Here is a 113,137-nt window from a genome sequence, read left to right as displayed (position 1 = left end):
AAAAAGCACGAGGATACAACCCCGAACCATAAGCTTTGAGCTAGCTTGGGGGAGGACCCCACAAGGTGATGTGTATCCTGCACTCTCACTATTTCCCATTACCTTGCATAAAAGAAGAAGAAGAAATAATAATAAATAAATAAACCTATGATTGTCTTGTTCACCGTTCAATGTCTTCACCTCCATTGGATGAATCTTGTTTTTCACGCTTCCTTTATCTACGCTGGTATGTTTTGGTTTGGTGGTTGGTCATACATCTTTTAAACTAAGCATGGTGCTTAGTTTAGATGAAATGATCATACTTCCATAGGCTTTTTAAAATTAAGCATGGTGCTTAGGTTAATAAGCCTACCTTGATCAAACCAGACATGGTGTCTAGTTTGATTGTTGAATCAAAACTGCTAGTGTAGATATCGGTTGATTGTACGGACTAACCCTTGTAGGAATTTATCAACTTCATGAGCGTAAGTCTTTGAGATGACAATAGAGATGAAAATTTGTTGGGAGAACCTTGATAAAAAACAAAATAATAATAATAATAAATAGATAAATAATAATAATAATCATTCCACTCCACATATGTGTAGTAAAAATGTTTAGTTCATCCTTGTTGAAATGATGAATTGCTCTGTCTTATATTTTGACTGTGCTAGTTTATAACTTAGCTTTGCCCAAGATTTGAGTTTATTGGCTAAAATGTTTCATCCTAAAAACTTGAAACTTATGGGCTGCAAATACTTAATATAATCTAAGTTGTTGTGGGATAAGATATGGTGCAACGGAAATTTGCTATGACTTTGCTCTAAGAAAGACTTGATATCCGGAGTTTTATTTTCAAAATGATAAAAATTAAAAGTTCCTCGGTGATTTATATTTCCCACCAAAGCCATATGACATGTTCCACAAATACAAAACCTTAGTCATATGCTGCTTGTTATCATGTTGAGCTTTGTCAAATTGTTTGTGACCCTTGTTGAGATTCTCGTCATGCACCCATGATCAAGAGATTCACGTACACCCATAAATAAAATGCTGACTCTTACACTGAGAGTTACACACAAGCATGTTTTTTCGTCCACCAAATAAATACTCCATTCATATTTTCATGAGTCTCTCTATAAAAAAAGTTTTCATATGGCAAAAGTAAGTATGGGCTATGCTGAAAAAAAGAAAGACAATATCCATGCTAAAAAAGCATGAGAGAAAAAAATGCATGCCAAAGAGCATGAAGAAAAAAATGAAAAAAGAGAGAAAGAAAAGAAAAAGAAAGGAATAAGATAGCCCATACTTTCAAATAAAAGGCATTCCTCCAAAAGAGAGAGAGTCATGATTCAAAGGAGTACAAAAAATATTTAGAATTAGGAAGATTTTAAAATTCCATACACTTGCACAATCTTGATCAAAGTGTATGACTTGCATCTCCTTGGGTCTAGTTTTTGACTTAAAAACATTATGTGATGCAAGTATGCCTCTCTTTCGTACCTACCCAAAACTCCACAAAAAGCCTTTAGAGGTAGGATGAAAAGAAAGGCAAACATCAAAAGCCTTTGGAGAGGAGCATCCACATTGAGTGATCGAGTGAATCATTCGAGGAACTTATTTTTATTTTGCAAAACTTTCAAAACCTCCAAAAAGAAAGTCGATCAAAGGACAAATCATAAGAATTTCTGTGAACCGTTCTATCTTGCAACCGCCTAAGACATGGAGAAGGCTAAAAAGCCCTGCAAGTAATGAGATAATAAAGGGTGGATAAAATGCCAATTTATTCAAATCAAGGAAGAAAACTTTGTTATAGGCATAGCACTTTTGAAATATAATCGGCATAGTAGCAACTCCTAATCAACAACCAATGTCTGCTCTTGCTCGGGACCAGCAAGGGGTAAGCTTGGGGGATCTTGTTGGCGGTCCTTATCGACCAAATTCGACCACCAATTAAGACACAAACAAAGGATAAACTAGCATGATTACTCACATATATTATTTATATTGACCTATTTCCAAACGTATTGGAGAATCATTGTTTTATAGGGCATATACATGAAACACATGAAAATGGAGTCAAAATGTGCAACCTGGAAAGCGTAAAAGCAGAATCCACACAAAAGAATGAAGAGAAGGCCCATGTACCTTGCAAATCCGGGCCAACCACCGACATAGCAGTGGCCCAAACCAACTAAGGAACCGACTAAACGAAGATGGTGGTGAGAGGAGCCACCTTTGGTGCATCCCCTTCCATGTGCGCTTCCTGGTGGTCTCCCCTACGATGGTTGCAAGGGCACATGCAGAGAAACCAACATAGCTTTGCTATAAATAGAGGGGAGGAGCTCTCACATAAACACACACCACACAAGAGCCATTCTCCCTCTCCACTTGTATTCTTTTCTACTATTTTTAGTATTAGGAGCTTGGCAAAGCTTGTATTGGAGATCAAGAACATCTTGAAGATATTTAGTATGATCAATACAATGTTTTTCATTTTGATTCATGTCATGTTCTTCATCTTGTTCTTATTCTATCAATGTTGCTATGATCATGATTTAGGGCTAGGTTCTTATGTTACTATTTTAGAATATGATCTTCTATGCTCTATCATTCATACAACACACGAGGAGAAGAGCTACATTATCCTTCAGTATAAGGGCATCACTCCTAGGGCAGTTAGCTAGTTAGAGTTGAGTAGAGAGAGAGATGAGGGAGAGTTGCAGAAGAACCAGACTAGCTGGTAGCCTTCCCTCGCTTGCACCTCAGCGAACACTTATTTTGTGGATTCATTCGCTAAGTAAGTGTCTATGGTTCTTTTGGTGTAAAGTCCTTCGGTTAGTTCATCTTTACTCTTATTTGCTTGTGGGTTCGTCGTCTATTCTTGTAGCGGATACTCTAGTAGAGGGCCCTGATAAAAATGGATAACCCTACCAGAGCGCTAGAGTAGTAGTCGATAGCGTAGACATGGTGTCTAGGCTAGAGGCTACCTTCATTTGCCTCGTATCCTCTAGTTGAAAGGTAGGTGGCAGATGGTGATAGCCCTGTCCATCCTTCATAATCCCCCATGTTCGGATACGGTGTAGAGCCGTAGGTCGGCAATGCTTGGCAGACCATGTGTTATCTGGTGTCACACTATCCCATATTTATCTTGGCTCATCCCTGTTATGAACTTTGGTCTACTATACATCATGTCATCATGACCATGTCCCTACTAGGGACTTTTATACCATGCCTTCCTTTGGGAAAATATAAATGAACAATACCCGAATACTTCCGGGTGAAATGCTACAACAATATATCTGTGCGCTTGCGGAATATTTCTACATGTGTTCAGAAATATCGGCATAGCATTGCTGGTGCCATGGCTAGGAAACACCAATCCAAGTGGTGATACTAAGAAATGACAACAAGGATTTCTTAGACAGCGTCCTTATTGCCATGTAGGACATTAGGAAGAATTCAAGGGTGGCATGTTAAGTGATGCCATAGAAGGAGAGCTAAGCCATTTATAAGCCATTCCTATCGTCTCCCCTTTTATGCCCACATTAGATGTCTTATTCAAACCCATCTCTAAACCCATCCTTGGCCCCGATGATCCCTCTAATGCTCTCTCTCCTGAGACTCATGATGATCCTAAAAATCCATCAAGACACCCAAAGCATAGGAGTCATGAAGGCCACAAGGAAGACCAAGAAGAGTAGCAACAATGGCTAGAGGATATAAAGAATTCATATGTCGTTGAATGGATAGACAAGGTTGAAGCTCTAAGGATGGAACCCAAACCTGATTTAAACAGTGAGCTTAAGTCAATCTCCTTAACAAACATGACTCATCCAAGCTTGGAGGAGGCCTTAGACATGATCAACCTGAGAGTCACCAATCCAAGAGAAATCTTGGACAATGAATGTCATAGGCATGGAATGATGGAGACAATGTTTTTGTCTATGGACATCTATGAAGAATCACCCATGGAGCTTGAAAAGGAAGATGACATAGACGAGCATAGAAGTTATTTCATGAACACCTCATCAAATCCATGCTCATGTGAGAAAACTCCTAAATCAATTGGTCTCTCCAACATTGCCACACACGAGATCTTCAACCCCCTTATACTTCCTATTCATAAAGACTTTGAAAGGGAGGTTGTAGATGTATATGTTTATCATAAATATTGCAAATCTCATTAGCATGAATCTTGAGATAGGTACACAAAGGTTGGTGTTGGAGGGGAAACCACCTCACCAACTTAACGCAATTTGAAGGTTTCCCAAGGACGAGCTTCTGTCCTAAAACAAGCACTTTCGAGAGACAACACGAGCTTTCACCTTTTGCTATAATGCCCTTGTGAAATGAGAATAGAAATATAATTGTAAAAATATTCCTTTAGGTATTTTCATCACTAGCCATTCTAGGTTTAAAGCAAAAAGAATGAAGGATGACGATGCAAGGTATGTTCAACCAATTATCATTGAACATTTAATTGATTTTTCTATAAAATTCAAGCTAGGGGTAGACATCTAAAAAAACATCTCTTGCCATGTTGCTAAATTATTTTGGTTGTCTCTACCTTCAAGCCATGCTCAATTTGCTAAATAACAACCATGCTCTTTCATCTCTATTTGAATAAATCTCTATAATGCTTTCATGCTACCTTTGTTTGCTATAGTATGCTTAAGGTTTGGAGTATGTTCATACATCTTTTAAATTAAGCATGGAGCTTAGTTTAAAAGTGCTGATCGTACTTCCAAAGGCTTTTAAATTAAGCATGGTGCTTAGGTTAGAATGCCTTCCTAAATTGAATTAGACGTGGTGTCTACGTTGATTTTTGAGCCGATAGTATGCTTTAGTAGACACTGGATATTTTGTTGGACTAGCCCCTGCAGAAAACTCTCAATTCAATTTGGGTAAGTCACGAGATGAATTCAAATTAAAGATGAAGCAAGGCACATGACGAACTCCAATAACGTTGTGAAAAGAAGACACAGCTCATTCATCATGAATGGAGGAACTCAAGTTTGTAGCTCCAATAAACATCATCTCATCAACCAAGAATCAACGAAAATCAAAGAGAGGTTGATGAGAGAAGAACATGCAACTTGTCGCATCCTCATCTCCTAGATCAGATGATGCAAAAAAGCTAAATGTAAGGAGAGGTCTTGATCAATGGACCTAATAAGCCCTCACCAACAGGAGATCATTTGTGAAAACAAGTCATTGAGACATAAAACAAAGGGTGAGGCGAAAGGTCCAACAAAATGGCAAGATCGAAGAGTAGAAAGATGGCATGACAAAAGGATGAGAAAGGAAGGGTGCAGTCTAGGCAACAAGAAGCTCATAACTGTGAGGCTAGCCGAACAAGGAAAACTTCAAGCAAAAAGGGAAGGACCATATCACGAGTCATCTACCATTCATCATATGGTGTCATCATGCTTCAATGACGAAGGTAACATTCTAAGGTAAATGGTCATTATTTAAATAGTTTTCCTTGATTCGGCTAGGCACATAAATAAGAAACAAATATGTTTGAGTTACAACTTACTTGATCCAATCTGATTAACTCAACATGTCTAGTTCTTTAAGCTTGTTACTAGCACCATTTTCTTGATCTCATAGCCTTAACCAAATGAACTGAAAAGTGCACATCCTTTCTCTGGAAGATGATAGTCATAATCATATAAAGATTGATACATTATGCATAGATAGACAATCCTTCCATAGGTTAAGAAACTCAACCCTTTTGGCCAAATATACTTAAATGCTACATTCATGCTCAATCTTCTGATCTTATCACCATGTTATAATTGAACAAAACACATAACATCAACTTCATCTTGTTCAATGTGCCTAGGTTAGAGAGGAATAAGTAAAGTTTTGGTTCTGTTGATGTTTTCCCACCAATAGAGCCCATGCACTTGATCTCTACCTTGTTTATTCGAGCATGACACACTTCAGGCAAAGTATGGGAGAGTCGGTTGATTCTCCAAATTTCTACAAGTGTTCTGAACCTGTCAAGCAAAAATCAAAATTCAAAATCAAGACGGGTTTGGTGGAAGAAGGTGACATTACCATTAGAGGCGTCATCATAAGAATCCTCGTCTTTAGAGCAAACCGAGGTACTTGATCAATGAACTTCACAAGGAGAAGTCTAGTTCGAAGGACTTACAACATCGAACCCTCACCAAAAGAGCTAGCTTGGGAGAGAAGTACTCCCATGTATCCAGGTAAGTATTCTTTCCCCCTTTTGTTTTAGTTTTAGTTTCTTTTAATTAGTAAAAAACGATGAATGAAAAACAAAATAAAAATTTATCTTTGCATTTATAGTAATAATGTGTGATCTAGTAAAATTGAAAACAAAATAAAAAGGTGTGTCTAGTTTGTTTAATTTGTTTTTAAGAGTTGTTAGCAAAATAAATAAGGACTCAGAATAATCTCTTAAATGGAAATGATGAATAATTACTCTGTTGTAATTCCTTTCAAGTACCTAGTTTTCAGCCTTGAATTCTCCTGAGTTTTGGATATGACTGTTTTGATATAAGAATTTACTCTGAACTTAAAACTCGTGGGTATCATATGCTTGATCAAAGTCTAGGTAATTGACAGATATGATATAGGAAGGTCTGAGCTATTGTTTATCTTGTTTTAAGTGACACTAAAGTTCTGGAGATTTATCTTTTGAAAAACACAAAAATGTTACATGAAGAGTTCATGTATGACAAAGCTTGAATTCCCACCAGAGCCATACATGTTATTTAGGCTAGGAAAACTTCCACATATATGATGCTTGCTTTTGCATTGAGTTTTATCAAACTTCGTTGACCCTTATGAGAGATTTATCATACTCTTAAAATCAATATCACGTACGCACCACCCAAATATGCACTACTCTTACAATGGGGGTAGGCACAAAAACATGCATTCCATCTAGATCCACCCAAAAATGTTTTACTCCTACACTAGGAGTGAACACAAAAATATGCTTGATAGGTTTTCCATCCACCAAATAAATGCTCTAAGTTTTTGTTGCTATCTCTCAAAGTTTTATTGCAGAAAAGAGGCATGGGGCTATACAAAAGTTATTCATGAAAAAAAGAGAAGAAAAAAGTTGAAAAAGAAAAAAATGGACAAGTGTCCGAGATATTCAAAACAATGGGTACTCAGATGCCCGCCTGAAAAAAAGAGATAAATAAGATAGCCCCTGTTCTCTAGTAAATGTTTCCAAGTTTCAAAAGAGAGATAAGTTTTCAAGGAGCAAAGTAGAATTAGGTTAGCCACCATATATATCCACCATATATTCCACACACATGCACATCTTGATTTGATTGTATGACTCAACTCTCTTTGGATTCATTGTTTGACTTCACAATATATGCATTGCAAATATGCTCTAGCTTTCTCCCTACCTATGAACTCCACATAAGCTTTAGTGGTAGGAAAAGAAAAAGGCATAACATTTTTATTGCCTTGGTGAGGATCCACAAATACCACATATATTGAGAGACTTGAGAGTGCCATACAATGGAATCTTGGAGTTTTATTTTGAAAATTTATAAAAAAAACTCTAGAACAATGGTGGAACAAAGAACTTGAGACATAGTACTTGACTTGATCATTCTGTCTTTCAATTGCTCAAGACCCAAGTGAAGGCTAAGAAGCCCCATGGTTGAAGATAATATGGGTAAGTTTGAAAGTTAGATCAATTTATTCTAATCCGAAGGAGAATTCTTGATTGAACGCCTATATACTTTTGAGGAGTGAAAATATCGATGCAACTCCTGATCCATTAGCAGAGTTTAGCATTGCTGAGGGATGAGCAAAGGTTAAGCTTGGGGGAGTTTGTTGATGGTAGATAATGAACATTATAAACCATTAATGTAACATATATAAGGGCATGAATACAATCACCGACAAAGGTTTAGGGGTTTAAACTAACAAATTCCACAAGTTTTGGTGAATCTATGTTTTTAGCAGGGTTTATTCAGAAAACCATCATGGTGGACCTATATGTTAGAATTAATCACGCTTATTCATGGCATAAACAATACTAGAAGGATCTAGAAGACACCACACCATGGTGGAGGGCGAGAGGCAGCTAGGTCCCACCTATAGACCGATCAACCCCCTAGGCCCACCGCTCAGCCTCCTATTGCTATGTCGGTTCTCCACTGCCTTAAAGATGGCATCTATACCGTTTATTCTAGTCGGTTTGATCCGAGAGTCCAGAATTGATGCTACCCCCTATATATACAGCCATATACCCCCTCTAGGAGAGCCATCCTAAAACCCTAATTCATATTCTCCTCATCAGGATTAGAGCCAGCTATCAAGAGAAGATTAGTCCTCCGTAGGATTTAGTCTTATAAATAATAATGAGATAGAGTGTGAGGGAAGAGGTTCGAGAAAGTGATGGCCTATCGGTGGTCTCTACAACTTGTACCTTGGCAGATCCAAGTTCTATTTGAGCTTGCTTCAGAGACTTCTCTTGCAATTAACTTCTGATTCAAGTAAGCATCTTGTTTATATTGTTCATCAGGATCATGACTCTTTTGAGTGCTTTATTCTCTTCCTAGGGGGAGTAAAGGATTAATCATAAGTGTAAGCGTGGTGCTTAAACTTGGGTTAATCATGGATGCACCCTACATTCTAGATCGGTGGTAGATCATGAAGTAGCATTAGAACACAAGTGTGACATATTCGTTGAGTCCTCTGTAGTCCACCTCCCGTTTGTAGGCCAAGTAGGACCCAGTTGAAAGGTCCTTGTTTGGTTTTGGTAATTGAGTGACAACTTAGGTGGACTAATTGTGTTTATGTGAGATACATAGGTGATTAGTCCACAGGTACATGTGTGTGAGCAACATATGCCATGAAGGTGAAAATGGCTTGGAGATGTTGCAAAGCTCACACATGTGATGATGAAGGAGCTTAAATGCACATGAGACATGACATTGAGTCATGTGATCAAGGTGGAGAAGATCAAGACAAGACTTGGCTTGATGGACCGGTTGCAAGCGTGAAGGGCAAGTCGAAGGCTTTGGAGTGATGGACCGCGTGGCGGTGAAGCTGCGCCGATGGACGATGGCAACGGTGAAGAGCAAGTAGAGTCAAGATCGATGAACCAATATGATCATGTGATGATATGAAGTGGATCATATCATTGTTGATCGTGTTGGTGCATGTGTTGCATCGACATTGGAGGAGATGGAATGGAATGCGCAAGGCAAAGGTATAACCTAGGGCATTTCATTTCACCAGTCATAGGTGTGTAGAGAAGTTTATGACCGGGTTTAGGATAGATGGCCGTACTATCAAGAGGGGCAAACTTGTTTGCATATCGGTCATCTAGTGCCACTCGAGTGATCTAACTTTGCATTGTCGCTAGGATCGAGTGGCGTGGCAAGTTGAGTGGCTAACATCCTTTGGAAAATGATTGTGAAAATGCTAACACACATACACATGGTGGTGTACACTTGATGGTGTTGGCACATTTACAAAGGCGGTGGTGTTTGTAGGGGTGAGATGGGTTTGGGTCCCTCTCTCCCTCCCGCTGAACCACAAGAATTTGCATCCGGCGCAATAGAAAATAGACATTCCATTTTCCCGAAAGCGCCGAATCCCGCCTCACAAGCTTGGCGGGATTCGGCGCTTTCGGGAAAATGGAATGTCTATTTTCTATTGCGCCGGATGCAAATTCTTGTGGTTAGCACACTTGAGCAAGGGTGAAGAGAATGGAGAAGATGCTGGCGTCGGTCAACTGACCGGACGCTGGATCTGAATGCACCGGACGCTGGTAGGCTGCGTCCGGTCGCGCTGACGTGGAGTGTAGCAGTCGCTGGAGTGTGACCGGACGCTGTCTGCGTCCGATCGCATTCGATCGGACGCGTCCGGTCATGCTCGGGAGCTTACTGGAAACGACCGGACGCTGAGGGTCCAGCGTCCGGTCAGTTGAAGCTGGAGCGTCCGGTCAGGTCAAGTGACCATTGGAACCGGGACACATGGTCGTCTGTGGGCGACCGGACGCTGAGGTCCAGCGTCCGGTCAACACGACCGGAGCGTCCGGTCGCCCCGACCGTTGCCCAGTGAAGGGGTAATGGCTAGTTTAGCCCCTGGGGCTATAAATAGAAGTGGCCCTCGGCCACGGCTGGTGTGGAGCACCTCAAGGGACTTAGTGTCCATGCTTGTGAGTGCTTGGGAGCCCTCCATCACACATATACTTGATAGTGATCATTCGATTGTGTGAGTGAGCGATTCTAGTGCGATTGCATCGTGAGATTGCATCGAGTGGCACTAGGTGATCAAGTTGCAAGCCGGTGGTGCTTGTTACTCTTGGAGGTTGCCACCTCCTAGATGGCTTGGTGGTGGTCTCCGTCGAAGCGCGCAAGAAGCTTGTGCGGCGCTCCGGAGAAGTGCTTGTGAGGGGCATTGTGCTCGCCCCGCGGGAGTCGCGAAGAGCAACTCTAGTAAAGCGTGTCATTGAGCTACCCTCACTCAAGGGGTAGGTTCTTGCGGCGCCCGACGTGCGGGCTTAGCGGGTGATGCTAATTAGCCGCCGAACCACCAAGTGAGCGGTCGACACAACAGGGACTAGCGTGTTGGCAAACACGTGAACCTCAGGAGAAAAATCATCGTGTCAACCTTGTTCTTCCCGTTGGTTTGCATCCCCATTACACAAGCTTGCAATTACTTTTATACATATTAAGCTTGTGTAGTTGCTCTTGTAATTAGATAGCTTGTGTAGCTTGCTAATTACCTTCTTACTTGTGTAGCATAGAAATAGCTCCCTTGCGTGGCTAATTTGGTTTTAGTAACCTTGTTAGTCACATTGCTTAGTTTGTGTAGCTAAGTATTTGCGCTCTCTAATTAGGCATTGGTTGCCTTGTTATTGAGCATTGCTAGTGAGCATCGTTAGCTTTGTGCTTTTGCTTACTAGCATGTGTAGGAGCTCCCTTGTCGCTTAAAGTACTAGTGGCATAGGTTTGTGTAACCTTGCTCCTAGAATTGTTTAGGAGAGCTCTAGCTAGCCCGGCACCTTTATTGCTTAATTGTTATCTTTGCAAGATGCTAGTGAACATATTTAGTGGGGTGTAGTCTTGGCTAAACCGTTAGTTTAAATTCCGCATTTGTATCGGTTAGCCGACGCGATTAAGTTTTAGAAAAGACTATTCACCCCCCTCTAGTCGCCATCTCGACCCTTCACCAGTTACGAAGGAAAGCATCCTATGCTTGTGTCTTTCCCTAAGTAATGTTCCTAGTTGAATAGTAGAAGATATAGTTTACCAAAGTCAGAACTAGAGAATCTTAGTTATCCTCTCTACGCTCCTGTTTTATCCTAACCTTGTTGCTACCCCTAGTTAAGTTAGATTGTGGTTAATCTCACAAGTTTCTCTATGGATACGATACTTGGAATACTTCTGGGTGAAAGCTATAGCGGTATCCGGGCGCTTGTGGATCTTTTTTGTATGAGTTAATAAATACCAACAATGAGTTGTGTGATGATTTTGGAATTAGACATCAATTCTCGACCAAGTACACTCCATAATCAAATGGCCTTATTGAGAGGAAGAATAGAACACTTATTGACATGGCAAGGTCTATGATTAGTGAGTACAATGTAAGTCAATTATTTTGGGTCGAAGCAATCAACACGGCTTGCTATTGTAGCAACCAACTCTATTATCACCCCTTGACAGAGAAGACACCTTATGAGCTCTTGAATGGTAGAAAGCCCAACATTGCATATTTTTGGGTCTTTGGTTGCAAATGCTACATATTGAAGAAAGGCACTAGATTGAGCAAGTTTGACAAGAAATGTGATAAAGGATTCTTGCTTGGATACTCAACCACTAGCAAAGCATATAGAGTTTGGAATTTGGCAAGTTGTACTCTTGAGAAAGTTCATGATGTTGAATTTGATGAAACCAAGGGTTCCCAAGATGAGAATGAGAATCTTGATGATGTTAGAGGCATTGAACTTTTAAATGCCATGAAGAACAAGGATGTTCGTGAATTGGGGCTTAGGCAAGTGATGGATAAAGAAGATGATCAAGTGCAAGTGCTCTCTAAATCAAATGTGCAAGATGACACTAATCAAGCAAGTACAAGTGGCTCTCATGACAATGTGCAAGATCAAGTGGCTAGTTTATCATCTCAACCGAATGATCAAGCAAGTGCAAGCAATCAAGTTCCAATACTCCAACCAACAAATGTTGCAAGAGATCATCCATTGGACATTATAATTGGAGATATTTCTAGAGGTGTACAAACAAGATCAAGATTGGCCTCATTTTGTGAGCATTTCTCATTTGTATCATTTATTAAACCAAAGAAAATAGAAGAAGCTTTGAGGGATGTTGATTGGGTGAATGCAATGCATGAAGAATTGAATAACTTCACAAGGGATCAAGTATGGGAATTAGTGAAAAGACTAAAGAACCACAATGTGATTGGAACCAAATGGGTCTTTAGAAACAAGCAAGATCAAGATGGGATAGTAGTAAGAAACAAAGCAAGATTGGTAGCACAAGGTTACACTCAAGTTGAAGGTCTTGACTTTAGAGAAAAATATGCCCCGATTGCTAGATTGGAAGTAATTAGAATCTTGCTAGCCTATGCTTGTGCCCACAACATCAAGCTCTATCAAATGGATGTCAAGAGTGCATTTTTCAATGGCTACATCAATGAAGAAGTATATGTTGAGCAACCTTCTGGTTTTGAAGATGATAAGAAACCCAACCATGTATACAAGTTGAAGAAGGCATTATATGGTTTGAAGCAAGCGCCTAGAGCATGGTATGAGAGGTTGAGGGACTTCCTACTCTCTAAAGGGTTCATTATGGGAAAGGTTGACACCACTCTTTTCACCAAGAAGATTGGCAAGGACTTGTTTGTGTTTTAAATCTATGTTGATGACATCATATTTGGATCAACCAATCAAGACTTTTGTGAAGAATTTGGTAAGATGATGACTAATGAGTTTGAGATGTCTATGATTGGAGAGTTGAGTTACTTCCTTGGTCTTCAAATCAAGCAAATGAAGAATGGTACATTTGTGAGTTAAGGCAAGTACATCAAAGACATGCTCAAAAAGTTTGGCATGAATGAAGCAAAGCCAATTAGTACACCAATAGGAACAAATGGCAATTTGGATAGTGATGCAAGTGGCAACATGGTGGATCAAAAGTTATATCGCTCTATGATTGGAAGTCTACTCTATGTGACAACATCAAGGCCGGATGTCATGTTTAGTGTATGTATGTGTGCAAGATTCCAAGCATCACCAAGAGAAAGTCACTTGAAGGCAACAAAGAGAATATTGAGGTACTTGAGGCATACACAAAATGTTGGTTTGTGGTATCTCAAAGGAGCTAAGTTTGAGTTAGTTGGTTATTTTGACTCAGAATATGCGGGATACAAAGTTGAGAGAAAGAGCACATCGGGCACATGTCAACTATTGGGAAGGTCACTTGTATCACTTGTATCTTGGTCATCAAAGAAGCAAAATAGTGTGGCACTTTCAACCACCGAAGCCAAATACATATCCACCGATAGTTGTTGTGCACAAATTCTTTGGATGAAGACCACTTTGAATGACTTTGAAATAAGATTCAAGCAAGTGCTATTGCTATGTGACAATGAGAGTGCAATCAAGGTAACCAACAATTCGGTTCAACATGCAAAAACAAAGCACATTGATGTCCGCCATCACTTCATAAGAGATCATCAACAAAACGGGGACATTTGCATTGAGAGTGTGGGCACCGAAGATCAACTTGCCAACATATTCACCAAGCCACTTGATGAGAAGATGTTTTGCAAGCTAACGAATGAGTTGAACATATTGGATTTCTCAAATATGTGTTGATGCACCCCCCCATTTATATGACATGACTCTCCTCCGAGCAATCCAAGGTAAAAGTTGATTGGCATGCATACATTCTTTGCTAAGGACTTATTTAGTGCATCTAGTAATTCCTTACATTTAATAGGCTCATTCATGAAAATCAAATGAATTTGATGCTTGTATGGTACCACTATTGCTTCTATGCCTGACTTGATCTAGTGGTAGCATATGACATGTTTATGGGCTTGTGAACCTAGTGTTTAATCTAGAAAACAAACTATAAATGTTTAACTCAACATGGTCAAGATAACCCTTGAAATGAGGTATGAAGAAGCTTGTCCTTGGATCAAACCAAGTTAAATATCTTTGGCAAGTGTTCTCGATTGGACCAAAAATTTGGGAAAATGATCCTCACCCCATTGATTGACATTGATAATCTTAACCTATCTAAAATTGAACCTTTGTTTTCATTGATGATAAAGGGGGAGAAATTAGTGCACAAAGATAGGGAAAAGATGACAAAGGAGGAGAACTTTGACATAGGGGGAGAAATATAAAAGTAAAGGGATCAATTAAAATTTTGAGCACACAAGTAGGGAGAGCAAACTCATGGACTTGGTTGATGCATTTGAATGTGCATTTTCATATGCTTGCTTGCATTGTCAAGTTTAAATTCAATATACATGCTTGTGTGGTATATGCTAGTTGCAGGCTTGAATGATGAAATGAAAAACTAGCATGCATAGGATGTTTAGCTAGATATGCCTTACTTTTGGTTTCACAAGTGGTACTAGAACCTTGGTTGTAATGTTGATCTCACAAGGTATCTAGTGTTTGTGCTTTCATGTGATTCCAAGTGGTATCTAGCAAAGAATGGTGCTAAGGATGGTATATTTGGTGCACTCCGATTGGTATCACGCTTCAAAGGTCTATCTCTTACACCTTAGCATCATTTGGTAGACATTACTCTCCCATAACTCAAATCCATGCATATGTGCAAGCTTCAATCCAAACTCTTTGCACATATGTAGGGGGGAGCTAATGCTACTAATTCAGGTTTATGAAACTTGTCCAAATCCTTTACACATAGTAAAAATGCTTGGGCAAGCAATATGGATTCAAAATGATTTCAATTCATATCTTTGTGAAAGGGTTGTCATTAATTACCAAAAAGGGGGAGATTGAATGCTCTAGTTTGATTTTGATGAATTGATGAAACCATAAGTGCTAACCCATTGCTCTAAGTGATCATGAGATATGGTAGCACTTTCCAAGTGGTGGAGCAAATGGTGAAGATCATGATGATGGGATGGCCATGGTGATGATCAAGTGCTCAGGCTTGGAAAAGAAGAAAGAGAAAAACAAAAAGTTTAAGGCAAAGGTATATTTGATAGGAGCTCTTTGCTTCGGTGATCAAGACACCTAGTGGGTATGATCACATTCAGGATAGATAGCCATACTATTAAGAGGGGTGAAACTCATTGTAAAATATGGTTATCAAAGTGCCACTAGATGTTCTAACTCATTGCATGTGTATTTAGACTCTAGTGAGTGCTAACACCCTTGAAAATGATCGTGAAAATATGCTAACACATGTGCACAAGGTGATACACTTGGTGGTTAGCATATTTGAGCAAGGGTGGTGAAGTTGGTGAAGCCGAGGAGGTCACTAGAGATGACTGGACGCTAGACCTACGTGTCCGGTCAGCGATGCAGAGGTGACACAGCTCTCGGTCTATGATCGGATGCAGGGGAGAGCGAGCGATCGGATGCAATGGTAGTGAGTCCGATTGAGTGTGGTGTATGTTGATGCAAGGATGTAGGCTAGGAAGGAAGGAGCGGACGCTAGGGCACGTCTGGTCATCATTGACCTAACACGTCCGGTCACGTTTAGGTGGCTTTGGAACCTTTCTAGAGTCGACCTGACTTAGTGGAGGCGCAGCATTAGGTTTGGCAGCGGCATGTCCAGTCATGGCACTAGGTGCGCATAGGCACGTGCAAGCAAATGTTGGGTGGTCGCATCCAGTCTCGACGTGGTGCGTCTGGTCGTTCATTAATCGTGCGGGCACTGGCAGCTAGACCTTGGTGATCAACAGCTTAGGTTCGAATGCGAGGACACATGGTAGTAGATGCACGACCGGACGCTGGTGCGGGCATGTCCAGTCACCCTGAGCAGTGCATCTAGTCACTACTCAGGAGGCTTCCTATTGAGCCTAATGACTCTATTTCATGGGGGCTCCAATTTAAGCCCCATGGTCGGCTCTTGCTAACTCTCTTGGACATTTGTATTCAGAATACATCCTAGTGAGCATAGCTAATACTCTCTAACTCACCTTGCTTGATTGGATCATCATCTAGTGAGATTTGAGAGCATCCAAGTGTATTGCTTTGAGTGATTGCATCTAGAGGCACTTGGTGATTGTGTTTTGTTGCGGATTTCGCTTGTTACTCTTAGTGGTTGCTACCACCTAGATGGCTTAGTGCAATAAGGATCATTGAGCAGAGGAAGGTGATTGTCTTCGGCTCTGATCATGGTGTTTGTGAGGGGTTCTTGATCTTTCCTTGGTGGAGAGCCAAAAGGTACTTTAGTGGATTGCTCATGGCTTGTAGATCCTCATCTTGTGTTGATTGTGCGGCACCCAATTGCGGGTTAGGCGTGTGATGCTTATTAGTGCATGAACCTCCAAGTGAGTGAATCACCACAACAGGGACTAGCTTGCTGGCAAGCAAGTGAACCTCAGTGAAAAATCATTGTGTCATCTTATCTCAAAGGATTTCATTGGTATTCATTGTGATTGATTGATCATCTCTTGCCACAGCGGTATAACTCACTACCTCTCTTGTGTATTTACTTTCCTAGTGTAACTAAGCTCTTTAGTGTAACTAGTTTTGAGAGCTAGCTTGTGTCTTGTTAGTGTTTAGTGAGGCTCTTTAGTTAGCCTTTGAGAGCTCACTAACTTAGAGTAGTGACTTAGCCTCTTGTGTGAATTAGAGATCATAGTTAACTAGAATTGTGGATAGGAGGCTTGTATTTTTAGTAGGCTAGCGCAACACTCGCTTCGCCGTTTAATTGTCTAACCACTTGTCCTAAGTGTTGTTGTAGAAATTTTTATAGGCTATTCACCCTCCTCTAGCCATTAGGACCTTTTTAGACATGTGCCGTCAACGAGGGACGTCGAGTTGATGACGTGTGCTATCGACAAGGGACTATGAGGGTCACCATGAGACGACAACAATTGCCAATGTCATTGAAGATGAATCCCCATCTGAAACATGTGAGAACAAATTTGTCCACAAAGGCCCCTACATGCCGTGCTAACTATTGGAAATATGAACTTCAATAATGAAGATCAATGAATTGAGCATAGGGAATCAGGTGGGTAGCACACAAGACACAATTTTATACTAGTTCAACGAAGGGGTGTCCTATGTCTAGTGGAGATTCAATCTCTTATCTTGTATGCTCATGGTTTGCATGGACGCTAAGATTGTCTAATAGGTAGTAAGGTTCGATGATATACTAATCAAAGGCTCCCCACCCCACCTTATATAGTCTGGGGGTGGGGTTATCGATAGAGTCCTAATCTATTTACATAAAGGTTTTCTAGTTCATTACAAGAAAATCTATCAAACAGAGTTGGTTTCTAAGTACATCTTGCTATGCCTTGTCCACCAAGTAGATGACATACCCCATCCAAATTGGGCCTCTCCTTCGATGGCCTCGACCCACCCCATCCTTGTTGGGCTCTTTTTCAGGTAGTGAGGTACCCTAGGTCCACAACACTGACGCAAGGAAAAGCATGAGAGTAGATGATCAATACCACAAGGACAAGCCACAAGATATATCCCTATCCCTATGGTCTGGTGACTTGCCGGTCACCTACGTCCACATCAAGGCATGCTCAATGATCGTCGCTCCTCTACAAGCTCGACAACTCATCAGGTTGGCTCTGATGTGAACACTTATTCATAAGCCAGTCCAATCACGAGATGCTTCTCAAGCCCCGATTCTATAAAGTTACTCTTTGTCAATCTTTGGTGAGGAAGCACAAGAGCCTCTCACAAACGATGTCTGGAGCTCCTCGCAATCTCAAATTGAGTCCTTCATAAAGTCACCGCTGTGGCAGAACCATCCGAAATAACACACTTACGGAGGCGCTCGTCTACCACTAGACACTAAGCACCCCGAAAACACGATACCGTGGGTGGGTTCCGTCGGGCACACCCCAAGGGAGAGCCCGAAAGATCCATATTTTTTCCCAAGGATCCAATAATAAGAACGAGTTACAATACTTAGTACATTTCATACATCCAGAGTTTCTTAGAAATTCATTATTACATTGCCAAATCCAAAGTGCGGAATATTAAATAGTGAAATGATAATAAACATCTAACGATAAAGAGCAAGGATCTGTCTGTGCCCACCAGAAGAATCCTTCACACACAGTACTCCTCAAGTTGAACCTACAACAGGGGTAAATAAACCCTGAGTACACAATGTACTCGCAAGACTTATCCGACTAGTGGAAATAATTTTTTGACTCCAAGGAATATGATAAGCTTATTGGTTTGCTAGGTTTTGTTTTGCAAAAAGCAATACTAATAGTGAATCCTTATTTATGTTATTATTAGCAGCCATGATTAATTAATTATCTAGCCATTCTATATAACCACCTGTTGGCCTAGTGTCCATTGCAACGGTCGGTCCTTAACCTACATAGATAGGAAAAAAGTGTAACCAAGCTATGCCCTGTTGGACATAGGACACAATGTCTTACACCCACCAGTACCCAAACCATATCCCTGCCCGGTCACCATTTTTCCTTTCCACCATTTTATCATGAGTGATCATAATTATCCCCTATTATGAGTAATGGCAGGTTACTCATGCTACCAAAATCCTGAGCATAGCAGCTACTCGGCCTATACTAGTAGGACTCATAGGTAGATATATTTATGCATGTAGTTTTCATAAAATGCCTGTAACATAAATGCACATCATATATATATTTAGTAATAATTTAAAAATAGGGGTTATGCACCCGGGCTTGCCTTGGGCAGGCGGTGGGTCAACAAGGTTAGCAACGAATGGCTCTGGGGCTCCCTCCTGCATGAGAATCTCCTCCTCATACTCCTCAATGACCTCCTTGTAGTCCTGTTCGTCTGCAAGCATAAACTCTACCAACACATGATCTACATGCATGAAATGATGATGCAACACTTAGTAATATGTCAACAATAACTCTTAAAATCAAAATACATCCAGCAAGCTACTAAGCTAGTCCTACCAACTAAGGTGCTCAGTTACCTACTATTACCACTAACAAGTATGAAATATGACACGTATTTTCTTAGCAACTAAATGTATTTTTACTCTTAATATCGATTTACTCTACATATGATAAAAGAAGGAGTACTAGCTATTATATTTATCAACCTACTCAAGGGCTACAAAAATTATAGTGAGTACATAATAACCTAATGAACCTACTATAAAAATTTCATGACTAAAGCTATCATCAATTTGCCACAAAAATTCCTACAAATATTAAGCTAAATAATACTAAGCTTTCTAAATTGAATTTATGAACCTATCATTATCATAGCTAACTGTAAACTAACTATACTAACAGATAGATAGCATTTTTGTGAACCTCACAAATTTTGTTTCACTATTTTTGGACATCTATAGAATTTACTGTTATTTTTTAAAGTTTAGCTCAAAACTAAACTGAATAAACATTCATAACTTCACTGGAAATTGAAAAACGCATTCCACCACGTGGCCCAAGCACGAGTGGCTCGGCCAACTCAGGCGCAACGCATGCGCTCACACGACGCATGGTGCGGCCCACGTGGGCATGGCCCAATCCGCGTGATGACGACCCACGACGGGGAAGACCCGCGCGCGCCGGTCATCTTGCGAAAACGCCCTCGTCCTACCCAGTAATCACGTGAGCGCTAAGAGCACTATTCCACCAGTCTGCTATCTTGCAGCTATGCCCCTCCCATTTTCCATCTTTACCACAGCTATACCCTCGGGCCCTCTATGCGCGCACCGGCGCTAGCACTGGGCGGTTACACTAGCCAGACCCGTCCCTCCCTGCCCCCACTAGCGAGTCGATGCCTACCTAGGCGTGAACTTGAATCACAGGGTGAAGAAAGCGCGAGCTGAGACATCGCAGTAAGACCAGACCATGGTGGTGGAGCTCCTGTAAACACAGTGATGGCATTTCGGTGAGTCACAACTATGCCTGAGTAAAAAGGGTAGCGCATGAGCTCTAGGCACTCACCACGGAATCAGATGAGGTGGCGGTTTGACCGGAGACGGCTCGAGTCGAGCTGGTCGTGTGGGCATGGACGGTACAGTGGCACACAATGGTGGCAAGGCTATGTCAGGGGTGGCTAGGTGGTGGTAGCGATTAGGGAAAGGTGCGCAGGGTGATGAGCAGGTGGAGGCGAAGTTGGAGGTGCAACGAATTGAACTCGAGGAGCTCTGGATTGGGACTTTGCTGCCGACACATGCCATGGCAGTCTTAACGACCCAGCGAGAGGAAAACTCCAAATTGGAGCATGGCACAGCATGAATCATGGTGCGATGGGGTTGGGTGGCTGGTTGACTACACCGTGAAGCTCTAGACGGAGTTAATTGGACTGAGGCAGCTCCACCAGGTTGAATTACAAGCATGGGTCAGGCGACCAAGGCGATAGAGGAATAGGGGACGATCGACAAGGCTTGGCATGATGTTGCCAGGGTGGGACATGGTTGTCAACTTGAAGCACACATGCACATGTGCTATAGGGTGATGGGGAACCAGTCAAGCATGCACAGGAACGGTTGGCCGCATTGCCATTACTCACAAGCCGACGTCGGCTCAGTCCTTTGTGCCATAGTGGACGGCACCGGCCAAGGGAGAGGCAGCAGCGCCGTGACGCATTGAGTACAGATGTGATGGCAAGGTAGGTGGGGCAGGCCCATGTGCGGCAAAGTGACGGTATGGGTGAGCGTGCATGGGCACGGTAGCAGGTGGCAGCGGCCAGCGGCAGGCCCGGCCAGCGCGGTGGCACATGTGCGGGCGTGTGTGCACGTGCGCGTGCGCATCGTGTGCGTGTGCATGAGCGCATGCTAGGGCACGGCAATGATGGTGCAGCCTACGCGGTGGTGCTTGCCAGGGCAAGCCAAGGCTACAATGCCAAGCCAAACCGAGGCGGTGACCGCAACCAGATGTTGACATCGGCCAGAACGTGTCTTGCACGCTTTTTAAAGAATCCCAAAAAATGTGTCTTAGTGATCTAGTTGCTAAACCATCTATCTCACTCTTGAGGTGGCATGTCAAGCTACCAAAACAAACTCTAAGAACATACCACTAATTAACCCGATTCTCCCACAAAAATTCTCAAACTTAGCCTCGTCAACCCGTTTTCTAACTTAAGAAACTTGACCACACCTTGATTGGTTTCTCGTCGAATGCAATTTCGAAGCTATTAAGTATGCTTGCTAGCGAATCTCGTTCTCGACCGCAAGTATTTCACTGCCACCTACGACACTTATACTACAAACTTTATTAAAGTTTTGTACATGCATTCTATAATATTTTTGTTCAATAAAAATTCATTAAAAACCCAAAGTGATATAACACGACATGAAATATACATTCGTTTCGCGTTTCCGATAAATGTTTCAAGTCACAAAAATTGATTTACACACTATAATTCATACACCATCACATAAACATGATGCACATGCAATGTTTTAGCAAAAGATTATATAGTGTAACACCGAGGGTGTTACAAATCTACCCCCCAAAAACAAAATCTTGACCCAAAATTTCATGTGCCTAGTGTGGGTAAGGAGATAGGAAATACATTTCAACATAACAACTATCTATCAGAACCAGAGAGAAGGTGGGGGTAATGCTTCAATATATAGCTCTCTTGTTCCCAGGTGGCCTCATCCTCTGAATGATTGTGCCACTACACCTTGTAGAACTTCACCACATTGTTCCTTGTCACTCTTTCCTTTTCATCTAGGATTTTGACAGGGTGCTCAATATGAGTCAACTCAGGCTGGAGTGGAAGTCCTTCGGGCAGGCCCATGTGCGGCAAAGTGACGGTATGGGTGAGCATGCATGGGCACGGCAGCAGGTGGCAGCGTCCAGCGGCAGGCCCGGCCAGCGCGATGGCACATGTGCGGGCGTGTGTGCGTGTGCGCGTGCACGTCGTGTGCGTGTGCGTGAGCGCATGCCAGGGCACAGCAACGGTGGTGCAGCCTATGCGGTGGTGCTTGCCAGGGCAAGCCAAGGCTACGGCACCAAGCCGAACTGAGGCGGTGACCGCGACCAGATGCTGACACCGGCCGGAACATGTCTTGCATGCTTTTTAAATAATCCCAAAAAATGCGTCTCAGTGATCCAGTTGCTAAACCATCTATCTCACTCTTGAGGTGGCATGTCAAGCTACCAAAACAAACTCTAAGAACATACCACTAATTAACCCAATTCTCCCACAAAAATTCTCAAACTTAGCCTCGTCAACCCATTTTCTAACTTAAGAAACTTGACCACGCCTTGATCGGTTTCTCGTCGAATGCGATTTTGAAGCTATTAAGTATGCTTGCTAGCAAATCCCGTTCTCAACCACAAGTATTTCACTACCACCTATGACACTTGTACTACAAACGTTATTAAAGTTTCATACATGCATTCTATAATATTTTTGTTCAATAAAAATTCGTTAAAAACCCAAAGTGATATAACACAACATGAAATATACATTCGTTTCGTGTTTCCGATGAATGTTTCAAGTCACAAAAATTGATTTACATACTATAATTCATACACCATCACATAAACATGATGCACATGCAATGTTTTAGCAAAAGATTATACAGTGTAACACCGATGGTGTTACAAATCTACCCCCCAAAAATAAAATCTTGACCCAAAATTTCATGTGCCTAGTGTGGGCAAAGAGATAGGAAATACATTTCAACATAACAACTATCTATCAGAACCAGAGAGAAGGTGGGGGTAATGCTTTAATATATAGCTCTCTTTTTCCCAAGTGGCCTTATCCTCTGAATGATTGTGCCACTGCACCTTGTAGAACTTCACCACATTGTTCCTTATCACTCTTTCCTTTTCATCTAGGATTTTGATAGGGTGCTCAATATGAGTCAAATCAGGCTGGAGTGGAAGTCCTTCAATGTCTATAGCTTCATCAGGGACCCGCAAGCATTTCTTCAACTGAGATACGTGGAACATATTGTGTACCATGGATAAAATATCAGGAAGCTAGAGACGATAAGCAACTAGGCTGCACTACTTCAAAATTTTATAAGGACCCATGTATTGAGGAGCTAGCTTGCCATGGACACCAAACCGATGCACCCCTCTCATAGGAGACACCTTGAGGTACACGTAATCCCCAACTATAAATTGCAAAGGCCTTCTTTGCATGTCTGCATAAGCTTTTTGTCGGCTCTGAGCTGCCTTTAAGTGACTCTGAATAATGCTCACTTGCTCTCGAGCCTCTTTGATGAAATTAGGCCCAAAGTACCCACAGTCTCCCACTTCCACCCAGTTAAGTGGTGTCCTACATTTCTTCCCATATAGAGCTTCAAATGGTGCCATATGAATGCTCTCTTGGTAGCTATTATTGTAAGAAATTCAGCTAACTTTAGGCATTCATTCCACTTCTCAGGAAAAGAAATGGCATAAGCTCTCAACATGTTCTCGAGCACCTAATTTACCCTTTTGGTTTGGCCATCAGTCTGGGGGTGATAGGCTGAACTATGGAGGAGACTAGTACCAAGACACTCCTAGAGTTGCTCCTAGAAGCGAGAGATAAAAATTGATCCTCTATTAGAGACAATAGTAAGGGGAACTCCATGTAGGGTCACAATCCGGTCCAAGTACAACTCGGCATACTGGCAGGTGGAATATTTGGAATTCACTAGGAGAAAATGAGCTAACTTGGTAAGGTGATCCACAATGACCCAAATAGAGTTATAGCCCTTGGATGTGTGGGGTAAACCCATAATGAAATCCATGGAAATATCTTCTCATTTCTAAACCAGAATGGGCAAGGGCTATAAATATCCTAGGGTACGCATATGATCTGCCTTAACTCTCCCACAAGTGTTGCACTCCATGACGTACTTGGTGATGTCCTGCTTCATGTTGGACCACCAATACAAGTGGCGTAAATCATGGTACCTCTTGTTGCTACCAGGATGGATAGATAGCTTCAAATGATGGGCTTCATGCAAAATCTTCCTTCTTAGCTCCTCATTTGATGGGACCACCAATCTATCTTTATATCTCACTACACCTTGCTCATCAATGCTGAACTAAGGACCACGCCCTTCTGCAATCAAGTTCTTGATGTGTGGAACTTCTAAAGTGTCTTGCCTTTGCTCCAGAATAATCTGCTCCAGCAATTCTGAGGTCAAGGCAATGTGAGCCAGCACCTCTGCATGGTTGAGAGACAAAGGTGTTTCTTCAACCTGGTATGATTTTTTGCTCAAGGCATCAGCTACCATATTGGCCTTTCTTGGGTGGTAGTGTACCTCCAAGTTATAATCTTTGATCAATTCCATCCATCTCCTTTGCCTCATATTTAACTCAGGCTAAGTAAAAATATACTTGAGGCCCTTATGATCTATAAAAATATGTACTTTGTTGCCCAATAAATAATGCCTCCAAATTTTTAGAGCGTGGACTACAGCAGCCAGCTCTAAATCATGGGTAGGGATAATTTACTTCATGCTTTTTCAGCTGGTGAGAAGCATAAGCTATCACACGTCCATCCTGCATCAGCACACATCCCAACCCTGTCTTTGAGGCATCAAAATATACATTGAATGGTTTGTTAATATTAGGTTGGGCCAAGACAGGAGCAGTGGTTAGAAAGTTCTTCAAAGCTTGGAAGGCTTCTTCATAGGCTGGGCTCCACTCAAACTTGGCTTCTTTTTGGAGCAGCTTGATCATTGACAGAGCTATCTTGGAGAAATCCAAGATGAAACGTCGATAGTATCCAGCTAGACTAAGGAACTGACGAATCTGGTGTATAGACTTGGGAGACTTCTAATTCAGCACATCTTACACCTTGTTGGGGTCAACAGAGATACCATCAGGTGTCAAAACATGCCCCAAAAACTACACTCGATCTAACCAGAATTCACACTTGCTAAATTTAGCATACAGCTTGTGTTCCCTTAATCGAGCCAGTACTATCCGAAGGTGTTGGACATGCTCTTCATCATTCTTGGAATATATCAGGATATCATCAATGAATACCACAACAAACTTGTCTAGCTTTGGCATAAAGACTAAATTCATCAGGTACATAAAGAATGCAGGAGTGTTGGTGAGACCAAAAGACATGACTAGGTATTCATACAGCCCATACCTAGTAGAAAAGGTTGTCTTTGGTATATCTTGTGGCCTAATCTTGATCTGATGATAGCCTGAACGAAGGTCAATCTTGAAGAACACCTTGGCACTAGCTAGTTGGTCGAACAAAGTATCTATACAGGGCAAAGGACACTTATTCTTAATGGTTACCACATTAAGAGGGTGGTAATCCACACATATCCAAAGAGTGCCATCCTTCTTTTTCACAAAAATTGCTAGACAACCCCATGGTGAAGAGCTAGGATAGATGAAGCCTTTTTCCATCAACTCTTCCAACTATTTCTTCATTTTAGCCAATTCCTTCGAAGCCATGCGGTACGGGTGTCAAGAGATAGGAGCAGTACTAGGCTCTAGCTCAATGGAGAATTCCATCTCTCTCTTCAATGGCAACCCAGATAAATCTTTAGGAAAGACATTTGGGAACTCACATACTACCGGAATAGAGGCAAGATCAGGAGAGGCTTCAGCATGAGTAGCAATAGGTAAGACTGGATCTGAGGGTACAAGAAGAGACATCCTATCCTTAGAAGAAGGAAGTCGTAACTCGACAATTCTCTGCTTCAAATCCAAGACTACCCCATACACCCGCAACCAGTTCATCCCAAGAATTGCATCAATGCCTTGCCCAGATAGCACCATGAACTAGAGACGGTAGGTGTGAGTCACTAATACTAAGCTCACTGTGTTCGTCCGAGTATTGATGCACATCTACGCACCCGGAGTATGGATTCTATAAGCAAACGGTATAGCCATAATAGGTATATTGTGTCGGTCTACAAATCCCATGCTCATGAATGAATGTGATGCACCAGAATTAAATAACACATAAGCTAGATGGAAATCAATAGTGAACATACCAGCCATCACCGGTTCATGTTGCAATATCTGTTCAGCATCTGTGAAATTCACTTATCTAGATCGGCTAACTAGCACTTTCTTCTTGATCATTGTCCGCTTGACTAGCCTGGAGTTAGCCGAGGGATGAGCAGACTGGGTTGGCTAGTTTTAGGGACACTCATGGGCATAGTGGCCATCCTTGCCACATTTGAAACAAGCACCTGACTTATTTCCCTGTCCCAAACGAGGTGGGGCCTCTGCTGATGTTGCACCTACTGAGTAGGTGCACGGTACTGCATGGAAGAAGCCTGGAAAGTCTGCTGGGGCTATCAAAGTGAATGCCCGCCTGATGATTGATAGGGACCCACCAAACAACCTGTACTTTTTGGCTATGGGGGTGGCTAGAAGACCTAGTAGCCACTCGCTTTCATTTCCATTCTGCCTGGGAATCCTGCTGTAAGCCCTCCATGGCGATGGCAGCATTCATCATTGCCCCAAAGATCTGATAGTTCCCAGTATACAATTCCTTCTGAAGGCTGCAAGAGAGGCCACGATAGAACCGGTCCCTCTTCTTCTCATCTATGTCAACATGGGTTCCAACATACTACAACAAGTGATTGAACTTATTGATGTAGTCCATCATAGACATACTCCCTTGCCGCAGGTCTAGGAACTCAGTCAGCTGCCTGTTGAGGACACCAGTAGGAATATAAAATTCTCTAAATGCTACGGTGAACTCCTGCCAGGTCACCCGGTGATCTAGCTGCTGCATGGCATTGAAGGTATCCCACCATGCACTCATGAACCCCAACAACTATTGCGCTGCAAAGTGCACTTTCTGCTCATCAGTCACGGTGAGCAACAGGAACTTTTGCTCCAGAATGCGAAGCCGATGCTCCACATCTAGGGGCTTAGCCATCGGTGTGAATGTGGACGGGTGCATCTTAAGGAAATCCTAGTAAGAATAGGGTCCCTCAGGACCACGAGCACCACCCTCGTTCCCACTATTGCCCCTAGGCCTCCACAGGCGAAGCCACTGATAGCTTGTGCCAGCAGCTCAATGGCACGTGCTGACTCACGGTGAGCAGCCAACATTTCTGCTATTATCTCCGCATGAGTCATTAGAGGTGATGGTGGCGGAGAAGGAGGAGCTAGATGTGGAGCCTCATGGCTCTCCCCGTTGCCATGCTCATTGTCCTAGCCACTTTCACCTTGGCCCTCCCCGGCGCTGGTGCTCCCGTGACCGGACCTCAAGTTCATCTGTAAGAGATAGGAACCATCCACTTAGAACAACCTTCCAGATCAGAAGCAAGGGATTAGAGAAATGATAAGACATTTATTAAAGCATTCTTTAGTTATCCTATCACTTTACTAATTCAACTATACATGTAGGGGGACTTCAGCAAGATGCTATTATCATGATGCATGTATCGGCCTATACACTCACTCAAGCTAGAATATAGCGGCATTCGCAAAATTTCGGCACATCGCACACTCACTTTTCGTATGCTAATCGATTTCTTACGCAACGTAAGTCAGTGTACCTATAGAAAACTGATTAGATAAAACCAGTGCCACTATCCTAGATAGACCATATTGCTATTGCTTATACTGATTTATATAACTTTAGTGCATCCTACTTTTCGCAAAACTTTTGTTGGTCAAGTTTTAAGTTTTGGAAAAGAGTGATGAACTCATAAACATTATTGGCTCGGATACCAACTATGGTAGAACCGCTCGAAATAACGCACTTACGGAGGCGCTCGTCTACCACCAGACACTAAGCACCCCGAAAACACGATACCGCAGGTGGGTTCCATCGGGCACACCCCAAGGGAGAGCTCGAAAGATCCACATTTTCCCTAAGGATCCAATAATGAGAACGAGTTACAATACTTAGTACATTTCATACATCCAGAGTTTCTTATAAATTCATTATTACATTGTCAAATCTAGAGTGTGGAATATTAAATAGCGGAATGATAATAAACATCTAATGATAAAGAGCAAGGATCCATCTGTACCCACTAGAAGAATCCTTCACACACAGTACTCCTCAAGTTGAACCTGCAATAGGGGTAAATAAACCCTGAGTACACAATATACTCGCAAGACTTATCTGACTAGTGGGAATAATTTCCCGACTCCTAGGAATATGATAAGCTTATTGGTTTGCTGGGTTTCATTTTGCAGAAAGCAATTCTAATAGTGAATCCTTATTTATGTTATTATTAGCAGCCATGATTAATTAATTATCTAGCCATTCTATGTAAGCACATGTTCTACTTTCAAGCAAGAGTTGAGCAATTAGTTCTATTTCATCATCTTTCATCTTTCAGTTCTTACTACGATGCTAGAGTTAAGACAAGTCGTACCGACATGGCGGCGATTCACGAATCAATGTGCCTAGCTGGGTACCCTGAAAACACACGCCCCGCTTGTACCCCAGGCACAAGCAGGACCAACTCATCACCCTCCTGTCCCAGGGTCCAGGTCCCTGTCCAAACTTGGACTCCAAGCCCCCGCTCCTTAGTCCCAGACTTAGTGCGGTGCAAGGACCTCCACCATCCCTGCCTCCAATTAGTTGGTCCGAAAAGAGCCAGATCCCACGACAAGAGAGCAACAAGTCTTCTCTGCGCCCATACCCAAGTATGTGCTCAGGATAATAAATCTGTGACTTGCCTAGCGTCTATTACAATGGCCGGTCCTTAACCGACACAGACAGAGAAAAAGTGTAACCAAGCTATGCATTGTTGGCCGCAGGACACAACCTCTTACACCCACCAGTACCCAAACCATATCCCTGTCTAGTCACCATTTTTCCTTTCCACCATTTTATCACGAGTGATCATAATTATCCCCTATTGTGAGTAACGGTAGGTTACTCACGCTACCAAAATCCTAAGCATAGCAGCTACTCAACCTATACTAGTTGGACTCATAGGTAGATATATTTATGCATGTAGTTTTTATAAAATACCTATAACATAAATACACATAATATATATATTCAGTAATCATTCAAAAATAGAGGTTATGCACCGGGGCTTGCCTTGGGCAGGCGGTGGGTCAACAAGGTCAGCAACAAATGGCTCTGGGGCTCCCTCCTGCACAAGAATCTCCTTCTCATACTCCTCAATGACCTCCTCATAGTCCTATTTGTCACAGAACCAACCAATTTATAAGAGCACAAGTACAAAAACAATCGTTGAAACGATCAAATTCTCGAACTTGAGCCCATATAAACCCGGTAGTCAACTGAAATCTCAAAGGATTTCAAACTAACTTGCATACAACCAAGATCATAGTAATTCAACATAACATATCATACGTTACAACATTTCACAGACGTTCGCAAATAAATTACATCATCATAGAGTCATTGTTATTACAAAACAAGTCTTGTAAAACATGCGGAAGCAAATAGTTTAACTCACACACTGAGTTCAAATACACATACTGGTTTACTGATCACAACCCGCAAAAGCATTCAGATAAGAGAACAGAGATCATGCCCATGATCTAGTCTTCATCACTCGCCGGGTGGAGATAATACTTATAGAATCCCTGATATAGAAGGTCATCTGCAACAAGAGGAAATAAACCCTGAGTACGGGAATGTACTCAGCTAGACTTACTCGTCGAAAACCAAACAAATGACACCAAGGATTATGCATAGCTAAATGTAGTGGATCTGGCTGACACTTTCTTTTTACAGAAAAGCATAAGTAATATGATCAACTCTTATCCTGACTAGCAGTGACTTTTTAGCCATTAACCTATCATCTATATTAGCACCTATACTAAGCAATCATTTTATTAGGGTGCAAACATTAATAACCATATCAGGTATTCATTGTGGCAACCTTATCATCATCATCCATTTAACCATATCCTTAAATTAATTGAATCTACGTTGTCGCTGCTCAGTCAAGTTCTCACTATCCAGGAGAGACGGCGTTTCAAATCGATTCCTATCTAGCTAGAGGGGTATTCCTAAACACAAACCCTGCTTCCCCCATCAAGGTCGCAAACAAGTCACCTTTGGTATGATTTAGGAGTTGCGAGTCTGAACAGATCGGCATTCTCAGAGAACCACTCTGCCAAGCTTGTTCAGGACTCTAACCCGCCTTGGACTTATGCCAATGGCTCTCCGCACATCCTTACTACCTCTAGAATGCATGCCACTGCTCATGTTCTCGGCCTGAGTTGAGCTACTCGGCTTCACGGTCGGAACAACTTATCCAGCCAGCTAAGTGTTAGGCTGTGTTGAACATGACATGAGGACGTACAGCGTATCGGTCCTTAAATGACTTAGATAGAGTCACTATGTTCAAACCTACACAAGACCCCGTCTGGTCTTAATTCATTATTCACATGGTTCTTTTCCACGATAGCAAATATAGCCAACCGTGATCCACCTCTTTCTAAAGCTCGTAGGTGACAACAAATCACCTGACTTCTACCGCACTAAGTATGGCTAAGCATTTAACCCGTCCTGGACTTAAATAGGATTCCAGTGCGATATCTGGACAAGGAAGGATATATAATGCAGCAATTGGTTCCAACCAATTCCTATACGTAATGCATCATCAACAATAAAAGATACTCAATGTATTTGTAAAAGCATGGGAGGCTTAATATACTCCGGGGCTTGCCTTTCAGGAATGAGGAAGGCTGGTGGTTAGGACACTCGGGCAATTCCTCCGCGGCGACTGCTTCGTCGGCTTCCTACACTTCGGGTTCCTCCTCCTGGTTGGCTCCCTCGAACTCCAGCAACGTCACTCCCTCCGGCACACCTATTGCATGAATGCATACGATAAATATCATGGATGCACATGAACGAATGTCAGGGATGCTCGGGGAATGCGCACGTTCGCTGTAGTTTGCATATTTCAACTTAAGCCCTATTCAAATCACTTTACTTACCAAGTTTATAAAACCTAATGTATAATTGCTCATCTTCAGTTAATGACCTAGCACCTACACCTAATCATATTCTCAAGTTAGGCTAACCCCTAACAATCAACGGAAACATTGCATCAAGCATACACTCAAGCATTTGTATTTCAGCAAAATGAAGACTATGTAGCGGTACAGTAAACTAGCCATAACTGGAGATTTATAAATCCAATTAACACGCAACAAGACAATCTGGAAAGCTTATGAAATTATCTACAATTCATTTTCAGACCTCAAAGCATGATTCAAACCTTTATCAGGTCGAATTCATCAATCAATAGAATTCTATCCACACAAGACAGAGAGTAGGTAAAACTGGAACCTAACTTTAAACAGCTGTAGTTTCTAAACTACTAGGCCAAATGCCCTCAAATTTTGATAGGAGCTAGATACCTAAATTATCTACAACTCTTGTATTCATCACATTCACAGAAAACCAAAATATCATGGGGAACTTCCTAAAGTCCGCAGATCTGTCCAGAGGGACATAATGCAAATGAATAATTAATAACTTATGATGTAAACACACAATTGGATAAAACTAACTCTACTCACATGTCACACATATCACAAGAACACCAGAAAGTAGAGTGTTCATCCCCTAAAACATTTCTTTTAATACCTTTCTTAATTTATTTAATTAATTAGAGGAAATAGTAAACATATATGAAAACTACACCATTAAATTTACAAAACTTATAGTAGACACTATATGCCCTAAGTAGACTACCATAAAAATTTCACACCATTTGAGTAAGTATAACAGCCTACACAAAATTGGTAAGGTAGAATGGCTTAAAATGACATAATTAGGAAACCTTAGTGAAAAGTGTCAATCAACAGATTTCATATTTTTCCTAGAATCCTTAAGGTACCAAGATACTACCTACCAAGTTTCATGGCCATAGGATTCCTAGATAATTTACAAAAATTCACACAAGTATCCACCAATGATAAAAGGAAAATCTATAACTCAAAAACTACACATGCAATGTCTCTCAAATTTTAACCAGAGCTTCTACTAAGCAATATTAGCTTACCCACAAAATTTCACAATTTTTGGATCACAGAAACTCAAGATATGATTTAAACAAGTTTGCATGCATTCAAAAACACTTTTCAAGTTCCTATTTAATTCATCTAAAATTTCTACATAAAGTGCTCAAGACATATTTTTATTAAATACTAGACCTCACTGTGAGTCTAACAAAATTTGAATCACAGTATTTGGATCTACACAAATGGAGTTACAAAATTTATAAAACAGCATTCAAAACTGAAATTTGAACTAGCTTATGACTCAAACAGTCACTGATGTGTGGGACCCGGTTGTCAGCCGGACCCTCTAGTCAGCAAGACGAAATAGGGGAGGTAGCGACGACGGCGCGGCACAAGGCGAAGCTCAGCGACAGCGGCTCCTCTGGTGAAATCGATGGCATCGGCGTGCTCCCCAAGGTCCCCCGCATCGATTGACCCCCTAAGCCTAGACCCTAGCGGCCCCTAAGCACGCCGGCCATGGCGCACGGTGGCTTGGCCATGGCGCACGGTGGTGCGCGGCCGCATTCTAGCATGACCGGACCAGCTTGGTCGGTAGCATCTTCACAGGAGCGACTACACGAGCTGGGGAAGACGAGACGAGGGCTAGGGATAGAAGAAGGGTGTAGTGGTGCGCTGGCCACGATGAGCGCCAACTCAAGCGAGGCTGAGCCATGGCGGGCGGTGGTGGAATGGTCACAGCGACCTTACCAAAGCTCGAATGGCTCGGCTAAGTGGTGGAGGACGTAGAGGCAAACATGGCAAAGCTATGGTGAAGATGTAGCGCGCGTTTTTACAGCGGTGAGCAAGCTCTGCGATGGCGCAGTTGGAATGGCAATGGCGGAGTGGCTTGAGCTCGCTTGCTATGCGCGGTGGAGGCGAAGAAATGAGAAATGGGCTAATGAGCTGGTCAGGCAGGCGCGTGGGAGTGTTCACGTCGTGGCCGGCCGTGCTAGGACGCCCACGACGCGTGGCAGCACGGTCAGCCGGCCAGCGACGGGTGGCGCCACATGGCGTATGTTTTCTAAAACGGTGATCACTGTAGCTTGACTGAAACGCTGATTCAGTGCTCCATCACCCGACGGACAGGCGATGTTTGACGGTGATTTACTCCTAAACCATAACATATTAGTGGAAGCAATGAACATGAAAGTTGTAGAGATATAGTAGGGCTACAACTTTGATTTAGAAATCAATAGCCAGTTCTCCATGGATCAAGAGTTATATCAAGCCAAAGTTGGCCCATTCAAACTAAAATTGCATTTAGGACTTAACAAATTTTTCAAGTGTTGAATCAGCTTTCAATTCTGACTTGTGGGTCCTTTTTGAATATGTTGTGCACATTTTCATGACTTGGCTTCTAAACAAAGTTTGTTCCTTATAAAATTTGCTACAACTTTGTTTTAGGTTGCTCAGACATGCAAACATCCTAAGCCACACTTTTTAAACAGTCAAACAAAAAGGTTTAGGGGTCAAATTTGGTCAAACCATGACTTGGGAACCTAATTAGTCAAAGTGATCAACATGAACAATGTTCCAAATGACCTTCTAGGTGTAACTAAGTTACTTAAAAGAATTTTTAGCCACACCATACATTGGTCACACAAGAATCAAGCAAGGTATGTACCGAAACAATGAAAACACATGAAATGTTACAAATGTTTCATAGTCATGTTTCACATGTTTCATGATCTTGTTGCATAAGATTAACTAACTTTGTTTCACTAAGTGAGTGGCACATGTTGCACTTAAGTGTTGCACACTTTACATTTCATAATGGAAACAACACACATGAAACATAACGATACGTTGTGATGTTTCACAAACATGTTTCATGTGATATAAGCTTATGAATGAATGAATGATGCTCATGTCCATGAAATGCAAGTGCAAATGTGGAAGGCAAACACCTGGGGTGTTACAGCCCTCCCCGCTTATAAAAATCTCATCCTGAGATTTGAAAAGCGTATCATTGTTGATAGAATTCCTTATAACCATCCCTCAAATAATCTTCCCTTTCCCACGTTGCATCGTGTTCACTACCCTGATTACTCCATATGACTTTGTAGAACTTGACCACCCGACTCCGAGTCACTCGCTCACGAGTGTCAATCACTCGAACCGGCTTTTCTTCAAAGGTCAAATCAGATTTTAACTCGATATCCCCTAATGGAACTCTCTCTTCAGGGACGCGAAGACATTTCTTCAATTGGGATACATGAAAGACATTGAAGATAGCGCTCATCTCAGGAGGTAATTAAATCTTGTACGCCACTTTACCACTTTGTCCAATGATTTCAAATGGACCAACATATCTCGGCGCAAGCTTTCGCTTCACACCAAAGCATTGGACACTCTTCATAGGTGAGACTTTCAGATAAACGAAGTCTCCAACTTTGAACTCAATAGGTTTTCTACGTTGATCAGCATAACTTTTCTACCTAGCTTGAGTACGGACATGTTCTTCGGCTTCTTGAACAAAATCAATTCCATAATATCTCCTTTCATTGGCTTCTACCTAGTTCAACGGGGTTCTACACTTCCAACCATACAAAGCTTCAAACGGTGCCATCTTTATGCTCTCTTGATAACTATTATTGTATGAGAATTCAGCTAGGGGTAACCATTTTTCCTATGAGCCCTTAGCTGAGATGACACATGCTCTCAACATATCTTCTAAGATTTGATTCACTCGTTCAGTTTGCCCATTGGTTTGTGGATGATAGGCAGAACTTCTTACTAGCTTAGTTCCTAACAATCCATGTAAATGCTCCCAAAAGCGAGCAGTAAACTATGGTCCTCTATCCGAGACAATAGTATAAGGGATCCCATGAAGTCAGACTATCTGATTAAAGTACAACTCTGCATAGTCGGTTGGACGAAAGTCTATGCGGATAGGAATGAAGTGTGCAGACTTGGTTAGACGGTCTACAATCACCCAAATTGAGTTAAAATTCCTCTGAGTAGTAGGGAGTCTAACAATAAAATCCATACTTATCTCTTCCCATTTCCAACCTGGAATAGAGAGTGGCTGAAGTAATCCAGCTTTCATGTGCATAGCCTTGACCCGACAACAAGTGTCACACCTAGCCACATAAGCGGCTATCTCTTTCTTCATTTTGGTCCACCAAAATCGAGGCTTCAAATCATGATACATTTTACTACTACCAGGATGAATGGATAATTTAGAGGAATGAGCTTCGGATATGATTTGATTTCTAAGCTCTCTATCCTTCAGAACTACCAACCTATCCTTGAACCATAACACGCCTTTCTCATCTACTCAAAAATGTTTGGTTTCTTGCTCTTTCATCTTACGCTTGATGTGAAACACACCTGCATCTGTCTTCTGTAGCTCGATAATTCGACTCTGTAGAGTACAACTGACAGTGATGTTGTGAAGGACTGTAGGATGAAGGAGCTTTGATAAATGGACATCACTCTCAATCAATAAGTGGCAATGAGACTTTCTGCTTAAGGCATTCACGACGACGTTTGCCTTGCCAGGGTGATAGTGCACTTGGAGGTTATAATCCTTGATCAACTCGAGCCATCTTCTTTGACGCATATTCAACTCTGGTTGAGTGAAGATGTACTTGAGACTTTTATGATCAGTGTAGATGTTGCACACATTACTAAGCAAATAATGTCTCTAGGCCTTCAAGGCATGAATAACAGCAGCGAGTTCCAAGTCATGCGTTGGATAATTCACTTCATGCTTCTGAAGTTGGCGAGAGGTATAAGCAATGACTCTACCCTCTTGCATAAGAACACCTCCTAACCCAATACCTGATGCATCGCAGAACACATCAAAAGGTTTCTCGATATCCGGTTGTGCCAAAACCGAAGCCAATGTTAGAAGAGTTCGTAGGGTATGGAAAGCTGCATCACACTCAGGAGTCCAGACAAACTTCATGTCTTTTTGCAGCAATCGAGTCATAGGCTTGGCTATTTTAGAGAAATCTGGGATGAAGCGACGATAATAGCTAGCCAACCCCAGAAAACTCCGAACCTCATGCACCGAGATGGGAGCCTTCCAGTTCAATACTTCTTGCACCTTGGTGGGATCAACCATAATTCCACCATCGAACAACATGTGTCCAAGAAAAGGTACCTTACGAAGCCAAAATTCACATTTGCTGAACTTTGCATATAGCTAGTGTTCCCGCAATCTAGTGAGAACCACCCGTAAATGTTCAACATGATCTTCTTCATTCTCAGAATAGACTAGGATATCATCTATAAATACCACCACAAATTTGTCCAACTCAGGCATAAACACCGAATTCATCAGATACATAAAATGTGCGGGGGCATTGGTCAATCCAAAAGACATAACAAGGTACTCATACAGACCATATCTTATAGAGAATGCAGTTTTTGGGACATCCTTAGGCCGAATTTTGATTTGATGATACTCAGATCTCAAATCAATCTTGGAAAAGACTTTTGCTTTAGACAACTGATCAAATAAGATATCAATGCGTGGCAGAGGATACTTATTCTTGATTGTAACTGCATTCAAGGGTCTATAATCTACACACATGCGTAGGGATTGATCCTTCTTCTTCACAAAGATAGCTAGGCACCCCCACAGAGACAAACTAGGGCAGATAAGGCCTTTCTTTAGAAGTTCATTCAGCTAGGTCTTAAGTTTGGCTAGCTCATTGGGAGGCATTCTATATGGCCTTCTAGAGATGGGAGCTGTGCTAGGAAGCAACTCTATCTTAAATTCTACTTCTCGATCCGAGGGCAATCTAGGCAAATCATCAGGGAAAACATCCGAAAAGTCACACATGACAGGGATATCTGCCAGAGACTTTGCTTGCACCGCATTGGTCATGCAAGAAAGATTGATGTCCCTGGGTAACTATACTAGAAAACCCTCCTAATTACCAGGATCTCTGAGCATAACTACCCTAGTCGATGTATCAATAAGCACTTCAGGATGGCTCATCCAGTTCATTCCTAATATCACATCGATACCTAGCCCTGGTAAAACTACCAGATCAACCTGATAACTTCGCCCCTCTATCTCAAATTGTACATCCCCAACTACCAGCTTGGTTGGGATAATACCACTGGCAGCCCTAATATAATAACCCTCACCCTCAATAGTATATGTTTTCTGCATAAACTTGGATGCAAATGCTAGACTAATGAAGGAATGCGAAGCACCTAAATCAAATAGTACAACTGTGGGGTGTTGGTCAATCAGAAACTTATCGGTAGTCACTACCTCTCCTGAAGGAATCTCAGTAATGTTAGTGTGGTTCACTTGTCCCTGATGGCCACCTTGGTAGTTATTCTTCTTAGGGTAAGGGCACTCCCTTGCCCAGTGGCCTGTCTTGTTGCAGTTCCAGCACAACATGTTGCTTGGTGGAGCCCTAGAACTGCCCTGACTGGTAGTGCCCTTGGGAAGAGCAACTGTAAATGCCTTGTGAAACCCAGTCTTGGTGGGATTCTTCTTCTACGGTGGGCGAAACTTAGCGGCTAACGCTGGAGGATGGAATGGAGCCCTCTGTGTGACGGGAGCCTTAGATTGTGAGGCACCCACCTCATAGGCCCTCTTATGACTTTTTGAAGCAGCATACACAACATTGTTGTTCTCTTGCGATAAAGCATTACTCACAAACTCATTAAAATGAGCACACTTGCAATTTCCCATGGTCTTCATCAGTTTGGGGCTAAGTCCCCGCTTGAAGCTAGCAATCTTTTTGGCATCGGTGTCCACAAACTCGGTAGCATACCTGGCAAGGTTGTTGAAAGCTTGCAGGTATTCATTCAGGCTCTTGTTCCTCTGGGTCAGCTTCATGAACTCTGTATGTTTGATTGCCATAAGACCAGGAGGAATGTAATTTCCCCTGAAAGCAGACTTAAACTGATCCCAAGTGATTTGGGCATTAGCGGGCATAGTGGACCGATGATGACTCCACCAAATGCCAGCTGGCCCATGCAGTTGGTGAGATGCATACTCAGTCTTTAGCACCTCGGTCAAGCGGAGCAGACAGAACTTCTGCTCGAGAGTATTCAACCACTCATCAGCTTGTAGAGGCTCCTCAACCTCCTTGAAGATTGGGGGTTTCGTGTTAAGGAAATCCTTGAAATCACTATATTGATTTGGTTTCGGTCCTTGGCGTGGACCACGGCCATCCCAATTCGCAATCATACGGAGGGCCTCGGCCATAGTGCGCTATCCTTCTGCAAGCATTGCTATCAATTCCGTGGGTGTGGGTGGTGGTGGCGGTGGAAGATCATCATCATCACCCGCACCAGTGGAACAAGTACGAGGCATCTGCACAATGCGCAACCAGTAATTATTGATGATGTCAGCACATTGGAGAGGAACAACATAATCGTGCCAAACTGAATTTATTGACGAGAATGAAAACTTCATACAATAAACAGAGGCAATACTTCATTCTCCAATCACCACATCATCAAGTAATTACTAGCGTCATACGCAATGCATTCCAACATGACAAGTTTTAAACTTAACCATTATGATACGCATCCCGAAGGGAGCGAATTAAAGTACATTACATGCCGAGTTTGAATTTAATAGGGTACATCCAACATCAGTCTTCGTACTTAAGTTCATTACATCAATGACTGCAAAAGCTTAACTAGTGAGACTTGCTAACGAACTACTCGTCGAAGTGATCGCTGTCCACATCGGAGACACCTTGGACTTCTTCTGGGTCTTCCTCTTCTTCGCCATCTGCTGGCTCAACTGCATTGTCATCCATCTACACATCCTCTTCTTCCTCATCGGCCTCAATTATTTGAGGTCCACCCACATTTGGATACCTTGGTATGGGGCGAGGAATAGGAAACAGACAGTTGTGCAGCTGATGGTGTTCAACCTGAAGCTCTTCAAGTTGTTCTTGTAGTGCTTGCTCCCTTTGAAAGGCGTTGTGGTTGGCCAAAATCCAACCCCGATGTCTTTCTTCAGCTAACTCTAAAGCTGCATCCTGATGACGGGTCACACGATCCAACTCTTGTGCAGCCTCATCTCTCTCAATAGTGAGGTTCATTAGCTGATTATGAAGCTCGTCTCTCTCGTGTGCAGTTTGACCCCACTGTTGCAGACGATAATTTGCAATACCGCGAATCTCCTTAACTTCTTGCTGAGCTCTCCCACATGCATCCGCCCTACGGTGATACTTGCGGGCACGCAACCTGAACCTGTACTGGGCTTCCATTGCCTTGCTAGCTTCATCTAGCGCACTTGAAAGGGTGTTTTGCCTGACTCGACAAAGCTTCAAGACTGCCATCATAGCACTCATTCTAGCATTGTCGCTCTGCACACGTTCGCCACGGCCTCGAACCAAGGCCTGACCAACGTCCTGAGTCCACTCAGCCTCAGTAGGAGACACTCGGGGAATGGATGAAGCAGGTCCACCCACTAACTCATCCCTGAAGCTCTGTGCTATGTCCATTAGCACATCAAGGGCAGCAACCTGAGCGGCTTCCCATGGACTACGTCCATTAGTCTCAATGCTCCACCCATGCCACAATAGTCTTGTGGGGTTTTGCGGCACTACAAAGGTCACGACATACCATGGTACATCTCCCAATGGTACCGCCTGCCTCCACGTGTAGCTGGGTGCCTCTGGGTACCTAACTAAACTGAACACCCTCCAGAGCAAAGTGGGAGTACCGAATTGGTCCAAAAAGGTGCTGCTACCAGTAGGAAACATGGGCGCAGCCATCTGTATCAAAAAGGGATGCAATTCATGTGAGAAAATTACTTTGCTGAGAGATTGCACTTTATACTTGGGATAAGCAATTATAAGGGAGGAAGTAATGCAATATGAATGACATGAGTGAATATGATGCATGCTCGTTCCGTACGTCCTCACAAACCTAAGAAAATTTAATCTTTAGTGGAATATACGGTGGCATACATACGTTCTCTCAATTAGCGATAACTAGTCGATCTACACGGTGCGTTGTTAGCGTACCTACAGAAACTTCATTACAGCCCAACCCAACAAGATATAATGCTAATTACACAAGTAGTAACTAAGATACTCTCCATATATACATCCCCTGATATATATACTTCGGTATCCAAACTACCCGACAAATGTACCCACAATTAAGTACCTTCATATATACATGTATGCAACATGTAAATACTCCAGTAACCACAACTAGCTCTCCCCTAGACCGACGGTTGGATGGTCATGCTCTCGCAACTCACACTTACCTTAGCGTAGAGGCAATTGATCCATACATTACCATTCAAACGAATGGCATCCATGCAATATCATGCCGCATGGACGACAAAATAGAAACAATCAATTCCCCCAAGTTAGTAATTATATATAAGCCACCTAGAAGTCCTTAAGTGGGCTATAAGGGATGTGATCATCAGTATACCATAAAAATTTTGATTTTTGAACACTTATATATAACTATAAGTTTGAAAACCATTTTAACAACAAAAGCTTTTGTTTTAAATAGCCGTAAGACATGTTTAATGTTGAATCTAGCTCTGATGCTAGCTGTCACAGAACCGACCAATTTATAAGAGCACAAGTACAAAAACAATCGTCGAAACGATCAAATTCTTGAACTTGAGCCCATATAAACCCGGTAGTCAACTGAAATCTCGAAGGATTTCAAACTAACTTGCATACAACCAAGATCACAGTAATTCAACATAACATATTGTACGTTACAACATTTCACAGATGTTCGCAAATAAATTACATCATCATAGAGTCATTGTTATTACAAAACAAGTCTTGTAAAACATGCGGAAGCAAATAGTTTAACTCACACACCAAGTTCAAATACACATACTGGTTTGCTGATCACAACCCACAAAAGCATTCAGATAAGAGAACAGAGATCATGCCCATGATCTAGTCTTCATCACTCACCGGGTGGAGACAATACTTACAGAATCCCTGATATAGAAGGTCATCTGCAACAAGAGGGAATAAACCCTGAGTACGGGAATGTACTCAGCTAGACTTACCCATCGAAAACCAAACAAATGACACCAAGGATTATGCATAGCTGAATGTAGTGGATCTAGCTGACACTTTCTTTTTATAGAAAAGCATAAGTAATATGATCAACTCTTATCCTGACTAGCAGTGACTTTTTAGCCATTAACCTATCATCTATATTAGCACCTATACTAAGCAATCATTTTATTAGGGTGCAAACATTAATAACCATATCAGGTATTCATTGTGGTAACCTTATCATCATCATCCATTTAACCATATCGTTAAATTAATTGAATCTACGTTGTCGCTGCTCAGTCAAGTTCTCACTATCCGGGAGAGACGGTGATTCGAATCGATTCCTATCCAGCTAGAGGGGTATTCCTAAACACAAACCCTGCTTCCCCATCAGGGTCGCAAACAAGTCACCTTTGGTATGATTCAGGAGTCGTGAGTCCGAACAGATCGGCATTCTCAGAGAACCACTCTGCCAAGGTTGTTCGGGACTCTAACCCGCCTTGGACTTATGCCAATGGCTCTCTGCACATCCTTACTACCTCCAGAATGCACGCCACTGCTTGCATCCCCGGCCTAAGTCGAGCTACTCGGCTTCGCGGTTGGGACGACTTATCCGGCTAGCTAAGTGTTAGGCTGCGTTCAACATGACATGAAGACGTACAGCGTATCGGTCCTTAAACGACTCAGACGGATTCACTATGTTCAAACCTACACAAGACCCTGTCTGGTCTTAATTCATTATTCACATGGTTCTTTTACATGATAGCAAATATAGCCAACCGTGATCCACATCTTCCTAAAGCTCGCAGGTGACAGGAAATCACCTGACTTCTACCGCACTAAGCATGGCTAAGTATTTAACCCGTCCTGAACTTAAATAGGATTCTAGTGCGATATCTAGACAAGGAAGGATATATAATACAGCAATTGGTTCCAACCAATTCCTATACGTAATGCATCATCAACAATAAAAGATACTCAATATATTTGTAAAAGCATGGGAGGCTTAATATGCTCCAGGGCTTGCCTTTTAGGAACGAGGAAGGCTGGTGGTCAGGACACTCGGGCAATTCATTCCGCGGCGACTGCTTCGTCGGCTTCCTGCACTTCGGGTTCCTCCTCCTGGTTGGCTCCCTCGAACTCTAGCAATGTCACTCTCTCCGGCACACCTATTGCATGAATGCGTACGATAAATATCATGGATGCACATGAACGAATGTCAGGGATGCTCGGGGAATGCGCACGTTCGCTGTAGTTTGCATATTCCAACTTAAGCCCTATTCAAATCACTTTACTTATCAAGTTTATACAACCTAATGTATAATTGCTCATCTTTAGTTAATGACCTAGCACCTGTACCTAAGCATATTCTCAAGTTAGGCTAACCCCTAACAATCAACGGAAACATTGCATCAAGCATACACTCAAGCATTTGTATTTCAGCAAAATGAAGACTATGTAGCGGTACAGTAAACCTGCCATAATTGAAGATTTATAAATCCAATTGACACGCAACAAGACAATCTGGAAAGCCTATAAAATTATCTACAATTCATTTTTAGACCTCAAAGCATGATTCAAACCTTTACTAGGTCGAATTCATCAATCAACATAATTCTGTTCACACAAGATAGAGAGTAGGTAAAACTAGAACCTAACTTTAAACAGCTGTAGTTTCTAAACTACTAGGCTAAATGCCCTCAAATTTTGACAGGAGCTAGATACCTAAATTATCTACAACTCTTGTATTTATCACATTCATAGAAAACCAAAATATCATGGGAAACTTCCTAAAGTCCCCAGATCTGTCTAGAGGGACATAATGCAAACGAATAATTAATAACTTATGATGTAAACACATAATTAGACAAAACTAACTCTACTCACATGTCACACATATCACAAGAACACCAAAAAGTAGAGTGTTCATCCCCAAAACATTTCTTTTAATACCTTTCTTAATTTATTTAATTAATTGGAGAAAATAGTAAACATATATGAAAACTACACCATTAAATTTACAAATATTATAGTAGACACTACATGCCCTAAGTAGACTACCATAAAAATTTCACACTATTTGAGTAAGTATAATAGCCTACACAAAATTGGTAAGGCAGAATGGCTTAAAATGACATAATTAGGAAACCTTAGTGAAAAGTGTCAAGCAACAGATTTTATATTTTTCCTAGCATCCTTAAGGTACCAAGATACTACCTACCAAGTTTCATGGCCATAGGATTCCTAGATAATTTACAAAAATTCACACAAGTATCCACCAATGATAAAAGGAAAATCTATAACTTAAAAACTACACATGCAATGTCTCTTAAATTTTAACCAGAGCTTCTACTAAGCAATACTAGCTTACCCACAAAATTTCACAATTTTTGGATCACAGAAACTCAAGATATGATTTAAACAAGTTTGTATGCATTTAAAACACTTTTCAAGTTCCTATTTAATTCATCCAAAATTTCTACATAAAGTGCTCAAGACATATTTTTCTTAAATACTAGACCTCACTGTGAGTCTAACAAAAATTAAATCACAGTATTTGGATCTACACAAATGGAGTTACAAAATTTACAAAACAGCATTCAAAACTGAAATTTGAACTAGCTTATGACTCAAACAGTCACTGACGTGTGGGACCCGGTTGTCAGCCAGACCCACTGGTTAGTGAGACGAAATAGGGGAGACAGCGACGACGGCACGGCACACAGCGAAGCTCGCTGATGGTGGCTCCTTTGGTGAAATCGACAGCATTGGCGTGCTCCCTAAGGTCCCCCACATCGATTGACCCCCTAAGCCGAGACCCTAGCGGCCCCTAAGCACGCCGGCCATGGCACACGGTGGCTCGGCCATGGTGCATGGCGGTGCGCAGCCGTGTTCTGGCATGACCGGACCGGCTTGGTCGGTAGCATCTTCACAGGAGCGACTACACGAGCTAGGGAAGACGAGACGAGGGCTAGGGATAGAAGAAGGGTGCGGTGGTGCGCTGGCCATGGTGAGCGCCAACTCTGATGAGGCTTAGCCATGGCGGGTGGTGGTGGAATGGTCACAGCGATCTTACCAAAGCTCGATTGGCTCGGCTAAGTGGTGGAGGATGTAAAGGCGAACACGGCGGAGCTACGGTGAAGACGTAGCGCGCGTTTTTGCGGTGGTGAGCAAGCTCTACGACGGTGCAGTTGGAACGACAATGGCAGAGCGGCTTGAGCTCGCTTGCTGCGCGCGGTGGAGGTGAAGAAATGAGAAATGGGCTGACGAGCTGGTTAGGCAGGCGCGTGGGAGTGTTCACGTCGTGGCCGGCCGTGCCAGGACGCCCACGGCGTGTGGCAGCGCGGTCAGCCGGCCAACGATGGGTGGCGCCACGCGGCGTATGTTTTCTGAAATGGTGATCACTGTAGCTTGACTGAAACGCTGATTCAGTGCTCCATCACCCGACTACAGGTGATGTTTGACGGTGATTTACTCCTAAACCGTGACATATTAGTGGAAGCAATGAACATGAAAGTTATAGAGCTATAGTAGGGCTACAACTTTGATTTAGAAATCAACAGCTAGTTCTCCATGGATCAAGAGTTATATCAAGCCAAAGTTGGCCCATTCAAAGTGAAATTGCATTTAGGACTTAGCAAAATTTTCAAGTGTTGAATCAGCTTTCAATTCTAACTTGTGGGTCCTTTTTGAACATGTTGTGCATATTTTCATGACTTGGCTTCTAAACAAAGTTTGTTCCTTATAAAATTTGCTATAACTTTGTTTTAGGTTGCTCAGACATGCAAACATCCTAAGCCATACTTTTTAAACAGTCAAACAAAAGGGTTTAGGGGTCAAATTTGGTCAAACCATGACTTGGGAACCTAATTAGTCAAAGTGATCAACATGAACAATGTTCCAAATGACCTTCTAGGTGTAACTAAGTTACTTAAAAGAATTTTTAGCCACACCATACATTGGTCACACAAGAATCAAGCAAGGTATATACCAAAACAATGAAAACACATGAAATGTTACAAATGTTTCATAGTCATGTTTCACATGTTTCATGATCTTGTTGCATAAGATTAACTAACTTTGTTTCACTAAGTGAGTGGCACATGTTGCACTTAAGTGTTGCACACTTTACATTTCATAATGGAAACAACACACATGGAACATAACGATACGTTGCAATGTTTCACAAACATGTTTCATCTAATATAAGCTTATGAATGAATGAATGATGCTCATGTCCATGAAATGCAAGTGCAAATATGGAAGGCAAACACCTAGGGTGTTACACTGTTTGTCTACAGGCACGAACTCTATCAACTCGTGATCTACATGCATAAAATGATGATGCAACACTTAGTAATATGTCAACAGCAACTCTTAAAATCAAAATACATCCAGCAAGCTACTAAGCTAGTCCTACCAACTAAGGTGCTAAGTTACCTACTATTATCACTAACAAGTATGAAACATGACATTTATTTTCTTAGCAACTAAAGGTATTCTTACTCTTGATATTCATTTACTCTACATATGATAAAACAAGGAGTACTAGCTATTCAATTTATCAACCTACTCAAGGGCTACAAAAATTACAGTGAGTACATAATAATCTAATAAACCTACTGTAAAAAATTCATGGCTAAAACTATCATCAATTTGCCACAAAAATTCCTACAAATATTAAGCTAAATAATACTAAGCTTTCTAAATTGAATTTATAAACCTATCATTATCATAGTTAACTGTAAACTAACTATACTAACAGATAGATAACATTTTTGTAAACCTCATAAATTTTGTTTTACTATTTTTGGACATCTATAGAATTTATTATTATTTTTCAAAGTTTAGCTCAAAACTAAACTGAATAAACATTCATAACTTCACTGGAAATTGAAAAACGCATTCCACCGCGTGGCCCAAGCACGAGTGGCTCGGCCCACTCAGGCACAACGCGTGCGCGCACGTGACACATGGCGCGGCCCAGTCCACGCGACGATGGCCCACGACGGGGAAGACCCGCGTGCGTCGGTCATCTTTCGAAAACGCCCTTGTCCTACCCACTAATCACGCGAGCACTAAGAGCACTATTCTGCTAGTCTGCTATCTTGCAGCTACGCCCCTCCCATTTTTCATCTTTACCACGACCATACCCTTAGGCCCTCCATGAGCGCACCGGCACGGCGGCGCTGGCACCGGGCGGTTACGTTGGCCAGACCCATCCCTCTCCGCCCCCACTAGCGAGTCGATACCTGCCTAGGCATGAACTTGAATCACTAGGTGAACAAAGCACGAGCTGAGACATCGTAGTAAGGCCAGACCACGGTGGCGGAGCTCCTGCAAACACAACGGTGGCGTTCTGGTGAGTCACAACTATGCCTAAGTAAAAAGGGTAGCGCATGAGCTCTAGGCACTCACCACGGAATCAGACGAGGTGGTGGTTCGACCAGAGACGGCCCGAGCCGAGCTGGCCACGTGCGCACGGACGGTATGTGGCGCACGGCGGTGGCAAGGCTACGTCAGGGGTGGCTAGGCGGTGGTAGCAATTATGCAAAGGCGCGCAGGGTGATGAGCAGGTGGAGGCGAAGTTGGAGGTGCAACGAATTGAACACAAGGAGCTTTAGATTGGGACTTTGTCGTCGACGCGTGCCATGGTGGTCTTAACGACCCAGCGAGAGGAAAACTCTAAATTGGAGCATGGCATAGCACGAATCACAACGTGATGGGGTTGGGTGGCTAGCTGACTACACCACGAAGCTATGGACGGAGTTAATTAGACCAAGGCGGCTCCACCAGGTTGAATTGCAAGCGCGGGTCCAGCGACCAAGGCGATAGAGGAACAGGGGGCAGCCGACATGGCTTGGCGCGATGTTGCTGTGGTGGGACATGGCTGTCAACTCGGAGCACACATGCGCACATGCTACAGGGTGATGGGGAACCAGTCAAGCGCGCACAGGAATGGTTGGTCGCATTGCCATTACTCACAAGCCGACGGTGGCTCAGTCCTTTGTGCCGCAGTGGACGGCGCCAACCAAGGGACAGACAGCAGTGTCGTGGCACATCGAGTACGAATGTGATGACAAGGTAGGCGGGGCAGGCCCACGTGCGGCAAAGCGACGGTGCGAGTGAGCGCGCATGGGCGCGGCAGCAGGTGGCAGCAGCCAGCAGCGCGGAGCCAGCGGCAGGCCCCGCCAGCACGGTGGCACGCGTGCGTGTTGTGTGTGTGTGCGCGAGCATATGCTAGGGCGTGGCAACGGTGGTGCGGCCTACACGGCGGTGCGTGCCAGGGCAAGCCAAGGCTACGGCACTGAGCCGAACCAAGGTGGTGACCACGACCAGATGCTGGCACCGGCCGGAACGTGTCTTGCACGCTTTTTAAAGCATCCCAAAAAAATGTGTCTCAGTGATCCAGTTGCTAAACCATCTATTTCACTCTCGAGGTGGCATGTCAAGCTACCAAAACAAACCCTAAGAACATACCACTAATTAACCCGATTCTCCCACAAAAATTCTCAAACTTAGCCTTGTCAATCCGTTTTCTAACTTAAGAAACTTGACAATGCCTTGATCGGTTTCTCATCGAATGCGATTTCAAAGCTATTAAGTATACTTGCTAGCGAATCCCGTTCTCGGCCGCAAGTATTTCACCGCCACCTACGACACTTGTACTACAAACTTTATTAAAGTTTCGTACATACGTTCTATAACATTTTTGTTCAATAAAAAATCATTAAAAACCCTAAGTGATATAATACGATATGAAATATAACATTCATTTCGCGTTTCCGATGAACGTTTCAAGTCACATAAATTGATTTATACACTATAATTCATACACCATCACATAAATATGATGCATATGCAGTGTTTTAGCAAAAGATTATACAGTGTAACACCAGCCGCTGCCCCAAGCTATCTAGGTGACGGCTACCACCTAGAGCAACAAAAAATCTATAGCAAAGACATATTACCAGTACCACTAGATGCCATCTCTAAAAGCAAATGCACTATATCACTCCAATCTCGCAACAAATGTAGTCTCTAGCAAGCAAATGTGAGTGGAATGGATCCTTGAGGTCTAGTAAGTGTGGATGTCAGTTAGGAGTGCCAAGAGTGCTTAATTGCTTATAAGTTTGGCCATACCCTCTATTTATAAGCTCGCCAAGAAACTAGCAGTTATACAATTATCTGTAAGTTCGTGACATCACCAGACACCTTCGGCGGTAGTATCGGAGCTTTGGAGACCTCTAACAACTTTCTCTATATCTTATGAGTACTTTAGAGAGTGGCTTTGCTCTTTATCTTTGGCTAGTGAGAAAACAAGAATAGACGATGACAAAATTTGGAGATCAAACTAAAGAAGCTATTGGATGATGGTTTGTAAATCAAAATCTCCATATCTATCAATACAGAGGTATATAAAGAGACTCTTGGGTTGCTTTTAGTCCGATTAACTAGACCCTAGCAAGCCATATGACCAAACAAACCCATATTTTTCACACACAATCTGAATGTAGATCTTTGCGTAAATGCAAATGCATGAAATTTAATAATATCTAAAACTTCACTATTCATTAAATTACCCATAGATATGAAAAGAAAATAAATACATATCTGTCTACCTAGGTATACTTCGTACTCCCTCCGTTCCAAATTAGAAGTAATTCCATCTTTCTTGGAGAGTAAACATTTCAAGTTTGACCAAAATTACAGAGAAAATTATAAAGACTTATGACATCAAATAGATAATTATAATTCATTTCAACTTTCTTGGAGAGTCAAAATATTTAAAGTTTGACTAAAATTATAGAGAAAATTATAACACCAAATAGGAATTCCATAAAAATATAGTTAATGAAGAATCTAATGATACTTATTTAATATCATAAATATTATTGTATTATTATATATAATTTAGTTAAACTTAAGATGCTTTGACTTTAAAAAAATAGAATACCTTATAATTTGGGGGGAGTAATTCATATTTTTATGACATAGAGTGAGAAAAGAAGATTACTAAGACTGTCTCCAATGGATGCTTCATATGGACATCCATATCCAAAATGAGTCTCGAATGGTAGTGTATCAGCCTCCAACAAAGTACCTATATACGAGACCCATTTTAGGTTATAGCAAAGGTATAACCCAAATATAAATATCATCTCTCCTAAAGATTTATTTACAGAAAATATTCTTTTTTAGGTCCTACTATCGGAGAAGACTAAAAATATATACCAAACCGAAATGAGTCTCATATTCTGGGTAACGCCGTTGGAGTGAGGGTAAGCCGAGGTTCCAAGGTCTACTGTTGGAGACGGGATAACATCACTGTGCAGCTGAAAAAGGATACCCAGCTGCAAATACCCCCGCCTCACCTGACCAGAACCGTCATTACCCGTCACCGCCAGAACGAGCGCACGCCGACATCGGTCGCCCGGACGCCAACCCTCGTAGGCAAAACCTTGCACGCAATCACGAAACTGCCCTCACCACTCCGCAGCGAACTACGATACAGCCCCTGCAGCCCTAGCTCCACAGACAGATAAAACCCCACCTCCTCCCATCGCCCACGCCTCCCTTCCCTTCTCTCTTCCCCGAAGGAGAGGTCGCAGACGGAACCCTTCCACCGTCCGTGACCTTCGATTCCTCCGCGATTTCCCCCCGCGCGCCCGCCGATTCCTCGATCGACTCCCGCGCGATTCGCTTTCTGGTCGGATTCTCTCCCCCGAAGCATGCAGCCGGATCAGCCTGTGATCAGCTTGCGCCCCGGCGGCGGCGGCGGCCCGCGCGCCGTCCGCCTCTTCTCCCCCGCCTTCGCCACCTCCGGCTCCGGAGACTTCCTCCGCCCGCACGGCGGGGGCGCCTCCGGCATCTCCAAGGTGAGGAAGGCTCGATCTGGATGTATGGCTTGCTGTCCGAAGTGGGTTCGATTGGTTTGCGGCGTGGCGGGAGGCTGAGATCCGGGGGAAACGATCGGATCTCCTTGTTAGGGGGCCTACTTAATTGTAGACGAGCTCGTTTTGGTGCCGCGTCTCATTTCGTTGTCAGATATGGGGAGATTTAGTAGTCTTCAAGCCCTTTAATGAGATTTTATTTATAAGGTTCCGATGCGTACCAAAGGATTGATACTACCTGGGATGCGATTTGGTAGATTCTGATGCATGACGTGCTCCTGCCCAGGGATTCAGCCCTTAGGGCGTCACTTGCCCTTGTATGTGGTGTTTGGGATACTATATGATGTGGCTAAGCAGTTAACACGAATATTTATTTCATCGATATGCTGTTTATTTCACACATGGACTTGTTCTTAGTAGGCTCAACTGTTTTGTACACTGTGCACCCTGCTTGGACTGGGTTAATTTTCTTAAGTTTATCACATACTATAGCTACTGTAAAGTTAAAATGGTTCTGTAGACTCATCTGTGCTACCTTGACATAGCTATATTTTGGTGCAGATTGGTGATTCACATTTTGAGCCACGTGAGCGTGTTCGTTACACAAGAGATCAACTTCTCGAGCTGCGTGAGGTACTTAATATCTGATGCTTCATACAAAGCCAATTTCTGGATTTCAAGATTGCTAGAGATGTCTTCCTAGATGTGTCATTTGTGGTTTTAAAGAATAGTGCCTATAATGTAGCTTGTCGTATCTGAAGATTGCGGAAATTCTCTTTGAATATTCTTGCATTATCTGGGTTGTGGCAAAAAGAGCATACATACATTGAGAAAATGATACCTCCTCTTGCAAGTGTATGCTACTGTCAAGTGTTTGTGCAGTAAAATGTCAAGAATTTGGTTTTAATGACTATTCTGTTAGTAGCACTTTCAGATTGTTTTTTTTTGTTAAGCAAACACTTTGACAGTTGTACTTCTCTGTGAAATTTATATCTTGGAGTCAGTGCTGTATCCAAAGTGGGTCTACTTTTCTGAACTGAAGAAAACTCAGGATGGAGGTAGAGGCATTCACAGTAGATGAGGGTGAAGTTGCACATGTAGATGTTAAACAAAATGTCAGGAAGCTTCATAGCTGATTGGATTTCTCTCTTGTCAGTAGCCATTTTAGGTTGCTTCATTTTATTTCAATTTATAAGCTCTCACTTGTACTCAAATATGATAGTGCTAATTTGAAGAGGGTGACAACTGACTTGGTTATCACTTTTTTGAGGGAATATTTCATATGGCTATGTATGTTAGATGACTTCATGACTTGTAATTGGGAGGCTGACATTCAATGCAGCATGTGGTATGTATACAGTTTATAAAATTTGCATACACTGATTATGGTTCTTCCACTTGGCAGATTGTTGATGTGTCTGAGGACATTCTAAGGATCAAGCAAGAGATTGATGTAGAGCTTCATGGTGAAGATCAGAGCTGGGTTCGCAATGATTCAGCTGTGAGCTCCCTCATTACCTTCTCCTTGGGTCTTTTTTTTTACCTTCTAATTTTCTCAGATCTACACAAGGTACTGTTTTGCTAAACCACTGAAATGCATTATTCAGATTCAAGGACAAGCCCAAGCCCAAGCTCAAGCACAAGGACAGAATCGGTATTCTGAGACTGATAACCGTGATTGGCGTGCACGGTCAGCACAACCGCCTCCGGCTAATGAAGAGAAATCTTGGGACAACATACGTGAGGCTAAAGAAGCCTATGCCTCTAGTGGTAGGCAACAAGAGCAAGCTAACAGGCAAGATCAGTTAAGCTCCCAGTTTGCTTCGAAAGCTCAGGTACCTTCAAGGAGTACGAACAGCTCTACTAGTTTTGCTGTTCCATTTTACTATTCCATTATTTGTTTTGTTCCTTGCATTTTGATTATTGTCCTGTGCTGTTGTTTATATTTTGCTCTGTGGTTGCAAGTTGAAACTGATTTGGTTAGCTACCCATTTACAATCAATGTTTGTTTGATGCAACTCTTTGTGTCAAATTTTGTAGACCGACCGACTTCATTCTTCTGGCCTATCACTATATTAATGTTGGAACCATTTATTTAACTAAATGCCTGACCTAGGAATGTTCAGTACCCCATGTGATTATGTTAAACCTAGTTATGAATGTTGTGCAAATGACATGAAGTTGTGCTGATAATAAAGTGTAACGGAAAACAACATTGGTCCTCCATTGTCAACAGTATCTAGGCCTTTTATCTTATGTACTGTATTGTATTATGGCGTTCACTAAACTTGTATGTACGTGGAGCAGGCTAGCCATTTAGTAGATCTATCTGTTATTTTCATGTAATTACTCTTCAGATCATAATTGTCTTTTTTCTTTTTACCAAATTCCAGGTTGGCCCTACCCCTGCTCTTATTAAGGCTGAAGTGCCCTGGTCAGCCCGAAGAGGCAATCTCTCGGAGAAAGAAAGAGTCTTGAAAACGGTGAAAGGGTAATATAATGATTTTGTCTTCTTTATCGGTTATTTAAGTGTGTTGTTTGTCTTATTTATTGATTTATAGAATAAAACTTCTTTTTTTGTTTAATTGCTCTTAATTATGCAGTATACTGAACAAACTTACACCAGAGAAATTCGATCTTCTCAAGGGTCAACTGATGGAAGCTGGAATTACTACTGCTGATATTTTGAAGGTTTGTTTTATTTACCACCATCTGTTTACAGCCTTTCGTTTTCTGACCGCCTGTGACCGGAAGGTCCCGGGTTCGAGTCGCGGTCTCCTCGCATTGCACGGGCAAGGGTAAGGCTTGCCACTGACACCCTTCCCCAGACCCCGCACAGAGCGGGAGCTCTCTGCACTGGGTACGCCCCTTTTTTTTATCTGTTTACAGCCTTTTGTTTTCTGACATCTTCCCTACTGCTTTTGATCAGGATGTTATATCTCTCATATTTGAGAAGGCAGTTTTTGAGCCCACCTTCTGTCCGATGTATGCTCAACTCTGTTCTGATCTCAATGAAAAACTCCCGACATTCCCTCCTGAAGAGCCAGGTGGCAAAGAGATCACATTCAAGCGTGTGTTATTGAACAATTGTCAGGAAGCCTTTGAAGGCGCTAGCAGCTTAAGAGCTGAGATTGCTAAATTAACTGGCCCTGACCAAGAGATGGAGAGAAGGGACAAAGAACGGTTGGTCAAACTTAGAACACTTGGAAATATTCGGCTAATTGGTGAGCTACTCAAGCAAAAAATGGTTCCTGAGAAGATAGTTCATCACATTGTTATGGTACATACCAGGAACTAACAACAGTACCTCTATTATCCAGTGAGAACTCTTCTAATCCATTCTTTGTATGCAGGAGCTATTGGGGTCTGGGCCCGATAAGAAACCATGCCCTGAAGAGGAAGATGTCGAGGCTATCTGTCATTTCTTCAATACGATTGGTAAACAGCTTGATGAGAACCCAAAGTCTCGGCGGATTAATGATACCTACTTCATCCAGATGAAGGAGCTATTAGTGAATCCCCAGCTCGCACCACGATTGAGGTTTATGGTTCGTGATGTGATTGATCTCCGATCAAATAACTGGGTGCCTCGACGTGAGGAGGTAATTAAATGACTACTGTATATATGATTTATAACTACCTTACTTTCCTCGAATTTGTAATGGCATTAATGCCTTGATCTCACATGAACTATGTGACTGAATGGCATGCTTAGAATCATTCTGTTACTTTGATATGCCAGCATGAATTTTACTGAAGTTAATGCTTGACTCTAGATTTTGGATGCATATAATGAATCTGTGATATTGATGCATCACTTAGAACATTCTTGGTATTGTATATCATACATAGGTCACAGAACATAGCCACACTTTCAGTTCCTTGTAAAATTATTCTGAGATCTATGCTGTTTGTGACTTTCAGATTAAGGCCAAGACGATCAGTGAAATTCACTCTGAGGCAGAAAAGAATCTTGGATTACGACCTGGAGCAGCATCTGTCATTAGGAATGGCCGTAGCTCACCAGGAGGCCCCCTTTCGCCTGGAGGTGGGTTTCCAATGAATCGCCCAGGAACTGGAGGCATGATGCCTGGAATGCCTGGTTCAAGAAAGATGCCTGGAATGCCTGGGTTGGACAATGATAACTGGGAAGTTCCCCGTTCTAGATCAATGCCAAGAGGTGACTCGATTCGCAACCAGGGGCCATTGCTTAATAAGCCATCAACAGTTCAAAAGACATCATCTATTAACACGAGGCTTCTTCCTCAAGGCAGTGGCGCAGCACTAATTGGCAAGAGTGCACTTTTGGGAACTGGTGTTCCACCATCTCGTCCTCTCAGCTTTACACCTGGGCCAGCACCAGCTCAAACTACACCATCACCAAAACCATTAAGTGCAGCACCAGCTGTTGCCCCTGCTCCTGAGAAACCAACCAGTGCTCCCAAGGGGAACTCTGCTGAACTTCAGAAGAAAACAATAGCTCTTCTTGAGGAGTATTTCGGCATACGTATTTTAGATGAAGCCCAACAATGTATAGAGGAGTTGCAGAGTCCTGGTTACTACCCAGAAATTGTTAAAGAAGCTGTCAATCTTGCTCTAGATAAAGGCACCAATTTTGTTGATCCTCTCGTTAGGCTACTCGAGCATCTGTACACAAAGAAAATTTTCAAGACTCAAGACCTGGAAGCCGGTTGCTTGTTATACGGTGCTCTGCTGGATGACATTGGCATTGACCTTCCTAAAGCTCCAACACAATTTGGTGAGATTATTGCTCGCCTGACTTTGTTGGGTGCCTTGAGATTTGAAGCTGTGGAGGAGGTTTTAAAGAAAATGGAGGATACATTCTACCGCAAGGCAGTTTTTAATGCTGTCATGAAAACCTTGGAAGCAAACCCATCAGGTCAGGCTATCTTAGGCTCACAGGCTGCAGTAATAGATGCTTGCAACAGCCTTTTGAAATAATCGTCCTAGCAGCTTTGGCCTATCAACTTTTTCAGATGCTGTATCTTGCAGAAGCCAGCTTCATGTATTCTCTATAGTTTAGGTGTCCAAGGAACTCAGTACCAAAGATGTGAGGAACAGCCAGTTTTGAGCTGTATAATTTTGCGAGATCAGATGAGTGTTGATTATAATTGTTTCGACCAGGAAGGAAAGAAAGAAGCCATGGATTTTGCTCTTGGGCGACCAGCTTAATTTGCTGGAGCCCCAGATGAACAAGGCTAAATGTGATGTTTTTGTGTCCACCTAAAATGTTGTTAGTTCTTTTTCTGTGACTACACATTTTGTAACATTGTACTATGGTTTTGGAATGTTTTATCGGTTACAATATATTGTGTTATTTAGGAGTCATGACTCGGGTCTCTCTAGGCCCTGGTTTACCCTGTTGCTGCCGTGATGTTCTTGTGGTGATGCATGTGGTTCTTCCTTTGGGCTTTGAATTTTCATGCTGTTCAAGTGAAGATTTGATGTTGGCTGTGTATGTACATAGTATTCCATTTGGCGCTGGTATGTATTCCGCGTTTTGATATCTTGGGCGGTCGACTGGCGCTGTTCTTAGGCGGTCTAGGAGTCGTAGACGAAGCTTTGAGAATTTTCCATGCCCAGGTGAAAAGCCCGTGTCTGCTTAAGCATTTGTTTATCCGCCCAGGTGAAAGTTACCCTCCTTCGGTTCATCTTAATTCATTGAAGTGGATTAAAGTGAAATTAAATTAAATTAAATTTAATTTAATTTAACTTTAACACATATGAATTGAAGTAAAATTAAACTAAATTCTATTTCATTTAATTTAACTCCAACGCATATAGATTGGAGCGAATACGCTTCGGCCCCTGCGAAGTTAGCGATTGGAGCTGGAGCATTGCTAATTCGCTCACCATACTTGCCCTCCCTGCGTGGCTCGTACGCAACCCCAGCCGAGAGCAGCCTTCCCCTTCCAACCCGGTGGGCAGTGGCTTCCTCTGCATCCTATTCGGCAGGGACTCGGTGGCGTTCTTGTGTTTATTTCTCGGTACGCTGAAGCCTTTATAACTGTCGTTCCTGCCGCACTTTCCCCATTTCTTGAGTAAGCGAACCTTTGCCCCAATAGTTCTGTGATTCAGTGCTTGGATTGCATCGGACTGATTGCAAATTTGTGCCCTTAGGGTTTGGTCGTTGGACGGTGGACTCTGCGGGCATCGCGGTGCGGGGGGATCCCCAATCTCCTGCTGAGCTTACGCGCAGAGGGCATGGTATGACGATCTAACCCTGCTAAATTTCACCTGTCGGCTTCTGCAGTGGCGGAGGCGACCATACTGTTTTTTGTTGTTAGTTGTTACCTGTCAGTCTGTCACTGCTCCAGCCGTTTCTTTCGTTGTCAGTGAGGTTTTGGCAGGAAGCGCAGGCAGCCGGCCGCCGACACCAAACAGGCCTTGTGCTTGTGGCGGCCGTGGTGCTCGGTTTTATCACAGTGGTGTTGTTAGATGCCGAATGCAGTTTGCTCTGCTGGGGGATTTTGCTTTCAGGTGTTTGCCCCGTTGGTGTTGGAGCCAGGTCGTTCTTGTGTGACGAACAGAACTTCCCGCATTAGATATTCAGCTGAGGATGTCCGAAGGTGCTGGCTGCACTGCAGAGCCTGTGATAAGTGAGAAAAAAATGACAAATGTTGTTTAGCGCTCAATCGCTTTTAACCAATGCCACGATGATATGATTACATCTGCGAATAGTTTATATTGTCACAAATTGTCAGTCTCTGTGGTTTTGAACCCCCTTTTCAGCGTCTGCAAACTGCATTCTGTTCGTAGTGTTCTCTGCCCTGTCAGCAATGTCTACTCAGTGATTGAGACTGTTTTGGGCTCCAATGCATATTATCTGATTTCTAATGCACTTGCAGGCCGGAAGGCATACCATCATTCTCATGCAACCATCGCAGAACAGATCGACGAGGACATTTATGGACTACGATTCAGTTAACCACGCGCTGGATGGTATGTAACTTTGTTTTTTTCCTCTTCTCATATCCTTGTCTAACCACGCGCTGGATGGTATGTAACTTTGTTTTTTTCCTCTTCTCATATCCTTGTCTGAAATGCTAATGCAATTCTAGCATTTATCATTACTTTATTTTCTCCGTATGATTGTAATAGTTATGAGTTATCGCATAATGTTAACCTTTCTTCAATGTAGTTCGTTGTTTGGGCATAGTAATGCCACTCAATTATTTCCTGTGTTTTAAAGCATCTGCTTCACGCCTTTACTGATTTCAAGGAAGGTTGCATGTTCTTTCCTTCATTTAGCTGTGTAAATAATACTGCTACTTTTAGGCCCCGTTTGGCACGCTGAAATGATTATGATTCTACCTGGAAACCATCGGATCCATGCCAAAAGCGTCGTTCCTGATTCATTTTGAGCGTGGAACGGCTAGAAACGATTTGCTCGTTTTGCCTACCAAAGAGAAACACCCAAAACCCAGTTTCGCTGGAGAATCACTACCTCCCCCAAACTTACCTTGAATTTACCTGTATTTTCCACTGACATAACCACAGGATCCATCTCCAGCCATCGCCCCTAAGCACCTGATTTGTTTGTTTTGATTGAGGGGAGCTAGGGAAGGGGCAATGGATGCTCGATTTCGCTTGATTCAAGTCTAGGTATTATAGCTCCTGTACCCATGGGAGCTATAGCAGCTCTCAACCATGGCGCATGGCGGCATGGGAGAGACCAGATGTGTTCGTGAGGATGAAAAGACAAGAAGGTACGACTTGGGCCAAAAAAGAAAAGATAAACCCTGTGTTCAGTTTAAAAAAAGAAGAAGCTGATGAGCCCATCAGCCTTGTGCAATTATTACATATTGGTGAAACATATCAACACAAGGGTACAGAATCAACACAAGTCATTTCCCATAACACCCTCCCTTTCAAGAATCAAAATCTAGCCTACGTGCCAAACACTCCCTCAAAGTGATTTTGAATTACTGTAGAAACATTTTCGAAGAGAATCTGTATCCGAGACGCTTCTACGAGAATCCAGAACCCTACCAAACGCGCACTAGTCAGTAGTCTCTATTAACCCTTCATGATGAGCTATGGTTTGCTTCTGTATCGGTGGCATGGTATGACTTGGAAGTTGAAACTGCTATCTTCTATTTTTACTGGTTCTTAAGTTGGTGTTTTGCATATAACTGATGCTCTGGCAACTGTGAAAAAGGACACTGTGTGCTATGGGCTGTTGTTTGTGTACCTGGCCTTGGCAGTGCCGGCCAGGCAGCAATGCTGACCGCAGGCGTAGCAAATTGGCTGGGCCAGACAACTTTTCAGTTCACTAAGCAAACAGCTCCAATATCCTACATCTAATGGCTACTGTTGTTACCATAATGCTAATGCTTGGGTTAAAGAATTTTATTGACTTATTTGAAGAATACATAGAGAAGTACAAGGTGGCAAAGAAGACTGCAAAACGAGCGGTGAGTGAGGCAAAGGGGTGGGCATATGAGGATCTTTACCGACGTTTGAGTACGAAGGAAGGAGAGAAGGACATTTATAGGATGGCTAGGGCTCGCGATAGGAAGACAAGGGACTTCAACCAAGTCAAGTGCATAAAGGATGAGAGGGAGCAGCTCTTGGTGAAGGAGGATGAGATCAGACATAGATGACAAGAGTATTTTGATAAATTGTTCAATGGTGAGAACGAGAACACCACTGTTCAGCTGGACGACTCGTTTGATGACACTAACAGGCGCTTTGTGTGGAGGATTCAAGAATCGGAGGTCAGAGAAGCCTTGAAAAGGATGAAAGGGGGCAAAGCGATAGGCCCTGATAGTATCACAATCAAGGTGTGGAGATGTCTCAGGGATATAGCTATAGTATGGCTAACCAAGATGTTCAACAATATTTTTCGATCGAACAAGATGTCTGAGGAGTGGAGAAGAAGCATATTGGTACCAATCTACAAGAACAAGAGAGATATCCAAAGTTGTACTAATTATCGAGGAATTAAGTTGATGAGCCACACTATGAAGTTATGGGAGAGAGTCATCGAGCAGCGCCTGCGAGGAACGACGCAGATATCAACAAACCAATTTGGTTTCATGCCCGGAAGGTCAACCACAGAAGCAATCTTCTTAATAAGACAGGTTATGGAGCGGTTTAGAGAGCAGAAGAAAGATCTCCACTTGGTTTTCATTGACTTGTAAAAGGCTTATGACAAGATATCAAGAAATGTTATGTGGTGGTCTTTGGACAAACATAAAGTCCCATCAAAGTACATGACCCTCATCAAGGACATGTAAAACAGTGTTGTAACTAGTGTTCGAACAAACGATGGTAACACAGATTACTTCCCGATTAAAATTGGACTTCATCAAGAGTCAGCCTTAAGCCTGTATCTCTTTGCCTTGGTAATGGATGAGGTTACCAGGAACATACAAGGGGATATCCCTTGGTGTATGTTGTTCGTTAATGATGTAGTGGTAGTGGACGAAAGTCAGGCGGGAGTAAATAGAAAATTAGAGTTATGGCGGCAGATCCTTGAGTCTAAAGGTTTTAGATTGAGCAGAACTAAAACCGAATACATGAGATGTGACTTTGGCGGAGCTGTACAGGAGGAGGGAGATGTGAGTTTGGAAGGTCAAGTAGTGCCTAAGAAGGATACCTTTCGGTATCTGGGATCGATGCTACAGAGGGATGGAGATATTGATGCGGACGTTAGCCATAGAATTAAAACAGGGTGGATCAAGTGGCGACAAGCTTCTGGCATTCTCTGTGACAAGAGGGTACCACAAAAGCTAAAAGGCAAGTTCTATAAAACGGCGATTAGACCGACTATGTTGTATGGAGCAGAATGTTGGCCTACAAAGATTCGACATGTTCAACAACTGAGTGTTGCAGAAATGCGTATGTTGCGATGGATTTGCGGTCACACAAGAATAGACCGAGTTCGGAACGGTGATATACGTGATCGCCTAGAGGTAGCACCAATTGAAGAAAAGCTTGTCCAACATCGGTTGAGGTGGTTTGGCCATGTCCCAAGAAGACCTCTAGATGCACCAGTGCATTGTGGAGTCCTAACAATAACAAAACCTTTAAGTCCCAAATAAGTTAGGGTAGCCTAGAGTTGAAACCCAGCAGAAGCAATAAAGGTTCAGGCACGTGAATAGTTGTCTTCCAAGCACTCCTATCTAAAGCTAAGTCTTTGGGTATATTCCATCCTTTCAAGTCTTCTTTTATTGCCTCTACCCAAGTCAACTTCGGTCTTCCTCTGTCTCTCTTCACGTTACTATCCTGGCTTAGGATTCCACTACGCACCGGTGCCTCTGGAGGTCTTCGTTGGACATGTCCAAACCATCTCAACCGGTGTTGGACAAGCTTTTCTTCAAATGGTGCTACCCCTAATCTATCACGTATATCATCGTTCCGAACTCGATCCCTTCTTGTATGACCGCACATCCAACGCAACATACGTATTTTCGCGACACTTATCTGTTGAACATGTCGTCTTTTCGTAGGCCAACATTCTGCACCATATAACATAGCAGGTCTAATCGCCGTCCTATAAAACTTATCTTTTAGCTTCTGTGGTACTCTTTTGTCACATAGGACGCCAGATGTTTGCCACTACTTCATCCATCATGCTTTGATTCTATGGCTAACATCTTCATCAATATCCCCGTCTCTCTGTAGCATTGATCCTAAATATTGAAAGATATCCTTTCTAGGCACTACTTGACCTTCCAAACTAATATCTTCCTCCTCCCGAGTAGTAGTGCTGAAGTCACATCTCATACACTCAGTTTTAGTTCTGCTGAGTCTAAAACCTTTGGACTCCAAAGTCTCCCGCCATAACTCTAGTTTCTGATTCACTTCTGTTCGGCTTTCATCAACTAGCACTACATCGTCCGCGAAAAGCATACACCAAGGGATGTCCCCCTGTATGTCTCTTGTGACCTCATCCATCACTAAGGCAAACAAATAAGAGCTCAAAGCTGGCCCTTGATGTAGTCTTATCCTAATCGAGAAGTCATCCATGTCTCCATCACTTGTTCGAACTCTAGTCACAACATTGTTGTACATGTCCTTAATGAGCCCGACGTACTTCGTTGGGACTTTATGTTTTTGTCCAAAGCCCACCAAATAACATTCCTTGGTATTTTATCATAAGTCTTCTCCAAGTCAATAAAAAACATGTGTAGGTCCTTCCCCTATACCGCTCCATAATTTATCTTATTAAGAAAATGGCTTCCATGATTGACTTTCCGGGCATGAAACCAAATTGGTTCATAGAGACTCGCGTTATTGATCTCAAGCGATGCTCGATAACTCTCTCCCATAGCTTCATAGTATGGCTCATCAACTTAATTCCCCAGTAATTAGTACAACTTTGAATATTCTCTTTATTCTTGTAAATCGGTACCAATATACTTCTCCACTCATCAGGCATCTTGTTCGATCGAAAAATATGGTTGAACAGCTTGGTTAGCCATACTGTAGCTATGTCCTCGAGGCATCTCCACACCTCGATTGGGATACCATCCGATCCCATCGCCTTACCTCCTTTTATCTTTTTCAACGCCTCTCTGACCTCAAATTCTTGGATTCTCCGCACAAAGCGCCTATTTGTGTGAAGTCCTAAGCCAAGCTAATAATGTGATGAGGGGTAGAGGAAGATCGAAATTGACATGGGGGAGGCAATAAAAAAAGATTTGAAAGCTTGGGATATACCTAGATATCTATGTTTGAATTGGAGTGCTTGGAAAGCAGCTATTGAAGTGCCTGAACCGTGACTTGGGGCTCTTGGTGGGTTTCAACTCTAGCCTATCCCAACTTGCTTGGGACTGAAAGACTATGTTGTTGTTGTTGATTTGAAGAATACGCAAGTCACTGCAATTTCAATGAAAGATATGTGGATTCACAGATTCAACTAACCATATTACACTGAGAATATAAGAATTGAGAGTCCATGGTTTGTGAAATGCATGTACTAGTCAACTATATCATATTTCTCATGGCATGAGAATTGTTAACTTTGCCATATTGTTCATATGACTATATTACTCAGCAGTTATGTGGCTAATATTTGAGTTATTATTTGTTACCGGCACATGTTATTTTTCTTACCTTTTTGTTCTCTGGAATGGAAGGAATCTGTGGTCTTTATGAAAGGAAAATCAGGAATATCAACCCGATGGTCAGGAACTTGACTTATGATATCAGTGACCTGTACAACTTCATTGATGGCCTGACTGACATAAGTGCACTGGTGTGAGTACATGTTTCTTGACTGTCAAAGCGCTTAATCTGGAAGGCGTGACAACTAATCACATTACGTTCTTGAACTTACACGCTATGCTTTCATTTCAGGTACGATGATTCACTTCATGCTTTCCTGCCATATGACCGTCAGTGGATAAAACAGAAGCTGTTTCAGCACCTGAAGCGGCTGGCGCAACAGTAGAGCATCATCGCCGCTGGTTTTTGGCCTGCATGCGTCGTCACGCCGAGAACCAAGGCGCCTGGTTACCGTTTCAGGCTTGGTTTGAAATGTCCGGGGTGTGTGTACAATACCTCTGTCCCGTGTTTGATGTAAAACATGTGGTGATGCTGCGGCTCCTGAAGATGAATGGTTGAACAGTGCAGCTTTCATATTTGTTATCTTTTTTTTTCCCAGATTTCATGACTGAGGTTAGAGGTACTTAGTAGGTTGGGATGGTCTGCCATTTTTTATTCTAGAATTTTCACGTTCACAGAGCTACACAAGCAAATCCAAACAGGGATCAAGTTCATTGTTCACCCGAGGGAGAAAGCCGCACACGAGTCCGCGGAACGGAACGGGCGCTGTTGAGCGCTTCCGCCCCGCGTGGGTGGGCATAAGCGATTTTTGGCTTCGGCACTCGACCGCCCACTGTTACTGCTCTGCTGGCGTCCACACGGTTCAAGCAGTCGGACATGTCATCAACAGGACAGACATTCAAGCTCAGATTGCAAAGCCAAGAGTTACAAACTGATTCTGTGAAACGCATTACTGTAATTCCGGTTTTTTACATCACATTGGGGACCAAAGGACTTATGCTCGAAACTGAGTAAATATGTGCAATGGGGTAGAGTTTGTGTAAATGTAAATGTAAATGGCAGGAGTGAATTCTTTAAAACCTTCCAAGGGTAGACAGGGAGACCCTCTTTCAACTCTACAATTCAATATAGCAGCAGATGTGCTAAGTATTTTGCTAAACAAGGCAGTCTCCAACTCCAAGGAACGCATCAACGGGGTGCTGGGACATTTAGTTCCAGGGGGGTTATGCATGTCCAATATGCGGATGATATAGTCATTATGATTGATGGTTCTTATGAATCTTTGGTAGACCGCAAGCTTACCTTATATTGTTTTGAATGGATGTCGGGGCTGAAAATTAACTTCCACATAAGTGAAGTCCTTGTCTTTGGAGTGCCACGGGAGGAAATGGACTTGATAGCCAATATGCTGAATTGCGGCTTGGGTTATTCACCCATTAATTATTTGGGCATCCCAATACAAACTTCTGAGTTCAAACGCTTTCTTGGGGATAGTAACAAAATGATCAAAAGGATAGACCTTTCGAAAGGCAAGTACATCGCCTCAGGAGGTAAAGTCATTCTCACCAACACCTGTTAAGTAGGTTGGCAGTGTACATGATGTGTTCTTTCGTAAGAACTCTGTATTCTATTGCTTTCTAAAAGCCAGGGGTTTTCTCCTTTTAAAAAAAAAAATTTGGGTAAACAATGGACTTTCTATAACAAGGAACATTGTGGTCAGTCAGTCGCTCATCTAGGGTGACAGAAGGAACTGAATGTACCACGAAGGTACAGTTGAGCTCGATCAACTCCAGCAAATGACTGGTGCCCTCACCCCTGTGACAGTATCTTTTTTGAAACAATACCCCTATAACAGTATCTCATCTGCCTTCATTATCAAATGTTTCAATTCCCTTTGTCTTTCATGTCACAGCAAAAAAAGTCTTCCTGTCTTCATCAACAAGCTGGATAGAACCAGTAGTAGAATCAGCATAAGGATCCTGGATTCAGCGCATCATGAGACGGTCAGTCCGCTCTTGTTAACCAGTGGGATCAATTCGACATCATCAGTTTCAGCATCAAAATTTTTGATTTGCTCGCTATCAACTGCCACACCAGGAGAAATGCAGCCAGAGTTGTCCCCAACAAGAACAGAAAACTCATTTGATCCTTTTTTCATGGTTTCTGTTGATTCATTGCCATGAAGCATCTCTGCAGGCAGGAGTGTTGAGTTCTGATCACAATCAGGAACAAGAAACAGTAGCATCAAAGGGACAAGCCTTGATATGTTTCTAATCAAGACGACGATCCAGAGGTTACTGAACTCCATTCGGGTCACGTTCAGCATGTGCAGGAGCAGGCCACCCCACCAGGCAGACATCAGCAACCCGGCATTTTGTAGAGACATGAGTAATGCATAGAATGTCCCTTCGGTGCCGGGAGGACAAAGCTTGGAGCAAAGCACAAGTAGTGGTAGCCATTGGAGCCTACCAACCATTTGGGAAACTGCGTTATCAGCCACCGCAAAGAAGTAATCTGCCATGCCAATTTTCAGGTTTAGTCGGGTCACTAACACCAAATCAAGCATTCCTGCTAGACTTGAGAGCACTTGACCCCATAATAGCATGCTCCGAAAAGGATAGTCCTTTAGTGTGCTTTGGTATAGTAAAACTCCAATTAGTGAACCAACTGAACCAATTGAATAGATAAGACCAATATATCCCTGTACCAATGCAAATGTTCCACAAGTGATAAGCCCATTTGGCAACAAAACATAACTGATAAAATGTAATGATGAATTTTCAAGATTATATATATAGCAAATAATGGAAAAATATAGCATAAAATATATTTCAGTAAATTTGGAAGCCTTTTTGTCAAGCTTGTTCATCAGAACTCTAACATATATTGGTCTGGCCATAAGCAGATAATACCAAAACTAATGTTCATTTACATAGAGAAACTACAAATGTAACTTACACGACTTGCCATTTTACTACCTGATCATTTTACTAGATAATCAGAACAGCTTTGGATAATTAACATATGGACAAAAGTGATTCGGCTGAAATGAAACCTCCCCATGGAGATTTATCAATTAATAAGGGCTTGTAATTTCAGGCTTTTAATCTATTTGATGAAATAATGATATCTAGTAAGCGCGTGTACCTCAGAAAATCCTGGTCCAACAACAGGATCCGTGTACCAATAGAACATTCCTCCTTGAATATCCAGACTTAAATTGAGAGAAACAAAAATATATACACACGGTCTCCAGACCTCGGGGCACTTCAGTGTTCTTCCCATGGATTGTATTGCTTTGTAGAACTTCTTGTGAACCTGAATTCAGATCGACCTTAAGTTGCATTACTGTCCATGGGTGAATTCAACAATTCAAAAAACAGAAATGTTGCATGTTGGTCCTTATCTGACCTGCATGTAATCAAATTCTGTACCACGGTTCTCCTTCAGAAGAATGCCAGCTAATAACACCAGTGCAGAGGGGATACTCAACAGACCAAGAGCCCCCTGAATAACATGGACAAAATATATATGTCATACCATAAGGACAATCGTAGTTAAGTAGTCAACAAATTAAATATGATCCCAGAAGGAAATTCATAGTAAACTAGTAAATTAGTTATCACGTTGCATATTCTGGATTGTATGAGAAACCAGAAGGCACTCATCAACCAGAAATGTCATACCTGGGAGCCCATTGAGTGCACAAGCAAGCCACTTAAGGAGAATCCAAGCAACGCTCCAACAGAGGAGCTAAACCCACACAAGCTTTGCATATCAGCAGCAAGGAGCGGGTGCGTGATGCTGTTCTGAGCAACCAGAGCGTCCACCGTCACGTCGGCTATTGCGGCGCCCGCACTCTGCGCCGTCAGCATCAGCAATGCCGGCATAATCCCAAGCTCGTGGTTTAGGGAAAGCATGAGCATAGATGACACGCCGATCACGCCTGCATTATTGCAAGACAAAGAGAGATGCCGCGCTGGCTTTAACTAGCTATCCGCTGGAACCAAGAAAGATCGGATCTTTGACCTGCGAGAACGAAGTACGGGCGGCGGCGGAACCCGACCACGGGGACGACGTCGGTGAGCAGGCCCCAGATGGGTTTGACGATCCACGGCGCGTCCGTGACGCCCTGGTAGAACTGGGCCGCCGAAGGCTGCACGCGCTGCACGTCCTTCCAGTAGTACCCCGCGGCGACTCCGCCGATGGCGTTGCCGACGCCTTGGCAGGCGCCGTAGACGGCGACGACCGCGAGCACGAAGCTCCAGTGCAGCTCGTGGGACAGCCGCCCCAGCCACCCGCAGGGGGACGCGACACAACATTTGCCACGGTCACCGGCGGCTGTTTCTTGGAGTTGGAGGGGTCCGTCTTCCCGGTGCTCCATTTGAGCACCTTGTCAGGAACGATTCCTTCCCAGGTTTTACTTGCGGATCTAGAGAGAAGCCGCTGGAATCTGCGAGCCTGCGAGGCTGCAACCGTTTGGTGAGATGCGAAAATTTGTTATGGGTAGCCGAGCACAGGCACAACTCCGCAAAAGGCGAAGTGCTAGCTCCACTCCACGCAAATCCGAGCTCAGAGTTGACTTCTTCACTGAACCCAACTGGTCCTTTCATAGGGAAACCCGGTTAATTTTTAGGACGGCATCGAAGTGGGAATTTTTAGGACGGCAGATACAAGGACCCGCGGATACAAGGAACATCGGGGGAAATTTCAGGAATTGTCAGTTGCCCCCTAGGCCCCTACCAAATACTCCATTTGACACCCTACCAAATAACTTCACAAAATTATCACCCTCCAATACTTGCCACGTTACTAAGGTTTTAGGCCAAACCTTCACAAAATTATCACCCTCTCAATACTTTAGTGCCACGTCATCTAGATTTTGGACTAAAGAAAGTGCCAAATCATCCGGCTTTAGTCCAAAAGTTAGGTGATTTGGCCCAAACCCTGGATGACGTGACACTAAATTGTTGATGAAAGGTAGGTAATTTTCTAAACTTATTTGGGAGGGTATTAAACGGATGATGGTTCCTAAGTAGGGGGCAACTCCTGAAATTTGCGAACAGCGGCACATAGAAAACAGAGAGCGAGTGAAAGGATCTACAATGATTAGAGGGGGTGACTAAACATATTTGAAAGTTTTTAAACACAAACTTGAAATAGTGAATTAGAAAATGTTGGAAGTTCCAAAGTTTGGAGCGGAAGTTTTAACGCAAACTATCGGAAGTTCCGACACCTAAGGGAAGCTATAAATTCAACTTCAAATTCAAATATGTTATTTACCCCACTTCTTAAGAGATAGATGAAGATGTTAAGATGCTTTCTTGGCTTTGAAACACCACCAGATGTAGATAAAAAAAACCAATACCTAAGAATAAGCTTGAGGGAGAAAGAGACAACCAAATAAAAGTAATTCCAAGTAATCACAACAATAACAACAAGCACGCGGCATATATGAATTTATCCCGAGGTTTGGCCACCCTGCTAAGGAGTGCCTACGTCCTCGTTGTCAAGGTGACCATGAAGGTCAGAATCTCTTTTGCCTCCTTGCCAACCACAAAGGTCAACTTGAGTTTTTCACTATAGTTTCAAGGGTAGTACAAACCTCTCGGGGTTCTCCCACAGCTTAGGAGCTCCCGAGCAACGTCTAGTCGGCTAGGAGCAAAGTTGTCACACCCCAAAATTCTCATTTTTGTTGTAAATAGAAATTACTAAATAGAATAAAATGACTTAATAATTTATATATAAAATTTTCCTAAGATTTATTTAGTTTTTGACATTTGAAATAGTGAAAATGTGGTTTATAAACTTATTACAAAGTTAATTGAAGTATGTTTGTTGAATTCATACCTTTGCATAAGCCTTTCTGTGTGAAAAGTGAACTCGAAAATTCGATCAAGCCACAAATAGGTCCTCTTATGTTTTTATAAATTAATGGCTTTAAAATTAAGTTTGAAAACTCAAAATAAGTCCAGAGTTTGAGTTTGCAAGGCCTTTAAAAATGTAATTTTAAATGTGTTTCTAAAATAGTTTTCACTTCTCAAAATAGTTTTAAAATATGTCACATATAAGCTTGAATATATATTCAAACCCTTGTTTCCAAAAAGGGTTTTCAACATAGAGTTTAAAAGTGTGTTTTAAAGTGAGATTACAAATATAAAAAATTGAAATAAATTTGAAATTATATTTTCAAAATCATTTATAAAATAAAATCTGGAGAGTTTATAAATTTAAATGGTTTCAAAATAGTATGAAAAAAGTAATTAAAGTGGTATATTTTATAAAAGGAAAACGTTTTCTTCTTTTTATCTCCGTTTTCTCCTCTGCTTTCAGCCTGCTGCGGTTCTGGCGCGCCAGCCGACTTGCTGCGGCCCGCTCGCCGCGCCCCCTAAAATCCCTTGTAGCGCTAGCCGCTTTCTCTAACCACAGCACGCGCCGCCATAGCCGCCGCCCACGAGCTCGATCAGCCGCCGCCCATCTCCCTTCCTGCTGCATCCCCGGCTCTCCGCCGACGAGACCGCACCGAAGCCCTTCGCGCGGAGGTGAGCAACCCTCTGGTGCCAATCTCGATCTCCCTCTCGCTCTCTTTCGTGCACCCGTGCTCGCCGAAGGTCGCCGCCGTACCCGAGCCGCCCCACCGCGTGTTTCGCCTCCGTCGGCTAGTCACTGCCGTCGAGGACACCCTGGACAAAAGTTCGCGCCGTCGAGATCTACCTCTGTGCAAAATATAGACCTACAAATTCCCCTACTATACATTATGGAAATCAAAGAAATTGTCTCAAAACACCACAATAGTAGTGTCGGGTACCACGAGAAGGGGTCCCCTAAGCAACAATCGAAAAAATCGCTTAGACCCTGTCAAAGTCAAAGCCAAGGGACAACTATTGGCCAAACCCCAGCCGTGTCCGAAGCCACTGACTCTCCGCCTCACCAGAGGCCTCGCACGAGAGGCCTCGGACGGCCCACCAGTTTTTCGTCTCGCTCGAAGCCTCGCTCGGAGGGCCTCAGTCGAGGAACCAATTCTCCATCTCGTCCGAGGCCCCACGCGTACAGCCTCGGTCGAGACGCCGATTCTCCGCCTCGCTCAAGGCCGGCTCAGCAAAAACAACCTCGTCGCCTCCGCCTCGACCAACTTCTCGGACAAGACATCACATCCGATCGGCGCGTTCGACCGCTCCCGCGATATCAGTCGAACGACGGTTCGACGCAACGGCGTGGCCGACTGGACACCGGTCATATCAACGCCACGACGTCCAGGACTAGACAGGGGTTACCGACCACTGTGCTCGGTACTGTGCCCACGACCGGCGCCTGTACTGCACTGTGCTACCTAACCCCTGCTCCGGAAACAATGTGGCGTGGGGAGTCAAGTCCAGGTTACTATAGCTTCGGAATCAGTGTATAGAACCAACTGCTCCTGCCATGCCTCGGCAGTCTACTCCGGGGGCTCGGCAACCTCGGGATTCATGCCTACCGAGCCCCCTACGATGGCTCGGCCTTGGCACCAGCTGGGCCTCGGCTTCTCACGCAGTCAACGCATAGCAGCCAGCACGTCGCTTGCCAGGCCCTGCATCCATCCATCACTAGAGTTCCCACGCCACACAAGATCAGCTATGACCGGCGCATTGCTCCAACACTCAAGGGCGAGACGTCTCCATCAACCATGCTATCATAGTAATAGGCTACAGGGCTTGGACATGCCGCCCCTGTTTGCACGACACCGCATAGTTAACACATGTATCACCCCTGTCCCCCTTCAAACTATAAAAGGGAGGGATTTGGGGTCGTTTCAGGGGGACAAGAGAGACGGGCGAGTTCATGAGGTAGACGAACACACACTCAACACTCTGTAACACACGCACTTCTCCGCTGCCTGAGATCAACATCTCAAGCAATCCACGCCGCTCCACGCAGAGACCTAGGACTAGCTCCCTCTCTCACCCTGCTTGTAACCCCCTACTACGAGTATTTTGGTGCAAGGAATCAAGATCGATCTCTCAGACTGGACGTAGGGCATCCGTTGCCCGAACCAGTATAAACTTTGTGTCTCTTTGTATCACCATCCGGGATTAGGGGCACGCAGCATGCTTTTACTAGTTGGTTGAGGACACGCTGGTCCAAAACATCGACAGTTGGCGCGCTAGGTAGGGGCACTGTGTGTCAGCTTCATCTCCCTAACAAGTTCTGGATGGCAGATCCCATACGACCGCTGCGTCTCGGCACGGTGATCTAGTTCGGGAGCCTAGAGTTCATGTCTCTAGGATGTGAGTACGATATGGTACTTCTCACACCTCGAGCCCCACCGACCGATGATGATGTCATGCACCCACAGCCCAGGCGCAGGCGACGCCCGGGCGGCCGCTCTCATCATGCTCGCCAGGCACGACGCGAGCGGGGCCACCCCGACACCACGCGAACTTAGGGCGACATGCCGCTCTCCACCAGTATCCCACGTCCAGCTGTTGGCACAAGGTCCCTGGTTGGGGACCTATCTAGCTTGAGCCTAGACATGGGAAAGACGCTGGTGGCGTACGATGACGCCTCGGCATCAAGCTCTGCCCTGCCACGTCCTGAGGAGTCGACTTCGGTGGAGCAAGGCTCGGCGATGGCACCATCCTTGTATCCCTTCGGGTTGAGAAATGCCGCTGCCACCTATGCTCTTGTCTACGCTTCTACTCACATAGAGCCCTCAGGACGCCACCAATGCTTTGCCCTCGACTTCGGTACCACGACTTCGACTCACTCCCACACTGACTCCTCGGAGGAGGACGAAGCGTGGGCCGGAGCGGACTTCTCCAGGCTTCGTGGCCCTAAAGCCATGCGTCGCTTCCTAGCCATGAGCGACTACTACTTCGGCTACTCCGACTCTAATGACGAAGGCACTTATGATCCCACTCGTGAGTGCTTCCACGTCGGACTCAGGATGCCAAGCACGGGCAATGAGGATGAGGGGGTAGGCAACCGTACCCTGCTTCACTAGGGAACGGGCGATGCCATGCCCCCACGCATTGTCCCACCAGCAGCGCAGAATGAGAACCTTGCCCTCGGACAACTTCGACGCCTGGACCTAGAATAGCTCCATGAGCTTTAGGCCAAGGTCGAGCAAGATCGACTCCTTCTACAACAACTCCGAGACACTCTCGAGCAGGAGCAGCAGGGTCGCGGTGATGGCGGAGGAGCCCGGCGGTGGGCCTACGACGTCCACCACCGCATCAACGACGACGAAGGGGGTGAGCATCCCCCAATCTTCAATCGCGCTAGCCAGAACGTCGCGGTCGTGGCAATGCTAGTTCGAATGATGCCTGAGCCCTCTACTATGGAAGGGCGATGGGTTCGCAACGAGCTCCGGGATCTCCTCGAGACCGCCACGGTGCAGCAGGCTGAGAGTTCTGCCTCTAGATGGTGCGGGGACGCTTCAGAACTTCCCATGGCATCGCCTCGATAGGATGGGGGGCCTTAGTCCATCCTGAGCCTACTTAGGTATTGACAGCCAATAGGGTCCCCTCGGTCCGCAACCGCCTCGACAACCGACACGAGGCGCAAGGCAACCACGAGGTGGTTGGTCGACGACGGCGCCACGATAGTGAGGGGCCTGCCTAGGGCTACCATCCGCACCAGGGCGGCCGCTACGACAGTGAGGAGGACCGCAGTCCTTCTCCCAAACTGCCTAGCCCTCGAGTTTTTAGCAGAACTATCCGTGTTGCCTAATTCCTGGCTAGGTTTCGGCAACCGGCCAACCTCATGAAGTACAGTGGCGAGACCAACCCCGAACTTTGGCTGGCTGATTACCGCCTAGCCTGTCAGCTAGGCGGCGTGGATGATGACCTGCTCATCATCCGTAATCTCCTGTTGTTCTTGTCAGACTCGGCGTGAGCCTGGCTTGAATATCTCCCTCCCTCGCAGATCCATGACTTGGTTAGGGTCTTCGTCGGGAATTTTCAGGGCACATACGTTGGCCCTAGGAACTCCTAGGACCTCAAGAGTTGTCACCAGGCACCGGATGAGTCCCTCCAAGACTTTATCTGGCGCTTCTCCAAGAAGTGCACCGAGTTGCCAAGCGTTGGCGACTCGGAAATTGACTAGGCTTTCCTTTCTGGCACCACCTACCGAGACCTGGTCCGAGAATTGGGCTAGAACGTACCAAGCTCAGCGGCTGCACTCCTCAACATCGCCACCAACTTTGCCTCGGGCGAAGAGGCCGTTGGGGCCATCTTCCCCGATGACGATGCTAAGGGGAAGCGGAGGGACGAGGCCCCCGAGGCCTCGGCTCCCCACCTCCCTAAGAAAAAGAAAAAGGGTCACCAAGGGAAGCAGGAAGTCCTCGAGGCTGGCCTAGTCGCGGCCGCAGAGCGCAAGAACACCCAAGGCCCCAGAGGCCCCGGGCTCTTAGACGACATGCTCAAGAAACCCTGTCCTTACCACCAGGGCCCGGTGAAGCATGCCCTAGAAGAGTGCACCATGCTTTGGCGTTACTATGCTAGGCTCGGGCTCCCCGACGACGAGACCAGGAGGAGGGGCGCCGGTGACAAGGACGACGACAAAGACGACGGATTCCCCGAAGTGCACAATGCTTTCATGATCTTCGGCGGGCCTTCGGCATGCCTCATGGCGCGACAGCGGAAGAGGGAACACCGGGAAGTCTTCTCGGTGAAGGTGGCCGCTCCCTAGTACCTCAATTGGTCTCGAGAGGCAGTCACCTTTGACCAGGGCGACCATCCCGATTACGTCCCGAACCTCGGGCAGTACCCACTTGTCGTCGACCCCATCATCGGCAACACCCAGCTCACTAAGGTATTGATGGACGGAGGCAGCGGCCTCAACATCCTCTACGCCAACACCCTAGAGCTCGACTAGTCGTAGCTTTGGAGCGGCGCCGCACCTTTCCATGGCATTGTGCTAGGGAAACGCACGTGGCCCCTCGGGCGCATCGACCTGCCCGTCTGCTTCGGTACTCCCTCCAACTACCGCAAGGAGGTCCTCACCTTCGAAGTGGTTGGGTTCAAGGGAACTTACCACGCCATCCTAGGGTGGCCGTGTTATGCCAAGTTCATGGCGGTCCCCAACTACACGTACCTCAAGCTTAAGATGTCGGGGCCCAATGGTGTTATCACTGTCGAGTCCACGTACGAGCATGCATACGACCGTGACATCGAGTGCATCGAGTACGCCGAGGCCATCACAGAAACCGAGACCCTCATCGTCAATCTCGACCAACTCGGCAGTGAGGTGCCCGACTCCAAGCATCATGCCAGGACTTTCGAACCCGCAGAGGCCATCAAACTCGTCCCAGTCAACCCCACCTGCCCCGACGAGCGGGCGCTGAGGATTAGTGCCACCCTCAACATCAAATAGGAAGCTATGCTCGTCGACTTTCTCTGTGCAAATGCCGATATGTTCGCATGGAGTCCCTCGGACATGCCGGGCTTACCGAGAGAGGTCGCCGAGCATGCCTTAGACATCCGGGCTGGCTCTAGGCCGGTGAAGCAGCGCCTACACCGATTCGACGAGGAAAAGCGCAGAGCCATCGGCGAGGAGGTGTAGAAGCTTGTGGCGGCCGGATTCATTAAGGAAGTGTCTCATTCGGAGTGGTTAGCTAACCCCATGTTAGTCAAAAAGAAAAATGGGAAGTGGAGGATGTGTGTAGACTACACCGGTTTGAATAAAGCCTGCCCGAAAGTCCCTTTCCCACTACCTTGGATCGACCAAATCGTTGACTCCACTGTGGGATGCGAAACCCTGTCTTTCCTTGATGCGTATTTCGGTTACCATCAAATCAAGATGAAAGAGTCCAACCAGCTTGTGACTTCTTTTATCACGCCGTTCGGCATGTACTGCTATGTAACTATGCCACTCGGCCTCAGAAACACAGGGGCCACATACCAGCGGTGCATAACCTAGGTCTTTGGCAAGCACATCGGGCGAACCATCGAGGCCTATGTGGACGACATCGTGGTCAAGTTTAGAAAGGCTGAGGATCTCATGAAAGACCTGGAGATAGCCTTCAAGTGCCTCAGAGAAAAGGGCATCAAGCTCAACCCCAAGAAGTGTGTGTTCGGGGTTCCCCGAGACATGCTCTTGGGATTCATAGTCTCGGAACGTGGCATCGAGGCCAACCCGGAGAAGGTCTCGGCCGTGACCGGCATGGGACCGATTCGAGACCTCAAGGGAGTACAGAAGGTTATGGGATGCCTTGCGGCTCTGAGCCGCTTCATCTCGCGCCTCGGTGAAAAAGGCTTACCTCTGTATCGCCTCTTGAGGAAATTGGAACGCTTTTCATGAACCCCCAAGGCCGAAGAAGCCCTCGCCAAACTCAAGGCATTGCTCACCAATCCTCCCATCCTGGCACCGCCAGCCAAGGGCAAGGCTCTCTTACTTTACGTCACCGCAACGACCCAAGTGGTCAGCGCGGCCGTAGTAGTCGAGAGGCAGGAAAAGGGGCATGCTCTGCCCATCCAATGACCTATCTACTTCATCGGCGAAGTACTCTCCGAGACCAAAACGTGCTACCCCCACATCCAAAAACTAATCTACGCCATAGTCTTGGCTCGACGCAAGCTGCGTCACTACTTCGAGTCCTATCCGGTAACCATGGTGTCGTCTTTCCCCCTGGGGGAGATAATCCATAATCGGGAGGCCTCGGGTAGGATAGCCAAGTGGGCCATCGAACTCATGGGGGAGGCTCTGTCCTTTGTGCCTCAGAAAGCAATCAAATCCTAGGTCTTGGTCGATTTCGTGGCAGAGTGAACCGACACCCAACAACCACCTACCCAAGTCTAGGCAGAATGTTGGACCATGTACTTCAACGGGTCTCTGATGAAGACCAGGGCAGGCGCGGGTCTGCTCTTCATCTCGCCCCTTGGAGTACACATGCGCTACATGATTTGGCTCCACTTCACCACCTCCAACAACGCAGCCGAATATGAAGCCCTCATCAACGGCTTGCAGATCGCCATTGAACTTGGAGTACGGCGCCTCGACGTGTGGGGCGACTCGCAGCTTGTCGTTGATCAGGTGATGAAGGAGTTGAGCTGCCACAACCCCAAGATGGAGGTGTACTACAAGCTGGTACATCACCTCGAAGACAAGTTCAACGGTCTCAAACTCAACCACATCGCGCGTAAATTCAATGAGGCCACGGACGAACTAGCAAAGATGGCATTAGCATAGGCTCCAGTCCCCCCGAACGTCTTTGCTAGAGACATCCACAAGCCTTCCATCGACCACGTCTCGGCAGCAGGAGAGGGCCCACCGATCGAGCTCACCGCAAGGCTTGAGGCCCCCTCCATCGCCGATACCCCTTCAGCCGAGCCCGAGGTTATGGAAGTAGGTGCAGAGCCTCCCGAGGCCAACCAGGGCATAGACTGGCAAGTCCTGTTCCTTGATTGCCTCGTTCGAGGAGAGCTCCCTATAGGCAAGACCGAGGCCAGACGGCTTGCGCGATGAGTCAAGACTTACGTCCTCTACAACAGTGAGTTGTATAGGCGAAGTCCATCTAGCATCCTCCAACGATGCATCACCACCGAGGTAGGCCAGGCCCTACTTTGGGACTTGCACATGGGGGCCAGCGGGCACCATGCGGCGCCTCAGACGCTCATCGGAAACACCTTTTGCCAAGGGTTCTACTGGCCGACGGCGGTTGCTGACGCCACCAAGTTAGTACGCTCCTACGAAGGATGCCAGTACTACGCGCGGCAGACGCACCTCCCAGCCTAGGCCCTCCAAACCATCCCCATTACATGGTTGTTTGTCGTGTGGGGGCTCAACATGGTCGGGCCTCTATAGAAGGCCCCGGGGGGCTACACCCATCTACTGGTAGCAATCGATAAGTTCTCCAAATGGATCGAGGCTCGCCCAATCAATCAAATCAAATCCGAGCAAGCGGTGCTATTCTTCACGGACATCATCCACAGGTTTGGGGTTCCGAACACCATCATCACCGATAACGGGACATAGTTCACCGGCCAAAAATTCATGGCATTCTATGGCGGCCACCACATCCATGTGGCCTGGTCAGCCATAGGACACCCAAGGACAAATGGCCAAGTAGAACGTGCCAACAGCATGATCCTACAAGGCCTTAAGCCAAGAATTTACAACTGGTTGAAGAAGTTTGGCAAGAAATAGCTCGCCGAACTTCCGTCGGTCATCTGGAGCCTGAGGAACACTCCAAGCCAAGCCATGGGGTTCACACCTTTCTTCCTGGTCTATGGAGCCAAGGCTATCCTCCCCACTGACTTGGAATATGGTTCCCCGAGGCTATAGGCCTACAACGAGCAAAGCAACCACACCACCCGTGAGGACGCCCTCGACCAACTAGAGGAAGCCCGAGACATTGCGTTGCTACATTTGGCCAAATACCAACAAGCCCTATGGCACTATCAGGCCCGGTGCATTCAAAGCCGAGACCTGAAGGTGGGCGACCTGGTGCTGAGGCTGAGGCAGAGCAACAAGGGCCGCCACAAGCTGACCTCGCCATGGGAAGGATCGTACATCGTCGCCCAAGTGCTGAAGCCCAGGACCTATAAGCTAGCCAATGAGAAGGGCGAAATCCTCAACAACGCTTAGAATATAGAATAGCTACGTCGTTTTTACCCCTAGAATTTCCAAGCATTGTATACATTGTTTCTCGGAATGTAATTAAGAAGCGTTCTTTAGTTGTTCTAATTTTTTGAGAAACCCGCCGAGCCCATCACGGGCCTCGGCATTACGATAACACCATAAGGGAGACTCAACTCTGCCTCTGCAGAACCGAGCCTCCCTCAGGGGCTAGAAGGGGGGACTCCCCCCCTAAGTCCCATGCACCATTTTTAGTCATTTTTCGAAAAAAAATTCCCACGCCAACCTCTCTAGCGTGCCCTGACAAGTCGATTGTGAAAAAACCTAAGGACCGAAAGACTATCTCAAGGCCAGAAGGCCGGCTAAGTCGCGAGACGGCCTATGCCTCTGGGCTATGGCACTCCCTCACCACCTTTTGCCCAAGGGGTAGCTTGCGCTCCGAGGAAGTTTTTTGCAAGAAACTTGTTTAGAAATGAGACAGAGGGCAGAGGCTCGGAAATACAATGAAAAACGATTAAAAAAGCATAGACGCATGATTACTTTAAAAAGGCCTCGATGGCCATCAGTGTTATGATAGGGTAACATAATCCCTAATCTAATTACACGGCCTCTTGGGCCCAGGTCAAGCTTTAGGGTCTCCAGCATCGGTGGACGGCGTAGGAGGGACCACCTCCTCTTCGAACAGCTTGGCCAACGCCGTGTCGGGGTCCTCCACTGCCTCCATCAGCTTCGCTACCTCCTTGTCGGCCTCCCCATCATCATCAGGTAGGATGTAGCCATCGCTGATAGCCTTGAGGTCGACGCCGATGTAATGCGAGGCGATGATGGCCAGGGCACGCTTAACACCCATGTGCAGCGCCCCTCAAAGTCACTCGCGCACTTGGCCGCTCAATGCAATTAGGCAGCTCCTGAGGGAGCTTCCTGACTAGACTCCCTCGACTTCTAGGGCCTCACAGGCAGTACGGGTGGCGCTCTTCAGCCCATCATGCTCCCTGATCTCGGTTTCAAGCACCGCCTACACCGTGGCAGAGGCCTCAGCTGCCTGGGTGACCTCCTTCTCCAGCTCTATGCCAAAAGCAATGAAATGGGGTTGAGCATAAAGGAAAACAAGCCAAATAGGGGCAGAAGCCTATGGGACTCACCCTCGGCCTTCTCCTCCCAGCGTCGGGCCTCGACCCGGGAGGCCTTGGCTTTCTCCTTCCAGGGCTAGGCCTCGACCCGAGAAGCCTCGGCCCTCTCCTTTAGGTGCTGGACCTCGACCCAAGAAGCCTCGGCCGCCCTAGAAGCCTCTCCCTCCAGCTCTGTATCACACCAAGGAGTTAGGGGCCGAACACAAGAAAAACAAATAAAACAAGAGGAATAAGACTCACCCTCGGCCTTCCCCCTCCAGACCATAGCCTCGGTCTGGGAAGCCTCAGCCGCCTTGAGGGCCTCATCCAAGGCCCCTTTCATCAGCTGGTGTGCACCCTGCTCCGTCCCTAGCTGTCCAGCAAGGGCCTTGGCAGAGGCCGTGGCTTCTTCAGCTCAGGACCTAAAGGCATCCTGATCACCGGCCGTGCGGGTTAGCTCCTCCTCCAACTCCTTGACCCACACCGCCAAGGGGGCGACCTACTCCTGGGCCGCCATCGCCGCAGCCTCCATATCAGTACTGCATAGGCAGAGGTCCTCCACCTCCGCGCTCCGTGCCGACAAAAGCTCATTGGCACGAGCGAGCAAGTCCTTCTGCCGTTGGAGCTGGTCCCAGACGTCCTTCTCCCATCGGAGGAACACTGACTTCCCAAGGGACCAGGTCTAGAGCTCCTAGATAGACAAAATAGGGGTCATTTACTACAAGAAAACATAGAAAAAGATGACACCACATAAGGAAAGAAGGCGTGAACCTGGGCGACCTCGGGCAGATCATCGGCCACCACGGACAACATAGTCTGCAGTGACCGCTCCGCCAGCTGGCGGTATTGCTCGAAGGTGTCCCAGCGCCTGCCCTCAGCCACATCCTCAAGGGCGAATAGAGGCTCCCCCTCAGGGTCATCCTGGCTCTGCCATAGGACACGCAGGTGATCCCACCTGCGGGACTCAGGTCGTACCAGCACGAGGGCCGAGCTTCCCTCGCCTGGGGTCAGAGCCGACTATTCCACGGCGCCGGCCACCTCGGCGTCAACCACCTCCTTCGCCCGGGAAGTATCGTCAGAGGAAATCGGATAGACCTCCACCTCTTGGGCGCTCTCCCATGATAGCGGCAGGCCTTGGACCAGGGGCACCACCGAGGCTTCCACCGCCTTCATCTCCACTTCTTGGGCCGACGGCTTCGCCATGATCACGTCGGCCTCGGTGATCCCAGGGGCTCTAGCCTCCGCCATTGTGGCCTCAGTGGTCCTAGGGGCTCCGGCCCCCACCATTGTGGCCTCGGTAGTCCTGGGCTCCCCGGCCTCCATCGCCTTGGCCTTGGAGGCTCGGGGGGCCTCGACCTCGATGGCCTCAGCAACTAAGGGCGCCTCGGCCCCATCTAACTCACAAGCCTCGCCCTCACGGGGCAGAGGTGCTCCCTCCCCCGTCTGTGCTAGGGTCGCCTCGACAGCCCCTTCTTGGGTGGCCGGCTCCTTTGGGTCAGCCCTCGCCAACGCTGCGCCACATTGTATGTACGCTTGCGCCTCCACCACCTAGTGGTCGATGGAGCTAGGGCTCACCTTGAGCACCTTAAGTGGTGCCAAGGTGGGCACCTCCGCAGGACGCTTCCAGCTGAAGAAGAGATACTTATGGGGTCAGCATGAGACCAAAGAACGAACGAAAAATGCTGCAACTCTGCTGAAAATACGCTTACCTCGAGCGGGGCTGCAACCGCTTCGGCATGGAGACCCTCATCTGCGAAGGCAGTGGCAGCGGTAGAGGCACAGCCTCTGTATCCGCCGGCGCTGGCCGATCCTCGATGAACCCCGATGCCCCCTTGATCCTCCATGGGGGCAGTTGCGTCGCCCCCACCACCACCTGCTCCACCGCTGCCATCGAGCCCACCGGGCTGACGGCGCACTTTCCCAACACCCGCACCTCGGGCGTGTTAGCCTTAGCCCCGGGGCGGGCGATCGCTGGCCCCGAGGCATCTCCTCCTCCTCATGCTGGGAGCACCGGGCCACTCACCAACGCCCCGAGCGTCGTCTCCCCAACATCAGGGAGATGGTCCAGGGGACCCCGCCCCATCTCGCTCTCACCATCTCCGTCCGAAGAGTCCTCCGACAGTGAAGGCAATGAGGACACCTCCACCAGGAGACCATCCTGCCTTTACTGCCGGCAGTGCTTCTCCAGTTCCTCACGCGCAAGGATCTTCCTCATGCGCTTCGCCACCTTGGCATCCTTCCGCTTCTTCTACGCCTCGGCGTGCGCCTAGTTCACCACCCGCCGCGCTATGTCCTCATAAATGGGTGGCGAGGAGGCTCACACGTCCCTCATCCCTTGTAGAAACGGCGGACGCAAATAAAACACCAGAAAACAGTGAGGAATGAGGAGGTCTCAGGGGCCGTAGCAGCGCGTGACTCACCAAAGAGAAGTACCCCCACGACGGGCGCATCGCAATAGGGGCCAGACCACCGCCCCTCAGCTTCCCATCCACCGTCTCCCTCACCCGATGTAGAATCTCCTCGTTGGAGAGGGCGAAGGTGGACATCCGGATGCCCTCCATTGGCTCATCCGGCCTCATCTCGAACAGCCATCGCCGCCGAGCCATCAGCGACAACACCCTCCGGCGGTGGAAGGCCGCCACAACCACAGCCGCCGTGAGGCCACGGCCACGTAGCCTCTTTAGTCCCTCCAGGAGCGGCTGCAGCTTGGGTTGATCCTCCTTCGGGATGCCATACCTCCACTTCTCCGGACAGCTCTCCACGATCCGCCCGGTGTAGGGGGGAAGCCCGCCGTTGTCGTTACAGAGGTAGAACCAGCTGGTGTACTAGCGGCGATTGGTCGAGGCGAGCTGGGCCGGGTTGTAAAGGTGCTGCCGATCCTGGTGCACTTGGAGAGTGCAGCCGCTGGCCCTCACCGCCCTCATTGTGCCCGTCGTGCCTGTTGGCTTGGTGGTGTGCCCCACCCGGAAGAGGTGGAGCCACAACTCTCAATGGGGAGTGATCCCCAGGTACCCCTCATAGACAGCGACGAAGATGGCCGCCTGCGCGATGGAGTTGGGGTTGAAGTTGTGGAGCTCCATGCCGTAGTAGTGTGGGAGCGCCTGTATGAATCGATCCATTGGCAAGCCGAGGCCACGCTCGTGAAAGGACACGAAGCTCACGACGTAGCCATCGTGTGGCCTCGGCTCCGGCTCGCCCGATGGAGCAATCCACTCTGGCCTGTTGGGGTCGGTGACCGGGCGAAGAAGTCCGCCATCAACGAGCGACTGAAGCATCTCCACGGTGACGTAGGACTGACCCCAAGAGTCCACCTCAACAACAACGGCGCCAGCCATGGGTGCGACGGAGAATATGACTATGACGGTAAACCTCCCTCGCTCTCTCTACCTCGTCTCTCTCCCTCCTTCTCCCCGGTGCTCTCTATTCTAGCAATGGGTCAAGGGCGGCAAGGGCAAATGCAGGCAAGGTAAGGAGGGGAGGGGTGAGGCTCGTCGCGTATTTATGTAGGAAAAAGGTGAAACAGGCGGGTGACAAAATCAGGAAAGTTTCCCCCAGATCCGACACAGTTAATCTAGATCTGATTTTACCACCCACGTACCCACATTTCCCTCATTAATCGCGTGAACAGTTATGTTCCATCCGCTAACACAACGTCGCGTCCGATCACGGCAGTAGCAGGCACCGTTCTGCCTCCCCGAGAAAATCGCCTCAAAAGGCGTGCCTGCCATTGTCGAACCGATGGGGGGAGGGAATATCCCCCACCTGATTCCTTTCAGACGAAGGAACTGGGTGCCGGCCCACTACGGTCCAGGGGTTCGAAGGCTGGGCCCTCGAGGGTTTCGATAGCCGCTCCAGGGCAACAGAGTTAGGGACGACTACGGGCAAGCCCATACGGGGTCGAGACCCAAGCAAGCAAAATGCTTGGGACGCCCTAAGTCATGTCCGAGACCGACAGGGAGGTCTCCAAATGGGATCCCACCATAGGGAGGCACCGAGCCACCAGGGCCTAGCGAACGGCCCCGGCACCCACTAGAGAAACCCTCTGGTACTCTTGGAGTGCGTCTCTAGACCGATAGCTAACCCCTAGCGAACGGGGCTCGGGCCTCCACTCGAACTTACCCGATAACAGCTCACTGGAAGTGCCACCGCTCGCGCCCATCGAGGGTAGCCTGGCATATTCCACCCCTCCTTCCAAACAAAAAGGAAGCGCGAGGGTCGTACGAAAAGCTAGGGGAACCCCTAACAGCCCTCTCGCTCTATGCAGAGGCTAAGGGGCTCTTTCTGCAACCTTGCTAAGACCCAGCGACCTAGGCCCGCACTCGAGGGGGCTTGGCAAACAAACCCCTCCTTCCGAACAAAAAGGTTGCGCGAGGGTCGTACAAAAAGCTAGGAGAACTCCTGACGGCCCTCTCGCTTCATGCAGAGGCTAAGGAACTCTTCCTACAAATATGCCGAGACCCTGCGACCTAGGCTTGCACCCGAGGGGGGCTCGGCAAACAAACCCTCATGCGTGAGGGGCGCACAGAAAAGCCTGGGGAACCCTTGATTGCCCTCTCGCTCCGTGCAGAGGCTCGGAGGCTCCTCCTACAACCTTGCCGAGACCTAGTGACCTAGGCTCGCACTCGAGGGAGCTCAGCAAACAACCCCTCCATCCGAACGAAAAGGACACATGAGGTGGCATGAAAAGCCAGGGGAACCCCCGACCGCCCTTTCGCTCCATGCGGAGGCTCGGGGGCTCTTCCTGCACCCACAATGAAGACAAGCGACCTAAGCTCGCACTTGAAGACCCGAAAGAACATGATAAAGGGCATCGAGCCCGTTACGGTCTAGGGGTTCGAAGGCTAGGCCCCCGAGGGTTTCGACAGCCACCCTAGGGCAGTAGAGTCAGGGACGACTAGGGGCGAGCCTGTGCATGGCCAAGGCCCGAGCAAATGTTTGCTCGAGATGCCCTGAGTCGTGTCCGAGACCAGCAGGGAGGTCTTGGAATGGGATCCCACCGTAGGGAGGCACCGAGCCACCGGGGCCCAACGAACGGCCCCGGCACCCACTAGAGAAACCCTCTGGTACTCTTGGAGTGCGTCTCTAGACCACTAGCCGACCCCTAGCGAACGGGACTCGGGCCTCCACTCGGACTTACTCGATAATAGCTCACCGGGGGTGTCACTGCTCGCGCTCACCAAGGGTAGCATGGCACCCCCCACCCCTCCTTCTGAACGAAAAGGATGCGTGAGGGCCGCACAAAAAGCTAGGGGAACCTCTGACGGCTCTCTCGCTCCGCGTAGAGGCTAGGGGGCTCTTCCTACAACCTTACCGAGGCTCAGCGACCCGAACTCGCACTCATGGGCCCGACAAACGTAATAAAACCCCTCTCACAACGCGAGAAAAGCCCCTAGGGGAATGAATCCACTCCTCCAGGGCCTCAGGGGCTACACCCGGTGGGTGCGCTCACGCACACCCACCGAGGCCTCGAGTACGGAACACTATCCCGCCAGGAGTTGCTACGAGCCGAGTCTCGACAAAACCTCAAAGAGAGCTCTTACACTCTCCCTGAGGCTCGGGGGCTACTGTCGGGTACCACGAGAAGGGGTCCCCTAAGCAACAATCGAAAAAATCGCTTAGACCCTGTCAAAGTCAAAGCCGAGGGACAACTATTGGCCAAACCCCAGCCGTGTCCGAAGCCATCAACTCTCCACCTCACCAGAGGCCTCGCACGAGAGGCCTCGGATGGCCCACCAGTTTTCTGTCTCGCTCGAAGCCTCGCTCGGAGGGCCTCGGCCGAGGAACCAATTCTCCATCTCGTCGGAGGCCCCGCGCGTACAGCCTCGGACGAGACGTCGATTCTCCGCCTTGCTCAAGGCTGGCTCGGCAAAACAACATTGTCGCCTCTGCCTCGACCAACTTCTCGGACAAGACATCACGTCCGACCGGCACGTTCGACCGCTCCTACGATATCAGCCGAATGACGGTTCGACGTAGCGGCGTGACCGACTGGACATCGGTCATATCGACACCACGACGTCCAGGACTGGACAGGGGTTACCGACCACTGTGCTCGGTACTGTGCCCACGGCCGGCGCCTGTACTGCACTGTGCTACCTAACCCCTGCTCCGGAAACAACGTGGCGTGGGGAGTCTAAGTCCAGGTTACTATAGCCTCAGAATCAGTGTACAGAACTAACTGCTCCCGCCACGCCTCGGCAGTCTACTCCGGGGGCTCGGCAACCTCGGGATTCATGCCTGCCGAGCCCTCTATGATGGCTCGGCCTCGGCACCAGCTGGGCCTTGGCTTCTCACGCAGTCAACGCACAGCAGCCAGCACGTCGCTCGCCAGGCCCTGCGTCCATCCATCACTAGAGTTCCCACGCCGCACAAGTTCGGCTGTGACCGGCGCGTTGCTCCAGCACTCAAGGGCGAGACGTCTCCATCAACCATGCTGTCATAGTAATAGGCTACAGGGCTTGGACATGCCGCCCCTGTTTGCACGCCGCCGCATAGTTAACACATGTATCACCCTTGTCCCCCCTTCAAACTATAAAAGGGAGGGATTCGGGGCTGTTTCAGGTGGATGAGAGAGACGGATGAGTTCACGAGGTAGACGAACACACACTCAACACTCTGTAACACGCGCACTTCTCCGCCGCCTGAGATCAACATCTCAATCAATCCACGTCGCTCAACGCAGAGACCTGTGACTAGCTCTCTCTCTCACCCTGCTTGTAACCCCCTACTACGAGCATTTCGGTGCAAGGAATACAAGATCGATCTCTCAGACTGGACGTAGGGCATCCGTTGCTCGAACCAGTATAAACCTTGTGTCTCTTTGCATCACCATCCGGGATTAGAGGCACACAGCACGTTTTTACTAGTTGGTTGAGGACCCGCCGATCCAAAACACCGACAAGTAGTCATCAAATAGTAAAATGTGGGCAGAATATAGACCTACAAATTCCCCTACTATACAAATGAAAATTGGTACTAAATCCATTTCAAATTATAATTCGTTTGACTTTTTTACATCAAATTTGACCACTCGTTTTATTTAAAAATTTGTGCTAAATAGCATTTCTTTTGTTGTGGTTTGCTTTATTAACAAAAATTCTCTATGAATGACTTAAATTTGGCTATATTTGCACATTTTTTTCGAATAAAACGTGTGATCAAACTTGGGATAAAAAAAGTCAAACCAATTATAATTTAGAACGGAGAGAGCCGAAGATCTTGGCAGTGATTTTTACTGTGGGTTAAACTTTTTTTTGAGACGTACTGTGGATTAAACTCTGAAAACTGCTACAAACACCATTTGATTTTGTTGCACATACTACCTAGTACTCGGAAGTCGGAAATGGAAGAGCTACGTAAAATTTGATTGCCGTTGTAAACGATTTTTCTGTTTTCCTTTTATGCCCTCAGTTGCACGTCGCCTCAAGTTTGGGCGGTAGTTTTGGCGCCGAATCTCGCATCTACTTTCCAGTAACCCGCGCGACGGCCTTCGCAAGTCCTGCGCGTCCGATCCGCCCCGCCCTCAACCTCACCACCACGTCTGCACCGTCGATTCCCGCTTCGTCCCCTGTCCCCTCCGAAGCGCCGCCTCTTGCTAACCGTCGTTGCCTCTTCAACATTTCCCCTCTCCGGCAGCAACGGCAAACGGGAGAAGGAAGAGGAGAACTCGTGGGAAGGCGAAGCGAGGCGATGCAGCCCAAGATCAGCGCGTTCTTCAAGCGGCAGGAAGCGGACCCAGACCCGAACAGGTCCTTCTTCTCCTTACCCCTCTTCGAACTGATTACCCCTAATACCAAATCTTGCCGGCTTTGAATCTTTTTTGCTCAATTGCTGTGGTGCCTGATGGAAGAACGAACGCGAGGAGCGGATTCGTTAGCATCTGTGTTTGTGGGATGAAGCATTTTGTGATTTCCTTCTCATTTGTGCGGATTGGCGCAGTGGCGACGGTGAGGGGAATGGGCATGGAAGCGACGGCGCGTCGACGGAGGCGAAGCGGAAGGCCAAGGGCTGCAGGCGCGGTGAGCTCGTCAGCAAGAAGAGGAACTACGCGCAGTTCCATCTGGAGCTGGGGCAGCCTGATTTCCTACTCCACACGTGCTCCGTCTGCGGCATGATGTACGCCCGAGGGAACGACGAGGACGAGAAGGTTCACAGGGCCTACCACAAGAGCTACTCCGGGGGAGTCCCTTTCAAGGTCAAGGTGTTCTATGCGTTGTGCTCTTAGTTTTTCTGTGTGGAGCGTTTAGTTAAACCGATGAGTTGCAGGGCTGGAAAAATGAGACAGTGATGGCGAGGTCCGAAGGTGGTGATCGGGTTATTCTTGCAACTGATGAGAACTCTTGTGTGTCGAAAAGTAAGGTAAAACTCTGCCCAACTCAATTCCTTATGTTAAAATTAAAATGTTAGTGCCCCGACTTCTGAAGAAATGCAGACTGTAAAGCAGTATTCTTTAGCTGTTATATGTTTGTGTTTTTGCTAACTGCTTGTAAATGTCTAAGCCATCCTCACAAATGTGAATACAAGTGGTATGGATCTATGCAAGTCATGTGATGTCAAACAAATATTGCAGGTCAGAGAGGTGATCACAGTGGTGGAAAAGGAGCTGGGATTTGGTGAAGGGAAACTTCTGCATAAGCTTTGCAAGGTAGTATTACATAATCTTAGTTCAGTAGTATATGGCAATCTATGCAGTACATTTGTCTTACATGGTAATAAATAAGAATAATCTTTATTGTATAGGTGTATCTATACATATCTGGACAAAGGATCGTGGGGTGCCTTGTCACTGAACCAATAAAAACAGCACATAGAGTTATCCCAAGCTCCCCGGAAGAAAGCCATAACAATTTGCCAGTTGACAGTACTGAGCCAGGAAAAAATGGTCATACATTAGAGTTTGGCGAAATTAGTTTCAAGAGGGAAATCATAAGGCGGCACAATCATTCAATCAAGAACAAAGAAGAGTGCCAGGACCCTGGTGCCATAATTTGTGAAACAGAAGCTGTTCCTGCACTTTGTGGATTTCGAGCCATCTGGGTGGTACCATCACGCAGAAGAAAACGAATTGCCTCAAAGCTAATGGATGTTGCAAGGTAAGACGATTTTTTTATTTCACATGCTGCGTATTTGTTCCATAAATTTCATCCATTTAGAAGTCAACACTTCTTTAATGTTATTCCCCTTGCATCAACAACTCAGATCATTTTCAAGCGTACAGTATTCTGCCTAGCAACAAGATGTTCTTTATCAAATTGTATATAATGTATTGTTAAGCTATTCGTAACTGATGACACCATAAATTATTTTCTTGTGCCTTTTTGGCAAGCAATTTCCATAGACTGAGCTCCTCTCTTGATATTGCCACTTCCATTCATCTCAAGCAGGAAAACCTTCTGCGAAGGCAAGACTTTGGGGATTTCACAGTTTGCTTTCACTCCTCCGACCTCCTCTGGCAAGGGGCTAGCATGCCGTTACTGCAAGACCAGTGCATTCTTAGTGTACAAAGACGGACTTGTGTAACAAATGTACTCTAAGAAGGCCGTCTCTGAAACTTCTCGTCCCCTTGTAAAATACTCTTAGCTTGCAGCTTGCTATTGGAGCATTGGACAAATGATATAAACAATTAGATCAACCTGTATTCAGGTTGACCAGAAATTAGCGATGACTTTGTAGCAATGTAGCTTTTCTCTTTAAGTAATAATAGCTGCCTTGTGATCTTCATAAATAACTTTTCATGATCTCACATGCTCCGCCGCAGCAATGCTGCTGCACCAAGCATAGAACTAAGAGAGTGCATGTACAAGATCGATGTTTGCGCAAGAAAATGACAGACTGCAGCAGCAAAATGACAATACATCAATAAATGGACCATGTATCATTTATAGCTGATACAGGCTGTTTCTGAGGAAAAGAAAAGGAACCCCTGGAATTTTCCATTCAAACCACAATTGCATATTTGCATTCCTTGTCAATGCTAAGGATCTAGCAGTCGTGTACAATAGGGAACAACTGCTTAATGTCTCCCCGCTGCTCAAGATAAGCATTCTAGCTATTCTTGAGCAACAAAGAAAAAGAGAGAGAACATCTTAATGTTTCCTACTTGATGGATCATTTATAGCTGCCTTTGAGTACTCATCAACTACTGCTTTTGTAAGAGAGGGATTCAATGAACTTCGTGCGGCTTGGAAGTGGGTATTACATATCGAACTTGCTGAGATATCTTCCCTCAGTGCTGCCATTCCAGCTTCCCGGCAAAGGCCTTCAAGATCAGCACCGGTGAACAACTCGGTACACTCCGCAATCTTCCAAAGATCTACATCCTCTCCCAATTTCATTTTCCGTGTATGGATGCGTAGTATCTCATATCGACCTTCCACATCTGGCGGCGGGACATACAGCACCTGCAAATCAACCGGAAATTATGGTCAGTGCCTATATGTCCATGTCTCAATGACAGGAACAGCTTTTTTTCTCGAACATCAATGACAAGAGCATTGAAGGACCTTATCAAAACGTCCTGGGCGTAGAAGAGCAGCATCAATTGCATTTGGGCGATTCGTAGCACCCAATACGATAATTCCCTAAAAAGAAAAGAATGCCCTTCTAGTGAGCATACATGTAGATATAATAATCAGTAGAATCACACAGAAAGCTATCAGCAGGCTAACAGTACCGTAGCCAGTTCTAAACCATCCATTTCGGTCAATAAAGTCGACAAAAGTCTTTCTCCAACTGTGGCATTGCCACTAGAATTCCCACCAGGGCCAGTTCTGCAAAATCATACAGGTGCCAACATAAACTATTTGTAGTAAAATTCACACATGGTAATCTGAAGCTAAAAGTAAAGATTTACAAGTGCAAAACTGAATTCCATATAAACTGATTCTACTGTCATAAAAAGAACACCCAAGTTACCATTTTCAACAAGAATTTGCTTGCACACACTGTTCAATTCTCCACATTATGTGTACCATGTTCAAATACAATTTTTTTTTACATTCTAACAGTATAGTAAAAGAATGGATAGGCAATTCCTATCCATTATTGCTAGTTGTGATAGTTATATCAGATCATTTTTATTATATTGTGCATCACATATCAGTGCATACCTCTTTGGGGCAATGGCATCAGCCTCGTCAAAAAATATAATGCTTGGGGAAGCAAGACGTGCTTTCTGAAACGTTCTACGTAACAGGGCTTCACCTTCTCCAACATACTTGGAATATAAATCTGCACCACTGTTATAAGAATTTATGTGAAAACCCAGTGAGTGTTGAGGAGAGTATCTTTATCTGAAGGTGTTTTAGTTGATTATTTTTTAAGCTTTTGCTGAGTTGTGGATACCAGATATTATCATATTAACTCAACTGTCAGAAATCAGTAAATTATGCTAATCTGTTTTGTTCTTCGCACAACGGAAGTGAGCTGTTATTTTCTCAACATATAACATTGTTTAATGATGAACCTCAAAGAAAAGAAAGAAGCTTGGGAAGCATGTGCTGCAGCCTTGGCAAGGGTAGTCTTCGAGCACCCTGGCGGACCATGCAAAAGCACCCCCCGGACTGGTGGTATCCCAAGTCTAGAAAATGCAGCAGCATGCTTGATGGGCCACTCAACAGCTTTCTGAAGTTCTTTCTGAAGCACAGGAACAACCACCATCAAAACAAGTTTTTTGCCAGAAGGGAACCAAAACAAGAAATGTCTAACCTTTAGATCTTTCAAGCCTCCTATATCATCCCATGAAACCGTTGAAATTTCTTTGGTTACCCCTCTTGTTATGCTTGGTCCCACCATAGATCTAGCAGACTCCCAGTCCTCCATATGTAGTTTAAGTACTTTGTCACCCTCAGATATGTTTAACATTCTATGATATGCAAGCTTGGCAGCTTCTCGACATAATGCTTCTAAATCAGCTCCAACATAGCCATTGCAGAAAGCAGCAACGGTTTGAAGATCGACCTTTTCATCCAGATGTAGGTTTTTGGCATAAAGCTGGAGAAGATAAAGACCTATGACATTAGGTTTATGTAAAAGAAATTGAGAGCATGAATTCAAGATTTCACAAAACGCAGAATTTGATATGATGTCTTAAAGCCTTTTTAGATTCAATACATATACAATCATGTGGTCAAAAACATAAAATTACATTTGTCATTTGTCAACAGCAATTTCCTAAGCCAGACACCTATAAGAAAACCACTGTATACCAACAGATTTATGAAATATGACATCAAATACTACCTTTAGGATCTGCAGCCGCTCTTCAACTGTAGGAACAGCAACCTCTACTTCTGAGTCAAAACGTCCTGCCCTTCTCAATGCTGGATCAATGGCATCTACCCTAATGAGGTAACAAGCTGTGTTTCAGTTCAACAAGAAAGACCATATCCAGCACCATACTTAAAAGGCTATTTTAAGAAAATTTTGTAAAATGTGCGCAATTAGCTGAACATAATAGCATTCCATGGTATCTGTGTATAGATTGTAAATCATGTCCCAGCAGGATTCTTAGACATCGAACAAACCTTGAATTATAGCAACAACCATGGTTTTTAAGTCGTCTCCAAGGCGACGCCTAGGCGTCCAGGCGCTATTTTAAGCTGGGCGTCGGCCTCGCCACGAGCAGCATCTGTATGGCGTCCGCCTTGCAGAAAAAGGCGTCGCCTAGGCGCGATTAGGCGACGTTGGAGCTCCGAGCGGCCTGAGGCGGATGACACACGAGCGAATCGGACGACGCCTGGCCGCGAGAGTTGCGCGCGCGGGAAATCGCGGCCGCAGGAGTTGCGCGCGCGCGGGAATCACTACTGCGGGAGTTGCGCACGAGCGGGAATCATAACCGCGGGAGTTGCGCGCGCGGGGGAAATCGCGGCGCGGGCCTACAGCTCCCGCAAGTCCCTATCTCATCTCTCCCGTGCGCAAAGCCGCAAACTCACCTGTTCTTGGCGCGCGCGGCCGCTCCGCCTCTTCTTCTCCATCGATTTGTGCCTCCTTTGCTTCGATTCGAGTCTTCCCTGCTTCGATTTGAGCCTCCCCTACTTCGATTCGAGTCTTCCTCCCTCTTCTCCGCTGATTTGTGCCTTGGATTCACGGCTCCTTGCGCTGCTCCGCCAGTTCCAGCCTCCGGCAGCTCGGGGGACAGGACGACAGGTATGTGTGAGCATCTCTTCCTCTCCCTCCAGCTTCACTTCACCGGTGACGATCCGTACCGGCGACGGGCCTCGCTTCGCTTCGTCCGAAGTTAGCCTTTATCTTGTATATAACTAAATTTGGATCATAACTCAACAATTTATTCATCTGTGTTGTCAACTGCCTAGGGATGTTGTATCTAAACGGAGTGGTATTGAGCTTTTTTTCTCTTTTGGCTTGAGCATATGTTATGAGGTTATTCCACTTCTGAGAACAGTAGGATGTTTCATCGAGTCATATAGTTACAACAAGTCAACAAACTCTGAGATATCATATTTGTGGAGAGTTCAGTGTTGGTGTAGAAAGTTATAATACTCTAGGGATTCTAGGTGCCACTATGGCTGTTACTGTTACTAAAATTTGAAACCTCATTGGCTTTATGATTTGTTTGTTACTATGCTCTCCCCTTCCATCTTTTAATTATACTCTTAACTCTTGGTCTTTGCATGTCAATGGCAAGTCCACCTTCTGTCAACAATGCCAATTATGATCCAAAGAATGATCCGGCAAGGAAGGCCAAGTCGAAGGACCCTGGTTGGAAGTATGGCTATTGGGCGAATCTTCAAAACCGAGATGAGGTGACATGTACCCTGTGTGGCACCATGGTTCATGGAGGGATCAAAAAGCTGAAGCAACATCTAGCTGGTGGCTATGGAGATGCCGTAATGTGTCAAAAAACCACTACTCCAATGAGAAAGCAGATGACAGATTAGTTGGAATCCAACAGGAGGAAAAGGCCATTGTACCTAGATGATGATGATGATGATGAGCAGCAACAGCAAGAGCAGGAAGGAGAAGCAGATGTGGTAGTAGTGGAAGGAACTGCACCTGAACCTGAATCCCAAACCTCCAAGGCGCGCTCAAGTTCAGGGACTGCAACAAAACAAAGGCGTGCAGCCTATTCATACAAGGTTGCAGCAGCAAGCAAGGCCAAGGCAAAACCAAAGGGGAACAAAACAATTCTTGAGATGCTTCGAAAAACACCTGAAGAACTAGTTGATGAAAGGCGTAAAGGGTGTTTTCAGCCAACAATTCAGTCCAGCACAAAGACCAAAGAGCAGCAACATTATGTGGATATGCAATGGGCCTTGTGGTTTTATGAGTGTGGCATACCATTCAATACAGCAGCAGCAAGACAATTTCAGATTGCAATTGAGGCAACAGCGCAGTATGGTTCAGGGTACAAGCCTCCTTCTCCCTATCAGCTAGGGGATCTGTTGCTTGAAGATGCTGTGAAGATGACAAGCACCATGAGGGAGGACCATGAGCGGGCATGGAAGCATTATGGCTGCACGCTTATGTCAGATGGATGGACCGATAGGAGGGGACGACATTTGATTAACTTCCTTGTGAATAGCCCGGAGGGGACTTACTTCTTGGAGTCCGTCGATGCATCAAGTGAGGTCCATGATGCATATATGCTTGCTGATTTGCTGGAGAAGAGAATTGAGGAGATTGGAAAAGACAAGGTTGTCCAAGTTGTCACTGATAATGGGGCTAATTACAAGGCAGCGGGCAAGCTTCTAATGGAGAGAATTCCTTCACTGTTTTGGAGCCCATGTGCTGCACATTGCTTGGACCTTATGCTAGAAGACATAGGGAAGTTGAAGGAATTTAAGAAGCCTATTGCACGTGCAAGGCGTGTCACAACCTTCATCTATAGGCATGGGAGAATTCTTAGTACAATGAGAGAGAAGACAGGTGGGGCTGATCTTGTTAGACCTGCAGCCACTCGATTTGCGACCTCGTTCCTCACTTTGAAGAGTTTGCATAAGCACAGAGATGCTTTGAAGGCTCTATTTTATAGTGAAGCATGGACCAGCAATAAATTGGCTAAAACTTCAGCCGGCATGGATGTGCATGACATTGTGCTCTCTACAGAGTTTTGGAATTCAGTTGAGGATTGCCTTAGAGCTTCAGCCCCACTACTAATTGTACTTAGGGTGGTGGATGGTGATGAGAAGCCCGCAATGCCAGAGGTTGCAGCACTTATGAATCATGCAAAAGAGAAGATCAAGCTAAGCTTTGCTATCCAAACCAAGAAAACCTTGCTCAAGAGAATTATGGAAATCATTGAGAAAACAAATGGACCATCCTTTATATGGGGCTGCACTGTACTTGAACCCAGGGAAATTACATCCTCTCATAAGAGCTGATGATGATGCCACTATTGGGCAGCTAAGAGGTTGCTTCCTTGAAGTTCTTGGAAGAATGGTGGATGATAAAGATACTCAAGCCAAGATTGATGCTCAATCCTTGGACTATGAAGCCCTTAGAGGAGATGCATTCTCAAATAAGATGGCTAAGCAAAACCTTGAGTCAATGAGCCCTCGTAAGTACTGTTTTCTACTGTAATTTCAGCAATTCTACATTTCTGTAACTTAATTCCAGCAAGTATATTTCATTCTTAATTTGTACTATATTTTTGTATTTGACAATGTAGTTGATTGGTGGCGTTCATATGGTGGCCGTGCTATTGAGCTTCAACGGTTTGCTAGGCGCATTGTTAGTCTATGTGCTTCATCATCTGGTTGTGAGAGGAATTGGAGCACATTCGAGTTTGTGAGTACTAAATACTCTATGATTTTCCTACTACTCAGTTCGTGTTTAATTTCAGCAAGATAAATATTTTCTCTAATTTCTTTTGTAGATCCATACAAAGAAAAGAAATCGCTTGCTGCATAAGAGGTTGAATTCTATTGTATTTGTTTCCTACAACCGGAAGATGAAGACTAGGTTTCAGATAAGGCGTGAGAAAAAAGGAAAGAGTTTTGATCCTTTGGTCATTGAAGAGTTCGATTGGGACAATGAGTGGGCTGACTCTTCTTTTGTACACCGTCAAGGTGCTCGTGGGTGTGAGTGTGATGCAAATGATCTTAGATGGGAACATGTTGATGAAGCTCTTGGTGCATCAAGCTTGCTCCGAGGACGCAATCTCAGAAGGAATGCTAGCAGCAACCGTGCAAGACCTTCTAGCCCAAGTTTGGTTGAAGATGACTTAAGGTTCAGATGACGAAGAAGATGAAGCAAGTCAAGACCCACATGACGATGCTGATGTGACAGATTGTGAAGATGCTCCTGGTCCTAATGGCTCCAACAATGGAGAGGACATTGAGGCTGCTGCAAACATCCATGATAAATTTGATGATGGATATTGATTGTTGGGGTGGGGGTTGGCTTTTGAGAGATTCCAGTCCAGCTTGCTTTTGTGTTACCTGTGCCCTGTTCTGCACTTACTTCATTAGAACCTTAAGCTTCGTTTGTAATGTATGCTGTGTGGATGTGGACTACTTTTAATTATGCCACTAGTAGCTCACTAGCTTGTGGTTGTGGATTACTTCGTGGATGTGGACTACTTTTAATTATGCCACTAGTAGCTCACTAGCTTGTGGTTGTGGATTACTTCTAAATTCTAATGTGGCTGGCTGGTTGTGGACCATATTAACTATGATGCTACTTATGCCATATTTTATTCACCCATGTTCCTGTTATTTGATTCCTAGCTTACACAACTTGTTTATATGTTTGCTAGTTCGGAACGATGATATACGTGAGAGATTAGGGGTAGCGCCAATTGAAGAAAAGCTTGTCCAAAACCGGTTGAGATGGTTTGGACATGTGCAACGGAGACCTCCAGATGCACCGGTGCGTAGTGGAATCCTAAGTCAGGATAGTAACGTGAAGAGAGGCAGAGGAAGACCGAAGTTGACTTGGGTAGAGGCAATAAAAGGAGACTTGAAAGGATGGAATATACCCAAAGACTTAGCCTTAGATAGGAGTGCTTGGAAGACAGCTATTCACGTGCCTAAACCTTGATTGCTTCTGTTGGGTTTCAACTCTAGCCTACCCCAACTTGTTTGGGACTTAAAGGCTTTGTTGTTGTTGTTGTTGTTGTTGATTCCTCATTGTTTCTAACGTTGCTGCATTCCTCATTATTCCTGTAGCTTGTGGCTTGGGAGAAGAAAAGAGAGGTCACATTAACAAGGTAGACTTGATCCATATTTACTTAGCTAATTCATTGGATTATAGTATTATACAACTTGTTTCTGTTACATTCATCATATAACAAATATGTTTTGACTTGCAAGGGGCATGTGTGCTACATGGAAGTTGGAACAAGGGCAATTGGAAAGAGGAGAGCTCTACAATCAACATCAACAAGGTATGATTTTGCTGCTCCATTGTTGGTTAGGACATGTGTATGGCGTCGCCTCGCCACGCGCCTTAAACGCCTAGTGGACTCGAATTGGCGGGTCGCCGCGCCTCGACTTACCGCCTTAAAAACCATGGCAACAACGGTATTTCGAAATCAAAAGCGTGGCATGCCCAGACCTGTTAGTCGATGCAACAACAACTATGTGAGGAAGCATCTTTGACGATTTCTTGTTTCCATCCATCAGAGTAAGAAGTTGGCCAACAATGCGGGACTCATTCTCTCTCCTGTGAAAGCTCATTAAGATCTCATTTACACACACAAAGAAAAGAGATATGCAAAACTTGCCTATCACTGCGGCGTGGACATATGGCATCAAGTTCGTCGATGAATATCACAGCTGGTTTACCCTGCGAAGCCTGAGCATACGCTTCAGAAAAAGCTTCACGCAGGAACTTTTCTCCCTCTCCCACATGGGCTTTGTGCACAGAATATGGACTGTCAAGGTGGCCAGAAGCAATATATTTCAAATTATGTAAAAAAATACAGTGTACAATTGTACATGTCAGCACTAAACAGAAACAGTTCAAAGTAAATTCAGTACTTGATCATAGTCAGGTGCGCATTGCATTCTCGGACAATAGCTCGAACCAGGCTTGTCTGCCAAAAATAACAAGCACTATACTGTTTAGGTCATCCATATTTCAATACTGACAAATTCAATAAACATCAAACTCCACCCCCAACAAAAAAAAAAAACAATCCAAACACTTCGAGGTGATTTGTGATAGAGCTCTTTTTAAATGATGGAAAATAGAGCTGAGAGTTAAAGACGAGGAATTGAAAATTCAGTACCTTTCCGGTGCCAGGGGGGCCGTGGAGCAGCAACCCTCTGGGCCACTGAAAAAAGCAAACTGAATGATTAACCCGAAGGTGTAGCAGACAATGACGGAGTCTGATGGGGCAAGAGGCGGGAGCACATTACCTTGAGGCCGAGCAGACGGGACTCGTGGGCGTAGAGGAAAGGATAAGCCACGAGCTCCCGAAGAGCCTCGAGTGCCCTACGGTTGCCCGCGACGGCCTCCTCCGCCCGCCACCCGTCGGCCGACTTTTCGTCACTTCCCCCACCGCCGTCATCGCTTACGCTCGCCATGCCCATCACTTCAGCTCTACGACCGAAAACAATCGCTGCTCGTTGCTCCACGGCCAGTTTCTGCTCGAGCGCTGCCGCGAGGGGAGCGTCGTCGCTCGGATGACTTCCGCCGGCGGGAGGAGGACCGGAGCCCGGAGGAGCCGAACAACGCAACAAGCCGTGAATGAATTTTAGCTCGCTTGGAAACGAACCCTAAACATTCACCTTCTCAGCCCAATAGATGCCCAATTCCACCAGGCCGCCACCAAGTTGGGCCAACTGAAGCTTATTCACCGGCCCGTCTGGGGCTCGGCCCCTAACTCTGATACTTTTTTTTAATACAACTAACTCTGATACTTTTCATTACAATCCTTAATGATCTAGCTAATTTACCACTAAATTTAGAGTCGCGAGTCGCCCAACCGCCGCTCGCTGCTGCTTGGATAAATTTACCACTAAGATAAATTAAGAAGCGTAATTGAAGGGTAAATGACATCTCTATTGGTACTTGGCCTCTTTCTCCTCTAAATTTAGATTCTGACTTTGCCACTAAGCATGGCTAAGAGTCGCCCAACCGACGCTCGGTGCTGCTTGTAGCGAGGAGCCCCGCCGGCGGCCGCATGCCAGGAGCTTCGTTGGTCGCCACCGAGTAGTAGGGTTTGGGATGAATGGGGATTGTGGGCAAATAAGGTGTTTGGTTTGCGTCATGATATCGTCCGAAATTATCCTGTATTCGGTTGGTTTACATCATGGATCTGATTCATCTGTCACCGGCTCATTCTACAAGAGAGCTAAACTATAGCATCGTAATTGTGAAACTGAGCATTCAAATTGAATTCTGGCTACACCATTTTCTTACAATAACTCCATCAAAACAAGACCATATATGGAATATATTTAAATAAATTTTTGCTAATATATATTTTTCTGATGAAGATAGACCATTTTTTATTGAACAGATGCGATGTTCTAGGCCCAACATAGATTTTTTTGCCTTTATAAGATAATTGTTCTAAGTTCATAATAACACTATTCCAGATTTAGGAGGACAAAACACTAGATTTTGTATTATAATATCCTTGAAAATAAAAAAAGAATAACAAGTGCTATAAAATATTCTAAAAATACAAAATAAATAAATTAAATAAAAATTAATAATATATGGATCAAAATATAAAGGAAAGGGAACCAAAATAATAAAAATGGACTGGAAGAGTTTATAAGGGTCGCTAGCCCGATGGTCTCATGTGCTTGAGATCCCATGGCACATCAGCCCTTATGAGCGGTGCTTGAGCTCAGGCCTCAGGGTGTGCGTAGCGCAGCTCTGATCGACGACATGGCTTCTCCTCCAGCAAAGAGTTATACTCCCTTCTCCCTTCATTCCGTGTTGGGCCAGGGCTTGCAGCCAGAGCCATGGCATTTGCCTCACATCCCTTGTTGTTGTACACCCAAGCTCGCATGGCTCCTCGAACACATCCTTGATTGCTGTACATCCAAGCCGGCATGGCCGGTGACCCTACGACGTTGTGTTTATTGTTTCTCCGTGTGGCATGAGGCTTTTTGAGAGGTTACGACAGATAATTTTCATATGTTGCAATAGATGATTCATGTGTTGTAGAAAGTAAGTTTTAATGTTTGAATTACCTGTTTTCTCATAGTGTTTCAACATATGTTTTTTTATGAATTAAATTAATTTTGAAGAAATAAAAAAGACCCTATACTCCCACGACAACCTAGGGATACCTTCAAACCCCATCACCACTTATTTACTTCGTATAAAAGTGCTCCATGTAGTTGTGCCCCTCTCTCATCTTCATGCACACATATATAGATGCAGTGCCGAGAGAACTATGCGTAGCGCAGATGGCAGAAGCCGGTGGTTGGTTTGCTGCCCGTCAGGGTTCGAACCATGGGTTCGACGCTGGTGTCTCACCGGGGTTTTTCCCCAGCACTGCCCAGGCTGTGCCCTGGTTTGTCTGTCTCTCACGCGTGATGCCACAATGGGATCGTGACGTGCCCGTCGCCTACGAAGTCAGAGGATTCCAATGATCTCAAGAAGGACGCGGTCTTCAGATCTGAGTATAGCTATAGGTTTGTTTGTACACGGGTGGCGTGTGTAATGTGTGTGTTGAGTGGGCGTATGTGTGTACGAACAGATGCTATAGCTGTATCTATATGAGAGGCGTTCAAAAAAAAAGACGCAGTGCCCATTGCTGATGCATCTCTACCTTCGCCCGATGACCTCCCGTTACCCGCCTATGCCTCTATCTTCTGGACCATGTCACCCCTTCCACATCTACATGTGCTACCGGCGATTGCTGCTCCTTTGCATTCTGTGTGGTGAGTTTGCCTTCACTTCTCATCTTGGTCCTTCCCTTGTCCTTCTGTGTCTTCTGATGTGCTGATTCATGTGCTCATCAGATTCTCCTATGTTTAAAAGCTGGTTTTGGGGCGAAATTTTGTGAAGTGGTGACTATTCATGTTCTTGAATAACTACAAGAAGAAATTGCTACTGGTAGGTAAATTTATAGAGATATTCCAGTTTCATGAGAGGACAATAAGGCAGCCTGTTCGACTGGGCTTATACAATCGCATACGACCGTGGATTATAAGCTGGAACAGTATTTCTCTCTCACACTAAACCAGCCAAACCAGCCTACAGTAAATAATCCACGATCGTTTACGACGAAACGAACAGACTGAAGAAGTTGAGGAAGAGGATGAACGTTTAAACTATTGAATCTAACTTGAACTTAGAAGTCTGTAGCTTACTTCATGATCTGATTGCTACTCCCTCTATTTCAAATTATAAGATGTTGTGTTTCTAGATACATATCTTTTGGTATTTAATTAGATATACATTATGCCTAAATTCATAGAAAAATTAATGTAAGTAGAAATACGAAACGTCTTATATTGTCTTATCCGTGTGTCTGTGTTTTTGAATAAATAATGTATTTAGAGAAATGTGTTTTTAAATAAATAGTGTATTTGGAGAAATGGCGTATTGGAATATCGCCGTATCAGGTACCAGTATATATGGGCAACGGGTCAGTCCGGCACGACACGACAACGGGCCGGCACGGCACGATGATGGTCGGGCCGACAAGGCACGCCATGCCTAACAGGCACGTGAGGCTGGCCTTCGACCCAGGCATGACACTATGGGTATTTTTTTCGTGCCATGCCAGCCCATTAGGCATGGCAAAATTGGTGGGCCATGCCAGTCCATAGCCTGGTTTCACATGAAAGACCTCAGAAAAACTCATCTCCTAGAACACTTGAACATTTTCACAGTTTCAATCATCAGTTTTGTAACGAAAATGGACCATCGGCCCATTTACTTTGGATTTTGGTGTTTGATGACCAACACAACCAAATTGACTAATGAATTTGCAAATAATTATTTTGTAGTCTAATAGGGTGCAAGACGTTACTTGGACGAAGACGACATGATGATCTGATGATCAACACCTTAAGCAAGACCCTAGAAGCACAAGAGAAGACCCAAAATATCAAGCATAGTCCAAGCACGAATATGGAAACCAAGCCGGCCGCAAGATCACGAAAAACGAGCTCGGCAGAGGTGACCGAACGTGGCCCTAGGAGGACCAGACACGTCTGATCAGTTGCTCGGCAACAACAGGCGTCAGCAGCAGCGACCGGACGCTGAGCGAAGCAGTGACCGGACGCACAGACTTCACTGTTCATAGTCACGACAACAACTCGGTGAGGACCAGACGCATAAAGTGCAACGTCTGATCATGTCCAGAGAGGTTCCGGAGCGGCGCAAATGTGACCAGACGCGTCCAGTCGATGATGACCGGACTCGGCAGTGCGTCCGATCTCTACGCGCGTACTCATCGGTCGAAACGACCGGACACGTCTGGTCAGGACGACAGCAGCGTCTGGTCAATAGCAAAAAGCTGAGTTTCGCCCCCAATGGCTACTTTTTTATGGGGCTTATAAATAGACCCCCCCAACTAACCATTTGAGAAGTGGAGAGCTGAGAAAACATACCAAAGATGTTGATATACTATTTTAGTAATCTATACTTGCATAGTGCTTAGTGATATATTCGGTGATTAGCGTAGCTGCTTTACGAAGTGCTTAGGTTAGTTAGACCACCGTTTATGCGCTTGTTCTAGGTTTAGACCTAGTGTTTAGTAAGGTTTGCACACCTCTTACCACTCGGTGCTTGCGCGCACCATTGTTGTACATCGGAGGGGCTTGTAGTCTTGCGAGATCACACCAACCACGTTTGTGGTGTGGCCGCCACCGTGTCCGAAGGGAACAAGGCCCGTGGCGGTTTGACCAGAAGCTTGATAGTGAAGACGGTGGGGAACGTTCTGGGAGAGGCTTGCCGAAAGGCACACCAGAGACCCACTTGCGCGTGGGGAAGGCTCGGGGCTATCCATGGAGTTACCCGACCGGGAGCTTAGCCCTTGCGAGGAAATCCTTGCGAAGGGCTCCAATGAGGACTATATGGAAGCTTGCGCGCTTCTCGATACCTCGGTAAAAATACCGAAGTCGTTGATGGGAGTTTGCATATCTCTATCTGACTTTTTAGCTTCCATATTTACATTATTTGCATAACTCCTTTCGTAGTAGAGATATCAACACACTAGCAAAACCGTAGTTACACATTTAGATAGTTTATCTTTTTACATAGTTTTACTAAGGTTAGAAAAAGAAGCCATAGTTTATAGTTAGAATTTTAAGTTGGCTAATTTACCCTCCCTCTTAGGCGTCATGGTCCCTTACAAGTGGTATCGGAGCTAGTTGGCTCAATTTGGACCTTTGGCTTCACCGCCACTGAGCCGACGCTATTTAGAGTGGTTGTGATGGATACCTTTAGGCCTCCGTACTTTGACTGCACTAACTTCTCCTACTATAAAGCTAGAATGGCTTGTCACCTTGAGACAGTAGATTTGGGTGTTTGGAGAGTCACTCGTGACGGGATGAAACCCATTACGAATCCTGATAAACCCACAAAGAGTGAAGAAAAAGAAATTCATTTCAATGCTAGAGCTAAAAATTGTTTGTTTGAATCTTTTAATATGGATGTGTTTAACCAAGTGTTTACATTAAATACGGCACATGAAATTTGATTAAAACTCCAAGAGCTCCATGACGGCACAACTAATGTTCGTGAGAAAAAACATTGTCTAGCTAAATAAAATTATGATTCCTTTAAAATGAATGATGATGAGTTTGTTCATGATATGTATTTTCATTTAAATCTAATTATCAATGAGCTCTATTCAATAGGATTAACGAAGCTAGATGATGCGAACATCATGAGGAAGATAATCTCCATGCTACCACAAGAGAAATATGCAAGTATCATCACCATTCTTCATAACATGGAGAACTTGAATACCATGATCCCAGCCATAGTCATTGGCAAGATAGTGGCATTTGAAATATCACAGAAGATGGGTCAAGAAGAAGCTTCTTTATCAAGCAAAGGCAAAGCTCTCGCATGTAATGAGAAAAAGAAGATAAAGGGCAAGCAAGTTGAGACAAGCTCAAGCTCAAGTTCCTCAAGTGAAGATGGAGAAGAAGAAGATGATGATGATGAAGAAGATTCAAGTGATGATGATCAATCTTCCTCCTCCACCTCCGACCTTGATGAAGAATCAATCAAACTTATCAACAAGGTGGAGAAGATGATCTAAAGGCTTAATGTCAAGGGTGTGCCCATCCAAATTCAAGATTTCATCTTCACCAATCAAAGAAATGAGCAAAGAAAGAAAGGATGCTATAGATGCGGCAAGTTGGGGCACTTTGTGGAAGTTTGTCCAAACAAGCCCACACCTAAGACAAAGAATAAGGCGTGCAAGGACAAAGCTCTCATATCAATAAGGTCATGGGATGATTCTTCAAGTGAAAAAGAAGACCATCACAAGAGGCGAGGCCACAAGCACTCATCATCAAGCTCTTCTCATGTGTGCCTTATGGCACGAGGTAACAAAAGCTCATCCTCTAGTAAGAGTGATAGTGATGATGAAATGCCTTCTCTTAATGAACTTGTGCAAGAAAATCTTAAATATGCTAAGGCTTGCACTAGCCAACAAAAGAAGCTAAAAATATTACAAGAAAAGCTACATAGTTTACAAGAAGCATATAAAACCTTGCTTGAACAATATGAGATATTTGCTAATCTCAATATTGAACTATCTACTAAAATTGAGCAACTTGAGGCTAGTGCAACAACAAATGCATGCACAATCAATGATGAGCAACTTGTAAAAAAATGAAAAATTAAAAAAAAGTTAGCTAGCTCACAAGATGATTATAAAAGTTTGCTTGCTAAAATGGAAACCATGTGCAAACATTCTGATAAGCTAACTAATAAAGTTACAAATCTTGAAGCCGTCGGTACAACCCCTACCAAGACAGCTAAAAGAAAAAAATTAATTGTTGACATGACTAAAAAGGATGCCTCTACTTCTTGCAATGATTTATGTTTAGACTCACCCTTATGCATCTAAGTTTGTGTTGAGAAAGTTATTATAGATATATGCACACAAGAGGTTGCAATGGAGAATGAGCAACTCAAGCAAGAAGTGGCTCACCTCAATAAGGACTTGACTCAAGTGCAAGGCAAAACGGAGCAAGCCCAACTTCATCAAGATAACACCGTCAAAGGAGTGAAGAAGTTTGATGAAGGACAAACCGTGGTTTGCTACGTATGCCACAAGGAAGGCCACAAGTCCTACGAGTGCAAGGTGAAGAATGGGGGGAGGAGCTAAGAAGAAAGAGAAAAACAAAAGGGAAACAAGCAAGCTCTCCAACACCTACACCAACAAGGTGGATAAAAAGGCCTTCACACCTTATCTCTTGAAGAAGAAAAAAAATGACAAGGTGGTGGCCATCAAGGTGAACAAGCAAGCCAACAATGGGGCCAAACGCATTTGAGTACCAAAAGAGTTCATTTCCAACATGAAGAGCACCAAGAAGGTTTGGATCCTGAAAGAAAAGTGAGAAGTCCGATGGACTTCGAGGAATTTGGAGACTTGGCAAAGTATGGGTGCATTTCATGGGGTGCATCATTATGGATAAGAAAATGGTCAAGGGGGTTAGTGAATACTATGGACCCAAATTTCCCTTCCTATGATAGGTAACTAGATTTAATTTCTTGCAATTTCAATGAGCATCTAGTTCCTTTTCATGCCTAGGTTTGCATTTGCATGTTTAATCTTTTGTCTTGAATACACTAGGTATATCTTATGGTAGGCTTGCTTGGTTTCATTCTTAACCCTTGGAGTAAATCTACATGGTTTAAATTGTTTAGGAGCACGACACATAGCTTGTTTTACAATTGTTCATCTAATATGTGCCAAAGTCCAAATTATAGATAATTTCTCCCGAATATCACCTTCGAAAATGATTCTCACATTCATGTGATGTCATCTTTCAAGTGGTATTTTTATTTTAAAATCAATGTGCATGTCTCCTACAAGTATTCCATACTTGTGTGCACAAATTTAGGGGGAGGTTACTATACAAGTTGGATGCTTTGAGACTAACACATTTTTAAGCTTATCATATGTGTAGTAGTCTCATTGCAAGGAAAACGGAGTCCCCGGAGTTAAGCATCACACTTCAAATATCCACCACCTATTGCAAGTGGTATAAATCAAATTGGTTTCCACATGTGGTATTTCTAAACTGATATCATCATATTGATTTCACTTTGGTATTTATATGCTTTCTCCATGCATTATATAGATTAAACTCCCTTGAGCATTAATTTGCCAATTATGCATAAACTATATTTTCCATCATATGTATGCATATATTTAGGGGGAGCTTAGTCTATGTAATATGAGAGTCAAATTTTATGATCTATTCCACTCCACATACAAAGGATCACAAAGTTTGACTCTCCCTTGTGCTACTAATGTCTTCCTTTTCGGTGTTTGATTCCAAAGAGGGAGAATTTGTAGGACCAAAAGCAAGCCCGGTCATAATAATTTATAAGTGGTAATAGTCCGAGAAAGGAAGGATAGTGAATTATGGAGTTAAGGGGAGGCTTAAATCCATAATGCCATATGGGGACATTTGCAAGGGTAAGATAAGTTTTCAAAGATGTTTACATATGGTATCTTTTAGCAACATATAACCTTGCCCTTTGCATTGCATCCTAGCAAGTAAATAGTTTTTAAATTCCAAAATTTTTATTATTGGCTTGCTTTGGTCGTGTTGTCATCAATCACCCAAAAGGGGGAGATTGTAAGAAAATGGACCCTAGGCCTATTTACTTTGGATTTTCGTGTTTGATGACCAACACAACCAAATTGGACTAATGAATTTGTAAGTAATTGTTTTGTAGTTCAATAGGGTGCAACACGCTACTTGGATGAAGGTGACATGATGATTCAATGATCAACACCTTAAGCAAGACCCTAGAAGCATAAGAGAAGACCCAAGATATCAAGCATAGTCCAAGCACGAAGATGAAAACCAAGCCGAACGCAAGATCATGAAGAAACAAGCTTGGTAGAGGTGACCGAACATGGCTCTAGGAGGACCGGATGCATCCGATCAGTTGCTCGGCAACAATAGGCATCAACAGCAGCGATCGGACGCTGAGCGAAGTAGTGATCGAACGCATGGACTTCACCATTCATCATCGCAGCAACAACTCAGTGAGGACTGGACACAGCGGCACTAGATGATCGGACGCACAAAGTGCAACATCCGATCATGTCTAGAGAGGTTCTAGAGCAGCGCAAATGCGACCGAACGCATCCGGTCGATGATGACCGGGAGCTTGGCCCTTGCGAGGAAATCCTTGCAAGGGGCTCCAACGAGGACTAGGGGGAAGCTTGCGCACTTCTCGATACCTCGATAAAAATACCAGAGTCATCGACGGGAGTTTGCATATCTCTATCTTACTCTTTAGCTTCCACATTTACATTATTTGCATAACTCCTTTCATGGTAGAGATAGCAACACACTAGCAAAATCGTAGTTGCACATTTAGATAATTTATCTTTTTGCATAGTTTTGCTAAGGTTAGAAAAAGAGACCATAGTTTAGAGTTAGAGTTTTAAGTTGCCTAATTCACCCCCCTCTTAGACGTCACAGTCCCTTATAAGTTTCAAATTTTAATCATTATTCACAGGATATCAGATCACTTAATCAACTCACAATTTCATACTTTCATTCATCAAATAAGATCTAAGAACATCAATAAGACAATAACTCAAATAAGAGGAAAGCACTAGAGAAGACAGAAGACTTAGATAACAGAATGAGCTATTTGTGCAATGCTGCCTCATTAAAAATCTTTCTAGATAAAACTCACCCTTATGAGAAACCCTAGAAAGAAAAAAAGAGTGAAACTAGCTCTAAATTGTCTTAAGTTATTATAGACCATTGTTCAAATGCAAATGATACACAAGTGAGTAAGTGACAAGTCCACTCTCAACTCACACAAAAGCATAAGTCCATTCTCAACCTTAGTCTCACTCTCAGTCACCAGTAGCACCACCACCTTCATCTTCATCAAGATACAAATTCTTGAATGCTTCTTTGAGCTCTTTGTTGTCAGCAGCTCCATGTTGTTCCCTCTTTTCTCCTAACTCCCTATCCTTAAAGCAGGTTAGCATCTCAATAGTTTTAGGTAACAAGCATCGACATCGTTCTTCAATGATCCTGCCTGACAAGCTAAAACAAGATTATGAAGATATAGTAGATACAAGAACTAACATAATATCTTTGGCCATTATAGATAGGATTGGATAGGTTAGTTTATGGTCATGCCAAGTATGTCAAAATCATCCTTATAAGAAGTGACATTGTCACTGTCTAAATAGACTGAGAGTTTAGATCAAGCAGAGGTAGATGAATATGAAGTGGTGGCAGGGGGAGGACCAACAACACCTGATCCTCCAAAGATTCTTCCTCATGTCTGTTTTCTCTTACCTATATGGTTTGATGGCTGTGCAACCCTTTGAGATCTAGCTGCACCAAACTTGCTCTCATATTTATTAAATAATTTATACAATTCAGTTTTCACATCAACATAGTATGTACTATACTCAGAACCAGTGCTTTCAGCAAGTAAATTTAGAACATTAAAGAAACCTCTCATCTTAGCTCTAGGATCAAGAATGAATGCATATGAGTATAACATAGGTATGTCCTGCTAGTATTTAAGGAATTTATGCTTTATAGGATACACAGTATGTCTAAGATTCTGATCTCTTTCACATGCAGGCAAATGAGATGCAATCTCTAAAACATGATTAAAAGCAATCCTAGACTGAACCCTAGCAGCATGATGAGTCTTTTTCCTGCAAGCTTTTTGGTACATAATCAAATAACCAGTACCAGCAGCAGATCTAGCACTCAATGTGGCCTTACACATTCTACAGATAGCTTGTGTTCGAATCTTGTTACCATTCACCACCTCATGGATCTCTTCAAAATCAACCTAGACACCAGACTTACACTTACCGAGAGAGGAGGTTGGACTATCATCAGTGCTGTTGGTGTTGGAGGCCACTAGCATCCCTATGGCCATCTTCGTTGGCCCTACACCACCGCTACCAAGGAGATCGATACCGAACAACGCCGCAGCATCCTCACGGATGTAGTCGTTGTTCTCTTGGGGTAGCCTTGCCATGGCTAGGTCTCATTGCTGGTGATAGGATAGACGGCATCATCATCCACCATGGTGCCCTCGACCATGGTCGACCTATCTCTAGCCCCGTTCCACAACGGTGCACGTGGCCGCCTCATGCCATAGCTAGACGACGAGGCATCGACAACCGACCTATAGAAACAAGAGAAGGATGAGTGATCAAATAGAGATTAGGGTTAGGGCTAGGGCTCTTACATGTGCAACCAGAGCCTAGCGCTGGAGAAGACAAGGGCCACCTAGAGGCAATGACACACCAATTAGCAAAGACGGTGAGCCACGATAGAGGGACAGATATGATACGAACTCACATGGTCACCGAGAGGATAGAGGAGGGATAGGGAGAAGGGAGGCGATAGGAAGAGGGGATCAGGGAACTCAGGGTGAGTCGGTGAGGTGGGGGAGCGGCGGCGAGGTCACCAGACTCAGGGATGATGGTTGACGGGGACTGTTGGAGCTAGAGTGTGAACAAGAGCGAGAGCCAAGAGAGATAGAGATGCGGCGGGGGGATGGGAATTGTGATTTAGGGTTTGGGGAATGAGGGGAGGAGCCAAGGCGCCTCACTTATATATGGAGGAGCAGGGGGTGCGGCATGGAGGTGGGCTGGGCCAAATGCAGGTAGCGGAGGGAGGCACGAAGCCGTTGGGGGAGCGGGCTGGCACTATCCTACCATTGGGGAGCAGGGCATGCTATGCCAGCCCACATGCCTGAAGTGAGGCCTAGGCATGGCCTGCTTATGGTAGAATCATCGGAAATAACATGCTTTCAGAGGCGCTCGTCTTCCACTAGACACTGAGCACCCCGAAAATTAGCTACATCGAACAGTTCCATTGAGCACACCCTAAGGGAGAACTCGAACAATTAACGTTTTTCACCTAGGATCCAATAATGAGAATGAGTTTACAATACTTAGTCCATTCCATACAACAAGAGTTCTCGAAAATACATTATTACAATACCAAGTTCAGAGTGCAGAATTTAAACAGCGGAATTGAAATAAACATCTAACGATAAGATACAAGGATTCGTTTGAGCCCACCAGAAGAATCCTTCACACAACAGCCACTCCTCAAACTGCACCTACAATAAGGGTAAATAAACCCTAAGTACACAATATACTCGCAAGACTTACCCGACTAGTGGGGATAATTTCCTGACTCCAGTGATATGATAAGATTTATGGTTTACTGGGTTTTCTTTTTGCGAAAAAGCATTACTAGTAGTGAATCCTTATGTATGTATTTTATTAGCAACCATGTTTAGTTCATTAGCTAACTATTCTATGTATGCACTTGTTCTACTTTCAAGCAAGACTTGAGCAATCAGATCCATTCATCCCCTTTCATCTTCCAGTTCATACTATGGTGCTAGATCATAGCCAAGTCATATTGTATCATACGGCGATTCGCGAACCAATGTATCCTAGCTGGATACCCCAAAACACACGCCTGCTTGTACCCCAGGCACAAGAAAGACCAACCCACCACTCTCCTGTCAAGGGGTCCAGGTCCCCGTCCAAACTTGGACTCCAAGCCCTCACTCCTGAGTCCCAAACTCAGTGTGGTGCTTAGACCTCTAAAAGGTCCTTGTGTGGTTTTGGTAATTGAGTAACAACCTAGGTGGACTAATTGTGTTTATGTGAGATACATAGGTGATTAGTCCATAGGTACATGTGTGTGAGCAACATATGCCATGAAGGTGAAAATGGCTTAGAGATGTTGCAAAGCTCACATATGTGATGATGAAGGAGCTCATTGCACATGAGACATGACATTGAGTCATGTGATCAAGGTGGAGAAGATCAAGACAAGACTTGGCTTGATGGACCGGTTGCAAGCGTGAAGGGCAAGTCGGAGGCTTTGGAGTGATAGACCGCATGGCGGTGAAGCTTGAGAAAGACTTTGCACCGATGGACGAAGGCAACAGTGAAAAGCAAGTGAAGTCAAGATCGATGAACCAATATGATCACGTGATGATATGAAGTGGATCATATCATTGTTGATCGTGTTGGTGCATGTGTTGCATCAACATTGGAGGAGATGGAATGGAATGTGCAAGGCAAAGGTATAACCTAGGGCATTTCATTTCACCAGTCATAGGTGTGTAGAGAAGTTTATGATCGGGTTTAGGATAGATGGTCGTACTATCAAGAGGGGCAAACTTGTTTGCATATCGGTCATCTAGTGCCACTCGAGTGATCTAACTTTGCATCGTTGCTAGGATCGAGTGATGTGGCAAGTTGAGTGGCTAACACCCTTGAAAATGTTTATGAAAATATGCTAACACATGTGCACAAGGTGATACACTTGGTGGTTGGCACATTTGAGCAAGGGTGAAGAAGATAGAGTCAAAGAGGAGTTAGTCGCGCTGGTTATAGAGTGACCAGACGTGTCCGGTATGATGACCGGACATGTCCGGTATTTTGGCGACAGACTCAGCGACCGGATGCGTCCGATCGCCACACCGGACGTGTTTGGTGTGAATCAGCAAAAATGGTGTTCGGTGAGACAGTTGATCGGACGCTGGTAGTGTCCGGTCCGGTGTGACCGGACGCGTCTGGTCGTCCGTGGGTGCTTACTATACTCGACCGGACACTAACGCTTAGCATCCGGTCAGTTTCTAATAGACGCGTCCGGTTGGCCCTAGTGGCTTACTAGACTTGACCGGACTCAGTGGCTGAGCGTCCGGTCATTTTGGTGCTGAGCGTCCGGTCATTTTGAACTATGCGCCCAGTCGTCTTGTCAGAGAGCCATTGGAGGCAACTGTGAGACACGTGGCTGTCTGGCAGCTACCGGACATGTCTGGTATAGCGATCGAACACGTTCAATATTCATGATCGGTGCATCCGGTGCAGCGTCCGGTGCTACGTCCGGTCGACTCAAAAAACGCCCAGTGAAGGAGTAATGACTAGTTTAGCCCATGGGGCTATAAATAGAATTGGTGGTCGACCTTTGGCTGAGAGCTGAGCAGAGCTGAGCACACTAGAGCCTTGGTGGCTTGTGTGGTAGTGCTTAGGAGCTCTCCATCTCACACATACTTAATAGTGATCATCCGATTATGTGAGTGAGCGATTCTAGTGCGATTACATCATGAGGTTGCATCAAGTGGCACTAGGTGATCGAGTTGCAAGCTGGTGGTGCTTGTTACTCTTGGAGGTTGCCACTTCCTAGACGGCTTGGTGGTGGTCTCCGTTGAAGCCCACAAGAAGCTTGTGCGGCGCTCTAGAGAAGTGCTTTGTGAGGGGCATTGTGCTCGCCTCGCGGGAGCCGCAAAGAGCAACTTTAGTAAAGCATGTCATTGAGCTACCCTCACTTCTGGGGTAGGTTCTTGCGGCGCCCGACATGCGAGCTTGACGGGTGATGCCAATTAGCCGCCGAACCACCAAGTGAGCGGTCGACACAATGGGGACTAGCGTGTTGGCAAACACGTGAACCTCAGGAGAAAAATCATCGTGTCAACCGTGTTCTTCCCATTGGTTTGCATCCCCATTACACAATCTTGCGATTACTTTCATATACATTGAGCTTGTGTTGTTGCTTTTGTAATTAGTTAGCTTGTGTAGCTTGCTAGTTACCTTCTTGCTTGTGTAGCATAGAAGTAGCTCCCTTGCGTGGCTAATTTGGTTTGTGTAACCTTATTAGTCACATTGCTTAGTTTGTGTAGCTAAGTAATTGTGCTCTCTAATTTGGCATTTATTGCCTTGTTATTAAGCATTGCTAGTGAGCTTAGGTGGCTTTGTGCTTTTGCTTACTAGCATGTGTAGAAGCTCCCTTGTTGCTTAAAGTACTAGTGGCATAGATTTGTGTGACCTTGCTCCTAGAATTGGTTAGGAGAGCTCTAGCTAGCCCTACACCTTAGTTGTTTAATTAGTATCTTTGAAAGGTGCTAGAGAACATAGATAGAGGGGTGTAGTCTTAGCTAGACCGATAGTTTTAATTCCGCACTTGTTTCAGTTAGCCGACGCGATTAATATTAAAAAGGACTATTCACCCCCCTCTAGTCACCATCTCGACCCTTTCAATTGGTATTAGAGCCCGGTCTCTCATTTGTGGTCTTCACTGACCCAAGAGAATGGCGTCTAATGGGCTAGATGTTTGTGAGGTACATATTTTTTATGGCACAAACTTTGCACTTTAGAAAAATCACATACTTGATCATTTTTGTGCAAAGGGACCTAAATTTTGGTGGGTTGTCACAAGTGGCCTCACCCATGTATTGGACCATAGAAATCTCACCAAAGCTCAAAGAGTTCTCTATGAATTTGATGCACATGCTTATTGTTTTCTAATAGATGCTTTAAGCTTTGATTTAATGAAACAAGTAAACATCAAGGGAACCGCTCGTGAGATATGGGAGTCCATCAAAGAAACCTTTGGTAATTCCTCCACATGGGATGATGGCAAATTCAAAAAGGAGGATGAGCCTAAGAAGGAGGTGCATGAGTGTGTTGAGCATAATCACAATGTGGTGATTGTGAAAGATTGCTCCACCTCATGGTCAAGTGATGATGATGATCGATCCACTACAAGTTCACTTGACAAAGTTGATGATGACGCCACAAGTGTTGCAAGTGATGATGCTACCCCATGCACACTTGATGGTGATGATGGTTCATGCTCAAGCCATGATGAAAATGCCACTACAAGCTCTCCAACTACATCACCACATTGCTTCATGTCACAAGGTGACACCAAGGTATCAAATGATAATATGGTTAATCATGTTGATTCATATGATGAGCTTATTAGCAGACTTGCTAGCATGACCATGTCTTTAAAAATGAGAAAGCTAAAACATTGAAATTAGAAAATGAAAACTCATTTCTAAAGAACTCTTGTGAAGAACATAAAGACTTACTTGATGCTTATAAATCTTCATATGATGAGCTTAAATTAAATCATGAGACACTACTTGCATCTCATGATGAATTATTAGAACAACATGCTTCTCTCATTAAAATGTTTACAAAGAAACTTAAAAATAATGAGAGCTCATCACATGGATCAAATGATAAATCACAAATTATTACTAACCCTTGTGATGTAGGCAAGAAGCATGTATCCACCTCTTGTGATGATTTATTAGATATGCCATGCTCTTCACAAATAGATGCTTGTTCTACTTCTATGTCTTATGAGACTAATATTTTGAAGGAGAACATTGAGCTTAAAAGTGAAGTGAAGAAATTGAGCAATAAGTTAGAGAGGTGCTACAACTCTCACGTCACCTTTGAGCATATGTTAAAGACTCAAAGAAACTTTGATGACAAGAGTGGAGTCGGCTTCAAGACTAGCAAAGTCAATCATCAAGAAAGCCGTAATGACATAAGTGGCATTGGCTTCAACAAGAGCAAGATCAAGGGCAAAACATGGGGTAAGAGAAGATATGAAAGAGAGATGAAGAAGCAAGAACAAGAGAAGCTCTCTCATTTCATGTGCTTCAAGTGCCATGAAGTGGGACATCTTGCAAATGGTTGCCCCAATAAAGAAAAGCTCAAGTTGAAGAAAGAAGAAGAGAGGCTAAGGCATGTTAAGTGCTTCAAGTGCCGCACTTGGGGTCATCTTACCTCAATGTGTCCAACCAAGCAATTTGTGAAGCAACAAGCGAAGCCTCAACCAAAGCCACAAGTTGAGCAAGAGAAGACACCCCAAGTTCAAATCAAGATCAACCATGAAGATGGTGGTGATTTGATGATAAAGAAAAAGAAAACAAGAAGGGGGTGGAAAGGCAAGGCACCCAATGCAAACTCAAGATGCCAAGATGATGAGCAAGAATGAAGATGAGAAGAAAGATTATGCTCACATCAAGTGCTTCAAGTATGGAGGTATGGGACACTTTGCCTCTAAGTGTCCTACCAAGCTTGAGAAGAAGGCTCAAGCAATCCATGAGAGGCAAGGCAATGAGAAGCACTACATGAGCAAAGAAGAGAAGGCTCAAGCAAAAAGAAAGTGCTACTCATGCCGGGAAAGGGGACACATGACACATTCATGTCCCCTAGATAAAATTTCTAAGCCTATTTCAATTGTTGATAATAATGTGTTTAGAAAGGATGGCAATGGTACCTTATTGGTTGCAATTGCAAAATATCCCGCTATTCATACTAAGGCTACGCCTAAGTATGTTGCTCCTAACTTGAGAGGACCCAAACTAGTTTGGGTACCATCAAAAAGTGGATGATTGTTTGTAGATACCATCGGTATTGGAGACTTGATTCAATTGATCTCACATTGTTCATTATATGTTGAATCAAGTTATGAAGCCTAGTGCACATCTAAACCCAATGCCAAGTGAAAATTGAGAGAAGTCCAAGCGCTATCAAGATACAAGTGCTATACTTCAAGTTGTTGGTGATTCATTGGAT

The 113,137-nt window shown here is 44.9% G+C and overlaps 7 protein-coding genes across 11 annotated transcripts; 5 read left to right on the top strand and 2 right to left on the bottom strand.

Annotated features, from left to right (window-relative positions):
* The first annotated feature begins 49,597 nt into the window (after positions 1 to 49,597).
* On the top strand, positions 49,598 to 55,294 carry LOC136490893 (eukaryotic translation initiation factor-like). Its single transcript, XM_066487099.1, has 9 exons — positions 49,598 to 49,930; positions 50,507 to 50,578; positions 51,351 to 51,446; positions 51,553 to 51,780; positions 52,339 to 52,436; positions 52,549 to 52,636; positions 52,875 to 53,225; positions 53,299 to 53,547; positions 53,870 to 55,294. The coding sequence occupies exons 1-9, from the start codon at positions 49,784 to 49,786 to the stop codon at positions 54,905 to 54,907; spliced, it is 2,367 nt and encodes a 788-aa protein (XP_066343196.1). The 5' UTR covers positions 49,598 to 49,783; the 3' UTR covers positions 54,908 to 55,294.
* A 519-nt stretch (positions 55,295 to 55,813) lies between these two features.
* Positions 55,814 to 62,580, top strand: LOC136490895 (enhancer of rudimentary homolog). 2 transcript variants are annotated; one of them, XM_066487101.1, is made up of 5 exons: positions 55,814 to 56,007; positions 56,087 to 56,173; positions 56,815 to 56,908; positions 62,056 to 62,176; positions 62,276 to 62,580. In XM_066487101.1, the coding sequence occupies exons 2-5, from the start codon at positions 56,171 to 56,173 to the stop codon at positions 62,367 to 62,369; spliced, it is 312 nt and encodes a 103-aa protein (XP_066343198.1). In that variant the 5' UTR covers positions 55,814 to 56,007; positions 56,087 to 56,170; the 3' UTR covers positions 62,370 to 62,580. The 2 variants fall into 2 exon arrangements, with proteins under 2 accessions (XP_066343198.1, XP_066343200.1); XM_066487103.1 differs by having other exon boundaries at positions 55,909 to 55,953.
* A 1,070-nt stretch (positions 62,581 to 63,650) lies between these two features.
* Positions 63,651 to 66,596, bottom strand: LOC136490894 (probable folate-biopterin transporter 2). Its single transcript, XM_066487100.1, has 5 exons — positions 66,014 to 66,596; positions 65,671 to 65,930; positions 65,396 to 65,491; positions 65,132 to 65,302; positions 63,651 to 64,685 (listed from the first exon to the last, which is right to left on the bottom strand). The coding sequence occupies exons 1-5, from the start codon at positions 66,366 to 66,368 to the stop codon at positions 63,978 to 63,980; spliced, it is 1,590 nt and encodes a 529-aa protein (XP_066343197.1). The 5' UTR covers positions 66,369 to 66,596; the 3' UTR covers positions 63,651 to 63,977.
* A 6,437-nt stretch (positions 66,597 to 73,033) lies between these two features.
* Positions 73,034 to 73,336, top strand: LOC136492035 (uncharacterized). The gene has a single exon (XM_066488192.1). The coding sequence runs from the start codon at positions 73,034 to 73,036 to the stop codon at positions 73,334 to 73,336; it is 303 nt and encodes a 100-aa protein (XP_066344289.1).
* An 11,987-nt stretch (positions 73,337 to 85,323) lies between these two features.
* Positions 85,324 to 87,344, top strand: LOC136494281 (protein CHROMOSOME TRANSMISSION FIDELITY 7-like). Its single transcript, XM_066490451.1, has 6 exons — positions 85,324 to 85,397; positions 85,588 to 85,843; positions 85,915 to 86,007; positions 86,219 to 86,293; positions 86,389 to 86,741; positions 87,033 to 87,344. The coding sequence occupies exons 1-6, from the start codon at positions 85,339 to 85,341 to the stop codon at positions 87,166 to 87,168; spliced, it is 972 nt and encodes a 323-aa protein (XP_066346548.1). The 5' UTR covers positions 85,324 to 85,338; the 3' UTR covers positions 87,169 to 87,344.
* A 233-nt stretch (positions 87,345 to 87,577) lies between these two features.
* Positions 87,578 to 96,319, bottom strand: LOC136490891 (cell division control protein 48 homolog B-like). 2 transcript variants are annotated; one of them, XM_066487096.1, is made up of 12 exons: positions 95,973 to 96,319; positions 95,843 to 95,887; positions 95,592 to 95,647; positions 95,336 to 95,485; positions 95,167 to 95,274; positions 89,890 to 89,989; positions 89,356 to 89,640; positions 89,114 to 89,283; positions 88,758 to 88,886; positions 88,322 to 88,418; positions 88,152 to 88,229; positions 87,578 to 88,049 (listed from the first exon to the last, which is right to left on the bottom strand). In XM_066487096.1, the coding sequence occupies exons 1-12, from the start codon at positions 96,144 to 96,146 to the stop codon at positions 87,735 to 87,737; spliced, it is 1,707 nt and encodes a 568-aa protein (XP_066343193.1). In that variant the 5' UTR covers positions 96,147 to 96,319; the 3' UTR covers positions 87,578 to 87,734. The 2 variants fall into 2 exon arrangements, with proteins under 2 accessions (XP_066343193.1, XP_066343194.1); XM_066487097.1 differs by lacking the exon at positions 95,167 to 95,274.
* Positions 90,003 to 95,114, top strand: LOC136490892 (uncharacterized). 3 transcript variants are annotated; one of them, XM_066487098.1, is made up of 3 exons: positions 90,003 to 93,166; positions 93,278 to 93,396; positions 93,485 to 95,114. In XM_066487098.1, the coding sequence occupies exons 1-3, from the start codon at positions 92,920 to 92,922 to the stop codon at positions 93,845 to 93,847; spliced, it is 729 nt and encodes a 242-aa protein (XP_066343195.1). In that variant the 5' UTR covers positions 90,003 to 92,919; the 3' UTR covers positions 93,848 to 95,114. The 3 variants fall into 3 exon arrangements, 1 of the variants encoding a protein (XP_066343195.1); XR_010767900.1 differs by having other exon boundaries at positions 93,278 to 95,114; XR_010767899.1 differs by having other exon boundaries at positions 90,003 to 93,396.
* Positions 96,320 to 113,137: the final 16,818 nt, after the last annotated feature.

This window comes from Miscanthus floridulus, chromosome 11, assembly GCF_019320115.1.
Source record: "Miscanthus floridulus cultivar M001 chromosome 11, ASM1932011v1, whole genome shotgun sequence".
In the NCBI taxonomy this organism is placed as follows: Eukaryota; Viridiplantae; Streptophyta; class Magnoliopsida; order Poales; family Poaceae; genus Miscanthus; species Miscanthus floridulus.
The sequence above is the reverse complement of the archived record's forward strand: the minus strand, read 5'-3'. Positions and strand labels throughout refer to the sequence as shown.

Coding starts and splice junctions, on each gene's coding strand:
- LOC136494281 (XM_066490451.1), top strand. CDS start 85,339: ATGCAGCCCAAGATCAGCGCGTTCTTCAAGCGGCAGGAAGCGGACCCA. Junction 86,008..86,218: donor CTTGTGTGTCGAAAAGTAAG/GTAAAACTCTGC, acceptor CAAATATTGCAG/GTCAGAGAGGTGATCACAGT. Junction 86,742..87,032: donor AAGCTAATGGATGTTGCAAG/GTAAGACGATTT, acceptor CATCTCAAGCAG/GAAAACCTTCTGCGAAGGCA.
- LOC136490893 (XM_066487099.1), top strand. CDS start 49,784: ATGCAGCCGGATCAGCCTGTGATCAGCTTGCGCCCCGGCGGCGGCGGC. Junction 49,931..50,506: donor GCGCCTCCGGCATCTCCAAG/GTGAGGAAGGCT, acceptor ATTTTGGTGCAG/ATTGGTGATTCACATTTTGA. Junction 50,579..51,350: donor AACTTCTCGAGCTGCGTGAG/GTACTTAATATC, acceptor TCCACTTGGCAG/ATTGTTGATGTGTCTGAGGA.
- LOC136492035 (XM_066488192.1), top strand. CDS start 73,034: ATGGCGGTCCCCAACTACACGTACCTCAAGCTTAAGATGTCGGGGCCC.
- LOC136490894 (XM_066487100.1), bottom strand. CDS start 66,368: ATGGAGCACCGGGAAGACGGACCCCTCCAACTCCAAGAAACAGCCGCC. Junction 65,931..66,013: donor CCCGTACTTCGTTCTCGCAG/GTCAAAGATCCG, acceptor GCAATAATGCAG/GCGTGATCGGCGTGTCATCT. Junction 65,303..65,395: donor CAGAATTTGATTACATGCAG/GTCAGATAAGGA, acceptor ATCTGAATTCAG/GTTCACAAGAAGTTCTACAA.
- LOC136490895 (XM_066487101.1), top strand. Junction 56,909..62,055: donor AGTTAACCACGCGCTGGATG/GTATGTAACTTT, acceptor CTGGAATGGAAG/GAATCTGTGGTCTTTATGAA. Junction 62,177..62,275: donor ACTGACATAAGTGCACTGGT/GTGAGTACATGT, acceptor CTTTCATTTCAG/GTACGATGATTCACTTCATG.
- LOC136490892 (XM_066487098.1), top strand. CDS start 92,920: ATGGACCATCCTTTATATGGGGCTGCACTGTACTTGAACCCAGGGAAA. Junction 93,167..93,277: donor CCTTGAGTCAATGAGCCCTC/GTAAGTACTGTT, acceptor TTGACAATGTAG/TTGATTGGTGGCGTTCATAT. Junction 93,397..93,484: donor ATTGGAGCACATTCGAGTTT/GTGAGTACTAAA, acceptor TTTCTTTTGTAG/ATCCATACAAAGAAAAGAAA.
- LOC136490891 (XM_066487096.1), bottom strand. CDS start 96,146: ATGGGCATGGCGAGCGTAAGCGATGACGGCGGTGGGGGAAGTGACGAA. Junction 95,888..95,972: donor CCCGTCTGCTCGGCCTCAAG/GTAATGTGCTCC, acceptor TGCTTTTTTCAG/TGGCCCAGAGGGTTGCTGCT. Junction 89,990..95,166: donor GTTGTTGCATCGACTAACAG/GTCTGGGCATGC, acceptor TTACCTCATTAG/GGTAGATGCCATTGATCCAG.